Genomic DNA, 144,179 nt, shown 5'->3' with positions numbered 1-144,179 from the left:
ACATGACTCGTGAGAAGAAAGAATGGCTGAGGAAGGAACTGCAAGAAATACTGGACGCGGGTATCATACGGCCTTCAACATCGACGTTCGCCTCTCCTATCACAATAGCACCCAAGGCAGACGGGACCTTAAGGCTTCATTTCCGCTTCATTAATACGCAAACCGATATCTTCCCGTTTCCTATGCCAAATATAGACGACATCATAAATGATACAGGCGGCAGCACAACATTTTCCACCATAGATTTATGCAAAGGGTTCTGGCAAGTTTCTTTAACCGAAGAAACCAAGAAGTACACATCATTTGTCACACCTTTCAATCTCTTCGAGTACAACCGATTGCCATTCGGATAGAAAAACTCGTCCGCTTGGTTCCAGAAGATGATTACCGCAGTTTTAGCGCCCTTTTATCGGAAAATTTGCATATGTATACATCGATGACATACTCATCTATATGAGGAATCCCGAAGAACATTCGTCGCACCTGAAGCAAATTCTGGACGCCTTAAGTAGGGCAAACCTGAAGATGAACTTGAAAAAGAGCGTGTTCTTCAAAAGTCAAGTAGTCATCCTTGACCGCGTATTTGACGGAAAGACGAACACAACCAAAGAAGACTCAGTCAAGAAGATCAGAAACACGCAGAAGCCAAATGACGCCCATTCCTCGAGGGTTTTTCTTGGTCTTGCTGGATACTTTCAAGCTTTTGTCCGTGACTATGCTAAGAGGACCAAATGCCTCACAACTCTACTAAAAAAACGTGCCATTCGTCTGGGCAACCGAATGTGAAGAGGCATACCACGACCTACTGAAGGAAAACGATCTAAGCGTGTTGCACTCCTCCGTAGGCAACTCAAGGTCTAACTCAACTGCTCGTGCGCTGCACCTGCGTAATGCCATTTTATGTCCTAAGTAACTTGGAAGTACTTCGTTCTTTTTGTTAAGTAACTCCGTAACTGCGAGTTAGATTTCATGCTGAAGAACTTCGTTATTAACTTAGTTACACTTAACACGCGGTAACTTAACCTGTAACGAGTTCTTTTTGACGGGTAACTTCTCACTCTATGAATATTTCATTTCAATTTTGTACCACTGGACTGGACTGGTACACGCCATATCTTCCAACCCATGCAGTACTAGCAATTCTCGATTTCAGCCTTCCGTTCGAGCTCCATACAGATGCATCACAATATGGGACTGGTGCAGTCCTGTATCAGCGTGATGTGTCAAAGCCCGCTCATCAGCAGCTAACTGTCATCGGCTATCATTCTTACACGTTTGACCAAGCCGAAATAAACTACTGTATAACGGAGAAATAGCTACTGGCTGTACTGAAAGCTACAAGATACTTCTGCACTTACCTTGACGACCGACCGTTTAAGCTTTGTACGACCATTAGCCAATTGTAGGTATCTTGACATCCAGTGAACTGAAGGGCAGGCTGTCAAGATCGGCTTCAGAGCTTCAGCACCTGGAAATGGTAATACAGTACAAGCCGGGCAGGGCCCTCACTGATGCGGATGCTCTGAAACGCTTAGCCTTGGACGCTCTTGCTGCAGCTACGTTCGACGACACACTGTTGTGGGAAGGTACGGAGAACATCCAGCTGGGAAATGGTCGCTACGTGGTACCCCCCACAAAGCACAAGAAAATACTATGAATGTATCACGACAGTCCAGACTCTGGAAGCCACGACGGCGTGTCTCGCATGTATCGGAAGTTGTGCCAGCGGTTCACCTGGCGAAAAATGAAGCAGGATGTGAAAGACCACATACGATCATGCGACGTTTGCCAGAGATGCAAAATGAAGTTCCAGCAGAGAACCGATTTGATGGTCCTGCCCGAACATTCGGAAATACCGTTTGAGGTTGTCCATCTTGATTTTGCAAAACTCGGAAAAAAGTCAGAAGGTGTAAGGAAGACACAAGCTTTTTTACTTGCTATTGATGAAGCCACGCGAATGGTCTGCACACGCCCTGGTGGAGAAGACAGTAACAGCATAATATCCTTACTGCAAAGAGACGTATTCGCGGCAACAAAAGTCGTTGTTTGTGACAATGGGCCTGGTTTTACAAGCAACTGTCTCCAACAATGGGCTCAACAGAAGAACATGCGCATAAAGCATACTCCACCTTATCACACTGCTGCGAATGGCATGGCTGAAAGGGCGATTCGCGACATGAAGCAGTTTACGCACATTTCGACTGGCAACACAACCCCAAAATCCTCGACATTCAAGTCGGTTTCAAGGTTTCTACCTTGTCCCTTCACCTTCCTCCACCAAAAAGAGGTGGAAGTGAGGACTGGAATAAAGCAGCGGAGCCTGCAAGGATTATTACATCTATACTTGTATGTAAACCGTCCACTGCACACCTGTTGTAACAGAAAAAATTTGCGAGTGAAGTTGGCCCAGGGGTCAGAGGTCCATGTTGCTATTTCTCATTGTTTTTAATACGACTCTCATATCTTTCATTCGACTCTTCATTCACGACTGTCATTTAATCTCATTGTCTGAAGGTTTATAGGAAGAAGAACACCGCCATCAGTGAAGTCCGACAGTGGAAGCCAGCGGAATCTCAACTAATGCGAAAAGCTCCGCCATGGCTGCAAGTTTCACCGCTGCACGGCGCTATTCGTACCCATATTGCTGGCATCACCAACATTAGTCGACGATCCGCCCGTCAACGCCTTCCGCGGCGGGCAGCCTGTTAAATCTTTCTGATGACGACGAAACAGTCATCATCTCGTGACCCCATATTTTTCTGTTACTCAGCCATTAAGGCGGTGCATCAGAGCCGGCACTTCGTCGTCTACAATCGAGGGATGGCGCAGCGAGCGAAATGGTTCGCGCAGACACCGCTTCACAACATTTTGGCGCTTGCTTGGAAATGCGGTACCGCTGATGTAACGTCTTCTTATTCTGTTATTTTTGTTTTCTCCTTGCGCGCGACGGGTCAAGCGAAATCTTGTGCAAACATATGACCGCTCGTGCTCACCCATGCCAAGTCCAATACTGTAAACACGCATATCGCGCTCAGCCAGACGGAACAATTAGTGGCGCGGCTTTTGAATGCGCCCAGGCTGTCCAGCTGTCTCCTGAACTTCTTCGTCGATCTGTTGCTGTTCCGTGCTGTGTTCTTGTCGGGCGAAGGGTTAGTCACCAGTCGTTTCGTGTGATTTCGGCAATGCTTTCGCATATAATAAATGAAATTCCTCGTAACACAAAAAACCTAGGTTGGACACGACGCGGTTGAAACACGTTGGTGTCGGCATGTTATAGCTTACCGACATTACGCGGAAATTGCGAAACGAAGCCGCAACCTGTTTTTGTTATTTTCTGTCACTCTGGGCTTACAAATCTCAGACCACGTTGTGGTGGTACAAAACACTTCATTTACTTGCACAGTCAGCGGAAATGAAATAAAACTGCAAAGAGGCTGCATGACGTTTCCCATATCCTTGGACATCAGTGGAGAAGGAGGAAAAAGGCAAAAGAGAAGAAGAAAAGGGAAGAAAAGCAGGGTAGAGGAGAAAAATGTGTCTGCCTGGACCATACAGCTGCTTGGAACGTAAAGTGCGAATGGAGGTTTCCAGTTTGGTCGTCTGTATAATTCGGGTCCGTTGTGCTCATCCTGGTCGTCACTAACCACGGCCCCAGACTTCACCCAAGCACAGATCAGCATGCCGCGAACTGGGTCTCTGATGTCCCATTCGTCTGGAAGTGACCTTCAGCTCGTGGTTCTGTCAGTCTGGATCTCGGAGTGAGAGCATTTCGTAACAAATTGTCATTGTGAGCGTCATCTTGCCTATCCGCGCAGGAACTTCCAGAAATCCTCTCTAGCTTTCTTTTTCGTCCTCGTCGTGGCTGCCGACATCACGACCTTGTCTCGATTAGCAAAAAGCACACGGCACACTGATTACAATTGTTGTGGCCTGGCGTACTTCCTTCTGTAATCGGGAACTCTAATTCGCATGCTTCGAGGATAGCGAGGGTCAACAAGCTCTAGCAGGAGGCAGTCGCTATAAATTCGCGCAAGGTACACCACCCTTTTCTCGTTCCGCAAGGCGTCGTCCAGTACCTACAACGAAGAGGCAGTACTGACGGTTGGTTATACGTGGAGTTGGCCGTGGATCTGGTACCGGTAGACATGCGTGCACTTCCACAGACCGCACTTACTTCCTCAGTTCCGGTACGTGACTCTGTCCTATACCCTTGCTACGGTCCGCCAGTTGGTCCTGATATTTCACGAATGTTCCGGTCACTATACACGGCATGTTCAGCGCAGCACAGAACTGAGCATGGGCTCAATATCGCGCTCCACTAGAGAGGACTCCCAAAACTACAGCGGTGTTCACGTCCATATGATCTTGTCCGATGCTTGGTGGACGCTCAGTGTCAGCCACACCCTTTAGTCTGTACATTTTGCACTGCAGTGTTAGTTCACTGCGCAATCCTTTTCTGCGTTCAGAAACGACTTTCATGTCCGCAAGTGCACAACAATGGGTGATGGTTTCCGAGCGCCTTGAAGCTACTGAACAGGTGCATTAGTGACAGACAGACGTAACTAAAGCCCACAATATTGACATGTAACTAAAGCCCAAAATACTGACATGTAACTAAAGCACTTGTAGAGGGGCGCATCCTGCATACTCTACCAAAAAAAGACGCCGTAAGCCGCTTTCTCCTTTCTTGTTTCCACCGGAGGCTCAGCGACTGCTCTATGGTGTCTTCCTGTAATGCGGCATGCTCCTCCTCTGAGAGCTCAAGCAATTTTTTGTAGTCGATGCATGCCGTCGCGAAGGACGTTGGCTCCATGTCTGGTCTTTGCGCTTGTTCCCCATAGTCAGCAATTCGGCGCTCGGGCTTCTTACGCAGGGCTGGAAGGCTGGCCTTCTTCGCTTTGGTGTTGAGACGGCGCTTGGCCCTTGCCTCTTCACGTGCTCACGTGCACTACAACGTTTTTGAAGGCTCAAAGTGTACTTCCCTGGCTTTGTTTGACACATCTCCTTGTGCACACGATGATGCAAACCTTCACGTGAGTTCACTGTTACGGCTGCGGCAAATGCGCGTGTTTGGTAAGACCGCCTCTGACAGAAGTTGATCCGCTTTCCCCCAACAAACTTCGCGATAACGGAATTGAAGTGCTCGGCGGCGTTATTGTCAACATTCATCAACAAGCTGCGAGCATTGCCTGCAACACGACTTAGTGTGATCTCAGTGACTTAGTGACTCAGTGACTAAGTGACTTAGTGACTCAGTGTGATCTCAGTGATCTCCAGTGTGATCTCAGTGCGCAACCCTGTTCTGCACTCATGAATTATTAGCGAGTTTTAGTATACCGTTGGTAACGTCGCCGGCAAGTTACCGTGCCCACCGGAACCAATGACAGCGTGCGTGATACAGAATCTTAGCTGTTGATAGAGTGCGGTAGACGCGGTAACCTACGGGGCTCCCGGTAGCGGTATACTAAAACTCGCTATTTCCATATCTCAAACAGCCAGAAGCTTTCGTGCCTGTCCGCAATGGTTTTGCTTCAAGTGTTTCCTTTATACGATGGCTGACTGGTGCTCTGAATTTTTTCTTGCATTCCTGTTTTTAATACACAATTTCCAATGAAGTGAGGCTGAACGCGATCGTCCCGGCGTTATATGGGGGAATGACATGCCACGTTCATGCCCTCCCCCGCCCCTCCCCCCGAGAAAATAAACATCGATGAATGAACAGCTCATGTATAGTATAGTCCGTTCACGTATTTGCGGCAGGGCTAAGCTGCGTGTGCTCGTGCTCCTGCGTCACAGTCAACGTCGGCTTCGTCGTCCACCTGCACGTGCAGCGGTATAGCATTTCCAGCGCTCAAATTGTTGTGCCTTGTGACGATACCCTCCATGAGAGATGGCAGCACTGCGCTGCCCATTCTGAAGCGGCGTACTCCACGGATGGCCATACCTGACAAAAACTCGTGTGCCGAGTCAACGGCTTAACATAGATGAAATCTTTTTGTTGGTATTGGTTCTTGATATGTTTTTCTAGTGCGTGATCGAGCCAGATTTTCGATTTTGGGCGGCTCTATTTTGTAAGCGAGCGGAATCTCGAAATATAGCTTTTCCCAAGCCTTTCGACGACGATATAAAAATTTCTGAGTCTAAAACGCAAAATCTGCTTCGATCAGGCACTAGATCTAAGCATCCTCTTCCATTTAAAAGCAGTTGCACGGAGATCAACCGAATTTTCGCGGCGCTACGGGAGTTGAAAAATGTATGGGGATTCCCATAGAGCGTCGGTGGTGATGCACCGCCTTAAACATAGTCACTCCTACCCGCTGTCCTGTTTTCCACACCTATTACTACTCTGGTATAGCGAAATCCTTGATCACAGTTCTAGCCCGGCTAGCCCCAAGCGCGAGGAGTGCACTTTTTTCCGTGGCGGACCTTGCGCGGACGGTTGTCCACCAGTCAGGGACGGTGTCATTTTAAAACTTTTATTTCGAAGCATTTATTCTTCAAAGTTTTTTTTTCGGAGTATATTTCGACGGCCTGGATTTTCTCATGATTTCTGTTGAAGAGTTTATTTTGCAAGTTTGATCTTTAAGAGATTTATTCTTGAACGTTTTATTTTGACATGATTTATTTCGGCGTCATTCCCACATCCCCACGCCTCTTTATGCTTATGTACGTAACCATCGCCAACAAAGAGCAGTATGGTTATTCCAGAAAACGAAAAAAAAAAGTTTTATTTTCTTGCTTGCAGGCTTGCTCTTGAATGCTACTGTTCTCTGCCTCCCGGCTTTAGTGAGAGAGAGGAAAGAAGCCTTTATCAGACCGTTGGTACATTCTTCTTAGTGTTAATTTTTCATTTCTGGACTTGGTTCCAGAAACAGCCAATAACTGTTTAGTGATATGTTACATGTATCATGCGGACTGGTCATGTTTTATAAATGAGAAGCATGACATTGTCTTCATGGCAGCTAAAGCAAGAAGGCAGGCTTAAGGCAACTATAGTGTAGTAGTATTCATTTCTCTTTAAAATATATTTTCGAGTCTGAAAAGCATGTGTGGCTACATCGTTGCAGACTGATACGCTCTCCATATATACATCCATTAGGTATGAGGGAAATATACTTCAAGCAACAAAGTAGAGTGTGTGCTTGGAGCTCATCAGGACGGAAGTCCCCACCCTGCTTGATGGCCTTGCTAGTGCTACAACCATTGCCCTCTTCTGGGTGGTGAATATGGAATTCCTACCAAAGACAACAGCTACTTTCCACATCCTAAGCTCTCTTATGAAAGCAGGATTGGTGTGTTAACCACCCTTGTCATGGTGACATTCTCAAGTTTAAAGTTCTAGACTCTCACGTGCTGAAAGCAAATGTACAAGCCGTACAATGAACAATACATTCCACAAACAGCCTTGCAATGCAACTTGCATCTTTTCTTTTGAGGCATGGTAGGGATGGGGAAGTACAGCACTGGAAGCACGTTACCTGCAACGCTGTGCACCGTTTACTAGGTATACAAAGAGCCCAGGTTAGATAACTCACCACCTTAGCATCTGTAAGAGACATGAGCTCACTGCTGACTTGTGAGTTCCTAATTTGCATATCGTTATTACTGACCTAAAAATTAACACTTTCTAGTTCTGTCTTGCATCTTGGCCGGCTTCGCATATTGTACGTATTATACCTCCTACAAGTATCTGCTGAAACTGGCAAATGTTAAGGCATATTTCGAAAAAACATGGATTTTGCGCGTCCGTATCTCGAAAAGGCCCCTTTTTGATTTCATTTATATTTTTCCAGGACATAGCCCGATGTTAGACCTCTCATCTTACGCAAAAAGTATGCTTCAAAAGGCGTACACTGGCGATTAGCGCGTGAAAACGCGGCCCCAGTCTGCGTGCGTACGTGTCGGAACTCGGCTGCGGGTACCGCGGGATGGCGGGCCTCCTGTCGATGCTCCCTTTGTTTGGGCAAGGCTGTCTGGCCTTAGCGTTACCTGAGCTATTCGTCGGCAAACTTTTGACGTCCTGCTGAAGAAAGAATCCACACCTGGGAGAGTTATTTCCCACAAAGCATCTGTATGAAATCCTTCTTTGCCGTATTTCAACAACTAAATGGTCAGCTAAAGGTAAAACCTCACTCTTGCAAGCTGTGTAGACGATGATACGCACACTGTACAAATACATATCCAGTTAGGAATTGCTTTTCCCAGCGTTCCCGCAAGTTCCTGTGCAGCTTTCTCTACTTCATGTTACGGTATTTTTAAGTTGTGCAGAGGGCTTTCAGCACAAAACGTGTGTTCTGTGCTGAAGTTCCATCAGTACATTTCCTCCCAGAGCTAATGAAGTGGGTGGGTTCTCGCATTTGTCATAATTACATAGAGACGTTCAGAGCAGAGCCATACGGGAGGCGCACATAATGCACTTCGATTTCGCTGAAAACTGGACAGTAGCCACGCCTAGCGAAATACAAGCGTGCCTCTGGGGAAAACAGATTCCCATATTCACATGTGTGGTAACAGCTGGCACGGAAACGCAGACTTTTGGTGTGGTGAGCGAAGACTTGTGTCACGATTCAGCACAGCCATTCTTAGCTTTCATCGCTATTGAAAAATGGCTTGACGAGAACGTTTCTCTTGCAGCTAATGATTTACGTGTCAGGTGCAGCAGTGAGCCATTTTAAAAATCGGCATAGGATCTATCAGCTTTACAAATCTTTTTGCGAGCGTGACATGGCTGTTCAGGAACGGGCCACGAGACAAGTGCGTGTGACAGAATCGGTGGAATAACCAAGCATCATGCCACGACACCTAACTTGCGTTCACTCGAGCAAGATGTCATCCTAGGGTCACAAGATATGATAACGCGCTTGCCAAAACAACTAACGCGCTTCCATTTACTCCATGTGCGGGCTGAGGACGTGGAATCGTTTAGAATGCAAAAGAAAAAGTAATGGGTAAATGTATACCGCATAAAAGTGGCATACAAGGTTCGCATGCGTTGCAAAGCGAGACATCGGAAAGTCGAGGCCGTGAAACATTCATAGCTCGTACCGTGGACAGTGAATGCAGAAAACTGACATTTTCATAGAAACTGACTGAAATCATTTGTCGCTGTCATTAGAAAATATTGCTTTTTCGCAGTCTTGTAACTAGATCGACATAAACTACCACTTTTGATTACACAACGTTGTCCCTTTCTTGTAGAGATCGACAGAAGGCCCGCCATCCCGCGGTACCGGCAAGATGAAATGTCTAACATCGGGCCATGTCCCGGCGAAATATAAATGAAATCAAAAGGGGCCTTTTCGGGAAACGGACGTGCAAAATCCTTGTTTTTTCGATAAATGACTTAACATTTGCCTGTTTCAGCAGATACCCGTAGGAGGTATAAGCGATATATATATATATATATATATATATATATATATATGCTGGAAGAAAGGGATTCGGGCGACTGCAAAATTAAATAGGTACTAACAAAATATGAGGCAGACAACGAAGATGTAGGAAGTAGAAAAAGGGGGGAGTTATTTATTTACTAGTGGAAAGTTAAGGGGGAAGTCAACGTTGCGGCGGAGGCTCCGCCTTCGTCAGGACTGAAGAATGACAAATGACACTTGGAGTTTTATACAGTGCTACAATGACGTCACAATCGGGAGGTCCCGCCACCTGGCGGCCGTCAGCAGGTCAAGTACAAGGAAGTGGTTGAGTCATGTCCGGTGAAGAGGTCATCGTCCGGGAGGTGGGATGGAATCCAAGGGCTGTGGACTGTTGTTCTGCAAAGAAAAGGGGAACAAGCAACAGTACGCTATCTAAGCAGATAAGTTTCTTATTGTTGACAGTACACCAGGGTCCTCGTTTATGATAGATTGGAATTTGTAGATAAGGTAAGATTCGCGCTGTTCTCGGCACCGGTCGGAACTGAAGTTTCTTTGAAGAAGGAAAATTGAAACATCGTTAATTGAATGCCCTGGCTGGCTAAAATGGCGTGAAACTGGAAGATTCGGTTTTTTCGTCACGTCCGTTCGGTCATTGTTAAATCTGATTCTGAATGCGGTTTTTGTCTGACCCACCTACTGTGCTTGGCATGCGTTACATTGAAGGAGATAGATAACGTTGGACGAATTACAGTCTAGGTTTGCTCTAATTGTCACTCTGAAGTGAGAACTAGTACTTTCGGCTATGGTGGTGTTTTGCATTGATTTGCATATTTGACATCTGCGGCCTTCACATGGGTGACAACCCATTGGTGAATCATTTGGTTCGTTGATTTTAGAATGAACTAAGCTATCTAGCAGATTGCGTGCGCGCCTGTAGGTGACACGAGGTGCCTGCGGAAAAATTTCCTTTGTACGCTCGGATTGCTGAAGTATGCTATAGTGTCGATTCAGTATACCCTTATACCCGTATTCACCAACTCACTTAAACCATTGGTTTAGTGACGTCGAGTTTAAATCGATCACGTGAGACTTTCGTTCGCCAATCCTGGATCACCACCCCATGCCCTACAACCTGCTGCTGTGAAGCCAATGGCACCGTACATAGCGAGCTTCCTGCACGGCGCATGCGCATTTCGCCAGAGTCTGCCAGAAGCGGTTGTGGCCGGTAGGCCTAATCCCCGGTTCACGAAGAATTTTTCATCAAATCTTGGGTAAGTTTTGATTGATATAGTTGCTAGAAGCGCCCAGAAGATGGATTTTATCGCAATGGGACGAATATTCCCTTCAAATATTCCATTTCGATCATCCACCCAAGCTACTTAAACCGGTGGTTTAAGACCCATGTATTTGAATGGGACGTGTTTTAAACTAGGGGAGGGGCTAGTTTAACGTCGGCCTAAGTACGTTGTAACTGTGAACGTGTGCTGAAAAAAACTATCGTATAGTGGTGGTAGGTGATGTTTCACTAATTCGAAGTCTAACTGGTAAAAATTAAGCAGAATCGGTTTAAATGCGCGGTTAGTAAAGCAAAGTGGCGTAACGCTTGACCGGGATCACGAAATGCAGCAGTTTTTTTCGAAGGCGCTATTGCAAGCTCTTGCATGGTAAACGTAAAAGCACCGTCGAAGTGTGGTCAAAGAGAGTGACATCGACATGTGCCACTGGACAAAATCCAGGTACCAATCCAATGGACCGACAGAGCGTGCGGATGGCCGAACTTCAATGTGCATCTTCAAAAACAAAGCGTAGTGCTGTCTGTGCTGGCGCTTATTATGAGTGTCATCTCCTGTGATACACACTGTAAGCACCCCTCTCATTGTACAGTAAGAGCAATAACGTGCTAGATGGTTGTTGCGAGCCCCGATGGAGAAATTGAGGGGCGTTATCCACTCGCATGTTTATAAACCGTCCCAGTATCTGTCATCTCTTTGCAGCGTGTCTTATCTCCAGAGACCATTAACTGTGCAATAGGACTGATCATAAAGTGCATTAGCTTCTTGCGGCTGTTGTGTGGATACTATCTAGGCATGGAAATATGCATGTTGTTGCACTACACTGAACACGGAATTTGAGCAGATTTTGCTTTCCCAGGTTATGGAAATACTGGAGCAAAACCGAACGAGGTCCCCATTTTCCCTGGATTCACATGTAACAGATTTGTAATTCACATAGATTAAACTGAAATGTGTGTTTTACTTATTTCAGCATGCCACAGCAGAGGAGACTAATGAAAAAAATGTTCTTCAGGTATTGTGTTACTACTGCTACATTGGAAAACATTCAAAAAGACAGCTGCTTACTTCTATTTTGATTTATTGTATGGTAACAGTAGATCTGCTTTTGTAGGGCTGTTCCTGCAGAAGACACTGCAGTGTGCTAAAGGAGGCTGGAGACCTTTTGGATGCATCATTACTTTTTTAGGTTAACTATTGCAGGTACATAACCATAACCAATCAATGACAGTTTTTGTGCATTGTATAAGCACAGATATTCTGGAGATCATTTCTTAAAAAAATCTCTGTTGTGGACTCATTCGTCACAACAACTTTGTATTCATGAGATTTTTGTTTATATTGAGACAATAAAGGCTATTACGTAGTTCCACAAGGATGACTTTTTTCATAGAGGCATGCACTCTCGATACCCTGCTCAATTAGATGATGAGGTCACGTGAAAGGCATAAGTAAGCAGCGGTGCACAAGGAAAAAACTCCTTGCTAGATTCCACATGCTGACTCCACTAATATGTCTGAGGTTTACTGCAAAAGAGCTGAATTGCATAGGAATCAATGGCAATGTGTACAGAAACTTTAAGCTCTTTTGCTCATTATTGCATTGCACTTGAAGTTGAAAATTAGATCAACTACAATTACTGCATATAACACCTTCCAGATAGATTTAACAAAACATAGGGTACAGACTTATCAGTAGATGGCATTGACAATTATAATAGTAGCCAGCTGGTACACGCAACATCAAAATGGCAATGTGGTTCTGTCATAACTGTAGCATGAGTGCATGGAAATATTGTACATGGCCACGTGACTGTTGTCAACTACTTAAAAGAAAGTTAGCTTCTGTTAGCATGGGTACAGATTTGTCCTGCCAGTGCAGCTGTTTGTATATACACTGAGCACATGAGAACGTGAAAGAGCACGGTCCCCTGTTAACAGTAGCTATCGTTCTTTTACGTTATAGACAGCTGCCGTATGGCTGCATAGTTAATTTCTGTGTGCACGTGTTCAGTGTGGATATTGATGACAGTAGTAAAGCAGGGTAAACATGCACCCATGTTACACTATCTCTCCTTTTATAATGAAAGAATGGCTAGGAAGCAAGCGAGCTGGTGAGATGATGCATAATGTAAAACCCCCGAGACTAGGGAACACGAAGAGACAGACACAACACGAAGTCTGTTGTGTCTGTCCCTTTGTGTTCCCTAGTCTCAGGGTTTTTACATTATGCATCTCCTTTTATGTTGTTGATAGCTGTCATATGGCCACAGAGTTTATCCATGTACTCAGGTGTTGAGTGTGAATATAGTACTAAACAGAAAAACAGAGTCCCTTTTGTGTCTCCTGAAGCTCAAGGCTTTTCTTTCAAGCTAAAATGTATGCATGCTGTTCTGCATCATTTCTGTGAGCAGGACTGTTAAAAATTGCTCGACGACACTGCAGCTTTACACTAGTGTGATCAGTGCACTCTTGTTGTGTAGTCTCATATCCTGTAGAGGTACATCTTAAGAATGGGAAAACACATTCCTATGGAATCATGCTACATGATTTATAATATACTCCCGCATGCACATTGCTATCATGCTTCTATTTATTGCGAATGCCACAATGCCTCTAGTTTGGTGTTGTGCCTGTCTTCAACGTGTTCTGAATAGCTGAGTTCAAAAATAGTGAACCAAACCAATATCCACTTCTAATATGCATATGTGTAATACCCCTTACTGTACATGTTACAACTTGTTCCCCTTACACCAGCTCAGGTGCATGCTAACGGTCCACAGTTTTTCCCGTACGACATGTCCTGTACAATAACTACGCAGAATGGGTACTCCCATTTCACACCAGCTCTCCTCTGCTTTGACTCACACTCCACTCCTAAAGCAGTGAGTGGAGGGTATACAGAATATTGGAATACTACGGTAACAAAGTTCGGATGTAGCTAAGAATGTGTCATCAGCGTCATGACAAATGGTTTTAAAATCTATGGATCTGTCACTCGGAACAGTGCCTGAATGCTGTTGCGATACATGACACTATGACATACATTTATCGCTGGAAAGCTTCCTTCCCCCTCATCGTCACCAGGAGAATATGTGGCATCTCGTGCAAACTACTTTCACTGAATGACTGGCACCAAATGCCTGTGACATTAGATTGTATATGTGTCACACCTGGTTATTTATTTTGTTTCAAGTAAGCAGTTCTTCAAAGTCACATGTGAAGAAAATTTACTGCTATACAAATATGTGGCTGGCATTAGCTTAGGCTTATCACATACCATGCCATCCCCAACACAACTGACCTTCACGTAACACACGAAAAACATGTCTGTGTAAGAGCTTGCTTCACCATAGTTCATAAATCTTGTGGTTATGTGTGTGGAATTTTTCATTTCTTTTTAATGGGAAATTCACACTACTTCTGTTTCTTTTCAGAACCCCCCCTCTCCTCCCACATTTTCATTTTCTTAGGGGTGCATAAAGTTCAGTAAAGTGGAACGAAATAATCGCACGCTTATCTTGTGCGCCAACATAATGCATTTGGCCGGAACTTGTGAAACTGTTGCTTTGGGTGCTGGTAAATCTTCTGAACCATTTCCCCATACATCATGTATTAATTTCCTGAAGTTGCCTGAAGACTGCATGTTCATCACTCGTTACTGAAGTTAGGTGGTTAGTCATGCAGAGGCATCTGTATTATTTTACTACATATTCAGTGTTATGTCCCATACATCTGCTCCCAAACTTTGTCCTTCATGACGCAGTACACCATGCTCACTACATTAAACTGTCCAGTTGCATAGATTTGTGTTGACACAACTGGATGAATATGTCCGCCTCCACAAAGTGACAACTACCAAAGTGGTTCAAAAAAGAGTGAAATTGTGGAAGAAAGATATACAAACATGTAAATTTTAATAAAAGTAATACGGCACATTGTAGCTAAGATGCATGTGATTTCAAGTTGCATTTCTTTCTTTGTGTGAGCTTATTTGCATTGTGCATATTTGTCCATTGTGAACTGCCTGCTATAGATCAATACAGAAAGCAAGCAGACAATGATCAGTGCTACTATAGAGATTTCATGCTGGAATGAGCACCTCTAGTTGTGCCTTGCTTTGATATTCCACTGTGTTGTTTCTTAAGAAATAGCACAATCTCTCAATGCAAAGCTGTACAGTCAAACTGCATAACCATACAGTGCAGAAATGCAGCCTGCGCAATAATTTTTCAGAGCTTTATCATCGGTGTAAAGAACGAGAATTAGTCGAGGCAGGTCACAAACATGTAACCCTCGAATGCCCAGTCGCTTGAATCACCGTGTATATCTCAGCATGTCTGCAACCCAGTAAGGCATGGAAAACTGGGAAAATAGTCAGAGAACTATTCCGTGACTGGAAAACTAAAAAAAAATGCCAAGCAAGCGGTGAAATAAAAATTAACAAAATAAGTTAACACAATTATACAGTGGCAGTTATCATTCTCATGGCATCACACAGGCCTCTTATGTCATTTCACAGTCAAAGTTGAGTGATCTGTGTTAGGGTGGAGTGATAACTAACTGCATGACTAACACAAATTCTTTCTGAACAGAAATCCTAAATTAAAAGCTTAAATAAGGAGTGATTTCACAGAGCGTAGTGCATGATGCAGTCGTCCGTGTCATTGTTCTTCTGTCCACGTCTTTTGGCTGTCTACACACCATAATTCGTACGACCTACCCTGCCTTGCTACACTTGTTTAGTGCATGATGTGCTGTTGGCAGCCGTATTTTAGCAATGGATGGCATGAGCTGTGGGAAGTTTTTAAGCATTGGTGGTCGTGATGGTTTGGCATGTAATGGTGCGATGATAACGCTAGTGAAATTTACAATGCCAGTATGAAGTTGAAAGAGAAGCTTGTAAAGAATGAGCATGGAAAATGTGTAAGTCCCGAACCAGTTGCATAAAAGTGTTCCCTCAATAATATATGAAGTTGAAGAAATAAGCACAATGCAATTATTGAACAAAATAATAGCACAGGCTTATTTGTAGCTGATGTTGCAGCTGTTGTATGTGTTTTCTTTGGTCCATTCATGTTTGCTCTATCCTTTGAACACCACTTGTGAAACTGGTATAACACCTCCTTCTTTATGATATATTTGGTTCATTTTAACATCTGTATTTTGTGTACATGGTCTCATTAAACTACAAATCCTGAATGGTACAGACGTAGTGTGCTGGCACTAAAGTATGGCCATTTATTTTAACAATGTCGAATGCATCATATCAAATGGCAAATATGCTCAGTAACTGTAATGACAAATATATACATTAGGTATGTTCCTATTTCGTGAAATTTCATCAGAGCAAGAGACAGTCACAACGTAACGATGAATCTTTGTGGGCTGAACAGAACAATCAACTTAGTGCTTAGTGATTTCTACAATAATCTGATATGCTGAAATGCAGAAATAAAAGAGGTCAGAGTTAAGCACAGCAACGCACCGCACTGACAGGGGGTCACGACACTTCCACGCTCACAAGCAAGGACGCCCTGGGTAACATGACGAAAACAGAGCTAAACAAACAAACGAAATACACAGACACACACACACACACAGGATGACGACGCAAACAAGACAGCACCCTGAGTACGTCTTCCGTATCAGTCGCGCTCCAATGAAACACAGCCAGCAAAGAGATACCCTAACGCGTTGCAGGTTTGTGACACGTTGAAAGTATCACGTCGATTTCTTAAAACGATAACACCGTAAAAGTTGTGCGTGTGGGAGTCCCATATAGCATAAGGACATCCTTGCATCAACTTTCTTTCTGTTTACATAGCCCACAGTGATCAAACACTTGCACACACGTTGCGCTCATGACACCAGGCTCGAAAGCGTATAAAGGACGCTGCTGGAATGCCCCGCAATGGAGAGGCAGTCCTGATCGTTGCAGTTCACCACACATATCGCACAACAGGCGATAAATAAGCGATGGTCGATGCGGATGAAATTATTACACGCAACCACAATCGACGACCAAACACTGACAATAGCACAACGATCACCTTCGCGAGGATACCTACTTATGTTTTTCAAACATTGCAAACGCCGACTATGTACACCTTTTTAGCGACCATAACAACCATATCTCGCGGAGCTTGTCATTAACAGATACAGAGATAGATCTAACCACCGATTACCGATACCCTGATCCGCAACCACCTGCAGCAGCGCCATCTCAACTTTTCTTCCGTAACAACCTCATAATAAAAAAATAAAAAAACAGGAGCCTCCCTCCTTCGCACTTCTGTCGTCTGCTACTTTCTCCCTCCCCTCAACCGTCGCGTGACAATGTGAATAATGCGCATGCGTTGTGGTCAACCCTTTGGATGGCGATTCATAGCCGGAGAGATCACGTGATCGATTTAAACCCGACGTCACTAAACCAATGGTTTAAGTCGACTGGTGAATACGGGTATTAATGTTTGGGGTATTTCCAGCAAATGTTACGATCAGGTTGATAGCGTCCTCTTTTGTGCTATTTTTTCGCGTACCGAATAGTGACTGGCGCTCTATTTTTCGGGCCGTGTTGAGAGCGTCTTTCACAAGGTTCGGTGGAAAATGGCGGTCAACGAATGTTTGTTGCAACTGATTTAGATTTCTGTCAAGATCGTCATCGTTCGAGCAGATTTTCCTGTACCGAAGGGCTTGGCTGTAAGGGATGGCAAGCTTTGTATGCCGTGGGTGACAGCTATGAAAGGACAAATACTGTTGGGAGTCAGTGGGCTTCCGGAATAGGTCGGTGCTTAGAACTCCGTCTTGTAGTCTTACCTGAACATCTAGGAAGTTAACAGTTGCAGTTGAATACGTGTGGGTGAACTTAATAGTGGGATGAAATTGGTTGAGATCATTTATGAATTCTATGAGGTCCCTTTCTGAATGTGGCCAGATCATAAATATATCATCCAGGTAGCGTTTGTAAAGTGCCTGCTTTCGCTCACGTCCTTCCAGAAATTTTTCTTCCAGAGTTCCCATGAATATATTTGCATAAGTAGGCGCCATTTTAGTGCCCATAGCCGTGCCGCTGATTTGGAGGTAGTGCTGACTGTCAAATTCGAAGTTATTGTTTTTAAGGATTAGGTTTACTAGCTTGGACAGGGTAAGTGGGTCGATAGGACTGTGTCCGGCGTATCTAGAAAAAGCTGTCTCAACTGCAATAATGCCGTCTTCGTGGGAAATATTAGTGTAGAGAGACGAGACATCTAATGTAACTAGGAAACTTGATGTGGGGGGCTGGCACTGATTTAGTATTTGAAGGAAATGGTTAGTGTCCTTGATGTAGGACGGTAGTTGTGGGGGTATGTCTTTGAGGACGTGATCTACAAAGCTGGATATCTTTTCTGTGGCTGTAGCATTGCAAGACACAATTGGCCTGCCAGGGTTTCCTTCTTTATGAATCTTTGGCAGCATGTAGAACCTGCCCGGTGTGGAATTTCGGGGAAGAAGGTATTCGTAGAGCGTCGCGTCGATCTCTTTCTTACTTTTTAGGGCTTTTAGTTCTTTCGTGATGCTCGCAACAGTTCGCTCCGTGGGGTCGGCGTCCAGATTTTCATAAAATGAAGTGCAACTCAATTGTCGCAGACCCTCGTTAATATAATCTTGCCTATTCATTACAACAATTGCGCCACCCTTATCTGCTCTTTTGATAACAATTTCCTTACAATGCTTGAGTTCAGAAAGACTCTGTCGTTCTACTGGGGTCAAATTTGACTTGGGACTGCGGCTAGAAGACGCGTTGTATGCGGTAATGATATCTTTCTGGACAGCTTTTATGTACATATCGAGAGCTCTGTCGCGGTTGGGTTCTGGGATAAAGTGAGAAGGTTGTCTGAAGGGGTTAGCATTGTGACCGGGCTTTTCATGAAAATATTCTTTAAGACGCATACGTACGTACGTACGCATATATATATATATATTATATTATATTATATTATATATATTGCTGTCGCATCGTTCCATGAGTATCTGTTTCTCTACGTGCAGCCATAGAAGCCATCTTAATCTGTAAGTTTGAATTTCAAACACGTCTAGCGTCATTTACTTATTTTTTTATGGCTTTTTTCCCCTCTTTATAATTCACTGGCTTGCACTGTGGCATTGAGGAGTGCTCAGTCACCCTCCCAGGTGTATATCGCTCGCTGAGTGCCCCTGGTTTGCCAATCCCGAACGATGCGCAGCTACCCAGGGCTGACGAGCCGCAAACACGGCGAAACACGTGTCCTCTGGTACTGTCGCATCGTTCCATGAGTATCTGTTTCTCTACGTGCGGCCATAGAAGCCATCTTAATCTGTAAGTTTGAATTTCAAACACGTCTAGCGTCATTTACTTATTTCTTTAATGGCTTTTTTCCCTTCTTTATAATTCACTGGCTTGCACTGTGGCATTGAGGAGAGCTCAGTCATCCTCCCAGGTGTATATCGCTCGCTGAGTGACCCCTGGTTTGCCAATCCCGAAGGATGCGCAGCTACCCAGGGCTGACGAGCCGCAAACACGGCGAAACACGTGTCCTCTGGTGCTGTCGCATCGTTCCATGAGTATCTGTTTCTCTACGTGCAGCCATAGAAGCCATCTTAATCTGTAAGTTTGAATTTCAAACACGTCTAGCGTCATTTACTTATTTTTTAATGGCTTTTTTCTCCTCTCTATAATTCACTGGATTGCACTGTGGCATTGAGGAGTGCTCAGTCAACCTCCTCATTTTATCGTCCAGCGTTGACGAAATGAAGACTCTTCCACACTGAGAGCTAGCTGTTCACTGTGATCGAATTGACCAGCGCTATCTCATCATATTCGGAAAAGGCATGCCCTATAGAGGACTACCCTTTGAGAATATGCTAAACATGTAAGCATCTGAAATAACACGTCATTGGAGAATGACTGACTCGATAAGTAATGCGCAAATTATATAGATTTCTGATTTTCTATTCCTTTCTTTCTCCCCAAGTTACGTATCAATGTATTACTAGTATTACTCGTGTAATACACAGAAGTATTAGTATTATGTATTATAATACCTCAGAATCAAAGTATTACGTATTAGTATTATAATACCGATTTCTTGGAAGTATTATGTATTAGTATTATAATACAAAATATGGGTATTACTGCCCATCCCTGCCATGTGTACATCGCTCGCTGAGTGACCCGTGGTTTGCCAATCCCGAACGATGCGCAGCTACCCAGGGCTGAAGAGCCGCAAACACGACGAAACACGTGTCCTCTGGTGCTGTCGCATCGTTCCATAAGTATCTGTTTCTCTACGTGCACCCATAGAAGCCATCTTAATCTGTAAGTTTGAATTTCAAACACGTCTAGCGTCATTTACTTATTTTTTTAATGTCTTTTCCCCCCTCTTTATATATATATCATATAGAAGAAGATTAAAAGCCGAGTGAACTGATACCAAATATGGTAATGAGGGGCATCTACAGCAAGAGAAATTACGCGTCAAGTTGGAACAAAACTGCGCGAGAGAGCATCTTCGCCATTTTTTATAGCACAGAGCGTTACACCTGCGTACCAAAAATTTGCGCTCGGACCGCTGGCCTGCAGGTATACTAAAGCATAAAAAACATCACTACAGTATCTTTTAAAACTCGGGATATATGGCCGTGCAAACACGGCAAAACTGAAACACACAAATTCAGGGCCGGATTTTCTCGATTTTTTTTGCGCGCGAAAACTATTCCCTAGAAATTATTTATTTTACCGCTGTTGATCATCATATACGATGAGCTTCTAAATATTAAAAAATTATGAAAATCCAGGAGGTAGATGGGACCTCCCTGCCTGAACTGACGTGAAACCGGCCTCCTTTTAATATAGTGAACCCATAAGAACCCTCAGGAAATTATGTCACAGGCTTAGCTTCCGAAACACTGACAGTGCGTTTGGTCAGATCAAAACGCATGTTCTGATTTACCCGATCATACAGGTAGTACACTGTGCGCCTGAGTACACCAGCGTAGTGATGGATAAGGGGTATTGAAATGTATTTTGCCGCTCTTTCCTATTGTTTGCCACATGCGAACGTGGACAGACCAGATGACCCCATAACGGCGCAGAAGAGCTAATAAAATTGGCAAGCTGCATCGCCCTGGAGAGACCTACGTCAAAGACAATTAAATCACTTCAAAATATTCACAGCGGTCCCGGAAGTCCCGATGAGCGCGGCGCATGATTTGCAGCATGTTATTTGTCGAATGAACATGTGCGAACCACCCTCGACGCTCGTCAGCCAGATGTGAGCCGGCCGAAGGATGTCAGTCGACAACAAATGCTTAGGTGGCTTTCAGGTCTCTCGAGTTACTGTGGTTGGCAACTCTCATGAAGCATCCGGAACAGGGTTGCGTGACACGTAATGCAGTTTCACCTGGTGTGCAGCAGAAACACTCCTAATATATACTCCCACATTATAATATACGCTCCTAATATACAGGGTGTCCCAGCTAAGTGTATACAGATTTTTTAAAAATATATATATAACACTTTTCCCAAGATGAAATCAATTGCAATATAGCATATGCTGAAGGGCACTCCCTAAGAGGGCATTAGCAAAGTCCAGAGGCAATGTTTAATTAACTTTCATTAATTAACTTGTTAATTATAAAAGCTACAAAGTTGTCCTAATGAGAATATCTGTTCCTTTCGGTCACCTGATATAGTAGCCGTTTTCAGAACAAAAATCCGTTCGATAGACCGCCCGCAAAAAATTAGTGAAGGAACGCTATTTTTTTCTTTATTTTGTTCATTTCGCATCTTCGCAGACGTGTATTTCCTTCATCCCCAACGTGAGAGGGGGAAGGAGCACAGTGCCGCCTCATGCGTCGAAGATGAGCTTTAACTTGCGGAAACAAAACAAAAACAAATGTATCGGGTGACTCTATCGGAACTGGCCTTATCTTGGGTTGCATGTTCTGTTTCCTTTTAATCATTTTCCAGGACGTGAGAGGCGACAGTGTGCTCTTTCTCCCTCTCACATTAAGGATGAAGGAAAGACGCGTCTTCTAAGAAGCGCAATGAACAAAATAAAGAAAAAAATGGCGTTCCTTCACGAATTTTTTGCGGGCGATCTATCGAACGGATTTTTGTTCTGGAAACGGCTACGATATCAGGTGACCGAAAGGAACAGATGTTCTCATTGGGACAACTTTGTAGCTTTTATAATTAACAAGTTAATTAATGAAAGTTAATTAAGACATTGCCTTTGGACTTTGCTAATGCCCTCCTAGGGAGTGCCCTTCAGCATATGCTATATTGCAATTGATTTCATCTTGGAAAAAGTGTTATATATTTTAAAATCTGTATACACTTGGCTGGGACACCCTGCATAATGGCTGTACCCCACAGGTAGAACATTCGTGCAGCATAAGGTACTTGACATGTGCCTCATTTATAATGCAAGCAGTACAACACTTAGTATTTTAGTACACTTTGTACTTTAGTATTTTGTACTGTACAGGTTCAACCCAAAGGGTACAATGATTTCAGCAGAAGTGTTTCTACCCTGCAGTTATAGCAAACGGGCACAATGGTTCCAGTAGAAGTGCTTCTACTCTGCAAGTTCTACCCAAAAGGTACAAAGGTTTCAGCAGAAGTGTTTCTACTCTGCTGTTCTACTCAAATGCTACAATGGTTTGAGGTGAAGTCCGTCTACAGTGCACGTTCTACCTAAGACGCACAATGCTTTCAGCAGAAGACTTTCTACCCTGCATTTACACCAAATGGCCACAATGGTTTGAGTAGAAGTGATTCTACTCTGCAGGTTCTACCCAAAAGGTACAATGGTTTCAGTAGAAGTATTTCTACTCTGCTGTTCTACCCAAAGGCTACAATGGTTTGAGGAGAGGTGCTTCTACTTTGCAGGTTCTACCCAAAAGGTATGTTGGGGTAGAAACAGACACAGCCGGAAGCATCAACAGTAGAGCTTTACTCTGGGCTGTCTGGCCCCAAACAAAATGGAAAAGAACAACGACTCGCAGGCCGAAGGTTTGGCGCGAGAATTGATCCGGTGGTCGCAGACCACTTCATCGTCGTCTGCTACAGGTACAATGGTTTCAGTAGAAGTGTTTCTGCTGTGCATGTTCTACCCAAGATGTGCAATGGTTTCAGCAGAAGTGTTTCTACCCTGCATTTATACCAAACGGGCAAAATGGTTTGAGTAGAAGTGATTCTACTCTGCTGTTCTGCCCAAAGGCTACAATGGTTTGAGGAGAGGTGCTTCTAGTTTGCAGGTTCTACCCAAAAGGTATGTTGGGGTAGAAATAGACACAGCCGGAAGGATCAACAGTCGAGCTTTACTCTGGGCTGTCTGGCCCCAAACAAAATGGAAAAGAACAACGACTCGCAGGCCGAAGGTTTGGCGCGAGAATTGATCCGGTGTTCGCAGACCACTTCATCATCGTCTGCTACAGGTACAATGGTTTCAGTAGAAGTGTTTCTACCCTTGAGTTCAACCAAAAGGGTACAATGGTTTGAGTAGAAGTGTTTCTGCTGTGCATGTTCTACCCAAGACGTGCAATGGTTTCAGCAGAAGTGTTTCTACCCTGCATTTATACCAAACGGGCAAAATGGTTTGAGTAGAAGTGATTCTACTCTGCTGTTCTACCCAAAGGCTACAATGGTTTGAGGAGAGGTGCTTCTACTTTGCAGGTTCTACCCAAAAGGTATGTTGGGGTAGAAACAGACACAGCCGGAAGGATCAACAGCAGAGCTTTACTCTGGGCTGTCTGGCCCCAAACAAAATGGAAAAGAACAACGACTCGCAGGCCGAAGGTTTGGCGCGAGAATTGATCTGGTGGTCGCAGACCACTTCATCGTCGTCTGCTACAGGTACAATGGTTTCAGTAGAAGTGTTTCTACCCTTGAGTTCAACCAAAAGGGTACAATGGTTTGAGTAGAAGTGTTTCTGCTGTGCATGTTCTACCCAAGACGTGCAATGGTTTCAGCAGAAGTGTTTCTACCCTGCATTTATACCAAACGGGCAAAATGGTTTGAGTAGAAGTGATTCTACTCTGCTGTTCTACCCAAAGGCTACAATGGTTTGAGGAGAGGTGCTTCTACTTTGCAGGTTCTACCCAAAAGGTATGTTGGGGTAGAAACAGACACAGCCGGAAGGATCAACAGCAGAGCTTTACTCTGGGCTGTCTGGCCCCAAACAAAATGGAAAAGAACAACGACTCGCAGGCCGAAGGTTTGGCGCGAGAATTGATCTGGTGGTCGCAGACCACTTCATCGTCGTCTGCTACAGGTACAATGGTTTCAGTAGAAGTGTTTCTACCCTTGAGTTCAACCAAAAGGGTACAATGGTTTGAGTAGAAGTGTTTCTGCTGTGCATGTTCTACCCAAGACGTGCAATGGTTTCAGCAGAAGTGTTTCTACCCTGCATTTATACCAAACGGGCAAAATGGTTTGAGTAGAAGTGATTCTACTCTGCAAGTTCTACCCAAAAGGTACAATGGTTTCAGTAGAAGTATTTCTACTCTGCTGTTCTACCGAAAGGCTACAATGGTTTGAGTAGAAGTGCTTCTAATCTGTATGTTCTACCCTAAAGGTACAATGCTTTCAGTAGAAGTGTTTCTACCCTCCAGTTCTACCCAAAGGGTACAATGGTTTGAGTAGAAGTGTTTCTACTGTGCAGGTCCTACCCAAGAGGTACAATGGTTTCAGCAGAAGTGTTTCTACCCTTCATTTATACCAAACGGGCACAATGATTTGAGTAGAAGTGCTCTACTCTGCAGGTTCTACCCAAAACGTGCAATGGTTTCAGTAGAAGTGTTTCTACTCTGCTTTTCTACCCAAAGGCTACAATGGTGTGAGTAGAGGTGTTTCTACAATGGAGGTTCTACCCAAGAGGTACAATGGTTTCAGCAGAAGTGTTTCTACTCTGCTGTTCTACCCAAAGGCTAAAATGGTTTGAGTGGAAGTGTTTCTACCCTGCAAGCTATACAAAATCGCTACAATGGTTTGCGTAGAACTGTTTCTGCCCATCAGGTTATATCCAATTGGTACAGCAGTTTCAGTAGAGGTGTTTCTACTCTGCTGTTATACCCAAACGGTAAAATTGATTTAATTATGATGATTATTATTCAGGTTTTTATGGCGCACGGACAACTAAGGTCATAGCGCGCCAAAGCTATGGTGAAAAGACAACGGGGATGGTTGGTGACTATGTAAAAGCAGGAAGATTAAACTAAAATCATTGTTTTAGAAAGGTTTAGACATTAAAACACGATACATGAGCAAGGCTGGGTAAAACTATATTGCATTTAAATAGCCAATATCTTTAAAATAGTTAGAAACTCTCGTGAAGGGTAAAAGAGGCTCATCACCCAACAACAAGGCTAAAAATTGATTGATTTGAGCAGAAATGTGGTTGCAATGCAGCTCTACCGAAATGGGTAGAAAATTCTACATTTTTTTTCCTTAGAATGTAGGTCAGTGGTGGATCGAGGGGGAGGGGTGCAGATTGGCCCTCACCACATCGTTTGGTGACACGAACAAAGAACACCATGTTCGGTGAAATTGGGCCTAGTACTATGCCAGATTCCCACATTCGAAGCCATCACTGAAGGTGCGGTCCACCATTCTACCGAGGAATCGCTAGGCGATGACGAGAATTCACCGCCGCTCCCTCATCACGAATGGTCGCTCAACACCATGGTTCGCCCACCTGACTGCTCATTTCGCCATGGTCACGAACTCTGCGTCACGTCGCTACATGCTTCGCAATTGTACTCCTCGGACGTCACCAGCAGCACCTTCCAGAGCATCATCTTCCATTACCGGTCACGGTACGCCGCTGGGGACCGCACCACCCCATCCGCATCGCCATGCCATTCCTAAGAACACTGCCCGCCTCGCCCTCCCACCAGGCTTCTATACGAGATACTGGTAGCCCATCCAATTCTTGTGAAAACGCGCCGCGACCAACCTTGAACCGTGGACGTGCACGGAGGCCACAATGAGTTCAACACCAGGTCTCCCCGTGCTTCACAACTGTCCTAGCCGGCACTCTAATTGGCTTTAGGAAATGATCGGTAACCACGAACAAGTACTGGTTACATCTAGAAATATGAGGGAAAGATCTCATCACATCACAAGCAACTACTTGTCAGGGCCTATTACTCTACACACGTTGTAAGCGGCGATGGGAATCGTCCACAAGGTTCTCCCTTCCGGCGTATCGGAAAAGTGGACAAGTCCAAGACAGAAGAGGGGCGACAAAGGGTAACCGCATCGTATCTCTTCCGTCGTTGTCTTGTGTTGTTGTTGTCCAACCTAGCTTCCGGTGCATACCTTACGGCGCGGGGCGGCTGCCCCCTCCTCCATCGGCTGTGGGAATCGTTGCGCGATAACTTACATTATTGAGCGCACTTGATTACATTATCGAGTACACGTCCATTATTATTGTATTACGCAGGGTAGCAGAGTTTGGGCGCATCATCGTTGGCGTCGGCGACGGAGTGTGTAGCGCGTCCCGTTTCCGCGTGTAAAGGTCGCTGCATGCGTGTCGGGCCTCGCACAACAACGGCTACGATAAGCACAGGAGCCGTGCAACAGTTTTGTGCCGTGACAGTATCGCCAAAGGATGTGGTCGTAATACTTTGCTCCCTTCATCCTAGACAGTGATGATCAGAGACCCTAGCTTTCCGCAGCAAATATACTGGAAATTGAGCGTTTGTCCCGCTACAAAAATGGCACGTAATATTGGTCACGCACTGGCATTCTTAATACTTGTTGTGTGCTTTGCTATGCCCTGCTTTTTATCTGTTGTAAATCATCGAAAAGAGTTAATACCAGCTTGTGTTTTTGTTCTTACTGTTGCTGTTCCGTAACCCTATCATTGTTATTGTTTTTATTTTTATTTTTTTGCTATCAGAGTGTAGATGCCTTATGTTGGGCTTTCAGATGATGTGCGTTCAGTATTATTATTCAAATGCATCTCAATGCCACTGCCAACTGTAGGAGCTCGGGACCTCGTCAAGCTGCCCCGAGCAGCTTTTTGCCCCGAGTTTCCGCACTGTTACAGTGAAATAAAGATTTGATTTGATTTGATAATAATCAGTAATGAACAATACAACGAAAAGTTACATACACCTTCCTGGCAATAAACTTTGACTCCAATGCAGTCAGATGACCTAATTTTGCACCTCATGTATTCAGTTATTTGCGTCCCGAAGTGAGACACATCCCTAAAATTGTTGCCCTCGTGTTCTCGTAATAGACGGCTTTAGAAAATCCCAAGGAGCTGAACGCCGCTATGAACTATGGGAACTTGCTAGTAACGAACGAGGAGAAACCCTGTTTCGACTCCTTCTATCTGGGCCGATTATCCACCAGGAGTCAAGGTCAGCGAAAACGAAACGTGACGGACATTTCATTTCAGTAATCTTCGAGGGTGCAACGCGTGCGGAAGGAGAACTGGGATTTTCTGAAATCGTCTGTTAGTGCCGAAATGTAAATTATCCGGTGGAACGAAATGTGACGGCAGGATTTTGTGGGTTCTGTGTGGCCTTATGTGTTGATGTACATCTTTTCAAACTGTTGAAAGAAAGCGCTAGTTTGTTCTCTTCCGTGTCCGTGTGTTTTCGCGCTACTCTACTACAAGTATGTTCCAACACACCCAACGTCCCACCTTGCCGAAATATAACTTCTCCACACGGTGGAACAGCGCTAAAGTAGTACTACAGCAGCGGCATCCTGGTCTCATTTTTATGCTTGAGGCGCTGGCGTTGAGAGCATAACAAAAAATCTTAATATCCTGAATATACGCTCTGTGTCAGTCGACTTGAAAAGCCTGCGAGTTTGTTGAATGAGGACCTCCCGAAAAAGTCCGGGTTGTTTTGCTTCCCTAGAAAGGTATTGCGTCATAGTGATGTCTTTTTCTTTCTGATTAGGATTAGCTGCTGCGATCCGCCAGGAACTCTAACGAAGGAATGGTCTGGCGAGGTACCAGTGCGCGTGGCTCAGTGGTTAGCGTGCTGGGCATGTCACGTCGATACAAGGAGGCACCCGGGTTCGAATACCAGTGCCGGCTGTGCTGTCGGAGGCTCTTCCTAGGTTTTCCTCAGCCAGGACGCACATTCTCTCAGGGCGCCAGCCGTGACGTTGCCCACCGCTGTGAGGCTGACAACGGCGAGTCCTATTACCATCACCACCACCGTCATGGCGAAGTATGTAGCACTACTTTCTTCCGCAGACGGACAGAAGTAAACCTCAGGGCCCAAAAGTCAAGAAAGAGGAAGTCTGAATTTGCGTTTCGAAACGCCAAATCCCTATTCTTCCCTCCCTCCGTTTTTCTTTTCAGTAAACAGATCTCCACTATTCCGTTCTGTGAAAAAATCAAATTCCGCACATTCCCGCGACGAATGGAAGCCATGATGAGGATCCGGCCAGCCCTCGTCTGCGCCATAATCAGTACCACAAGCCAAAGACGCCAAGCCCAGCTGTCCCCCGTCCACGTGCCGTCGTCATTCTTTCCGTCTTGGTATCGACGCGGATTTCAACTGCTAGAAACGCTCCGCGTCTGACGAGGGGGGGAGGTGATGTGGCAGCCCGTGGAAGACGATGAAGAAGTGACATCGCGCGCCACTACTACTGCCAGGCAGTTCTACGGGCACCGTCCTAGCGTGAGGCAACGAGCATCTGCACGCTGGGACATTCTATCATCGTCGGTCAGGACTTAGCAATTAGCAACGAGGGGCTCCCCTGAATAGTGCATGCGTAATTCAACTTCTCTTTTATTGAACTGCGTACATGTGCATGGATTCACAGTTTCTGGCTGCTGGCATTTGTGAGAACTATAGCAACACTTTTCTAAAAGGGTGTAATATTACCAGGGGTGTTAAATTACACCCTAAAGGATGTGAGTTATAACACTTTTGGATTACACCCTAAAGGGTGTTTCTTAAGTAGCAAATTACACCCTTGTTTGGAGAGCGTAGCCTGTGGAAAAGGGTGTTGTATTTCACCCTAAAGGCAGTGAGTTATCGTACTTTTGGAATACCCCCTTAATCGAATGCACCTTTTGAATGCCCCCTTTGGAATGCACCCTAAAGGGTGCAAAAAATTAAGAGTGTAGTGTGAGGACACGACCATCTTCCCGCTGGGACATTCTATCATCGCCGGTCAGGACTCACGTAGAAGGACACCAGCTCCTCTACAGAAGTTTTAGTGTCGCATCGACAACAAAGGTCGCATTGCGCCAACACAGTGATTACCATGAAACGCGTTGAAAATATCGACAATGTTTAATATAAGGAGAGATGTAATATATAAAATACCAGTCTTAGACTACAAAATCTTGACAATTCCAATGGATCTTCAAAAAATTAAAAACTCTGCAAAAACGTATGATAGCCTTATCACCAAGCAATAGCGCACAAGATAATATAATTTACTAGAATATTTTATTGCCCAATGACACGCACAGATTGCGTAACAGTGAACACGATACACGGCATTCCTGATGCAATAAGAAAAAAAAAAACTCAAACAGCGTTTACATGCTTTAATTTAAAGTGACGAACGAGGCTTCTCTTCCACTTGTGAGGAACTCCGCACTGAACACATTTAAACGGCCTCTCGTCGGTATGCACCCTCATGTGTCTCCGAGCATCATACCTGCGACGAAATTTTCTGCCGCGCACTTCACACGACAACGATCCCTTGTCCGTGCGTCTCATCTTGTGGAGTCTCAAACCCCCGGTGTCTCTCCCGGAAACCACGCGACTCAAGTGTCTCTCGCGAACGTGAACACGCTGTACGTGGTCTACGTACGCACTTGCGCGGTAGAAGGGCCTGGAACATACGCAGCACACATCCGTCGGCTCTCCCGTGTGACGCCGAACGTGCGCGACAAGATCGTTGCTGTCGCGGAACCCTTTATCGCACACATTGCAGCACCATCTGTTTACTCCTAAATGCACCGTTCTAATGTGTCTGTCCAAGTTGTAGCTACTCGCCAGGACGGCTCCGCAGATGTCGCATTCGAATAGCTTCTCCCCGGTGTGGACATAGTAATGGCGTCGTAGTTTTTTGGGACGAAACCACCTGAAGCACACTTCACAACGTTCCCCCGAATTCTTAGAGTGTATAAACATATGGGCTCTTAACGAATACTTGGAACTGAAGCTGTCATGGCACGTCTTGCAGACTTGCTTCTGATGCTTGCCGTGCATTCTGCTGTAGTGGTCCACGAAGGTATACGAGTCTTTGTAGGGTTTCCGACATTTTGGACATCGAAACGGTCGCTCGGTGGCATGTATACGGTAGTGCTTGCGTAAGGCGGACATGCATCCTACTCGTCGACCACAAAGTGTGCAACATATGGTTCCATTTGGCTGACGGCTCTTTTCGAAGTAGCTGGCATCTGGAGGGCTCTGTTTTTGGAGACGATTACGATATTAGCAACATGGTAGTACGAGCAGGTATCTTTTGTATGAAAAAAAAAAAAAAAACATATTGCACTATTTTGTACAGCGCTGATTTGAGGAATTCCGAAACTTATATGGGATAATGTTTACGTGCACTATGGATACGCTACCGTGAAGGTTTAATTCGTAGTAGGCTCCTAGGAATTTGCAGAAGTGTACCCTAATAGCAGACGCTAGATGTTGAGAGCGGTGAGCATCTCACCCTCCCAAAAAAGTGTTGCCGTTTAGCCGAATACACCAATGAGCGGACGGACTGGCAGAACGTCTGTATTATGTGCACGATACCTTGAGCACGCCATGTCTGCAGATTCCTCGTCCTCTAAACTTGCCGTTAAGCTCAGCTAAATGAATGTCTTTGTTGACATCCGGTTGTCCCTCCTAGATGTCAATTAATTCACCTGATGATCCATATGTACTAAATAACGACTTAAATTTGATATCTAAATGGTGTCAAACATGGCAAGGGCAACTTAATGTCAATAAGACAGTGTGTATGTCTGTGTCACGAAAACGAGACATTCGTAAATTTAATTATTCCATTGAAGGAAATGGGATTAAACCCGTTGTGGAATACAAATATTTGGGTGTTTTCATCGACAGCTGGTTAAGCTGGGATAGCCACATAGAACACATCATTAAGAAATGTACTTTTCGTGTAAACACATTGAGGAGAACGTTAAGGTGTGCCACGCTAGAGACTAACCTATTAATATACAAAGTCTCGATACGTCCAGTTTTAGATTATGCGGCTGTTGTATGGTTCCCCTTTCAGACGACTAAAGTTAATGCCCTCGAAATGGTGCAAAGGAAAGCGGCAAGGTTTATATGCAGGAAATATTCCAGGAACATTTCGGTATCCACTTTGTATCGGGACTTGTGCCAAGAAAACTTAAGCAGTAGAGTCAAGTTTCAGCGACCGAAATGGTTTTGGCAGTTCCTGAATCATGAATTGACACTGAACGCTCCTGACATAAAAAGTTTAGCGCGACCTGGACGGTTACGTACCAGAAACTCGGTGCACATCCCACCTCCTTTCGCAAGGGTAGAAATTAGGGATGTGCCAACCGAATCCACGAATCCTAGGCAGGAATTCGAGATTCGGGAATCCAAATCCCAGTGCCCAAAACGGCGAATCGAATCTTTCGAATCCACCAACCACGTTTGTTTGTTTCTTTTTTCAAACTGCGACTCCGGAGTCCGCGAAAACCTCATTGGCCGACGGGTGCTTTCTTGTTTCTTTGTTTCCATTGCACTGGACTGAAAGAGCTCAGGTAGGAACTGTTACATTACAAGTTTAAAAGTAATATGATTTTGCTTTCGATTGTTGCTTAGTTTTATGGAAATAATTCTGACTCGCGAGTTTATGTACTGAGATGAACAATATGGTTAAATACATTACGTTTGAGAAGAACTATATGGGTATATTTTCTCCCGAAGCTGAACTATTATTTAATTCGTTTTTCATTAAACAAATGTATCATATCTGCTTCGAAACACTTTTCACTATAGGCTTTTTTTTTCTTGGCGTTTTCAACTCCTTTTAAAGAAAGGATTCGAAAGATTCGAGGTTCGTCCCATCTCTAGTAGGTATTCTTTCTTCGTCGAGGTGATAAATGATTGGAATAATCTGCCGCGACATGTTGTTGTAATCAAAAACAGAACAGACTTTCTCAACAAACTACATTCTTTTTCATTACCATAGACTTCAGAAAGGGGTGGGGGTGGCGTATATTATTTACCGTTGTTTTTGTTTGCAATCGTGCTTTAATATGTACTGCCCTATATTGTATTGCATTATCTGTATTGTCGATACCGCCCTTCTGGTTCGAACGTATGGTACCGACTTCAATTTTCTTTTGTGCTGAGTAATTGGTAGTAGTAAGTTCAAAGTGTGTAGGTTGTGGCACAGCGTTAGAATCCCATAATTAGTGCTCTCATCTATATGCTGCGAGTGTCAAGGTGCATGTAAATGAATGTACACAGGCATGTACGTACTCTGTTTACGTACTCACCGCACTGACAACATTTATCTTCATGTCCTTCGGACAGCGACGCGAATCCGTTTTGCAAAGCACACTATGTTTTTCACCGGGACTGTTCCATTGCGTGGCAAAGGGCGTGCACGTGCAGCATGGACTAAAAAGACCGATGCACGAGCTGAAGCGTTGTTCACTGCTTAGCGCCGAAGCAAGAAAGGGTCCGCTACAATTTTGATTCTAGCTTCGTAGCGGAATGATACTTTGGAATTATGATAACATACAAAATTAAGATAGCGTGTAACGGAATATGAAGCTAACTTGTTTTTACATTTGGGCGGTGCACAGAATGTTTGAAACCACTTTGAGGAGAAGCCGCAGTATGAGATTGCCAGGGTGGAGGGAGGTATACACTATAACTGTTCCCGAGGCAGATCGCGGTCCGCTTAACGGACATTTGGGCCATGTAGCCAGCGCCAATGTGGCAAGTTGGTGAGCTAAGCGCAGCACAGCCTTTTGTGCGGAGCTTTCAAGCCTGTCGTAATACATGTCGGCCTAGGTCGGACATTAGCATCGATGGCGGATGGAAACATGCGGCTACTTTGTAGCGTACGCAAATGGCTCGCCTATCTCGCTCTCGTCGGTATACATATACCTCGAGTGTACGGCTGAAGTCGGTGTGGAATATCTCGCTCTTCCCCGTTCGCCGCACGAAGAGCGTCCGCCCGTTGAAGCTTAAAATCGCATTACCCACATACACTTAACTGTCCCGTTCCCGCTATCACTTAATTTGAAGTAATATAATTAATTTTGACATTTTTCGCAGTTCTCATCGCCAGAAATATATTTAAAAAAAGTTAACATCTCCACATATATTACGATGATTTCAACTTTCACTGGAGCACCTGTGGCGTTCACTTAAATACGTACGAATTCGACATCGAACATTAAGCGAAACAGCACGCGCTCGTGCAAATTCCTTCCCCTATTTTCAACTAAAACTCTGCCCTGCAACACACGAGCTGATCTCACAATATCGCGATCAGTCTTTACCAGCTGTTACCATATCAGTCGTTTCCCCACCAAGACTCAAAAAACAGAACTTCACCGTATGACAGCCTCAGAGCTGAATTCGTTCAGAATGATATCGAACACTTTCTCGTGTGTATGATGCATGACGTCACTGGACTTCATGTCGGAAACGCAAGCCACCGACTCAGAACGTCGCTGAACTTCACGCGAACGACATTGAGATTCAGCTGTGGGAAAAACGAGTCAGAAAGACTCAAAATATATTGCTAGGATGGGATTCGCGGTAGGTCTGCATCCTGAGCTCTGTCATTCAATGCCGGACATGTCGGCAGTAGCAGACGCCACTGATCCTGTTAACTCTCTGGCGTGGGTCTCACTGCCGCGATGTACATCGTGTTCTCCGCACTCCACGTTTGTTGCGGGCTATCTCGAGTTGTGCCCAAAGGAAACCTTCCATTTTGCGAACACAAGTAGGTCATAGCCTGGGCTATATAGCTACAAATTATGAAAAAAATCCGAGGTGGGTTTTTTGAGAAACGAGCGTCCAAAAAACCCCATTTTTTGAGAACATAGCTGCTACTCTACACCGCCTTGCCGAAAGCGGGCAAGGTACAGACATGTAAATGTGCAACAATTTAAAGAGCACGCTTCGAGCTACACGCCGGTACCTCATACATCTCCGCGGCGTGTATAGCAGGAGTACAGCGCAAAGATAAATATTAGCAAAATGTGAATTTTCTTGCAAATTTGGCGATTTTTAAATGAAGATCAAAATAGAATTGACCCGTGCTGTTTGCGCACGCTAAAAGTCGTTGTACCTGGAATGTTGTGCAAAAAATATATATATACTTTGGAACCGGCCGATGACGAGGAATAAAATGTCAAAGGCGTTCCATCAGAAAGCTCCGTCGTCGAGTCAATTTTTCTTTTTTCTTTTTGTCTGGCGAGCCACAACACACAGAGCCAAAATATTTATTTATCCTGTGTGTATTCGTGTTGTGGCACAACATATATCTTTTCAAAGGAAATCGGTGACTTTGTCCGGACCACCCTGCCTGAGTTGAGATGGAATCACCCACCCGCATTGCACGCCCCGGGTTGCAGTTGCGGTGCGAGTAAAGATTTATTTACCCGCGCTCACCTCCACAAATAAACACGGCCTTTCGCAACGAGAGGATGCGCGCTAATAAATTCTTAACGATGTATAACGGAATCGTATGCGTTCTAAGTATAGGTGATTGCCTGAGAGACCATCCCTTTAACCCAAGAATTGTCAACTGGTGGGGAATTCCCTACTGTGGGTGATTTGGAATTCTCAAGAGGAGAATGACAAGATGTAACATTCACCTCCAATTGCCCTCGCCAACGCCACCTAGATAGAGAAGTCCGTTTTAACTGCCTTCTCTCCCTCCTTCGTTACGTAGATAAATAGTAGTCAGCATTCGTCCGCTACCGAGATTCGCCGTCCTGCGAGTCCAAGAACTAACAGATGGTTGTACCTAACTCTGCAAACTTGAACCTGTAGACCAAAAGTGCAAAACGCTTTCCGGAAGATTAGGCTTAAGAAACGTACGGGACCGTTTTGCGCCTTATTTTATTTTTTCCCCATTTAGTATACTCGCTGCCTATAGTGGCCCATGAGAGAACTGATGTTCTGAGGCTCCGACAACATAGAAAGGACAAATACACTAGTCCTTCATCGCCTATAGTGGCGTTCTGCTGCTACCTCTGGTTATGCTACGCATAAGTGAATAAATTGCGCCAGACCGTTGCTATGTTCATAACTGCAATAGTAACGAGATGCTCGAAGAAAGACCCTTTCTTTTTGTTTTTGTTCCTATTAGGTGACGAGAATGCAGTGGCGATTTTTAAACACAGGCTTTCTGTGGCTGCCCATGCTGCTGACGGCGGTTCGTGTCGATGACTACGCTGACAGCACGTTCGTCAGTGGCTACGGCCGTTTAAAACGCGGTCCCGATTGGTTGACCCTTAGTTTTTACGTCACGTCCACGAGTAAGCAGGATTTCTCTCTATATGGGTGGTGTTGCTCTTGCGCGTATTCTTCGTAGTGTATTATTTACCTCCATTGACAGGAAAGCCTCAACAGTATCTCATGATCACTCCTGGGTGACACGGTACTGGAAGAGCTATGCTTTTAAGGCACACCGAAGACGCACCGAATTATTTTTATTCGTGCATTGCTTAGGAGTTAATATGTGGGACATAACTCATCCATGAATGCTAAAAGGGGTCCACGGAGCAAAAAGTTTGAGAACCGCTGCTTTAACCATTTCGCTAGTAACGCATGAAAGCCACAAAGAAAGCGTCATGTTTTCTTCTTTCGCTTCTTTCCTTGCAGAACTGCGGCATCGTATTTCCGCATTTCCTGTCACTGGTATTTCCTGGTACTGTCACTGGGGTGCTCTAGATCTAGAGCACATTATTCTTCATTGTTTAGACTACACAACCTTCCCGAACCGCACTCTCATGGTCTGTTAATCAGCTGGACTCTCGAACCTTCTCTCTATCAAAATTGCTTGGTCCCTGGCCAAATCCAGCCCACCAACGCTCTGCCCTGGAAGCTCTTTTGACCTTTTCGGACACCATAGAGCTTACGTCCTTACGTCCCGAAGGGGCTTCTTTTTACATTCCCCCCATGACCACCAGCAATGGGGTAGAGTACCACCCTGTGATGAAACGCCCCATTCATCACCTCAAAATAAAGTTGTTTGTATTTTCTGAACATTGCTGCCGCACAGGCACACAAGGTTGCCTACATGGAAATACATCTGGGGCTTTGTAGTTATACAAAAACTGTGAACCTATAAAAAAATGCACAAATAAATTTAAAAAAAAGGTGACCAGCTCCCGCGATCGCTTTCCACGCCGAGACTGGGAGGTGACACGGGTTCGAATCCTGTCATCGGCTGTGCTGTCTCAGGTTTTTCCTGGGTTTTGCGAATAGTACTTTCCAGACGAATGTCGGCACAGTTCCCGCTGAAGTCGGCCCAGGGCGCATACTACACCCCCTATTACGTAATGAGTCAGACCGACCGAAGCTCCAGGTGACCAACACCAACAAGCTTTAATTCACAAGTGCCCCGAATCCCAACCCGAGCCAGGAGCCGCGCGCTAATCGCAATCGCATGCACCTAGTCGCCCATCGTCCTCCTTTAAGTTATGCAACATCATCCCGCGCCGGGACTTGGGGCGCGTCAACTTCGAGGCGACAAAGCCTTTGGACGGGTCGGACGATTGATGACCCATTGGCCAGGCGCAGCGAGCACGCCCGCTCGTCGCTGCTAGGGCTGAGGCTGTCGCCGGGCTAGGGAGAATGCTTGGACTTCGGCTAGGACGCTGGGAGGCCTGACCGGTTGCACGAGTTAAGGCAACTTCTTCCCGCGTCTCGACTTGGACTTTGAGAAAGGAGATAAGAGCCTCGACGTTTTCCGTCGGCGTATCTACTGCGCTACCTCCTCCGCGGTCTCGACGTGAGGTATCGGTAGCATCGTCGCCGCCGCGTTCTCGACGTGAGGCATCGGTCGCATCTACCCTTCGTTGACGAAAGAGCACACAAAGATCCTCGGGAAGGCACCGCGTGATGACGCGTTCAAGGATAACGGCGTAGTGCTCCTTGGGAACGTCCAACGCCGCCAACGCAGACGTGCGAAAGGAGACCTCGTCAAGTAGATGCCTTAACTGGGACACCTGTCCAGAACAAGTCACCGGACGAAGAGCTAGTAGCGCGTCGATGTGCTCGGACGTCAATAAACCTGGCCGGCCGTACCTGTGCTTGAGGGCCGCGATGGCGGTGGGGTAATTGTCCCCATTAATGCGTATGCCTTCGATAGTGCGCCTCGCGTCGTCGACGAGGTAGGACGCTAGATACTTGAACTTCTCGACAGCGGCTAGCGCCTGGTTGGAATGAATTGACACGTCGAAATGCTCCCAAAATTGTTGCCATTCCTGAAGTTTGCCGGAGAACTTTGGGATCTGGAGTTTCGGAAGTGCGACAGACTTCGAGGCATCAGAGCGCTGCTGGACAACGGGCGCCGAAGTCGGGATGTGTCGCAGCGACCGACGTGCTCGTGCGATGGCCTCTTCGAGGTTCTGTTCGTATTCCAATGCGCCGCTGAGTTCTGCGTCCAACTCGTCTTCTGGGGTTGCCTCCAAGATGGAGCGATCAAGGTCGTAGAGAGCTTGTCGTTTCGTGATGAGATATTCGAGGACAGCTTCGACGTCTTCGCCCGATGGATTGGGCTGAGCCAACAGGTCGGTCAGGCGAACCATGGTCCTTGTTAAGAAACCACGGGTTCCACCTCGGGTTCGTTTAAGGCGTTCCATGGCTGGCTGCTGAAGCTTTCGGAGTAATCTGGCTTCGATGTGGAGGGCGGGGGCTCCCGGGTTTCGGCACCAAATTATATTACGTAATGAGTCAGACCGACCGAAGCCCCAGGTTTCGGCACCAAATTGTATTACGTAATGAGTCAGACCGACCGAAGCTCCAGGTGACCAATCACCAACAAGCTTTAATTCACAAGTGCCCCGAATCCCAACCCGAGCCAGGAGCCGCGCGCTGTGTGTGTGGGGGTCTCTAAACAGTCTCCTCATGAAAGGACCCAAGCTGAACGCCGACCTCATACATCTATTACTAGTGTTTCGCTGCAGCACCGTCGTCCTCACGGCAGATATAAGAAAGGCGTATCTACAAATCAGTATTCGAACAGATGATAGAGATCTCCTCCGCTTCCTATGGGTGCAGGACGTCGCCGCCCATGAGAGCCCGCAGATTGAGGAGTGGCGCATGACCAGGGTCCCCTTCGGCGCCACATCCAGCCCTTTCTTGCTGGCGGCAACGTTACAGCATCATCTCGCTTCCGTGGCCTCTCGATACCCGATGACTGTTCCACGGCTTTGTACAGGGTTCTACGTCGACGATTTGGTTGTGGGATGCACGTCAGAACCCGACGCCCTTCAAGTGTATGGCGACACCATTGACATACTTCAGGAAGCCGGTATGGATATACGGAAATGGACTTCAAATTCATCCGCACTTCGCGAGCGGTTTCTGTCGGACGAGGTTTCCTACGACAACGCATCCGATGGCAACGCAACGATCAAGGTGCTGGGCTTGTTGTGGGACCGGGACACAGATAGTCTCACCTTTTCGGTCAAACGAGCACTCACGTTGTCTGCGTCCCATCCTCCTACGAAACGTACGGTGCTCCAGACATTCTCCCTCATCTATGACCCGCTCGGCTATCTCGCACCCTTCATCGTAACCGTCAAGCTCCTGTTTCAAAATTTATGGCGCAAGTCGTTGCCATGGGACGCTGAGTTTGCAACGGAAGATCTTGTGGTCTGGGAGAAATGGAAAGCTGAACTGTCAGGCATCGATGCGTTGCACCTGTCGCGTAGCGTCTTTCCGCAGAGCAAGGCCCTGCTTGATGTGCATTGCTTCGCCGACGCTAGTCCCAAGGCCTACGGCACAACAGTATACGTTCGCAGCCGCCCCAATAACGGCACGACTTCTACGCGGTTGCTTTTAGCGAGAGCCCGCCTAGCTCCATTGCAAGAACTCTCGTTGCCGCGTCTCGAACTGCTGGCATGCCTGCTGTCCACGCGTCTTTATCGCCATATCTCGACGGTAGAAGCCTTAAAGGTTGCCCCCGTTCACCCCCCTGTCTCCCACTCCTTCCTGCTGTCCTCTCTCCATCTGTCCACGTCTGTTCGCCGCTCATAGCCACAGTTGCTTGCCTCGCGGCGCTAATACGGAATTTTAAAAAAATATCCATATAAACAAGGCTGTCAAGTTATGACGCCTGATAGCATTGCAATTCCATAATGTGGTTCAAATAAACTGCTGCCCACGTCTGAACAAGGCTGACCAATAGACCTACCGGATTATGAGTCACCATATGTTTCTTTAGCCTTGTCCAGTCTTCACACGTCTCCTGGCACACGATGCATTTGTTGCCAAGTCCAGTAGGTATGGTGTCGCTTTCTTGTCCTTTCGTATCCCTCATATCTGTGCCAACACCATTGGCAAGTGTAGCCTACCCTGTGCAGATCAAGCAAAGTTTCACCGAAGCCTCAAAAGGATTACTAGAAGAATTATACGCTAACGCGCAAATAATTTGGTTCCCAACATAACGTGACACATTGCGCGAACCTTCAAAAAATACGAGTGGTACCGCGGTCAATGTCAATGGGAGCTCGAAATACATCTTTTGGGGTTCAAAGTTTCTGTGAGTGAAATTACAAAGTGCTGATATAAAAAACAAAACGAAAAAGAGCAGGAATTTCTGCTATACAGGGTGTGTCACGTAAGATTGACCAAAATTTTAATAAATTTGCGCTTTATTCTTCTTTCGCAAAAGTCCTTCAACATATATATTTTTCGATGGGGCCTAACCGTCGTGGTGTACAGGGTGTCCCAGAAAACGTGTCATTGAATTATAATAAAAAAACTACGACACCTAGAATCATGCGGTCGACGGCATTTGTTCTTATTAGGTTTTTGCCACCTTGTAAAGTTAATGTCATGTACCCCAACTTTAATTATGCAAATATTTGCGAAGTGAAGTCAGAAATTTGCCAAGGGAAGGTCACTTTTTTACCCCACCAGTATGAAGAGCGTGCCGAATTCACTCAAATTCATGATAATTGACAGTGATATTCACGAGCTGTCCCATCGGAAAAAATAGCCGAATATCATGCTTTTTGGAGCACCGGACCATAACGCGCGATGTCTTTCTGAGCGCAATCGCTCGCAGTCCGACGAAAGGAGGTTTCGAAGCCAGCCCACAGAGCGACAGTAGAAAAATTAATTAATTTAAGTAATTTCGTTAATTAACTTTCGTCAATTAACTTTCGTTAATTTACTTTTTAATTATCAGAGATAAAAGATTTACCCCGTGAGAACGTCGAATCACTTGGAGTCACTGGTAACATTGCCGTTTTCAGAACAAAAATCGAGACAGTTATAGCGGCAGGAAAGAGCCTAGAAATAAGGCGATCTAGTGGTCGTCTTTCGACGCTCAAGTTTGCCTTTCCTCTCTATGCCGGGAAGAAAAAGCACTGTCGCGGGGGGGGGGGGGGGGGGGGGGGGGGACAGATTGCATGTGGCCAGATTGGTGCGACAGCTATTTCCCATCCCCGCATACACAGGAAATAAAAACGGGAGCGCTTCTACTGAAGCGTTGAACAATGATCACCAGAGCACCTTATTTCCAGGCCCTTTCCTCGCGCTATAACTGCCTCAATTGTTGTTCTGAAAACGGTAACGTTACCTGTGGCCCCAAGGGATCCGATGTTCTCATTGGGTCAATCTTCTATCGCTGAGAATTAAAAAGTTAATTAATGCATCGTCACAGAAGCTTGCCTGAGCCATCTTAAGGTGGCCTTAGGCGTAGAGTACATTGCCATTTGTTAAAACTAGCGAAGAACTGATCTTTCTGTTTTTAAAAATTACTCACGGTGGACACCCTGTATATGAAATCCACTTTATTTCGTACTTTGCCGGACGAATTCGCCACATTGTTTTATAGGCATTCTATGAAATACCTACGTATTCTGCAGAATGCCGGATTTAAACACTTTGCCCGTAACATACACAGAAAATTTGATCTACAGTTTCTGATCAGATTTCCCGCCTGGACGAAGCGGGCTACTCCCTGGAAATCATCCACCATCTCTTAATTAACCTCGCCGACCTCAGCAAGTCTGTTTGCACTGCACAAAACTCCGGGAGCCCCATCCTTTTATCGTTTTTTTTTCTTTTTTTCACTGGATATCCCACACCTTACGAAAACTAGCCAACGTATTTGCGTTGTGCCCTCCATAAAACACAGATTGTCCAGATTGACACCCTACCTGAGCACCTTGTTAAATGATGGGCGTAACTCTGCCAATGTAATTAAATTTAAGAATTCAAAATGCCCTACTCAAATGTGCTGTGTGACAAATTCATGAAACACACCGTGGTCAAACAGCCTGTGCATCAATAAAGGACATCGAGATCGTGCAAATCATGCGAACAAAAATTCTGATAATTTTGTGATTTGCAAATATATCACGAATTGCAAAAAGAAAGAGAGAGAAAGTTTGGTTGTTATATCAGAGGCAAAAACGTTGTTTGTTTGTAACGAATAATTCTCGAAGTACTCTCGGAATCAGTCTGTGCTTAGAATTGTAAAATGGCCCGCACACCAGGGTGAGTGAAGAACCCAGCAATTGCACTCACGCAGGCCGTAATTGCTCTAGACTGTGAATAAACATGTCATCTGATCTAGCAATTCTTTTGTCCCGTTTCTATTGATCATTGAAAATTAATCATGCTTCCTTTGCCTCACACCGTCTTACCAACCATTACTGGACCACAAGTGCTCCAGTTCATACACCTGTTAGTCTTGCAAGACTCACATTACATGTATCAAATTTAGTTTCGCCGAAAGGGTGAACTGTACTCTTTGTACTCACTCTTGTTCGCATAATCGTCGTTGCACATCATGTAGTAAAGCCTCGTTACCGGTTCTGAGTCCTTCCTGTCCACTTTCTAGTGCTCCCGGAATCAAAGCGCAATGACGCACTTTTAACGAAAAGTGCCTCAGTTAAAAAAAAATAAACTTTTAAATTTTGTTTTGCTTCATTAGGATACACGCCGACATTTTGTGTTCTCCAATCATTATACTTGACGTGTAAAGTGCAGTGATATTTGCCAGGAACTCCCATGCGTTCAGTTTTTTGGAATACCAAGCTTTGCAGTACATACGTGGAGCAAACAACTGCTGCAGACACCTTTCGTTTTTCTTTTTTCGTTTTTTTTTTTTTTTTTGTGGGTATACATTTTTACACTGCCACTGACCATTAGAAGGCATAGGAGTTTCCAATGATCAGCGCCACATCAAAACAACCCCAGGTGGTCGAAATTATCTGCAGTTCTAAACGCCGCGTGACGCCACGTAAAATAGGCTGACACACCTTACGTTCAAACCGACTCTGATTACTTTCTTACCAATGCCACCTGCCAAGCCTTCTGTGCACACGGGCTGGGTTAGCTTCGTAGCTGCGAACTTTGTATTTCTATTTCCGCCTCTACCACAATATCGTAACACGAGGTGCACGTGTTGTTTCACCTGTGGTACATATCCGTTGTACAGTTAATTTTGAAGCCTTTCAAGCCACCGTTGCCAGACGACATGACAGCATGCGGCGAACTAATGCAGCTCCGAGCGGCGAGGAAGTTGTCTAGCTATGGTTCAGTTAAAATTACTTAGTCGATGCAATCGCCTGCAAGCTGCTGCAAGCACCTGATGCAATTACTTAGTCGATGCAATCGCCTGCAAGCTGCTGCAAGCACCTGATGCAATCGCTAGATCTTTTTAAAGCACCGCCCAAAATATCTTAAATCTCCCTCCGGAAAAAGAAAAGAAATGAAAGCTGCAACAGTGACAAAAAAAACTTGAATCTCCATTTCACAAATGACTATAAAACCAATCCAAATCAAGTCCGGATTAAAATTTACGCCGGTAAATCAAATTATTTTGAGCACGCATTTTATAATCATGTCAAATCCCACCAATCCCGTCAGTCGCCTTTTTCAAACACCTCAAGTGGCTTAGGGATGTAAGGTCCCTATTGCAGATATCTTCTATTGAGTGCAGTGTTGTCTTGTTGCAGTTGTTTTCTTTTGCTCTTTTTATGTTCTTGCCTGTGTGGCCTAATAACAATACGTATAGCGTATCATCAACAAATAAATAAATGTAAAATAGCATCAGTGCAATAGACGTCTCATATACTCAGAGCAGCCAACAATCACAAACTGTGTAACAGTGCAATTTTCAAGCCATACATAATAACAATTATTCGTGGCTTTACGTCGTGAGACAACTACGATCATGAGCGACGCTGCAGTGGTCGGTCTGTAAATTAATTTGAGACACCCGAAGGTTCGTGCCCTTGAAGCTCAGCACACGGCACACCGTATTTAATATTCCTCGTGCAAAACGGCCGTGTCTAAGTGATTTTATACACTACCACCAAGTTGCAGGCGTCCTCGGCTGGGATCAAACCCACAACATTCAAATCGACTACTGCCTCCCCTCTCACATCAGGGCCGACTTCCCGGGATGGCAAACGGGGGGGGGGGGGAGCTTCAGCAAGTAAACACTGCCGTTACAACAAAACCAATAATCACATATTATGATTTCTTTTTTCGCTCTACGTTCCTCAAACGTAGGGTTTCCGAAGGATGACAATGCAGTTGGTGGAGCAATTGACGCACAGAATTAGACGCAGATCCCGTACCGTGAAAACCACCACACTAACCATTCTGCCCTGCCTCCTCCGCCCCCTGCAGTGCCCATGTCCTACATCATTACACTAAACATTAATTTTCCCTCCCTGTCCTCCCCGCTATACGCGCCTCCATCCAGATACCACCGCCCTGCAAAAGTGGGGTCCTGGATCCACCCCTGCCTCAGCTTTGGGTCCCGGTACCGGCTTTCGCGATAATTCTCTGGAGGTCGCTCGTTGTTCCCCCTCGCCTTCTCCACCGCAAAGAACATTGGCCATCATCAGTATACAGGTGGCCTGGTGACGCCTACCAAAAGAATATCCTATTCTTCAATTAAACGCCACCAACTAACCAGTCAGCGGACGCGGTTGTCACCACAGGACTCACATTCCCTCTCTGAGATGGAAATCTCGCACGAATCCCTGGTCATTATTGTAGAAGCACTTTTGTATTTGCCTTTTCCAAAATCGATGTAGATGAGTCTCGGAACGGAAAAAAGACGCGGGCGTTTACGCTGTGTTATGCCCGAAAACGATTGGCAGAAATTACGGTAATGCCGACAAGCAGAATGCAGATAGCGAAGAATTAGTAGAATACGTTCAACTGGCAATGAGTCGCGTTCCGGCTTCAATCACAGCCGAGGAGGGTAGCAATGTAAGCGAGGAAAACATTGCTCCCAGCACCGTGTGTCAGAGTTTTACGGAACACGTCGAAATAACCCCATGTGGTCGAAATTACCCTCTGTCCCGCACTGTGCCATGTCGTCGCACAACCAGCTTACGTTTAATACTACTCCGATTACCATTACGGCAATGGGTTGCGGTCTTACCTCGCATAAAAGACGAGGAAACGCCCGCACTTTTCGTGGTAATCCTGCTCGAACGGGAGTTTAGGAGGATGGGTGTTGGTTTAGCGTGGAGCAGTGATGGGCCGAGAATCAATGATTCGTTCTTGGTGAACGAATCAGTAGCTTGAACTGAGTGAATCGATTCACCTGCCCTAAAAAGATTCGTTCATTGATTCACCTTCAATGACGGTCGTGAAAGACTACAAAGAAAAAGAGGAAACATTCCGATTTCAAAACATTTGACAGAGGTAGGCGCGGCGCCATCTCTGAATGCGAACTGCAATTACAGCTCTCATCCCTATAGTGACGTGCGCATGCGCGCACACGGTGTGGTCGTCGTGGTCGTATGGTGCTGAGCACCATACGACCACCAGGTGCACCAGAGCACCAGGTGCTCTATGGTGAGGTGAGGACACGGCACGGCAGCGCGCAAGCGAGATTGAATCAAATGAACGAATCAATTGAATCGGTCTGCGCCTTTTGGTTCAGTTTGAGTGGTTTGAGTCCTCTGGATCACGGTTGGCTGCTGCGCTGCTCTCCTCGAGTCGAAGTGACTCGTTTGCAGTGCGTCTTAGATCACTGATTCATGTAGCAGTTCGTTCACTTCGAACAGTTAGAGTTCCAAGGTGAATCATTGCATGGTTGTGCTTGTGCGGCTCACCGATTCATTGAGTGATCCATTTGCGATGGAAGTTGGTTTGGTGGTTCGGTTGTGCGCTGTGCTCGTGGGGCTCAGTGAATAGCTCTCCGATCGCTGGGGGATAATTATCTGTCTGAGTTGCTGATTCATGGCGGGATTCGTTCTCTTCGGGCTATTCTGGCACTGTTCGTTCGCGCTTTCTGGCGTGACCCACGGAGTGGTCTGGCCGTTCCTGATCGTGCGAGTGGGGACGGGGCTCTAATTGGTTTGCTGATGCTTGGTGTTCCTTGGCTGATCTTTCACTGGGGTGGATCCGTTCGACACCTAACGTGTTAACTATCTCATTGAGCGGTCTTAATTAGGTAGGGTCCCTAGCGCGTCCGTTCAGAAGTGACGCAACCGTTGCTGTGCTCGCTGTGAGGGGCTTCGTGCTGGCTAGTCCCAGGCTGAAGTTCGAGGCTGGGGTATGTTCATCAACGTGTGCTATCTTCTGTGAGCTGCCGGGCTCTCAAGGACGCGTTTGTGCCGGTGGGTAGACTGAATTTTCGTGCATACGTTTGGGAAGGCAGGATGGCCGTGCAGGCTGTGAACGCTAGTAGGCATATGTCGATTTTGGGAATTACTAGGCATCATATGTGGCTCGTCCGGATTCCTGGTTACTGTGATACAATACTAGTATACAGTGCCGGATTTACAGTGGTGGGGGCCCGGGGCAGCGTGCATGGTAGGGGCCCTTCCGCCTCATCAGTTCTTTTCACTGTGCTTCATAAAGATAAATTATGGCCATAGAGGTGCCTGACCTCGGTGCGAATATTCCGTGCGGTATATACGTACATGAAAAAGTTCAACGTACAGCAGTTGGTTCGTTTATTACCACACATTTTCTAGAAGGAGTGCCTCACATTAGCTTTTATAGCTTACATCTTCTAAGATCTCGTATCTACTATCTAGCAAGCTATAGTCAAGACTACATTGCGGTGCTAGCGCAAATTGGAACCTTCGTTGACTTCCTTACTCAAAAATCGGTAATGAGCTCCGTAAAATCAAGCTGTTTAAGAATATCCATCTGTATAACAGTGACAAGGTATTAAGTCTGCCGTGCGTCATGGTTGCCCGATGACGGTTCTCAATGAGCCTCAGTATCAAAAATGAGCGCTCACAGGAACTGCTGCTACCATCATAGTGAGGTATATACTAAGATTAACTCTACATAAGGGAAAACTTCCTTCACTCCGTTCTCTATAATAAGCGTCTAGAGGAAAGCTCCTCGCCTGCCGACCTCGTTTTACAAAATGCTTTAGCACAAAGGCTGAAGTATATACCTCGAGGATGCAGATTTCTCCAAAGAGAACCAGGACAATAGTTCTTCATACCGGCCAGCTCTTGATCAAGAGACAACAGATAACGACGATAAAACCTGAGACACTTAGGTTTTATCGCCGTTTTACAATGTACCAGCTCGCCTGCACCCTTGCAATTCTACAGCATTAAAGTTCTTTCTCCGGAACTTCTATGAAGGGCCACTAGACCGTGCTTCCGGGGCAGTTCCGTAGACTGGTGGCGTCAGCTATACATTGGGTAGCCGATTGAGCTTTCTTACTGCAGTATATTCCCTCGTTCCAGTTACATCTTCCCCGACCATGTGGTTGCGATCGAATGCTTCACGCCTTGAGACCGAAGCATTTTCAGGTCGCTGTCCAGGAGTATCTTTGGACTTTGTAACATTTTACTGGTCCTGTCCACTCTGTCTAAAATATCGTCCCAAAACACCACATAAATTCTCGTTCCAAGTCGATGACACCGCCTGCTTTAAAGCGCACTTCAGCCATTTTATCTTGATTGCTAGCAAAAACTTCGAGCGTATTTAAGAAAAGACAGTATCCCCTGACGGCTCTGACAGCGACCGCTCTACAGGACCACCGTGTGCTGCTGACCGTTGTCGGTACAGGAACAGGAGTCTTTGCTGAGCAGTCGCCGGACATCGTTGTGGCGATGTTACTAATCCCCTTGTGTTTAACTCGTATACTTGCTCGAGGAAACCTAAAAAAGGCAACATCAGCTGGGCACTCGGCAGCTAATTTTGCCAACATATGCAGACAGCGCACTGAACAAGGAACCCACGTACCAACTCGTGCTTGAAGACCTTTGTACCTTCCACTCATGGACGCAGCATTGTCGTAGGACTGCCATACCTTCCTTGATGTTTATGCCTTGTGCGTCGAATAAACTGATTAAATCTTCGAGCATATCCTCCACATTGTGCCCCTGGTTACGCATGAACCTTACACGATACAAAGTAACTGCTCTGTGGCTAAAACACACAACAGGCTCACACAATTATATGCGTCACCTTGAGGCTTGTGTTAACACAAGCCTCAAGGTGCCTAACAACACGAACAACTGAATTATGGAAGTGAACTGTACGAATAGCTTTCAACTGGGCTAGTATTTGCCAATTACACGAAAGTTCTTACTGCATATATGGGATTTTGGCCAGAACCCTATCGTTTGCAGAAGAAGCAGTGACAATTGCAGTGGTGGGGGCCCCGGGACATGCGCCGCGTTTGCCCCCCCCCCCCCTTCAATCCGGCACTGCTGGTGTATATGACAAGGGCGTGAAAGCAAGTGTAGCTGAATCGATGAAAGCTCAATGTGTACGTGGGAACGCAAAACTAAACTGTTCTCTGCAGCTCCGCTTTTTTATTTCGTGTTTCTTCATTCCTTTTGAGTTCCGTGCTGATTCCGTGCTGATGTTATAATAAGCAGACATAACTACAGGAACGCGATGACTACCGGAAGCGCGCCTCTCTTCTCTTGACTCTTTCTTTATAATAAATGTGAGGTCACCGGTCACATGACTTGATAACGGCATCGCGTCACGTGGTGTCGTGACGTCACTGATTCGCTGAACGAATCTTTTGAACCAATCACTAAAACGAACTGAATCACATGAATCGATTCACTAAAAAGAATAATTTTGCCTATCACTAGCGTAAAGGCGTTCGCCGAAGCGCCACCGCCTGTGGTTTACACCTCGCCGTCGACGCCGAGCCCAAACTGTCGGCGTGCCGCAGCCGCCACCGAAGATACAAAACCGACGCGGCTGAATGTTGTGCCCATTCGGATGCGTCTTTCTTGAACAAAAAAAAAAAGGTACTCTTTTTTTTACCTTATTTCATCTTACGATGCATGGCCTAGGCTTCCGTCATGGTGTTTTCCGCTGCAAGAATTTGATCAGTGATTTGGGCTTTCAATGCAAATGCTTTATATTTTCGTGAAAGGTCGTCTTTGAGCGGAGAACGGCTAAGCAACTCGTTATTCAGTTCCTGCGGGTTATGTACCCGGTCATCCAGCAGCACCATGGGATTGAGCAATATCCGTATATGTATAATATCTGCTGTCTCTCTAAAGGAGATCGAACGAAGTCAGTTATTGAACGGTAAACCTAGAACTTTAAAACCATAAAGAGTAAGCTTCCGCCATACCACCGCCCCCCCCCCCCCCCAATGTTTAGAATGCTGCGATTTGAGATATGTCACACGTGAGACACCAGCTCCGGTGGCGCAGCGGTAACGCGTGCGCTTGGAGACTGGGAGATCCGCGGTTCGAATCCGCGGGCCGGCTGTGCCGTCTGGGGTTTTTCCTGGGTTTCCTTCAGATGTGTAATAGGCGTATGCCGGCACAGTTCCCCTGAAGTCGGCCCATGGACGCAGCTATCCTCCCCCCGAGCGGATTCCGCTCGGTCTTCCACTTCACCCTTTCCTCTCATCCTCTCCACCACCTTTCCCTTCCCGAGAAACATGCCGCCTAATCAGGCAGGCAGACCTCTCGGTTCCTCCCAACGACACTCCTCCCCCTCCTCCTCCTCACACGTGAGATATGTGTTCCCGCATTGCCATCACTGTCATTTTCTCTCGGGAATCAGGTACAATTTTTGAAAAACAGAAAGGAATCAGGCGAGCTTATGAAATTTAACATCCATGACGAAACCTTGAGTGTGAAGAGAAAAGACCTTTCCTGCCCAGGGTCCCGTCTCGTCATGGCTGCAATTTTTCTGCCGGCCATTTCATGTGATTACACATGTCTCTCCTCCCAGTCCACAATGGGTCATACTTTTCTTTTCACTTTTTTTCGCACTTTGGAACTGTGGACAGGGCATAGTGCTCGTGCAATGAATGACTGCTTCCGCACAATAAACGTCGCTTCATGCTTCATAACTACCTCCAGCGACGTGCAATTGCTGTACCATCTTCGCTGCCCATCATAACACTGCACTTGCCTTGACAAGTAAAATGCGCCCCAAGTGTGTCCCGGTCTATAACAACAACCATCCAATGACAACAACCTTTCATAGTGTGTCCAATGGGCCGCCTGATCGATTCGTTGACCTCCGGATCCACCGATCATAAGCAGGACTCCCAGCGATTAGGGATCCTCCACGTGCAGAGAGACCGCAGCAACCCACCGAGGCTCCCTACCAGCGATCAGAGCCGTGAGCCGCGCTCTGCCAGCGATGAGAGTTGAGCGCATCTCTTGCTTTCAGAGGTGGGCATCCTCATGAGGGCGGATGAGGGGCCCTCACCTCACCCACACCTCCGCACATTGAGGTGAGGTGAGGTGAGGAAAAATTCCCCAAAGGAAGTTTGAGGAGAGGTGAGGTGAGGAAAATTTTCGAGAAGGAGGTTGAGGTGCGGTAAGGTGAGGAAAATTTTCCAAAAAGGACGTTGAGGTGAGGTGAGGAAATTTTTCGACAAGAAAGTTGAGGTGAGGTGATGTGAAGAAAGCTTTTCGACAATGACGTTGAGGTGAGGTGAAGTGAGGAAAAAGTTTTCAGAACGTTCGCGGTCATGAGGAGCACTTTCGAATCAACGCTGCTGCAACGTCCTAATGACGGTTATATCTCTCCTCCGGCTTCTGACGCGAATATGCGACTTGCGTCTAGCCGGCCGGCTCCTGATAAGTGGCATCGTCGAAGTCACAGCGACTCGAAAACTGCCACTCAGAGAATATAAGGTTAAGGCAGGGTTACGCGGTGCAGCACTGTTCGGTGCCCCGCCCCTTGGAAGGTGACAACAAAACGCGCGTAAAGTTTGGAAGTCAAAACATGATTCAGTCTGCGCCGGATCATAAGTTCGTCATGCAGTACGCATGCATATCGTTTGCACTGCAAAAGTGTCGTGTTACTGTCATCAACGTTACAGGCTACAATTTCACACAACACGCCGTGAAGTGCAAGGATTATCAGTGAATATATATGAAGAGCACCGTCCAGAGGTGGGCACCCTCACGAGGACGTGCGAGGTTGAGGGTTTCCTCACTTCACCTCACGATATTTGAGGTGAGGTGAGGGCCAATTTTTCTGGAGATGTTTGAGGTGAGAAAAAATTTGAAAAAGTTTTTGAGGTGAGGTGAGGAAACTTTTTCAAAAAATTTTTGAGGTGAGCTGAGAACAAGTTTTTTTACAACTTTTCATTGTTTGCCCTCGCCTGGGTCGCGCGCGCGCGTCGCAGACTGATCGTTACAGCCCTTCTTCCTACGTGCGTCTTCAGTGCATAGGCAACGCGACGTTGGAAGAAGCTCTCGCATTCGCAGTTAATGCAATGGCAGACGAGAGTAATCACGATACGTTTAAGAAGAAAGTGTCCTTTTTCAAGATCACTCCGCTGCATTCAGCATCACGTTCAAGTTACGTGTGGTCCTATTTCGGAACGCTGGTGCATCATGACGGCCAGAAAACGAGAACTGTTGGTTCGGACAATTTCTGTAAGCTCTGCTTCGACAAGGCTCTCAATGAGGACTCCACGCTTCCCTTCGAAGGGTTTGTTTCAAAGAAAAGTTAGTTTTAGTAAAGTTAGGTGCTGAAACCTGGAATCACTCTGCAGACGGGGAAAACCATCTTATACTCTGTTTGCTGAAAGGTCTTGGCACATGTGTACAGATGCGACATCAATCGTTACTCGACCTCTGTAAGCACGACGAACCTTCAACGTCACTTAGCGGACGTACACAAGGTGACAGGGAAGCAAGGCAAAGGAGACAGCGAAGGACTGAAGAACTACTTCAGTACAACCAAAATGAAACACACAAAGAACTCCATCGTAAAGAAGCAACTAGCTAGAGACTTTGTACTCTGGGTTGCAAGAGACCTCCTCCCGTTCAGCATGGTTAATAGAGAAGGCCTTCGAGTGAGTAATTGTTCTTGGGACTCGATGAGCGGACGTAATACCCCAACACATGAATAAACTTTACAGGACTTCTTGCTGAAGTACAAGGTAATTAAGGACAGGACAACGCTCTCCGCGGTGCACTTAATGATGTATACAACGCTATGCACGACCACGTAAAGCGGACCATCCAGGAAGGCCCGCGATCCCATGCGGTGACGTACGACATGTAGATGGACAACCACAGGCGCAGAAGCTACATAACCTTCACGTGTCACTTCATTGATGGTGGGTATAGGTTCCTGAATTACTGGTTGTAGTAACTCGCGTGGCATCTGTATATCTTCCCGCTAAAGCAAAACCATCCCGTGCTTTTTGTTCGGTGTTAGGAAACGCTGTTGCAGTAGTCCACGATTCGGTCTGCTTTAATATATGTTTTTATTCATTAAAGGACTATACACGCGTGTCAATATCACAAGGCTAGACACATTACTTTCGCGTGTTTCTTCCACAAAACTTAGAACTTCGGAGCATGACCCTCCCAACAAGGAATATGGTAGAGAGGCACACCGCTGATGCCATTTGGGGCTGCAAGGCTGCACGACTATTGCAAGTGCACGGAAGAGTTCGTCATGACGACGAAGACGATCACGGCTGTGACAGATGCCGGGTCAAATATGTAGCGTGCGGCGTCTTTGGTAGACACAGAGCATCACTTATGCGCAAGGCATGGGCATCCACGAAGTGCAGGAATTACCTGACCTCCTTCGGTGGTGCAGGGCAATCGTCAAACACGTGCATTACAACGCTGGCCAACTGGAGGAAATCGTCGAGGCAGACATTCGCGCCTCCCTTCTATCCCTTTGTGATGCTGGAGACGCCATTGACGACGACGAGGCTGACCCTGCGCTATTATGTGATGGAAGTGATGAGCAGCGCTACTCATCCAGCAGAGTGCTGTCAAATGTTACCACGTCAAAAGCGACACGCCAACAAGGTGGCACAGCATCTTGGCCATGTTGGAAAGCATGATCGTTAACAAAAGCATCGCTAAGGAAGCTGCTGGCTAGACTGGGGGAGCCAATGCAATTAGGGCCAGAAGAATGGAGCTTAATGGGGGAACTTGTAAAATTCCTAAAGCAATTCCGGACGCTGTCGAGCTGTTTTCAATGCAGCGTGACTGCACATACAACACGCTACTTGTAATTAGAAGTGAGCTGAAGAGCTGCCTGGAAGATAAGGCTGATGATAGCACTTCTGTGCGTCAGATGAAGCAGGGGATGCTCGCCAAATTCGACTACCGCTTTCCAGTAACTGAAAGCACAGTCACCGCTTCCCTTCTGGATCCCTCGCTTCCAGAACCTGAATGTGGTAGACGAATACCCGACAACAAAGGGGCTGAGCAAGGTAGATTTCTTAGCACGGAAAGTGCTTAGATTCGTTAAAGAGATCGACATCAGACCTTCTGACGGGTGTCAATCGCGTCCTTCGACAGAGGACACGTTTGCTGTGCTTGCGAAGCGGCGTTCATCAGGGGAATCCCAGTTGCTCGGATATGTGAACGCGGAGTGCCACGCGCTCATGATCACTCCCGCAGGAAAGTGCGGACCATCAACGAGCGTATTGGACTTCCGGCATTCAGCACAAACTCAACTGCCATGGCTGCCGTGCCTCGCCAAGAAGGTTTTATGTATGCTGGCGACAAGCACTCTGTCAGAGAGGGTGTTTTCAATCGCGGGACTCATAGTGAGCGCGAAACGTGCCAACCTCCACCAACTCACCCTGAATAAGGTTATACTTATCCACGATAACTACAGTCTGTGTAAGGATGCTATTTCTTGACCTTGTCGTGGTGTCTATTGCCATATCTTCGTTTCTTGCGTTCGTAGATTTTTTTTTCAAAATGTTTCAAAAGACGTCACATGACGAGTGAGCAGAGGTTATAACGGATCGTTGTCACTTATTGAACTCGCTAGAACTGTTACGTGTATGCTGAACAGGCCCTTAACGAACTATGTAGGAGTTCTCAAACGACGACCTCTTCCAAGCCGTGCTTTACCTTTTATTTTTTTGTGTGTGTTTTTAGTTTCGTTTCATAATATATGTTCACCTCGTGCTGATATTTGATGCAATAAAAATTGCTGCCATTGTCATGTCGGCGATACTAAAAAGAAATGCGACGTTGCCACCGTTGCCAGATGACATGATGGCATGCGGCCGACTACACAGACAACACATGAAATCCCAGGGACGTCCCATATAGATCCCAAGGTCCACGTCCCGTGTAAGACGAGTCTAGGAATCTCCAAATGGTCCCTTACGGGATGCTCTACGGAGACTGCCCCCAGACGCTCGTAGGACACCCTAGAATCGCAGAAAAGTATAATATGCGAAACGATTTTCATTTCGCTACTGCACTTCGTACGCCTTACTTTTTGTAGCTAAAATCGCTCTTTATTATTTTTGAGAATTCTATTGCATGGATGTTTCGTGTAGATTAAATTTACAATTTACGAAACGGCCGCTTGTTGAGTTAGGCTTACTTGCTGGTGGGATCGCAGACGTCGCGGACATGTGACATGTAGCGGGTTTGATGTTTTGGCGCGGAAGCTCACGTTGGGAGTTCGGAGACGCAGAGAAGATGGCCAGTACAGACTCAGGCAAACACTTTTTAATACCTTTACAGTGAAAGTGAAGAAACAGAATGCCGAAGTGGTCGAAGCATTCCGTGTACAGGCGTGTACAGCGCGATGTTAAAGCGACGTTCGATGGGCTACCTGAAACTGAGCAGGGCCCAACATGCTCACCAAGCACAGCAGAAAATGTTGAGGACGTTCCTCTCTGTCAACAACAAATTATTCAAACCTGCTCTAGAGAAGATTACACAAATCCTTCTAACGAAATGTTTAGCAATTTCGGTAGCAAGCGAAACGAAGTTAAGACGTCAGTGACCATGATGCCAGAGCATGTTCAGAATGAAGGTCCCGTATTGACTCACGTGTGGTAGCTGTCGTAATAGTAATACAGCACCTGAGATTACTAGCAGTGAAAATGCAATCATGCAGTCATTGTTAGGAAGACAGGATGAAGAAGGTGACGCAAGCAATAACATAGATGACTTCTGCGCCAGGTTGAGAATCTGGTGTGTGGAGTCAAACGTAAACCACAGTCACTTAAATAAATTGCTGAAGGTTTTGCGCACACACCAGTGCTTCTCTGACCTTCCGCGTTCAGCAAGAACACTGCTCAAAACACCACGAATTTCACCGGAGTTCCTGGATGTGCATCCCGGAAAATATCATCACTTCGCACTGCCGTCTTGCTTGAGGTTTACGTTTACAATGCAACATACAGAGCTGATACCAGAAGTCCTCCTGCTCAATGTTAATATTGATGGCTTGCCCGTGACAAAAAGTACCTTGCGTCAATTTTGGACAATCCTATGTTACGTTCTCAAGTGCAGGAAAGTCCAACTCGAACTCCAGCAAGAAAGTCCACCCCTTTTCAGTGGGGATATATTTCGGGAAGAGTAAACCATCAAATGCAAATGGCTATCCGCAACCCTTCGTCTCAGAAGTGATGGAATTGCTCCGTGATGGTATCCAGATCAGGAGTGTTCACGTTCATATAAAAATAAAAGCATTTGTCTGTGACGCGCCAGCCAGAGCTTTTACCTTGTCTGTCAAGTGCCACTCTGGGTATTTTAGTTGTACGAAATGCACAACCAAGGGGACCTATAAAGATGGGCATGTTTGGCTCTCTGAAATGGATGCTTTCTTAAGAGATCACACAACGTTTAAGACTGCAGCCCAGAAAGAAAACCATACGGGGTCTAGTAAATTGATGGAGCTTCCCATTGACCTGGTGCAGCAAATACCTCTTGATTATATGCACCTCGTATGCTTGGGTGCCATGAGAAAGACAATTCCAACCAACATGTACTCCGGCTTCATGACTTTGCTCGTGGCTATCACAGTTCTGATTAGTCCACGGCTTTATGCATTGCATATGGAGTATGCTGGGCGTTTACTTCAACACTTTGTGCGGACGTTCATCAATATATATGGCAGCCGATTTGTGTCTTACAGTATCCATGGTCTGCTCCACCTCACCGAAGATGCAAGAGTACATGGACCCCTAGGCACCTGGTCAGCATTCCAATTTGAAAACTTTATGCAGACGTTAAAAGGTATGAAAAGGAAACCGGAGAGGGCTTTGGAGCAGCTTGTCAATCGAATCAGTGAAAAGAGAAGCCTGGCACAGTCCTACTGTGGTACATCTGACCAGACAGCTTTCTTTCAAGAACACCATGGTGGCCCATTGCTTGACGGCTGTCAGGGATTGCAATACAAGAAAGTCAAGGTTCCAGGGAAGTTCACATTGCAGGCCAATCAGAAACACAGCATCTGTGTTCTCAACGATGGTGACGTCGTAGAGATAGCGTATATGGTGCACAACTGTCGTAGTTCTCAACCATGTATAATAGCCAGAAAGTTTCTTCAAGTGGACGACCTCTACACGTACCCGTGCCAGTCGTCAATGCTTGGAATACTTCCGATATCTAGGATGTCAGCACTGCAGTCGTGGCCATTGCCAAGTGTGGCATATAAATGTGTGAAAGGTAAAACTACCCTTTGGAAATGAGCATGCCATTATTCCTCTTCATCATACCGCATCGAATTAGCCACATAGATATTTGGCCTTCGCCTTCTGTGTTTTGTAGACGAAAAACTGTTCGCAGTTGTGAAGTTCCCAGATGATGACGACGCTGTTGCTATTACTCACCTCAACTGGCACAATGGTGGAATTTGTTTCTGGCCTCCCGAGATAGACTGGAATAAACTGCGCCACCTCATAGAAGAAGGCAGGGCACTGGCTGAAAACTGGATGAAACAGAGATGCAAGCCATCGGGCCTCTTCAGTGAGTGTTGTTTAGGCTTTCATTGCTGGCAGGAACTTCGAGCTTAAGCCATAATGCAGCATTTATGCAGGTACCTATGAGCAGGCACGGCAAAAGTTAAGGGTTGCAGAAGACACATCGGGCCCATCTACTGACCACGAACTTGGGCCGTGGTAAACGAAAGCGTACTATCAGGGCTTTTAGCAGTGCAGGAGATGAGGACAACATCCTTCCACGTCCTCCAACGCCACCAGTTCCCGCGAAGGGTAAGCCGATTGCTGAACAAAGTGATGGGGTGCTTCACTGTAACAAGCTTAATAATACTGGTGCCTGATACACATAATGTAAAAACTCTAAAGCGCGTCGGCGTAACCTGAGAGTCGTACTTTTAATTAAATTATTGATATATACCATGCAAATCAGTTCTCCTACCCTAAGTTCTCTAAGTTCACCAAAAAATAACAAAGACCGTTAAGAGCATCAACTGTTTAATATATACGTTAAAAACAAGACATTCGTGCAGTAGGCTGCACTTCTTCAGGTGCTACTAAGTTCTCCAACGGAGCCAGTTATTGCACTTTACTCAACTAGGGAGACCTTGAAGAAATTGCCTTTACACGCCTGCCATATTAAAACAAAATCACTAGAACGCACACGAACAGGTAACACTGTGCGTCCGGAAGAATGATTTAGTGCCAAATATTTACTGCAAGGTGCATTGATGCAGCAATGGGGTGGATGTCTTAGTACTGATAACATGTTTTGGGGAAGCCTGAACATATGAGGAATCTAATGTGGAATGTGAGTGATGATTAAAGAGCCATAACGCGCATTTGAAATCACAGAAAAGAGAGGCAAAATCTGTTGCCCGAATCTCAGCACTTGTGGCTTTTTTGAGATCATGCAGCTGTTGCTGCTTATCTGAGAATCAGAAAAGTGAAATTACTAAAAAAGAACAAGACCCAAGCACTAAGTGATGCGTGTTCAGCTATCGAGGTTATGAGTCGAGTAGTCTTAAGGCGGTCCTCTCCGCCCCTTGTTTGCGCGCTACTATCGAGGGATGGCAGCACCACCGCGAAAGTGTCTTCATATTTTTTCCCCCTCGGCGCTGGGGGCGGAGCATCCCGCTTGCGCATGTGTCGCAGATCGCAGTGGCTTTGGAGGAAATAGTCTTCTGTCACTCGCGCGGCGGTCTTTCCGAAACCTTCGCTCGGAGGGGACGTGGCAACGAGGCTGGTTTCATACAAGTTTTCATGGGCCGAGCACGGGCATATTTATGTGTATGGGGCTGTTCACAGAACTGCTGCTCTCAATTCCATATGTTTCAATGGGATCCGTGTTGCGTCTGTGAGACGCACAGAAGAGAAACTCTCCTGACGCGGCTACTGCACCGAAACTTTTCTCGTTTCGCTGGCGCCTTTTCGTTTTCTGCAATACGCAGTCCAAGTTTGCGGACTTTGTTTTCGTCGACCATCACGTCGTGCATGCGACTAGCGTGTTACATCAACCCTGGGCTCGTAACTCAAGTTTCAGGGGTCGGATTCACAAAGAGCTCGTGCGACGGAATATGTCGTATCTCCGTCGTACGGGAAAGTTACGACGAAGTGTATATTCACGAAGGGCGCGCGTCGCAAAATCTTCGCAGCTTACGGCGGAATCCTGCGAGAGCTCCCGAGCAGTCTTACGAAGAAAGATGGCGCCGTTATTTGGCAGCGGTGGATTTGGAGACGGCAAACAAAGACTCCGTAATACGCGCCAACGCATTGCACTTTGGCACAGAACCTTCGAGACCATTCCCGAAGTGACACTGAAGCACTTTTTTGCTTGGTAACCTTGAACAAATGCTTCAACTTTGTGCTCCGTAAAATCGGGTCGCAGGGATTTTTCAAGCATCCCCTACACCCCGCTAAAACACCCCAACACCCCTCCAAATTGTCTGCAAGAAAGGCAAAAGAAGCCATAAAAGCTGCAAAACTGAGTGCCACACACCGTTTACAAAACACCCTCACCCACCCCCTCCGCGAGACGAACATACTGGGAATATATTTGCTGTGTCATCGAACGCGTTTCGCCTGTGATTGCATAGCACCCATTATGGCTACCGAAAGACCGAGAGCACGTGCAGTAACAAAACATTTGGGGACGAACAACTTCGTCTTCTTCTAATGGGACGACTCTCATTGGTGCGATCACAAATTTTCGTCATCGTTACCATAGCGAAAACATAGTCTCGCACCCTTTGGCTGTTCGTCTCTGAGGTGCACATGACAGGAAGCGAGCAACTTCCTCTTCCTTGTCAAAGGGGGTACCCTCTCCACTACGATAGCTTTGTGAATCGCGCTTACGACGCCGTCGTCGCGCGTCGTAGGCTACGACGTCTTAGCGCATCTTAGCGTAACTTACGATCGCGTTTGTGAATCCGACCCCTGCTCTGCGCATCACATTCTCATCATGATCATCATTACATATCTCATAACCCCCCTGTGCGCCATGGGGTAGTGGTCCAATATTGTAGTGGGGAATTTCCTCAGTCATCATCATCACGTATGTGTTGTTGTAGCTGTTTGCAGACTTGAAACTCTGGAGTTTGAATGATTCGGGAAAAAATCTGATTTTTAGAGAGTGGAATGAAATGGTGACAGTATCATGAGAGGGGGAATATACGCAGACCGCTGCTTCAACAAAATGCAATCGCATTGGTGGCCCTTTGAGAATCGTTCTTTCGAACACACGACCAGTTAGGGTACATTTATGCTGCAGCATCGCTGCTGGCACATGGCACATCGCTGTTTGGCGATGACGAAACAAACACATGTATCTCTGTGGGCGCGTTCATGCTGCAGCATCGCTGCTTGCCAAAGATGCACGCCATGATCATCGCCACAACAATGCTGCCAAACATGTTTGAACCACTGATCTCTATGTATAAAGGCTAGATCGCGCATGGGAGAGGGGCTCGTGGGGGAGAGGCGTGCCTTCGGGCCGCCATGTTGGTGGGCCCTAAAGTGCTGTGTGTGTCCATAGAAAACAATGGGAGGCAACAGAGATTGTGAGTATTTATTGCGCTGCAAGCATTGGTCGTTGTTTGTCATAACACAATTTTGTAAGGTGCCAGTATACTGATGTATCCTAACAGTGTTTCACAGGTGTCCTGCCGTTCGATTCTTAATTACGTTATGTTTTGCATTCCGAAACTAGACCGTCAGTGCAGTGCAGCGCTGGGGATTGTACTACAGCACGTTTCCCAGCCAATATTTCAATAAGAAACGACTTGAGGTTAACAACAACCATGTATATAATATCCCGTACTGCGTTCTGGACAAAAATTGTTCCATAAAGAAGGTCCGGGAAAAGATATACTCGCATGCCAGGAAGAGATCGTTCTGTAGAATCACAGCCGTTGTTTTAGCCGTGTATGCGTTTAGTATGATTTATATCAAGCATCGCCTTAGAAAGAGTCTTTTTGTAAACGACAGGGGTGCTTTGCCTCGCAAATATGGACACACCGAAGCAGCCCAAATAATTACTTCACGCAATTAGATCACACTCGTTAGGACAGTTAATCAGGTAGTGATGTAAGCTTAATCAATTAAGTTACTTAGAAAGTGGTAACACCTCCTTGAGACACAGGACTTATCTCTTTTTGAAGTACAGCCCTTCTATGTTTGTTTGCTTCTTCCTTTATTTGTTGATTATTTGCAGGCGCGGTTGTGCCAAACTGAGTGTCCTTTTCCAGCACTCACATGCTTTTGTTGAATACAACTGCAGCGTGAGAAAAGCGGCTTGGGGACGGGGTCCTGCTATCCAGTGCTGACTTTGTCATGCTTGTTATGTGGAGCATGTTCAAAAAAATGCAGCTCCACGTATGGTTTTCAAATTGCAACAGGACTATTTGGAGCTTGAAACAGTTGTGATTTTGTCATTTTGGCTCTCGTGTACCCAGTCTGTGAAACGCAAACAAAAAAGTCTAACACGATATGCTTTTGTAATGAAGATCACTGATGATGAGTAAAGAGAATATACGAGTTCAAGTTTATTCAATATTTTATATCATTCATTATCTTATTCAACATTTTATGTCAAGTTTATACAACATCAAGTTTATTCAAGTTCAAGATTTATTTCTTGCACTTATGCGTTTCAGGATACAATGAACGTGCAGGGAGGCCGCAAAAGCCTACATTTATTGTTTTGTGACCTTGCTACAATGGGAATATATATTTCAGGAATGACAATGGTCAGGTACGCTCGCTCAATTTTAGGTTGGAATGAGCAATGAATAGCAACTCCCCTCCTGATATTTTCTCATATATGCTAAATTTTAAATTTAATGTGATCGAATATGTGATAATATAATAATAATATATAAGAATATAATACAGTAAAACCTCCAAAGTCTGACACCTCCTTACCTCGGACAACTCCCCATGTCGGACAAGATTTCATTGCACGGGCAGGCTCCCATTGAAACTACACGGGGACGAAATTCTCTATATCGGACACCTCCCTATCTCGTAAGTTGGACAGGGTTTTCCCTGCTAAGTCGGACAAAACCCTGGCCAAATTACCGGCCCATCTTTGCACCAAAAATACCCAAAACGAGCCAGTGGCCTTGACTTTCGCCCCTTTTTTTCCCTATACTGGTCTCAGAATTTTGCTGCTTTAGTTTTTCCGAGTCCAAAAACAAGTGCTGTCAGTGTACATCGTAATTCTTTGTGTGAGCATTTGTCTTCGGTTTGTCTAGAGCCTTTGAACGCACACTGCACCAAAACAACGAAAAGTGGGCTGACGCTTCAGAGACAAGTCATCGCTGCTCAAAAAGCTCCAGAGGTAATGCCATTGAGTGGAATCTGAACAGAATTGAATCTACTAAAATCAGTAATAATTATCAGTGAAGAGTGGGTAGAGGTACCACTGCCACCAGGTACCACTCAGGACCATAAATTGAAGAAGGGGGACATTTCTGGCAACACAGCTGTGATCTTTTCCATTTTTTGTTTCCCTCATATTCTGTAACTCGGACACCTCTATAAGTAGGACACGCTTCTGCTGCACCGTGGTGTCCAACATAGGAAGGTTTCACTGTATGTGATAAATGAATGTGATCAACAGTAGATGTAAACAACATGAGTAGCCAGAGAAGTGCATTCTCAATAAATAATTTTCTTCTTATAGCGTATATGCGCATGCCTATTAACTGAAACAATTATCACAGTTCCATGACAAGTTTTAATTTCTGAGAGTGTACTGTAGAGGATGCTTAGATCTACAACAGTTCATACAAGGTATTATATACTGTGAATGCCTTTAAAAATCCCATGTGACACATATGCCTTTACTTTCTGGAGGTGCTGTGGTAGTCAAGGTTTGTGGGCATTACGCAGGTTCTGCACCCATTTGTTGAGTATGTCGAGGCAGCTGTGAAATAACCTGCATTGATGATGATTATTCCAATTTTTATGGTGAATCGACAACAAAGGAAATAATACATCAAAACATTGGTTTGGGTGCAACCAGTTAAAAATGAATATGTTGTTTAATAAATGCATTGGACAAATATTAAAACATCAGTTTAAAACATGGTTTACAATCCCTGTATCTTCTAAAAATTAAAAAGATTAAAAACTATTCTAAAAAGAATATGGGGAACTCTTCTAAAAATAATTATAATCTCTAATTATTATATTGCTGGGTGAAGGAGCCTAAAGTCTAAGGTGTGTTTCTGATGTGAACATGTAAGAAAATATGCAAAACTGAGAGAGGCTAACCACAGTGCGTGCACTGAGGTTGTTCCTTCCTGTAAAGTAGAAACCAGTGGATGAGGAACGTGATGCTTACCTGTACACCCAGTCGTATCACACTGCACAGATTATTCACTAGGTAGCCCTCATGACGAAACCTGTATTGAGAGGCCACTTTTGCCTTAAAAACAGCTACAAATAGCACGACACGCTACAAATTATTACTATCGTAACAAGCTGACGATACAGCTCAGACACAAAGGCGTTATTGAAGTCGCGCCACACCACCGTTACGTAGTTTCTTTGTCACAAATCAAACCAAGGCACAAAACAATACCAATACATGAAAAAAGGTGACAATCGTGGTCTCATTATGACGTAATACCGAACTTGTGCGCGAAGGTAATTCAAAGAAATGAATGTGGCACTTGCTTCCGCAGAGAACACCGTGTACCATGCAAGCAATGCATGCAAAAAAGCGCTCGAGTGCTTGCACATATATTGACGACAACACTACCTGTGTAGTGTAACATGTTCTTTCAAGCATATTATGCACTCAAACTGTATTTGCCGCCAGGTAAAATGCAAGTGTGCTCGATTGAACGTCGGAAGAGCGATCGAGCAACCTGCATCCAGTGCTCGTTTTGGGCAAAAAAACACGTCATAATGGTCAACTAAATATACAGAATGGACGCCTATTTATTCCTTGATGAAGAGTGACTCACCTGTATAAATTTAGGCCCCGTAACCTTGCCAGTACGGTTGGTACGACCGTAATTGCAAGAAGTTGCCATGATCGCTGCGGCGACTGTTGTGGGTACAGTAAGATGGCGGCCGGTTTCTTCACGCTCGCGCTCCCCATCCGCGATCCAGCCTTTTACAATCGAGATCAGTGGTTTGAACATGCCCGGGGACTACCTGACTTCTGGCGATGACAGGTCAAACACAGAGCTTTCTGTTGGTGCATTTACCCTGCAGCCTGGCTGCTCGCTTATCCTCGCCGCTGCTTGCCGCTCTGCTCGCTGCACCTAGGAATGTAAACATGTTTGTCTTCCTGGTATCATTGATGACTGGCGTCTTGAAATCCGACCTGCGATTGGTTGTGATGAAGTCGGTTTCCTCCTTCCCACTTTTCCTCGTTTCCATCCTTCCACAGTGAACGCTGCTAGGCGACTGATATAGCGAAAGCGAGCAGCATCTTGAGCAATCTGCAGGGTAAACGCACCCTAGCGGTTATGCGAGCAGCGATGTGCTTGAAGCTGCAGCGAGCAGCGAGCAGCGATGCTGCAGCATAAATGTACCCTAAGTGAACAATTTAGGAATCCCCTAGGCTTGAGATGTAAGGCTGTAGATAAAAAAAATCAATCGGTGTATAAAAAGCTATTTTTTTTATGCTTCGCTTTTTTGTCACCCTCCTTGCTCTCCTTATGGACGTGACGGTTTCCTCCTCGTAAGCGCAGAGCCGTCGAGAGCAAGTGGGTTGCGGCCTGACCTTGAGCTATGATTCACGTATCGTTTGCTCCTACATTTGTCAATGCTTTTATTGTTTTTAGTGGCGGCGCGTGTTCGAGATGTGGCGTGTATGGCCCAACTGCTCCGATCGTCTCGGCTGGTTTGCAGCACGGTGGTAGAAGTCTTTCAGGTGGAGTGACGGCGCGTCGGGAGAGAGCAAAATTCTGTCCGCGGTTCAAACATCCGCCGTGAGCTGGCGCCACCGTGATTGGGCCCGACGTGCGGCTCCGCTCGCATGGAAAGCAAGGGCTGCTAAAGCATCATGCCTGTGTAGCGCGCTTCTGTAAGCCTTCATACGAATGCTCTGGTGAATGTCGTAAGTCGCCTGATTGAACATTGTCACCACAGCATAAAGTGAACCACTGGCGCGAAGTGGAAGGCATACAGTCGAATGTGCTACCGGAACCCGAAACGGCAGCAAGCCAAGGAAACGGAGAGAATAGGGGGCAACGACAAATTAGAGTTTCTTTGCATTAAGAAGAAATTCAATTGTTTGCGTTGTTTTGAAAATGTGGTACTAATATATAGGAAGAGGCGAGAGCGAGGAAACAACTTAAGAAGTGCTGAAAGTTTGAATAGGTTGCCGGTATAGTATTAGGAGATTTGCCGAAGGGCTACCGCAAGGTAAAAAGGAAAGAGGAACGGAGTCGACACGGCTAGGGCGACACATTTATTAAACATTTAAAAATGTCAAGAAAGGAAAATGAGACGACTTAAAAAAACGTCAGGCACACACACGGGCGCTCAAATTCAAATCAGTGCGATATCAACAAAGCAAGACTACGACGCCGAAAAAGTATGTGCTAGGAGAAGTCGTGTCCTGCTGGTGGAAAACCAGGCGGCACTCCGCTAAACCACTAGACTAGTTTTGAAAGCTTGCGCAGACTTCGCGTCTTGTTCTTTTCGTTCCTTTTGAGCTGGGTACAGTACTGGCGCATTCGCTTAATGGAGCATATGCGCCATTATATCAGCATACCTGCCAACTCTCCCGATTCATCCGGGAGACTCCCGGATTCGGACCGGTTTGTACGATTGTACGGCCGAGCAGCAAATCTCCCGGAAAATGCAGTTTCCCTCTCTATATCTCAAACGCCTGCTTTTTCTCTGGGCACACAGATGAAAACGTCAATCCAATACCAGCCCAATTGCCGTCGGAATCGCTGCCGCTTCCCAGAGCCTCTGTGTTACGGAGTTCAGGTGTTCTCGTCATAGTTCTAGTTCTAGCACTTCTAGTTTCCGTGCATTTCCTCCATGTTTTCGGGCGACAAAGGTGCCTTTGCACTATAGCTGTTTCGACCTTGCGTACCTCGCAAACAGAACAGAGACGTAGTTTTGTGACCTCACGTTCTTTTGAGAAAGTGTCATAGCCTTGTCACAGCTTGACACCCAGATAGTTTCTTGGAGAGGGCAAAGTCTGTTGCTGCAAAACTTGTGCCCGACGAGTGCACTGGGGTGAAGTGTGCTCGTGTTACGAATGCAAATAAAAGCCACCCAACATCGGCTTTCTCTTACCCCCCCCCCCCCCCCGCGCTTTTGAAATCTCCCTAATTTGGATGTTCCCAAGTTGGCAGGTATGTTATCAGCTTTATGGTCCCTGCATGGGAATGACAAATTGTAATTGTCTAGGATGTAGTCAATTGTCTGGTCATATACTCCTTTCTCACACGCATGACCACCGTGAAGCGCATCGACCAACCTGACCATCGCGAAGCGCGTCCCAGGTTTTCGAGACGAACCTTTCTTTGAAATGTTTCTCGCAGACGTAGTCTGTAGTCTGAAGAAGGCGATCTTTGCGTGGAGTAGCATGTCTCCAAACCTTCAGGCGGTCCTCTTCTTCAGGAGCGGAAAACAGGGACACCTTCTCTGTACACGTTTTATACCCGGAGTTACATCGCGGCACGAAGCACTTCTTCCCCATGTCGGATCCGTTGTCATCAGAGCTTTTTTTGTCATCAAATACATGAGTTTGTAAGCGGAGGCAAGACTCAGAATCAAAATAGCGCGCTCTTCAATTTTGAGCCAATGCACGGTAAACGCGGAAGCAATGATAAGAGGGCCCCAATACGAGTGTCGCGCTCTGTCGGCATGGAAGAGAAGCGCGGACCGACCTTGAACCACCCGACCGCGTGGAGGAGACGCGGCGTCGGATCACCTTACTATCTACCACCGTGGTTTGCAGCTTTGCTGACCGTTTCACGAACGGCTTGAAGTGATAATCCATTTGGACTTGCTTACAGAATGAGGGACGCTAATTGGGGAGACGGAACTGAGCAAAACCGAGTGACCAACTTGTGTCTGATTTTTCGTTCTTCGCAATTTGGGTGATAACATTGTGCACATTTACAGCATGCGGATTAGGCGATACAAATCTATCAAGTAGCTATGCGTTTCGTATTACCACGGTCCCTCAATACTCTTTCTGGTCAGGAAACTCCCGCGAAAAGCTCGCTTAGGGCGCCCCGACGACACGTGGCGGCGCATCGTCGCTCGGGAGGAGACATTCGTGTCCGCCGCTGCCTGCGCGTATCGATTGCATGTGTTTCTGCGTGTGTTTGGAAGTGAGAACTTTTTTTTTCGTGCTTGCGTTTTGCGTGCGTAAACAGAGGTTCATTTTTTTAAATATCTTTGAAATTTACTGCAATCTTTGCACTCTGTTCGTGTGTAAGAATGATCTACACAGATGAAGGAGACTGATACGAGCACGCAGCATTTTGGAATGACTATATTCCTCGGAGCCTTAACTTTACGTGAAGTGAATGAAAATATTTTGTTCTTTGTCTACAAAACAGCGATGACTTGGTATACGGGAATAAATACAAACCATTCGCTAATAGCCTTATTGGAGGTGTACTGCGATGAGCGTGATTTGTGGAGCATCAAACACTATAAAATCCGTAAAATTTTCAAATGATAGGTCTTTCAACATGATGTCAATACAATAACATTTCTTATGGTACAACTTGCGAGGAAAGATGCAGCAGTAAACGAAGTTAGCTAATACCGTTTACGCACCCGTTTACATACCGGCTTATATATTCGTTTTTGCTGAATCGGAAGCGGGGAGAGGGAGGGATGATGTTTTGACTTTTTACCTTTTCATTGTTCTTTTTCCTTTCTTATCTGCAATACGTGAAATTTTTCTGCGGCCTATACACTACAGACTCTAGAGCTCGTTCATGGCCGTGTATAGTGCTACAAAATATCGTTTCTTTGGCTTTATCATTACTTTCAAGCGAAAGACTGACTCATTAAATTTTCTGCATTTCTCCTTACTTATCTCTTTCCGGTTATTATATTTATTTGGCACCAGATACTGCAACGTTTTTCTTGTAAATGTAGTTCTTGGATAGTCCTAAAATTTATTTCCGAGCTATGAGAACAGTGGCCGCTCCCACATAAAACTTCATTCTGTAGCAGCACACGCCGCTACAATTTTATCATTTTAAATAGTTTGTTTATTGGAACGTCCTGGAACTGATCTGACTGATACACCGAGGCTATCTCCAACGCGATGAATTTGACACCTGAATCTCGTCAGCCAATTTCTATAGCTGAAAAGTGCTATTAGGGCCACACTTCAGTAAGCGGAAATTCGATCCTGTTAATTTAGTAACCCGGCTTAAATCATGTTGGAATCTCCTTATTACAACTGGTTGGTCAGTCAGTCCAAGCCGCAAAAATAGTAGGAATACTTTAAGGGTTCTTCAGAAATATTAGCATGGGATGATCATGTGCATTATAAGAGATAAACTGATGTTCTGAGGCTGGAACAACATAGAAGGGACAGAAACAAACAAAGCCTCAAATTGCCTAAGAAATCAACGATGAAAGATGAAAGTCACTGAAAAGGTTAGCCAGCTGTAGGGATCGAACCCACATCCGGCAATCCAGAAGATGTGGGTTCGATCCCTACAGCTGGCTAACCTTTTCAGTGACTTTCATCTTTCATGTGCATTATGTTTAAAGGGAACGCATGAGAGCCATTGCTATCTTAAGTCGATACATCTTCCCAAAGTGTGTAAAGATATCTACAATACGTCAATAATGTAATATAGATCAGTTATGGTCAACCTCATCGAAAAACAACATAAGTTTATTTCTTCACCGAAAACGATCGAGTCACGCGATTTATAGCATGTGTATCCCCCGTCCCTCATACCACCAGAGACGACTTTCAGATGATCATGATTACAACACAGGATTTCTATAAGTACTTCTTCTGAAGTCTTATGTCTTCTCTGAAATAGAATCACCTCGTAATTTATCTCTGCTCAGATTGCAACAAACTGCATGCTACGAGGAAACCATGCGTTTGGAAAGTTTCGCCCTCACGAAATAACTACCGAAAGCGGCATTACTATATAACACACCACTATAGTTTGTGTGATTGTGTAACAGAGTGAATTAATATGTTTCTCAACCTTCATTAAGAGATGTGAGTGAGAGTAAAATCAACATTTTCCGTGCCAGAAAAAGACAACAACGAAAGTTGCAATCTACGCGGAAAATCTGCAAATTTACGGTAACTGAACTAAAATGTGCGGGCTGAACTCATGAACCTATTCGAGAATTATTTCTGCTCTAAACCCGAAATGAACTTTAAAAAGTAGCTGATCAAATCTTCCCTAAAAACACGCAGCGCTATGAAAACGTCGTCTGCTCCACGAGGGTGTCTCCTCCCAAACGACGCGATCGCCCCATGCGAGAGCAATTGTCCCTAAGTGACCTTGTCTATTGTATTCGAGCGGAGTTTCCAGACCAGAAAGAGTATTGAGGGACCGTGGTCTTACAGAGAAAGCACAGTATTCTGTACCTGTCTGTTGCAGTCCCAGTTGGAATCACACCACACACATCACACATATATGGCTTTATGAGCAACGATAAAGGTAGGAAGGGACATAGTCGCTGGCCGTGTCTCCTGTCTATGTTGGTATCCGGCTTTCTCTTCTACTGCCCACGCGTTGGAGATAGCGAATTTGGGGAACCAAACAACCACTACATTCTGACTATGGCTGGAGACACAGTACATGCTGCACAGCGGCGCACTATCGCTATGATTTCACGTGCCATGCGCCTCACCTCATTTTGAGTGTGCGTGCCTGCTTAAGAATAGTGGAACACAAAACAAATAAATATAAAATGATGAAACGAAGCGGTCTTCTTGCTTGACACATACACTCACGCACACACGTAATAATGGAGTGACGATGGAATGGGAAGTTCATGGAATGCGTGACCGTTTTCAAGTGCACTGGAAAATGGGTGAACACGAAGTAATCTTGTTCTTCCGTACTGTCTTTGCACTAATTGAAGGCATCAATGATTGATATGAGGAGGTTGAAGAGATTGAAAAAAATAAGCCCACTTCGCATATGTAACCATAAAGGTCAGAATGCAAAAACAACAGGCGCCTGCGACAGATTTGTATCTGTTCCTGCGGACAGCTTTTGCTTTCAACAATGCATTTTCGAACAATGTACAGGGTAACCCCTTCTATTCCATACATATTTTTATATTATTAAATAATACTAATCATTTGTTTTTCTTTCTTTCTTTTTTTGCCTTGAACCACCAGCAAAACTGTCTTTATTGTGGTGAGATACAGTTGTACAAAGAAGTGAGGGTTGGACTTAACTGTGAAGTATCGTTGTTCCAAGTCCAGTTTCACTCACTTCGTGTGGATGGAAAAAGTGACCGCCACAAACGACAGCATAAATCTTGATTTTGTTAGGGGATGCCTTTCCATCGGGATCGGGTACACACAAGCTCAAGAACTAACAGCATCAGTCGGCCTCCCATTCCTGTCGCGTAAGCTCTACCAGAAATGTGAGAACAAAGTTGGGGGAAAACCTTCATTGGACCTTGTAGGAAAAGCGACATTAGACTCCATGAAGAGAGCCGCGGCAGAAGAGGTTGAGCTTGCCAAACAGCGGAAGGAGTGTCGCGATCCCAACGGCTTTGGAACATCCCAGTCATGGTAGATGGAGGATGGATGGAACAAGCGATCTTTCGGCCATGGGTACAATGCGAATAGCGGGGTGGCTGTCATTGTCGGTCGTTACACGCGCAAGATTCTCTACATCGGAGTACGCAACAAGTTCTGCACAACTTGTCGATGCGCTGAGTCGGAGCATAAGGAGCCAGCCTCTACCGCACTCGTGTTCTTGCAACTGGAAATCGTCTTCAACGTCCATGCAGCGAGACATTATTGTACAATGATTCAAAGAAAGTGAAGAAATGTACGGCCCTAGGTACACTGCAATGATTGGAGACGGAGATAGCAGTGTTTTCGTTCCAGTCGTTGCGTCGTTACGGCCCTTCAGTGAGAAAGGTAGAACGCGTCAATCACATGGTAAAAAACTATACCAAACGGCTGTATAACCTAGCAAAGGATACTAAAACATTCGCCACAGCTGAGGGCAAAGACGCCAGGAAGCTATTGTCTACCGCTAAAATCAAAGCCCTAAAAGGTATTGCCAGATCCGCAATAAGACGGCATGCACAAGAGCACACTGCAGTATATCGCCTGCTGCGATCAACAACAACAACTTTATTTTCGGCCTTGGAGAGTGGGGAGTTTCATCGCGACAGGCGATACTCTACCCCAGTGCTTGGTGGAATGGGGGGAATAAAATAACGAGCCCCTTTACAATAACGATCGAAGTCCGATGGTGTCCAGAAATGTCAGAAGAGCTTTGAGCGCAGAGCGTTGCTGGGCTGGATTGGGCCAGGGACCAAGCAATTTCGGTAGGGAGAAAGGGCGAGAGTCCAGCTGACGAAGAGACTCGGAGAGTGTCATTCGGGAAGGTTCGTAGTGAGGGCAATGAAGAAGAATGTGCTCCAGATCCTCAAGAGCACCACAGTGGCAACAGGTGGGAGAATCAATTTGTCTCAAGCGGTAACGCCACTGAGCTGTAAAGGCCACATCGAGGCGCATGCGGTGGATTAATGCAGCATCCTGACGAGATGTGTTTCGTGGCATGCGAAAAGCGAGCATGGGATCAACTCTGTTCAACATAGAGGGGGGAAGAATGTCGGTTGTCCATTGGCGGGAAGCCAGGGGTGTCACTAGACGTCGCAGAATTGAACGGCGGTCTCCTCTGAGCAGAACAATACGGGTCCGGTTCCGAGACGAGAGTGCTGCTTCTGCGGCGCTGTCGGCCTGCTCGTTCCCCACGACACCACAATGGGCTGGAACCCACTGGAGAACTAGCCTGTGGCCTGCGGCGTAGATAGTGTGGTAAGCCATTAACACGTCGGTGACTAGGGGTGCGGATGGGCCTCGTATGCCGGAAGTTTCAATTGCTTGAAGTGCAGATTTGGAGTCTGTAAAGACTGCCCATTCCCGGGGTGGAAAATCAGCGATGTGTTGTAGAAAGAAAAGGATGGCATAGAGTTCCGCAGCTGTGGAGGAGGTTGGATGTGAAAGGCGTCTTCCGTGCACGACGCCTTCGGATGGAATGACGAAGGCTGAGGCGGACTTGTTGTTTCGGGATGCGCCATCAGTATATGCTGCCGTAAACGTAGAAAACTTCTCGTCTACCAGAGCATGAAAATGGGCTCGGAGGACTTGAGGGGGGACCTGATCTCTTCTTTGCAGAAGGTTTGGGAGGCGTACAAACGTGGGCGGTACCGGGAGAGACCAGGGGGCTTCCGGCGGTATAGTGTCCTTAGTTATGAAGCCAGTGAGAGTCTGGCGTGTCCTCTGCGCTACTCGATAGAAGTCGCTTCCAGGGCGGTATCGAATTTTCCTGAGTAGCGGGTGGCGGGGAATGTGAGCACGCAAACGGAGGTAGTGCCGAGCCGTTTCCCGTTCACGGAGAACTTCAAGCGGGAGCTCACCAGCTTCAGCCAGTACTTGTCGTGTTTCAGCCATTCTGGGAACTCCGAGGCATCGACGAAGGCTTCGAGCAAACAGGGACCGAAGCGTATTTAATGAAGTTGTTGATATCCTGTGCAGAATAGGAAGGCTGTAAAGCACAGTTGCCCTCACCAATGCCGCGTGAACCGCGAGCAGGGAACGCTGATCACAGCCCCATCCTGGGCCAGAAAGATGTTGAATTGCGGGGAGCCATCGCTGCACTTTAGTTTCAAGGTGTTTAATGTGCCAAGCCCAGCGCAAGTCCGAGTCGATTACCACGCCAAGGAAGCGGTGAAAGCGTACTGGTTCTAGCTTCTTTGAGCCAAGCCAAAGTGGGAAATTGGCCATAGCTTTACGCGTGAAAGGGAGCTCGACACACTTTTCGGGTGAAAGGTCCATCCCGAGATGCGTCAGGTACGTATGGATATTGTTTAAAGCGAGCTGCAGGCGGCGCTGGAGAGCCGGGCGTGATTTTCCTACTGTCCAAAGGGCGACGTCATCTGCATACACGGAGAACGACACTTTGCGAGGAATTACTGATCACTGCTGCGATCAGTAGCCTGTGCCATCAACTGAAGAACGGCCCATACCACGTATTTGGTATCCACAGCGGCTGTCCAATCGAGCACTGCTCCGTCAAGAGAGGCGATGCTGTGGAACTTGAAAGCAGAGCGGAAAAGGGCTATCTTCTTCTGAGATCCAACATGATGATTGAAATCCAGAAAGCAATAGACGTACCCGCAGACAGATCCGATATGCTGCTCCTCGACGCAACAAGTAATGACGCTAAGACCTACATGAGCATGGTGGCGCGTACAGTCGGTGGCAAACGCGCTGACTATGCAAAGGCTAAAAGTTACGGTAACAGATATCGCGTCGCAGCACTTGCATACAACGTGAGAGGTGCAAGATGGCACGACTTCTATCTGCGCAAGTTTATCGCGAAAAGTCCATCATCCGCTCTGAAGAAACTAATAACATCGACAAAAGCGCAAAGAACGAAAATGCAAAAGAGCGTTGCGGTTCGACAAGGCTCCACTGTCGAGAACACCCAAATTCGCAAGCACCGTTGAAGATAAGGACTATGGAGGACAGTCTCAAATACCAGATCTGGACAGGACAATTTTTATTGAGAAAGCTAAAGACTTTGTGCGTGGCATACAGTTGACCAGCCAGGAAGCTGACAGTCTGCAGAAGTCTACACTAGAACAGAACAAGTCTGACCTATGGCACTCACAAAAAAAGATGAGGATACCATCAACCTCAATACATAGTATATGTCGCCCACATAGAAAAACATTCAAGCACTCTTCTTTAGTGAAGGCCATAATGTATCCCAAGTCGTTCCGCAGCAAAGATTGTCGGTACGGCATCGACCACGAGGAAGACGCAGCATCAGCATTCCAAGCGAGATACCCGAACGTTGAAGTGAAAAAACGTGGCCTTTTCGTCGACCCTGATATACCCTACGTATGCACCACTCCTGACCGCCTTATCGACAACGACGGAATCCTCGAAATAAGATGCCCTGCAACAGCACAGAATCACATGACCATCGCAGAAATCGCTCGCAACCATTCCATTGGCGTAAAAATATCGAAAGACGGTAGCTTATATCTTCCAGAATCACACACGTACTTCTATCAAATACAAGCTCAGCTAAACATTGCGAAGAGGAGCTACTGCAAACTCGCAGTGTGGTCGTCGACGGACCTGCAAGTTGTAACCATCAAGAGGAACTTTGCGTTCTGGCAAAAAATATTGCCTGACATTAGGAACTTTTATGTAGGATATATGATTCCTGAGCTAGTTGATCCACGAGTCACAAGACACATGGATCTACGGGATAAAGCAGTGGACATGAGCGAACTGGACGAACTATTTAAATTCTGTGGCAACTTCTTCATCCTGGCAAGCTGCATAAGAATGCTATTCGTGTGCAGTGAGTGTAGATATCGTGTGTGTATACAGTCAGTCCAGACTTACTGCATTTACTGTACTGTATTTAAAATAATGTCTTTCAAATATAATTCGCGGTATTTGGCACTCTACTTAATACGTGTTGTTTTGTGTATTTGTACGCTATTTAAAATGCATTTTATAGTATTTTCTACTCAATACCCTAATTACATACTTTGGATCTCCCTCTCAAACTTTCTGTGTCTCGTCTTTTCATTATATTGCTTGTTCAGTGGAAATTTCCTGAGTCCCTCGGACTTGACCCGGACATTGGCCCTTCTTGGAAGTCTCCATTTAGAGATCTTGCCCTGTGTGTACTAATCCTTGGCCAGTGAAGGTTCAATTATGTGTGCCCTGGCGCGGTGACGCCGAATTCTGACCTTGCCGAACAGGGTCCTGCAGAAGTTGGCTTTGTTTTGGGTCACATATACTTAGTGAAGTTATGTGGTACATCTTTGTCATCTTTTTGGGACTTGTGTTTAGATGACTTCTATCACACAGCGGCGGCTAGCGTAGTGCGCGGGGTTTAGGTGATTCATGTCACATAGCAGCGACTTGCCGCATTGACCAGTGACTTTTTGCGTTCAAGAATAAATAGTATCTTAATTGTATTTCAAATACCATTTGAAGTATTTTACTCTACCTTAATTACTTCAATTTTCATGTGCTTATACTCTATCTTAATTACAATCTAACGTTAGTATTTATTATGTTTTCCTAAATACATTTTTGAGTATCTTGTACACGTCTTACTCAGTCTACATGCAATGCAATCCCGGACTATGCACAACTTTATACGCTCCTGTTGGTGAGCGCATTGCGGAAGCAATCAGACTGTGCATGGCTGGCGCTTCCCTCCCATTCTTTTTGCAAGGAATATATCCGCCGCCCCCCATCCCCCCATCGAAATGTTGTACAAGTCACACCATGGGGATAGGGTGACGGGAGGAATATCCCCATGACTTGCCTGCGTCTGTTATTTGACGTATCATAATCGCACAATTCAACGTAAGTTCACGACCGAAAATATGATGTGCTGCACCATCGGTGCAAGCACGCGAATAACTGTGGATGAAGCCGTGTGGTTGGTCTCACACAAACCCTGTAGCTAGCCCCGAAAAAACTCAACGGACATCCATAACGAGCAAGACGCAAGCAAGCTCAACCGTCGTCTCATATATTAATAAGAGTAGCTGGATATTTTGTACCTCTTGTACTTACGGTCACCTGCATGAATGTTACTTATGGTCACATGTGTGTCCTTGCTGCAACTAAGCAGAACTGAATAACACTTGTCTATGCAGATGAACACTCCAGTTGATTGATTTATGTTTTGTCCTCTTGACAACTCGTACACACTCCCACACTTAGGGATGACTCAGAGTGCATAGAAATGACGAAGAGAAACACATGCACGATAAAATTTCATAAACAGATGGTCTGATTTATGACGGACAGATCCTACTGTTGCATATGAGACAGCCGCACACGGCGTTCGAAAAGACCTCATGAGTGGAATGGTACACAATTCGCGCGTCTTTCCGACAAACTTGTTCCAAATCAAGACACGTGTTCTCGTTCTCAAGCCGCATTTCACGGGGGCGCTGCCCGTAGCGGCCACCTAGTAACATCTTCGACATCTCAACATGCACACCTCATGTTATCGTGCACTTGTGTTGGTTGCATGACATGTCAGCACATCTTGACCAAGCCAGATTCAGGTATGAATACTGAAACACGCACCTGACACACAGAAAGCACAAGACGTACCTTCTCTTAAACACCTATTTGTATTGTGCACGGAAAGTGATTACGCCAATTTATGTCCTACTGATTGCAGCCGAGATCGCAGTAACAGGTCATGCGTGAGGAATATCGATGCACGACTCTGACGCTGGATAGAGCAGGCAAAGTCGTCTTGGATCCTCTTCCGAGCAACAAATTTGGGCGCATACAACTCACTTCGTTCGGCAGAAAGTGGGCGGAGCTGCTGTTCGGTCTTGGTTATTAATCAGCTTTCACCATGATAAGACACGCGTCGTTCTGGCCCGTCGCCAGGGCAGGTTGAAACAACAACCTCGGCGCAATGCTCCTAGCCGTTTGCCTTCCCTTTCGCTCCTCCCATCTCGATGTATCCCTCTCTCCCGGAGCGGAAGCGCATTGCGGAGGCAGCACAATGCAATCCAGGCTAGCAGAAGACAAATGTCCACACTTTTGTCCAGTTCATCTCGAATAATACGAAGATTAACGCTGCAACTTAGCTTGTACTGTCATCAGAGGACACAGATGCACGTATTTCTGACATATTTTTCAGGCGTTTATTTCGTCGCTTAGAGATCTGAGGAAGTATTTTCTGCTGCTCCCATACGACTCCATGTATTCGCATTCACAGAAACAAAAAATCGTATAAATTCCCCTATTTGCTGTATTCCGATAAAAAATATGTCAGGACGTGCAGAATTAACCCATGTATTACCAGCTCGGCGTACTGCTTCATTACTGCAGTAGTTTTCGAGATGAACTGGACAAAGCAATGCCTACAGAGAATACATTGGGGTCACTCCGCCTTAACGTGATATCTGTCATTCCAGGTTTCCCACGAAAACTCATTGAACTGCGGCAACAGAGCACCGCAAGGCGTGCCGTGGGTCTCCAACATCGTACTAGACGGCTACGATGACCATGACGGTAAGGTTAGGATCATGAAGGTGTCTTGTGTTTGGCCTTTTGGATCTGTTTTTCACATGGGAATATTTCCCTTCTATCATGTATTGTTCATATTTGTCTAATGGTATGTAACATACATTTCTATCATTCTTAGAAGGGCGAGATGTAGACGATACAATGACGTCTTCGAACAGCCAAAGGTCAACTGGTGATGTTTCCGTATCCAGCCTTCCACCGTCGTCTTCACATTCCACACAAGGTACCTGCCTCGAACCTATTGCATGTCGACGGTATGTATGACAGCATTATGTATTACTCCCATTTTAGGCACTAAAACATATTTAGCACTAAACATATTACCAGGCGGATGTACACAACTACATTATGCAAGACGTGACTCGCTACCAATGACTGCTGACCACTTCAGGTGACATAACAGAATACATAACTGTACATATGTGATCCCGTTTTGTGCATATGACTATGTAGAGCCTTATTCAGCATTCCAGAAAAGGATGCTGACTTTGCTCCACTCTATAAGAAACGAAGTTGAAGATCACACGGCCCAATTGAATCGAATTTTGACCAAGTTAAGGAACTGCTAAAATACTGATGAACGGGAGAGCCTTTTTGAAGAGCCACTGAGTGACTTGGATGACTTCCTTGATTTTGACAAGCAGCTACGGGACAACAAGCAGAGGCAGGATGAAATGGTTAGTGTTACGGCCTGCTTCGTGAGCTCGTTTACAGCAACTATTTCTTGACAAAATGTCATTGAAGGCAGAAAGATTTCAATACGCATCAGCTTCCTAAAAACGCCCTCCCGTCTTGACTGCAACTGTTCCATCCAGTTTTGCTAAACCTGTTCAGCACAGAACTAAAGCTGTAACCGTCACTTGACTGTCGCTCATGACTGATTGCATTGCTCAAAACACGTTCAAAACTAGTGCAGCTTTCAGACTTGACACAAACTGCCACCTAGCCGAACTTCCATTGTTGGTGGTTCATCCCGCTGAGCCTTGTGCATGAGGCAACTTGTCATGTAAGGTTTGAGTTGTACGTACGGAGGCAGCCTTTGAATTGTGGTTAGTGCAGCCAGTTAATAGGGCTGTGAGTGCCTGGGCGATATCTTGAGATGATCAGAAAACAACGAAATTGCACACCGGCTTGACGCAACAAATAACAATTTTAATGCAGACGTTTCGTCTCCCATGCGGGGGACATCATCAGTGAAAGCAAAATGAGAGGCGACCGCAACCAGCGGATTACTTAACCAGGTCGGCGAACACTTCGGGGAGGGGGCCGCGATTGGTATTACACACTGAAGGTTCTCCTGGCAGGTGCCATGACTCAAGCAGTTTCCTGGAGCCCCACCTTTGTTCTCTGGCTAAGGTCACAGCATTCCCGTAGTCAAAAGAGTGATCTCTGTTCCAACAATGCTCGGTGAGCTCTGTCTTAGATCGCGTTGCGTTTGTTCAGTTGCGAACATCTCGTTCGTGCTCTTTTAGTCTTGTACTGCGCTTGCGGCCCGTCTCTCCAATGTAGGACACCTCGCAACCGAGACACTGTACTTTATACTGTAGACACTGTACTTTATACACAACACCCGTCTGGGACTCAGGGGGAATATGATCTTTTGGCTTAGAAATCAGTGAACGAAGTTTCAGGCAGGGCTTGAATACAGTCTTGATTTTTAACGGGAGGAGGGCTCGCCGAATGGATTCTGATACACCTTTGACGTATGGGATGGTGACGATGCCATATTCCCCCTGAGTCCCAGACGGGTGTTGTGTATAAAGTACAGTGTCTCGGTTGCGAGGTGTCCTACATTGGAGAGACGGGCCGCAAGCGCAGTACAAGACTAAAAGAGCACGAACGAGATGTTCGCAACTCAACAAACGCAACGCGATCTAAGACAGAGCTCACCGAGCATTGTTGGAACAGAGATCACTCTTTTGACTACGGGAATGCTGTGACCTTAGCCAGAGAACAAAGGTGGGGCTCCAGGAAACTGCTTGAGTCATGGCACCTGCCAGGAGAACCTTCAGTGTGTAATACCAATCGCGGCCCCCTCCCCGAAGTGTTCGCCGACCTGGTTAAGTAATCCGCTGGTTGCGGTCGCCTCTCATTTTGCTTTCACTGATGATGTCCCCCGCATGGGAGACGAAACATCTGCATTAAAATTGTTATTTGTTGCGTCAAGCCGGTGTGCAATTTCGTTGTTTTCTGATCATGACTTCTCCTGGCTTCTGGAATATTTTTGCATATCTTGAGATGTGCTTCAACTGCTTCCCCAGCAGAGCTGTTGGCTATTGTTTAGCTTCTGTTGTTATATATTTTTGCACCTTTTTGTTCTTGTAACCCTTCAATGGAATGCTGAGTCACTCTGTAGTTCACCAAAATGCACCTGTGAACTTCACAGTGAACAGATGAATGAGAGTCCATTCAATGATCCCCCACTTGTCCTCCCCAATCGCCTATTACCCTGCACCAAAGACATGCAATCTGTCCCAATTAAAATACACAAAAGAAAAAAAAAAAAAAGGACTGACCACTTAATGCCAGTGAAACCCTGTTGTCCAAAGCACGGTGCCGAACTCTGTCGTATTTTTTCATTATGAATTATGAATAGTTAAACAAAATATACATAAATTAAACAATGCATAAACCAGTAAATATTTTTCAAACTTTAACTGAGGGCTGTACAGTCGAAGTGTACTCCATCCGCGCATGCCGGCTGTCACGTACATTTTTTTTTTTTTTTTGATTTCGTACTCTTTGTCTTGGCAGGGCAAAATGTGAGACGTACGTTGACAGAAACAACTGTTTGACGTTTGTCTACATGCTCTACCACTTTGCAGTTTACACCTCAGACCCAAAATAAATGATTAAATAGTTAGCAAGCTAGTTATGCTCCGTTAATTACCTGGGCACAATAAAATACGGGTGAGCAGGCCACGGGACTCTGGACTATGTTCTAAAGGTTTCATCTGTGTAGAGAGATCCCTCATTTTTTAAAGGTTTGGTGCGTTTTACCTGGGACACACTGTATGGAAGTCACTCGTTCGCCATTGTACGCTTAATAACCTTATGTGATAGCCTCGCCATAAGAAATACTGCACTGTAACTGAGGTACAAGGAATGGTTTTCTTAACACAGTGGAATTAAATTTTGACGTCTCGGCCACTAGCCTTGGTTGAGACCCATGCACGTGATGTGCGCTTCGTGGCCACATTACAGTCAGGTATTGCCTGGAGCGGAGTAACCTACCCTCTTCATACTATGTATGTGTCCGCAACCTGATTTAGAGTACAATGCTACTGAATCCATCCTGCTTGCCAAAGTTTGAAGCTTCAAATGTCTATGTGAGAGTGAGTTTCTGTGATGTACAAACACGCCTTGTTGTACCTCTTTTTAATTTAGTTTCTAAAACCCGATTATTACTCAACATTTGCAGAGTCAGTGACGTCTTCACTGCCGAAAGAGAAGTGGAGTGGAAGGCGACATTCAAGGACGTGGAGGATGCTGTCAAGTCATAGCTGCGACACGCAAAAGAAAGGAAGGAGCGGCTGGCACAGAGAGCATGCAAAGAAGTTTAGTCTAGGCATTGCTTAACTATTTAGAAATTTTGCAATCTCAATTGTCTCTTGTTGTTTCCCACTTCCATGTGTGTGCGCAGACCTAGTCAAAGTGAGTGATGTGCAACCAACTTTATCATACCTCTATTGCCAGAGGGTCAAATTTGTCTGTGTCCACTAAACAGGCAATGCAGAATTAGCGGCTACTTACGTACAGTACGATTTTTAACATTTACACCACAGATATTGTGATGAGTAAGCATCTGTGGCAGTTTCATGGAACTGCAGAAGTAAACACGTGCTGCTAGCTGGGTGGCACTACACTTGACTGTTGCCAGTTTGTTACAGATTCGTTGGTATACTTCTAAATCAAGCAGCAAGTACACAAAAAGGGAAACAACAGAACACTTGGTCGCACTAACAACAGTGTATTACCGATAAATGGGGCATGTTATGCAGGAGACCAATATTAAACACTGATTATCAAAACCGCTTCTACACCATAGAAACATGTACTGTACACTGTAGTTGCTTTTCCATCAGGGCACCGGTAGGAGAACTTACACTATTATCCCGTAGCATCTCGTTTGGGTTGTCTACTTCGCTTACGTGTGGTCTTTGATCTGAATATTCTGCTTGAATCAATGAAATGAAATCAATGAAATCAAATCTGAATACTCTGCTTGTGGAATCAAAAAGGGGCTGACAATCATGGGCAATATGCATATCCCACAGGTTGAGAATTCTGTGAGATAAATTAAGGTTGTAATTGTGTAAGCTGTTCTGTCAGAGAAAAGACAAGTAATGGGAGCTGTTATGTGCGATGAGTAAGCTGTTCTGACAACACTGGTGTTGAATAGTAGACTGCTTCATAGCACATGTCATTTTCTGACGAGTACACTGTTGTCAGTGGGACCGTCTTGGTATCCTTGTTGTCGTGCACTTGTTACTTCGTTTAAAAGTGCACCAACCAATGTGTAACAAATGGGTGACCAGACACCACCACCTAGCTAGCGGCAAGTGTTAGCCCCTGCAGATCCATCTCGTTGAAAATGTCACAGATGCTTAATTACTTATTACAATGTCTGTGATGCACATTCTAATTGTTTCCTTTGTGATGCACATTTCTTCAATTACGCTGTATGAAAACAACCGCTACTTGTGCACAGCCTGTTAGCAGACAGAGACAAGTTTGACCCTCTGGCAGAAGAGGTATGATAAAGTTTCCTGAACATTTATTGTTTACTTTGGGGACTACTAGAAACAGTCACATGAGAGCTGTCAATTAGTAGCTGCGGCAATTGTCTGTTAAATGCTGCAGTTCCAAAAGTGTAGCGTCCAACGGTTATAAAAGCATTGCGAACAATGTTTCGTTTCACATCATTTTATACAGGTAGCCTTTTTTTACGTTGATATAAAGAATGCTTTTTGATGTGTGTTAATACCGAAGCAAGGGAGTAGGAAATTGGTGCAAGAAAGTACGTTATTCACGTCATTCTCTTAAACATACCCAACTTATTTTTATGCAGCTCACTGCAGCTGTAATTTGTGGATGTAGCCATTTTGATTATGTATGTATTACAGTGTGAAACATTTTGAAGCGCGTTTGTAGTCTTCAGTTCAGAAGCTTCATGTGAAGTATAGAGTATTTGCAGACATATTTTATAATGAATCTTTTCTTGTGTGCCTTAGCAAAACACGTGATACAGAGGAGAATGTTCACTTACATGTTCTGCCTACATGAATAACGGCGTAAAGAATCGATAAATATTTTAGAGTGTCATATCTGTGTCTCTGATAACGTCTTTCTATTATTCTCTCTGCAACACACCCCAGAATGGTACCTCCCTGCCTGAACTGACGTGAAAACGACCTCCTTCCTTAACTACCCTAACTTCCGTAGTTGAAGCTCCTGTGCGTCTGCGGTAGCCCAGCAGCTGGCTCATGCCTTAGAGCAGTTGTGTCAGTCGCTCTGTCGCTGGAGATTGTCACAGACAGCGCTGATCCGAACACGTTTTAAGAACACGTCCTTCATGGTACCTGATGTCGAAAATGTTCTTCAATGTGAGATGCTGTCTCCGGGGATGGTGGCATACGCTGTAACGGAACCTCCTCCGGACCGCAGCTTGGTGTTCATTGAAGTCGTGGAGAACAGGCGATAGAATTAATGAGATGTGCAATTTAGCTCGGGGTTCCGCTGTTGAGGATTACTGGTGGAATCCTCCTACCGTCGAGTCCTGTGTGACGGCTCAAAATTTGTGTGTGGACGTCTCTGACCATTCTTTTTTAATTGCAATATAAATTATTGTCGAGTACATTGTCCATGCATCTATTAATTTCTACAAAACGTCACCTTAAAGCCATTGCTGCTTTTACATCATAACATTTTTCACAAATAGACAAATCTATCTACAAACCGACCACTGTGGCGTCGCTCATGATCATAGTCGGCGCCACCAATTATTAATATTAAGACCGTGCCTTTGTCATACGGACCAATCATTTCGCTTCACGAGCTTCTATAGCGAAATTTTGATTTCGCAACGACATTCAATCAACACAAAAGTCTTGGTGCATGTTTCCGTTTCTGGGCCACGCATTGAGTTTTTTTGTTTTTGTTTTTTTATTACCTGAGCACGAGCCTTCGTGCGTCCTCCTCTTCCTCGTCCGTCCCCGAATTTTTCCTCCTCATATATCCTCGTGCAAATCTGTCAAGTTGGCTTTCTTACATGGTTATCTGCTATCCTGCGAAGCCGGCTTTCTGTGTCGTGTCATGAATAAATAAATAAATGTAAAATAGCAGCAGTGCGATAGGAGTCTACAATCACAAACTGTGTAATTGGTCGACACAGGAAGGCTGAAATCATGGCAGTACTGAATTTCGTTTATACCTGATGACGTGGCATCAACAGTGTGGAAACAAAAGAGTGGAAAAATGTGGAAAACTGGGTGTTTGCTTTTAGTCGATACAGATTTTTCATAATACGTTATGTTGCTGGCGCATTTTCGCAGGTGGGCTGTGCGGCGAGCCAGACGTTCTTTGCAAGAGATTGCGTCGTTACCTAAATTTCCTTGATCGGCTTTTCAATTACAGATTTTCGGACAAGTGTTAGGTTGCAAATTTCAAGGCAGTCACTGTTTTAACGCCAGCACCATTTCTTTTTTTTTCTTCTTTTTATATTGCGAAACACAGACACACTGAGATATTCATCGCGAACTTACTCTTGCCCAGGAGTTCAGCCAATATCTGCGCTATTTACAACAGAGGCAGATAAATGCCATGCACGTGAGCGACTTGTGGAGGCCACTATAAGCGGTTTATCAGTCCAGCTGGTAATGATCAGCTGCTACATCTTCATCTCCGATTAGTACGTGGTTCCCTTTATCAACTCCCAAGACAACTTCCATCGATACGCGGTAATCGTTATGGGGAGGAAGCAGTTCGTGTTGAGCGAACGTACATTCACTGAGCTCTCCTACGCCGAGCTGACTTCCCACTGTTTGATTTTGTTGTGGTCTGCCCTTTAGCCTTCCTACTTCGGCTGTCGGAATGACCGTTGCCCCTGGAACACTTTGCACCAGAGAATCGAACCGAAAATGTTATCAGTAAGAATTATATCAGTAAGGCAATTATAGTGGCTCAAGCCGGTTAATTCTAAACGGTTCCGTACACGAATCGTTTCAACAATACCGACTCTTACAGGATAACCCAATCGCGTTCCTCGTTTCAAGTCTATGACGTCACCTTTATGATTTTTGATTTGGCATCAATTTGTCGTTTCCTTTTCGTATAATGCCTATGATTTACTAAGACTCCCTTTTATGAGCTTGTCTCCATCGGAAGGTCTTTGTAGGAGAAAGTAGCAGCGGTACGTGTCATGTGCTACCACACTTTTCTTTTTCTTATATATATATATATATATATATATATATATATATATATATAAGGGAAAAAAAGCCATTAAAGAAACAAGTAAATGACACTAGACGTGTTTGAAATTCAAAATTACAGATTAAGATGGCTTCTATGGCTTCACGCAGAGAAACAGATACTCATGGAACGATGCGACAGCACCAGAGCACACGTGTTTCGGCTCGTCAGCTCTGGGTAGCTGCGCATCGTTCGGAATTGGCAAACCAGGGTCGCTCAGCGAGCGATATACACCTGGGAGGGTGACTGAGCACTCCTCAATGCCACAGTGCAAGCCAGTGAATTATAATGAGGGGAAAAAAAGCCATTAAAGAAACAAGTAAATGACACTAGACGTGTTTGAAATTCAAAAATTACAGATTAAGATGGCTTCTATGGCTTCACGCAGAGAAACAGATAGTCATGGAACGGCGAAACACGTGTCCTCTGGTGCTGTCGTTTCGGTGGGGCGAGGCGCGGTGTTCAGCCCGTACCCTGGCTGCCCCATCGTCCACAGCGTGCATGGTTGATGGGTCATAGTTCACCTTCGCCACATTACCATTACGAAGGCACGTGGCGTTCGCATTTCAATCGACATGATGCAGTGCCGAATCTAAACCCATGAAGATACAAGCCTGAGCATGGACAACGCGAAAAACTCGAACACAACACGAAACACGAACACACATATTTGTTTGTATTTTTGCTCATGCTTGTTTCGTCATGGGTTCCGTCCACCTGCCAGACTGCGTTTGCGCTATTTAATCACAAATGCAAATCCTTCAGCTCCATTATGTCTATCTGTAGCACAAGTATTCTTTGTTGAGTTCTGCAGAAGGAATGCGGCTTTACTTTACCATGTTTTCCCTAACAAACTACTCACTCTCTAAAACAGACATTTTGTGCATTGGTTTCGTAGAAAAACAATTACAATCATTGCGTACATTGAGGACATTCAGTAAGTGGTTGCGGAAAGGGCTTAAAACATTGGCATCGTCGATCCCTGCCTGCTACGGAACTCACAGGAACTAGTGGATACTCCAAGAGAAGGTATAAAACCATCAATGGCCCTCATTTCCATAGATGTCACAGATTTATACTACAGTTTGGATCTGAGTGAGATGGTAAAGGTTGTGGAGAAGGCCATTGATGTGACGGGTAAGATTGAATTCCAAAATGCTGTGGGTGCTTCCAAAGAAGCGTTTGTAGACTTTACTAAGTTATATTTAGCATCTACTTACATAGAGCTTGAAGATTCAGTGTATATTGAGAAGAAGGGAGTGAGTACATCGGCCAAACTGGCCGCCGTAGTAGCACACGGTTAAGGACCATCAAAGATGATTAGCAGGCAGTCTCCCCCATCACATTAAAACAACATGTTTCTATACGTGGCTGTAAACTCCTTTTTTATGATTGTGAAATCCTTAATGTGTCACCATGTCATGAAAAGAGAGCTTGTTGAAGCCACAGTGATTAAAGGTTCAAAACGATGTATCAGCACGAAATCTGTTTATATCACAGAGGGAGAACTAGAAAATCTTCGAGGAGCTTTAGGGGACGTGACTCAAGACATGTATAAGCAAGGTTTTTCGCTTAATAATAAATTGGTTGAAAGTTTGTGCCTGTCGGTGTCTCGTTCTTTCTGTCCCTGTCTTATCGCACTTATAAGTATGGTTGATTCTTAGCAACGCGCCGAAACCATTTCGTAACTTACATGACGTGAAATACATGCAAAGGAACGTGCAATTTTCCTCACATGATGTGTGACAAAGGATCGACTGTAGAGTGCGCAGTGCTGGAAATCATGCCGCAAAGGTATACAGGCAAATCCGAAATGAAAGCCGTGGGGTACAGAGTAAAACTCTCATTCACAGACTGCAGTTAACATCACAAATTTTCCATTAAATTTAGCTTTGAATGCTCCTTCCGGAATGTGGAGTGGGGGTATGAATTGAGGTAGAAAATGATGTAATATCCTGTCTAGCTGCGCAATAATGAAGTGAACAAAAACAACGAACATCTCTCCAAACAATGGATGGCATTTCTCATTGTGGGGCGACTAACGCGGCAATGTTGACTTCATAATGTCAACATGATACATATAGCTTTTGTTTTTTTCTGGTAGCCTTTTATTCGTTTTTTTTTTTTTTTGTTGTTGCTCATGCTCTTTTGGTACACTGGCTGTATTTCAAGCTGCCTATTATACTGTACAACTGGTATGGTACAGGAGCAGCGGAAATCCGCAACCATTCTCCTGGAGAACGTGCCCCAAGAGTGTTTATTTCCTCCTCCTCTTTTCCTCTTCAACCTCTACACCTAGCTTTGTGTGTATTATGCATGCTGTTTCTTCTCTTCATTGCCACGAATACCTGTTTACAGTCAGAGGTACTGAATAAAAGAACTGATCGGGAGAAAAGCTGATAGATTCTGCGTGGAAGTACTACGTACGGTTAATCAAAACATTTAGTTATGTAAAGAGAGTGCTGTGTCATAACTAGTGTATATTACTTTTATGTTAACGTGAAATAATAGAGACCAAGCAGTATCAACAAATAAGTATAAACATCTATCACGTTACCCTCACTGAGGCGTTCTATAAATACGGTCAGGAGCGCCGTGACGTTGGGAGGGGGAAGTTGCCCCCTCCCCCCCTGGCTTCATGAAGTCAACATTGCAGTTGCAACCCAAATCATAAATTGTGAGCCTGTTTTTGTTGTCTACGTTCCAGAAACGTAGCGTTTCTGAGCCAAGACAATGAAGTTGCTCGCGAAGTCGACGCACAGGATTAGATGCAGATCCCGTAGTACGGGATGCTTTACATGAAAAGTGAAAACCACCACACCAGACATTCTGCCCCCCCCCCCCCCGGCCTTTGAATACACCTAGAGAATACCTAGTCCCTCCTGATTATTTACATAGACACAGTGCCTGCCTTACCTTAGGTAAATTCTACCTTCATTCCAAGCTTCAAACATATTAACTAAACTGGATGTTGATTACCTGGTAGCGATCAGTATGCAAGTCTGATACAAATATTATTATTATTTGAGTGAATTAAAGGGACCGAAAAGTGAATATAAACCTATCGAAACTTTATGTTCAGCGAAAAGCTTGAACCTTCAAAAGTTCAAATATCAAAGAACTCCGCTGAAATCGCTGTAGTTTTTCTGTAATCGAATTTTCCATAATTGCATGTCCAGGGACCTAGTAGGAAACCGAGCAGTCTGTCAACAATTGCATGACCCCGCGCCATCTGTCGAGGACGCATGTAATACGCGCACTTCCGGGCGCTTATCCGGCGAAAACGAAAATGCCAGTGGCCATTTGTGACCACTTTCTACGTCGAGAATGTCGAGCCTCTTGGGCATGAGTGCGCTGGAATTCCGCATTCGAGAACTGTCGCTCACACAGAACTGTTGTTCGTGCGTTAGCGTGCTGGAAAGTGTGTTCTTCGCAGCAGAAGATTCCTCGTCCAGAGGTTAATCGGAGTCACATTCATCCTCAGCAGTTGCTCACCGTGCCGTGAACATGAACTGCTTTGTGAAATTACCATGTATCAGGGAGAAGCACTTGTGTAAGCCGAAACAAGCGCTGTTTTTTCGTCGTGCAGGGGTTCATATGTGAAATGCAAACCGACGGATACTACGGATGGATACTACGGTTTTTGCTGCCGAGGGGTAGAGAATGCGTGTGAAAAGAAGACAGACGATTGCATCAGAACTAACGAATATTTCGAAATACTGTGCCTTGACACCGAAGTACTGCAAGTGTCTTTTACATACATCCGAGAAACCGAAGAGCATGGCAACATACACGGCAGCGCCGTGTGGTCTTTACGCGCTACTTGAACGGAAAACCTTTATTTCTTCAGGAACAGCATATTATAATTACTAGTTTGTTCCTGGAGGGTTAAGTAACCTGTGGGCATAGATGTATTTGTAGGTTATACTCATGTCTCTATTGAGTCTCATGTGAGAAGTAAGTAAGATAATTTTCATCAGTGTCATTCACTTGAACTGTGTTCATAACCTTTTAGTATACATAGTGACCACGTTTCCAAATGTCAACTAATAATTGAACCAAGATTGGGATCTAACACTTAATTAACTCTGTTTTGCTAAACGGAGTAGTACTTGTAACTCATTCATTATCACGTCACCCATTAGATGTCACCAACTAACATTTGGAAAGAAGGACTTGAGGGCTGACTTCAAGTATTATCAACCGTTGGTCTGGTTTCAAAGTTAACCATGCACCATTGGTGTGCATAGTACTCCAAAATGGCTAAATAATTTATTGCATAAGTTCTCTGTTACTGTAATTGAGATGTACTTTTGTAAAGTACTTTTGACAGCCCGGCAAATTGAAACTGGCTTCAGTGTACACTACAAATGCATCATAACATTTAATTGAAATATAATATAAGAGCAGAAGCAACATTTTGTCACAACTCAAACTATATTTTTCTTTTTTATTGTCCAGAGATTTAGGAAACAGAGTAGGACTTCCTGCCCTCTGATGTTTTGACGTACTTGTAGTTGGAGTTGTAAAACCTGCAACAAAATAAACAAGAGACATATAAACAGTTTCGTCTTTCCCTTTTGAATTTAACAAGCTAGTTATATTTTACCATTTGTTCACTTTTGTATTCTCTGTTGGTGAAAAGATTACAGGAACAATAATGCTGCAGATCGAACAATGACCTGTCATCTTGATGAAGATCAGAACATTTCTTCAGGCATGCTAAGTGAGACAAAAGAAATGTACAATGAAGGTTGTACAAAAACAGCAAATCTCCGTCGATTAAAACTTTATATATATAGATGTTACCACATCGTGTAGTTTCCATCCAAAAGTAGGACTAAGCAAGGTTGTTTCGTAGGCTGTTGGCATGTCGATGTGCTATACCGTTACAGCACATCAATATAGATGAGGGGCAAACACAGTAGACAGCGTGATGGCTCTCAAACTCAAGTGAAGATTTATTCAACAGAACAAGAAACCGAAAGCATGAGTATAGAGAAAGGCAGTACTCATGCAGTGTATGGTGAACCACATTAATTTCTGAGAAGGTAGGATCGGAAGAGCAATAAAGAGAAATGACAGTTGCGTCCGAGATAGGGGAACTCTGCAAATTTAGGACCAATATGATGTGGTAACCTTGCATGGCTCACTGCAGCTCTGACACACATTGAACAATTCCAGTAGTGGGACTTCAAAGACAACAAACGTTTGCTGTTTCACTGGGCATTCAAGTGTAGAGGATGCATCTCTAGAAAATTAATTAGCGTTCCTTAGTCATAAAGTCACAACTACATCTCAATAGGATATTGTATCTCAATAGTATTCTTGTACCCTTCAAACAAGCTAGTAGTTCTCACCAGTTTCTTCTCCCCTTGTTGACGTCATACGAATGTTCTGCACCTGTCCAAAGACTAAAAAAAATGTCACAAAGTCTGGAACACGTAACAAATCTAGTGCTTCCATCTGCGGACTTTGCATACCTGCTTTCAGCTATTTCTGTCATGTCAGTGCCTGGATCACACAGTTTTGGCGGCACTTTGGCACTTTGGCGGCATCACACACTTTGAAACAGTTTTGCGCCACTTCAAAACTGGAAGGCCCCTAAAATTAAATTTGTTGATGTTGATAATGTTGAGTACGGGACAAGTAGGATAACATAAGTTAAATGGAATACGTCGTCGCTATATTATAATTTATACATGTGTGACGCCTGTACATACCTAAGACGTTGTGTTGAACTCGTCACCTCGGTGAAGCAAAATCACTGGTTACTGAACGGCAGTTTCCTTCGGACGTCTTCGCAATTCGCCTTCTACGGCATCTTCTTAGTAATCGGCAGCGAAATGAGCTCAGCACACACGACACGACTGCTACATCTAATAACCGAGTGTTTCGAACCACATTCGTTTTCTCGCACTCTCCTCTTGAATCTTGTGGTAGAAAACGCCCGCCGCCGATGGTGAACGAACATGATTTTTGCATCCCCGGACACCAAAACTACACCAGGCATATTTAGGCCTCTTGAATAATTGACACAACAACCACGAACATGTCATTCACTTCTCTTCGCACGACCAACACGACCACCCACGACGTAAACAATAAACGCGATAACACAGACTGCCTCGCAGATGGCGCGGCGGATCGTAGCTGCGAAGTAGCTGAATGCTTTATTAACGTAAAAGCTATGGAAGTGAGCGTCATTTTTAAAATGGTGTTTAGCTGTAAGATAAGATAATGTAAGATAATGTGCGTCAGCTTTGTTCTCTACAAAATTAACTCTCACGTGGTAAGGGTTGACCAATCCCTGGGAGCCCTGGACCTGAAACCCAAGTTGCTCTTTTTCGCCGTTCGCTGGCAGCACCGTCCATGTTCCGGCAATCTTCAAAATATTTATACGTAAAAAATATGCGGAATTGAGAAGTAATGCTTTCTGTATCTTATCAAACAACGATGTTGTGCACGACAGTGGGCAAAAATATGGGGGTTATTTTTCACTTTTCGGTCCCTTTAAGTATGCGAAACACATCCAATGTCACATTATTTGGTGTTCTTGCATGTAATCCTGGAGCATTTCGTGTTCCATCATCGCTTTTCACAAGTTTCAAAACTTCTTTTACCGTGATATGCACCTTTCACTCTGATCCAGTTGCTGCACAGAAACAAAAAGGACATCATCTTAATGCATCAACAGGACCCGATCGCACAGGACGCTATTGCATTTCAAAATTATAAGTTCGAAAATACAACCCGAATCACTCGTCCCCCTGAATGCGAAAAGATAGGACGCACTGGTATTCATATTCATATACACAGAAGTGTTGTCTGTTATGCATGCGCTATGTACAGACTTCAGTACATGGAGTACGTCTTGCTGTTTTTGCAGATGCGCCATGACCATAATTCTGCCAAGGTTTATTTAATTAAACACTATAATTCCAACGTTCCTCGTCAACAGCTTCACAGAGAACGGTCGCTATGGAGAATCGCTGTAAAGAACGAAATCGTACGACGCGTTTGACAAGCGCTATTTCTCATACTTCCACAATCCAGCGCAACCAGCACTTCAGTGAAAACGTTGACTATCCGTGGTTTCACGTTCTCAAAAGCAAGGTACAAAATGTGTTCAAAGAACATTGCATATCTTCACACAAAAACACCTAAATAGATCTACCACTTATTACTTTTCACTCATCAGCCGTTCCGCAGACAAGATAGCGGCCGCCATGACATTTCAGGGTTGCCTTGACGCCTCCGCGCTAGGCGGACTGGAGCCGCACTCTAAGAAAAAAATAGTAAAATAGAGAATAATTGCAGCTTCTACTCCCTTATGCTGCAACTACTCCATATTTTAGTCCCCTAACCCTGACATTTACTCCACACGACTGCAAATAGTCACTGAAGTTCGCGAATGGTCTTTCAAATGCAACAGTCTACGTAAATATGTGCTCTTGGTCAATTTCACGTCATAAGGCTGTATGCCTCAGCAAACATATCAATTTTTTACCCACACAGAGTAAGAAACAGTTCGCGCTTTTGTTCTTCGCAAACTGTGCCCTGTATGTCGCAAGATTTTATAGCATTCGATATGTCATGGTTGACCGTTTGATTCGTATTTTCACGAATGCACACGAATTACGTATCTGGGACTGTTAGAACGGAGCGTGAAATGCTGTCTACACTATGTGACATTCATTTACTCCCGTGCATTTACTCCCAAAAGGGGCTATTTTTTGTAGTAATGCATTTGGCCCCAAAAGGAGTAAAAGTACTCGTTTTTTTTCTTAGGATGCGGCAGCGGCGATCTGTTGTACAGGAGCGGATTTGAAAATACGCATCCAGGACGGGATCGTGATTTTTCTTTTTTTTGTAGCTAATCCTATGATGTCATATAAAAATATATCCACATGCACATCTATCATTCTATCACACACTGCGATACAGTGCGCTTCATGCTGTCCCCGTGGAACATTCTAGTGGAAGAAAACAGATACACAAAAAGAAAAAGAAAGAAAGCAGGAAAAGTGAACACTGCTCACCAGCAAAAGTTTTTCCGCATATTATATTGAGCCTTCGCACCGTGCAGCAATAGTAGTGCACTAGAAGACATGACATGACGTTCAGCACTTTTATATACTAAAGCGGCTGCTAAAAGCAATGATGTTTCTCGCATCTTCCGCTGGAGTATTCTGGGGACTGGTGCGTTTTCCTCTTCTCCCCTTTTACTGATCCACAGTAATTGTTGTGTTCTGCTCTGGAGCATCGCAGTCTAGTTTTCTCAGAAGATTGCCTTACTTTTTTTCCTACTTTCAATCATACAAATTCTGCAGAGAGAGAGATTCTGCAATACTTTGTTTGGTCTTATAGGTTGAAAGGCACGATTTCGTAGGAGTTTTGAAGAAAGTTGAGGGCTGTTCTCTGCTATAGCTTGCGTGGTTCACATAAGTCAGCAGATGACGTACTTGTGATGTGTCGTGGACGGTGAGGTTGGTTCGGTTTCGGATCGCAAATGATATTTTTAAGGGATGACCAAAAGTCGGTAAAACATCGTTCTTTCCTTTTCACTCGTACACGACCGCATATCCATTATCCAGAAAGCCAAAATTCATTACAGCGAAATCCCGGGATTTGGCCACACGAAATCCCCTCCTTTGACAACTACTACTACTACTAATAGCATCCGCGATACTACTAGCGTCCTTCAGTATATCAAGGAAGTATTTAAGCAAAGGCACACTAGCTAGCAAACATGTGAAACCCAAGTGTTTAACCTTGTACTGCTTTGGAGATTGAGGTTGTGGAGATGATATAAGAGTTGCAACTAATAACCTTCTGAGAAACAGTTTACGTACACTGTAAAAAAAAAAACTACCGTAAAATTTACGTTTATTTTAATGGCAGCTATGTTGCCGGACTTTTCCTGTTAAAATTACGTCCACTTTGGGAGAAGTACTGCCGTTAAATTTATGGTAATTTTGATGTAACCAGAATGCTGGTTGTTCCCTGTGAAAATTACGGTGTCTTACAAAAATGCAGCTGTAAAATTTACAGGGATTTTATGGCAGCTTTGTTGCCGGCTCTTTCCCGTAACTTATACGGCCACCTGAGAAAGTCTGCTTTTGGTTGAAGTGTGGAGTGCATTAATTCCCACAAATTTGGGAACTGGTCTGTAGGATGTGTAATTGTGTGTGTCTTCCTTTAATGGAATTGCAAGTCATGCAGTAAAGTGTGACACAAGGCATAGAGTACAGGATCAAGCATTTATTGTACATACAGAGAAAGGGTGGAAAAACCTGTGAAGTCTGTTGAATCTGCAGGCAATCAAAACAACATCTTAGAGTTGCAAAGTACAGTATACTCCTGTTAAGATGAACTCTCTTAAGATGAATTTTCGGTTATGATGAACAAGCTATGGGTGATTTGTTGGTTTCCCATAAACTCAATGTAAAAAAAATCCGTTTAGCATGAACCACTTCGGATAGCACGATCTTTTCGATCATCGCGTTCCTCCGAACACCCCCATGTGCCGACGGGCACGCACGCACGTGTCGTGTGCAAGACGTCGAAAACACGAAAATGACGTCATGTGTCCACTATTGGCTACAGCTGTGGGCCAACCGACCAATGCCGGGCAGCGCTTGACGTCACTCTTGTTTGGCACTGACACCGAGAAATGTGACTTCGCCATTTTCATTTACCATTGTGACTGCCTGGTGCCATTCTCGTTCGTCATTTTTCGCGGTGTTACAGTTGGATTCCACTTCTGCCATTAACGTGAAAAGTAAGTGCCATGTCAAAGCCGATGTCCCAGGCGCTTTCACTCACAAAGAAGGTGGCAATCTTGCAAGAAGTGGAAGATGCAATGCTGTTGAAGACGGAAATTGCAAAGAAATTCGGAATAGCGAAAAGCACAGTGTGTGGGATGGTAAAAAATCGTCAGAAAATAATGGACGCCTTTAGCGGCAGTGAATTCGCACCAAAGAGAAAAAGAATGCAAACAGCCGCGCATAAGGATCTTGAAGACGTGCTTCTTGCGTGGATTCGTCAAGCAAGAAGCTCGAACTTGCCACCAAGTGTTGTTGTTTTACGTGCGAAAGCCGAAGAAATAGCCCTCCGACTGCACGTGGAGGGATTTTCATGCAGCGACGGTTGGTTGGATCGGTTTAGAAAGCGTCATGGACTTGTGTACCGTTCTATCGTCGGTGTGTCTGCCGACGTAGATGACGCTGCCTGCACTGACTGGAGGTCATCCAGATTAAAGGACCTCATGGAGGAGTATGATGCGGTCAACATCTACAACGTAGATGAAACCGCGCTGTACTATCAGCTCATCCCACAGAAGACACTGACATTTTCTGGGGATGCCTGCACCGGAGGCAAACACAGCAAGGTACGTGTGACTGTTCTGGTTGGAGCCAACATGACCGGAAGTGACAAGCTCAAGCTACTGGTCATCGGCAAGTCGAAATCGCCGCGTTGTTTTAAGAACGTCAGGACCTTGCCTGCGACATACGCGGCAAACTCCAAGGCTTGGATGACGCAGGCACTCTTTAAGCAGTGGCTGCGCGACATGGACTGCTGCTTTGCAAGGCAGAAGAGGAATGTCCTGTTTCTTGTTGACAACTGCCCTGGGCACGGGAAAGTCACCGAACTGACAGCTATCCGGCTGGAGTTCCTGCCACCCAACACAACCGCAAAATCGCACCCAATGAACCAGGGGGTTATCAGTAGTCTAAAAAGGCACTACAGACGCTCGCTGCTACGTATGGAAAATGGGAAGCAATACGAAGTGAATCTCCCGAGTGCTGTGCACCTTCTGTCCCACGCATGGGAACAGGTGACCGAAGCCACCATCGCGAACTCCTTTCGGCACGCGGGATTCGTGAAGCATAGCTGCCCCACAGAAGTCTTTGTGAATGAATGCGAGAACTCTGAGGACAACAATCTTTGCTCAACACTCAGTGCAACCCTTGGTGCCCCTCTGGACTTGGCAGCGTATGCCACAGTTGATGACAACGTAGCTACCTGCAGAGCAGACACCATGGATGACATCCTCAGTGAGGTACTGGATGCTGAGGCTGCTTCAGATACAGAGGAAGACTGTGAGCCTACTGAAGTGGATGTGCCACAAGTGACCTGTGAAGCAGCTGACGCTGCTCTTCAAGTGCTTTCCCAATTTTTTGAAAGTCATGAACACACTGAGGCGTTCCTCAGAAACGTTTTGCAGATGTCATCCTTTATAACTGCATCCCAGCTCAAGCAACAGAAGCAGAAAAAAATCAGACTGGTTCAGTGTGCCACAATGAATGTTAAATAAATACTCTACCTTGCCATTTCTTCATTGTGAGTTGTTTTTACACTGTGTTCAGCATACAGCAACAGCATAGGCCTTTCTGATGCAGAATTTTTTTACCCTTCTCTTAAGCTGAACTGATAAGACGAACAGATCTTCCTGGTCCCTTTGAGTTCGTGTTAAAGGGAGTTTACTGTACATTAAGTGTATCTGGTTACCAAGTAAAACGTTCCCTTACACTTCTGCTGTTTTCGAAACAATCCCCAGAACTTCTTCTTAGGTTATGGCTTTGTTGTTCAGCTTGCTGCCCCTGCAGGGCTGATACACAGTATATTCCTGCAAGAAAGAAAATGCAGGATATGTAGTATGACAGTTGCTACCACTGGAATGCAGCTCCACATGCACACATCTCCGCACATTACACATTCAGTATGGTGGCACTAGTACCGACACCATTATGGTGCTGGCTGAGTAATTTCTAATACGAGCAAATTAAAGGTCTTATACTAGTCATAAAGACCTTACATCACTCATATTTGGATAGTACATATATTGATTAAAATCTTAGATATTGATGATTTTGTGTGGAGTGACTGTGTGAAGACGCAATGACGTTAAGAGTGTGTCATTATAGACGTGGTGTAAAATTGATGTAAAGAATCATATGTTTGGTTACAAGATAACCATGCTTCACTCATATAATCACAAATATCACTGAGATTATTCCAGGAAATACATGCCAAACAATTGAACAGGTAGTTCTAATCACAAGATGTTAGTTGAGTTGATGACAAGGTATTCAGAGTTAAATGAAAGAATCAGCAATGCCATCGGCGAAGCAAGTATATATTTTTACTTTTGATGACTAGTGCCACGGGTGATGTATGCAGGAACGAGAAGGTTAGTTTATGGCAAATCTTTGCACTAATCTCACCTTGCACCAGAGAATTGCACGCCTGTGTTTTTTCCATAAAATATGTACCACATAAATTCGCTTCACCCTAATGTCCTTCATAGCGACACATGCACGTCCCGCACCTGTACTACTCATCAGCGAAAAAAAGGGAGAGAAAGCACACAATTTCCATGTTGAATCTAACACTGATTTCTTTGTTCCGCACACAAATCATGACTGGAACCCCCCCCCCCCCCCCATTTGCCTCGCATCCATTTTACCCACTAATCATTTTAAAACAGCATACTGCAGTTACGTCGCACCAGTACAACATTTTGTGATCAAAGTGGACTTTCTTTACTACTCAGTTTTTAGACTATAGTCATAACAAAGAAAGAGCTCTCTAATACTTGCATTCTGGGTCAATAAATACTATGGAGAGCAGAGCACGGCATCGCGGTGCACCAGCCTTACAGAGGGTACCACACTATCTTACTGCTAGGGAGAAATAGAAGCTGGGTGATTTCACACAGGATCAGGCAGGGTGGTCCGGTCGACCTCTCCAATTTTTTTATTTCAAAGGTATATTAAAGCATTGTCCCTAGGAGGCATATTGGCGCTGAAAGTAGTTGAAAATAACTGGTGGTTATTTTTTAACGAATTATCATTCAGATGTGGGCATTTCGGCAATGGACCATTTCTGGAGATGTGGCGCCGCCTCGAATGTCGTCTGCTACTGGCTGAAAACAAATGCACGTGAGGAGGCGCCGCCCGGTTTCGCTTTCGTGTCCTTTGTTCCAGCGTGTGTTCACTTTTTGAGTATCCATCTCAGGTTTTGAGCCCTGTTCTACTGCTTCTCTGTACGAAGTTTGAGTGTCCGTTTGATGTACGCACCATGACCCTGGATCCCGCAGTGCCATTCCATGCCAGCACAATAAGCTGTGCACCACTGTTTTGAAGAGGAGGAAGAAGAAGATTCTTGCGCTTGTTGAGTATAGTGCAGCTATATTCTGCAAGAAAGCTTCTCGTTATCGTTCCCGAGTCATTTCCCTGCATTTTTGATGCCGAAACCCGAGGAGTGTAGCCTCACTCATTGACGGAAGGATTCCAGGAACGGGAGACTGGTATATAGTAGCGTTGGCGTAGTCATGGTTCCGGTTGTTTTCAGCCAGAACGAGAGCCGCGCGTGCGCTGTGCATTCGCATGCAAATGGTCCATTGCACTTCCTACGCAGTTTGACGCCACGTATCTTCATAACTATATGACATATTCTGCTGATTTCTTTGTTGCACGCATTGTCTCGGGTGGGTAGCATTGCATCCATGGTCGGAGGATCCTAAGGTTTGCCTCTGAGGAGATCGCAAAGTTGCCTCATTTGTAAAATATAGTACGTTTTGGGAACCTCACAACTCGGCCCCCAGTTGTGATACTCGAAGATAATCTGAATCATTGTGTTGGTCTCGAAATACCCTTTCTCCGCATTGCGAGTACATCGTATTGCGAATTAGGGCAACGCCCCAATGGTCTTTTTGTGAAGGGTATCTACTGAAAATGTGTAAATTCGACATCGCGCATCCCATATATTCCCACTCGTGACATCGTTCATTTTACTCACAAACGTTCTTCATGACGACTCCAAACAGCATATAAAAAAGAATTGCTTCAGAGATGGTCAAAATCATGTTGCAAACGACATTGAGTTACGAATGTAACTTCGACCACCGCTGAAGCAACATTTTTTTATGTGCTGTTTTGAGTCGTCACGAAGAACGTTTGTGAGTAAAATGAACGATGTCATGACATCGTTCATTACTCGTACTCGACATGACGTGTGCACATGTCATGTCGAATGGAAATATATGGGATCCGCGCTGTCGAATTTACGCATTTTCCGTAGACACCCCTCATAAAAAGACAGTTGGGGCCGTTGCCCTAATTCACAATACAATGTACTCGCTATGCGAAGAAAGGGCATTTCGAGACGAACACAATGATGCAGATTACTTTCCGGTATCAGAAATGGGAGACGAGTTGTGAGGTTCCCAAAATGTACCATGTTTTACAAATGAGACAACTTTGCGATTTTTTTACATCCTCCTAGGCTAACCTTAGGACCTTCAGAACTTCGTATGCAGTGCTATCCACCCTAGACAATACGCGGAAAACAAATTCAGCAGAAATGTCAAATAGTCAACAAATGTCAAATAGTTATGAAGATACGCGGCGTCAAACTGCGTAGGAAGCGCAATGGTCGAAATGCCCACATCTAGATGATAATGCTTTAAAAAATAATCACCAATTATTTTCAACTACTTTCAGCGCCAATATGCATCATAGAGACAAGGTTTCAAAAATGTTTGAAAGAAAAAAAATTAACAGGTCGACCGGACCACCCTGCCTGATCCGGCGTGAAATCACCCAGCTCTCAAAATATTAAGATAGGCAGCTACATGTAGTAGCCAGCGACCAGTAGCTTTACTCAACGACTTTGTTTCCGACAAAAAATAAGGAGAGGGTCATCGAACATTCTCCGCAATGCTATGCGCTTTTTGCAGCAAATTCTAAGTGGGTAAAAAGGCGCGATTTCAATCGCAAAGGAATGCTAATGTGCAAGGATGGACAAGCAGCATGCCAACCCAACAAAATACCCTAATTTCATGTGAAGTTACAATTGGGACACGAGCTCCTTAGGTTCTACCTTTCTAGACATAGGTGTGACATTTCAGTTGTGAACACTACAAGCTTGTGTTACAGTCACTAAAGAACGGCGGTACAAACGCTAAATAAAATAAGCAGGAATAATATCAGTTTCTAGTTGAAGTGTGCTGCTGCAGAGTGGAGGATTGAAATGAAAAAGTGATGCAAGACTGATTGGTGATAAAAATTGAAATACTCACTCAGTGTCACGAGAAACCATGCAAAAGAGATGCCCCCTCCTGGGTCTTCTTTCAGCAAGTTATCCTAGGCCAAGCATGTCTTGGATGCCTTTCCACGCGACTTGGCCGGGAAGGATGGTGTGCCCAGAAGTGACCATCTCTGCTGGAACAGATTGGAACCGAACAAATTCAAGGGGGTCAAGAACACGTAAAACATGTTCAACAATCACGACATCGTACAAGTAACACCACATCGACAAGTACATACGCGTATGAAGCACATGATGTCCTATACGCATGTTCTTAGATCTTTGCACCTAGAATACAAAACCTACAGCAGAACGGTTTAGCATTCAGTATCTTGAAGCACTGAAGCGGGACAAAGAAGTAAATCTAACACATCAGTAAGATAATTTACCTCCAGGCTACGTCAGTGGGCATATATGCGCACGGAGCTTGCTCAGTTTCATCTAGCCGGCAGCAGCTTCAAGTAACGGTGCCTGGAAATCGTATACACAGGGTCATTTTCATTTTCGCGTGCAATAAGGCGAAAGTACGCGTCTTCTGGGAGTACAGTGCTGGACAAAAGTTTACGGAACGCGCGAGCGGCGTATTTTCTCTGGGCAGAGACACCCTAGCTGTGAGCGGAAGCGGGCGAGTTCACTCGTTCAGAGGGATGGAAGAGTGCGCTTGTGGCGACCAGCCGTGGTAGTAGTGGTAACTTTGCTTTTGAAGTGGTTTCGTTTTCGTTCCTCTGCACCGAGCACGAGTTGCTATCGCGGGAAGGGAGTCTCTCCGCTATCGTAGTGATAACTGGGCGCAAAAGATGAATTGAGACAAAACAGAAGAAAAGAGCGTGTACCCTTCAACACAAACAAAAAGAGAAAGGGGGATACGATACTCTTATACTTTGTCGGCCCCCCTTTCACAGCAATAACGGAGGCCATGCGCACTTATATACGCGCATTTATAGATGCAGAGTGGTCCTTACTACAAGAAGACGTGGACCTCGCCCGTCGGCTGTACGCATCCCTGCCTGTGCGCATAACCTCCGTTATTGCTGCGATAGGGGGGCCGACAAAGTATTAAAAGAGTATCGTATCCCCCTTTCTCTTTTTGTTGGTGCTGAAGGGTACACGCTCTTTCCTTCTGTTTTGTCGAATAAAAAAGAGATGAAAAAAGCTAGGCCACTGTAGCCTGTTTTATCTCAATTCATCTTAGCGCCCCGTTATCTCTACGATAGCGGAGGAGAGACTCCCTTCCCGCGATAGCAACTCGCGCTCGGTGCAGAGGAGCGAAAACGAAACCATTTCAAAAGCAAAGTTACCACTACTACCACGGCTGGTCGCCACAAGCGCACTCTTCCATCCCTCTGAACGAGTGAACTCGCCCGCTTCCGCTCACCGCTAGCGTGTCTCTGCCCAGAGAAAATACGCCGCTCGCGCGTTCCGCAAACTTTTGTCCAGCACTGTACAGTACGTTTATGTTTGCTCCGCCAGCGGGATTTGAACTTCCGATCTGCTCCGTGAGGCGCCCCCGTTGTGCCTAGTAAGGAAGACGTAATCGTGCAATTATTAAACGTGCGCTGCGGATACACCTTTCGGCAATGCGAAATATGATCACAGCGCAATGTGAGGTGAGTGTTGAGAAACAATAACACTTTATACGTACCTGAAACCCGCTGCATTTGGACACATGGAACTTGCACCGACCTACCCGTCGCCATTTGCAAACGCCGTCTGTCAATTTGAAAATGGCGTTGGCGATGACGATGTGTGTGTGCGCCCTTCGCCATCGTTGGCTTTGCAAATGCCGCCGACGCGGCTACACGCTACGCTACTGCCGGCAACATTGCGCGCTGCAGCCATATTCTGTTTCTTTTTGGCATAAATTTTTCTGTCCGTTTATGTAATCTCTGTATATATTAGAAATCCGTCATCCTGTTCCCAGCGTAAGTAGCCTTTGTAGTGAAGAAGCTGGCAGTGTAGGCTGGGCCCCAGTGTCGTTGCGTTTTTGTCGCTAGTACACACTGCACAAGTGTACTTTGTCATATTAAATGTCCTGAACAGTAAACGCTCCCGCCCGTTCGTGTTAGTTTTTCGCGTGTGTTTGTCTTTAGAGCACACGGTATGCTGAACAATGATATCCACTATTTGTAAGACATCTCGCCGAGGTGTGTACGTACAGCAGCAGATATCAAAGGTATTGAAGTATGGACTTGGCATCTAATGAAATACAATGTATAGCAACACTGTGCCACCATATGCATGAATACATGTAAAGCCAATCAACCATTTATTAAAATTCACTCTTCCCAGCAAGCGTAGCACAATGTCAGATACTGGAAAGCAATGTGAAAGTAAGCAGAACTACCGTAAAATATACAGCCATTTGACCGTAATCAGGATTACGGACACACTACCGTCTTAGTTACGGTGATAACCGTCATAGTTACGGAATATTTCATTGTGTATTAACTAATTGTGTATCAATCGTATTAATTACACTACTTGGACCGTATTTCCAATTACAGTAGCATACCTATTCTTTTTACGGCAAAAAATGAATTTTGACCGTAAAATTTACGGCAATTTTTTACAGTGTATATTATTCAGACAGAGAGAAGATACCCATAATTATGTATCCACTAAGTTGTTCCGGGAGCGATCCATTTTCAAGAGAGGCGACGTTGACTTCCTGGGTTCTAAAACTGCATAGAAGGCTTACAAAGCTGCACAGAATGTTGAGCATCGGATGACTAACACGTAAGGTGTAGATCAGGGGTGCCGAACTCATTCCTGTCCGCGAGCCGCATTCAGCCATGGCGGAACTACATGGGCCGCATACCAGGGCTTGGTGGTAGCCTGTTTCTGATATAGATGACACAACCAAAGATTAAAACGGCATAAAAGGTACGAGTATAGATTTGAGTTGCTTAGCGTTTCTCAATGGTGCGGTCAGCGGTACTTTTTATTTGCTATGTCACGAGGAAACTTGGCACCTCTCGTTTTTAACTGTTGCGTCGACATCGTGTGAAAATGATTGTGCAATTGCAATCTTAACTGCGATGAGGTGTTCGTTTCCGAGTTGTGAGCCTCGCTTCGACTTATTCAGGTTCGTCACAGGAAACGCCTGCTCGCAGATATATGTTGACACAGTTGCCTCGCGACGTGAACCCACGAATTATTGTTACTATACGTACGGTGTGCCGAATATGGACAGGTTTTTCCGCGTCCAACGTCAGTATAAAGCGAAGTCGCACCAACTTCAGCCAACTTGTTCGTATGGATGCGTCGCACTGCAGGTCAATAAGTTCTATCTGTTAGCCATCAGGAACTTTGTCAACAACTGCGGATAAACGGCGAGCCAAAAAGCTCCCATTCAAGTCTCCTGCACTCGAAGAATATTGGCTCGAATTCACTGGGAAGACGATCGAGCCTGTGACTGAAGCAGTCCTCCGTGATGGCATTGAAGGCAGCAACGTTACAAAATAGGCCACGTAGGGTTTGTATAGAAATGTAGGTAGGAATGTACTAGTAATATCAATCAAGTAAAAATCAGACACAGGGACAGGTTTAGAGTGTCATCTACGAAGACGATGAAAGCAACACAGGCAGACAGGGAAGAGTCTTAATTTAGCAGTCAGCGGCTGTCACAAGCCAGTGACAATAGATTTTTGTTGTTGTTGTTGTTGTTGTTTTATTCGCTCACTAACTAACCCAAGATAGACCGCACGAGTAGAGCCCAATGATAACGCCACGACCTTTCATGAAACTTTGGCCGGATATATTTTTTCTCAGGGGCCACGTGGACCGCATGGAAACCCTAGGCGGGCCGTCACTTCGGTACGCCTGTGATCTCAGGTACCCTTCAAACTATACTGTAGATTGAGATAAAAAAAACAATATATATAGAGAGAGATGGAAACAAATCTCTTCTAACTCCGATCTCAAGCATAATTTCCTGAATGACACAGGCTTGCATGTGTGATAGTAACTGTTCGTTAAACACATAGTAGAGTAGAGCTTTGCCTCTGACAATGAAATAACAGCAAGCGTTTGTGTTATTCGCAATACTCAGGAAAAAAGAAACAACAATAACTTTCAAACAGGAATGAACTGCGTGTGCGCGGATGAGCTCTCTAGTAAATGCTCTTTCATGTTAACATTGCAGATGAAATCAGATATAGATGAAGAATACAGCTAAGCTATGGCAGACCACACAACGATGTAACTGACATAGGGACAGAAGAGCACACCTGCGCTGACTTTATATGGGTTGCCAATCTCAAATTTAATCATGTTGGTCCGCCGAACTATAATCCTTTCCTAAAAGCCTTCATCAGAGACATGCTTTATACAATCTGCAGCGAGATATATCCATAAACCTAACGCACTCGAGTACACTGGTTTTTCCCCAACGCACAAAATATTGGATTACAGTCAAAATGTGTTGTCACAAAGCCAGTTAAGATGGAAGAAATGTCTTTGCTCTTTCGCAATAATGAGTTTTCCATGATAGTTGTTGTTGGGCCGAGCTACTACTAGCACCCTTCAATAGAAATCCTCCTACCCGGCGCCTGTGCGGTGCATTCCCTGGTTATGACAAGGTTTGGCAAAAACTTTTAAAACAGTCAGTGCCGTGGAACACAGAAAAAACGAAACGAGGACAGCAGGGTTATTCCACGCGAAGAAATCGAGAGGCGCTGCTCGATTCCCGCATTTTTTTTTTCTGAAAAAAATCTGGTGTGCTTCTGGGTTCGTATAATGCTTCACTCCGAGTTATTTATGCTATGCAGTGAAGCAGTTGTGTATTAGAAATTTATGGCAACGAAACAAAGGAGGCGAAACAACCAGTATGGAACTTGGTTGTCACAAGAACGTCCTGTAGTGACCAATCCGCAACCGGGCATTGTGAAATAGAAATTGTGCAGAACCTTGAAATTCGTATTGTTTAGTCATATGTGTAGTGTGCGTTTGCAGACATACTTTTTAGCACAAGCGTATTTATTGATAATGTAGCACACAGGCAAATCTCAGATGAACAACAGAAACGTAAAATTAACGCTGCAGGAGCGTAGCTTTTGTCACCGTGGCATTAGCAGATACCCGCCAAGTCTGTTCCATTACTGGCCAGTAGCAGTACAGTAAGCACTAAACACGAAAGTTGGTTGAGCGCGAGGTGGAGTCTTCAACGTGACATCAAGTATACGTAAAGTGATCTACGTCAATTAGTTTTGACGAGGATACAGCTCCATGTGGTCGAATTATTTGCAGTCCTGCCCTCCGGAATGTAGACAAATAGGCTGAATCACCTTACATGTAAATGTACTCCCAATTATTATAATAAAATAATGATATTGTAAAAACTTTGAAAACCCCACTATCAGGGAACACGGAAAATACGACACGAAGGCAGCACTGAACTGCAACCAAGGGACGTTACCACCAATTAACGTCATTTGGTTGTAGGTAACGTCACGTCCTGGTAACGTCATTTGGTTTAACAAAAGCTACGCTCCTGCAGCGCTAATTTTACTTTTCTGCTGTTCCTCTGAGATTTGCCTATGTGCTACATTATGAATAAATACACTTGTGCTAAAAAGTATACGAATTACAATACATATACGAAGTAAAAACAATACGAATGTCAAGATTCTGCACAATTTCTGTTTAACAATGCCCGGTTCCGGATTGGTCACTACAGGACGTTCTTGTGACAGCCAAGTTCCATCCTTGTTGTTTCGCCTCCTTTGTTTCGTTGCCATAAATTTCGAATACACAGTGATGAAAGCGATGCTTACCTCTTTCCCGGCGGATATCGCGTTCTGTGTCACAATATTGTCACCATAATATTTGCAGCAGCTTGAAATAATCCAACAGCTTAAGGTGATGAAAGTTGGCGATCGCAGGTGATCACGCCACCAGACGGACTTCACACGAATGATTATGACTTTGCGCACTCTCGCGATCACGATATCACCACGCGATATCCGTTATGGCATATTAGTGCACTCACGAGATAATGCGAACAATCGCACCCGGAAACGTACAACTGAGTTACTTGATATCAAAACTTGTTCGTGGCATGACCTTTACCATGACTGAATGTCATGCAGGGGCGGCGTTCGACCCAATGTATCTCTTTCTTATGCATATGTTCGATAAACGATGGACCACATGTGGCTCCAAACTTTGATAAACAGATTCGGAATACGATAATTCTTCTCTTTTCCTTTATTTCGAAAAGCCCTGTTGCCTATTATAGCTGCCCGAATACGCAGCGTGAAAGCGACAAGGCAAATATATCTTGGTTGCACCACACAGTAGTCACTAGTGTGTACTAGAAAGGAGAAGGAAAGAAGTGCTCGACAATTTGAAATATCCTCTCATACAATTTAGGTCAGTAGATATAGGGTTCCTAGTTTTCGGTATTTAGCGAAAAGCAGCACGATAAACGTAGACCGCTACAATCTTCACGCGGTGGATGTAAATGATTTGTACACCATAAATCTCCGGAATGAGCGCTGCAACTCGCTCACTTTTATTTCGTTTGGCTTCATGGTGAAACACAACGGACGAAAGAAGTGAAATCATTTCCAGAAAAAAAAGAAAAGAATAACCACGCTCATCCCACCTGTTACAGTGTTAAATTACAAGGGCTATGCTTAGGATCTGCCCAGGTTAAAATTAGTCCTATTTCATCAAGAAGCGGCTTAGTTTGGGCCTGCAGCAGTGCGTTCATTGTGTGCATGGGAGAGTCCTTTTCACTAACAATTTCAAACGTGATCATCAAAAGCCAGTGACAGGTTGTGGCCGGGCGAAATAATCACTGATCAGATCCGACTTCGAACGTCGAGCATGTGAAAAACCAGAATCAAATACTGCACATTCTACTAGTACCCTAAAGGCTGGTTCACATTGATGCGTTTACGGTTACGCTTACGGGATGCGGGCGCTTGCGGATGTCGGTTGCCACGGTAACGGAGGACGACCTCCCGCAAGGTCGGCCCGCAACCTCGCAACAAGAAGCTGAGCCAACTTCAACTTTTTTCCCTGAGTTGTTTGCATTCGTTCAACTTTTTCTCCGCAAGGAACGTAAGCGCAAGCAATCTGACCAATCGCACACGACAAACACGCGCATGCGCCCTGGCTTGGGCTTCGGCGCGCGCTCTTTTTTTTTTTTTGTGTGTGTGTGTGTGCTCTTTTGCTGTTATTGTTGCACTCGGCTGCGGAAAATGTCGGCGTCCATGGATATGCTAGAAACGCTCGTTGTTCAGATTGAACGCTATCCATGGCTGTACGACAGCACTAGGAGCGACTATAAAGATGCCACAAAGAAAAATAATTCATGGCAGGCGATCAGCCTTGCTGTCGGCATGTCAGGTGAGTCCTCAATCTTTATACGATTAGTATTGACAGGTGTGCACGAGAAATGCTTTGATGGTGTCAGTGGAATTGCTCGGGGTTCGAAATGAAGGAATTGGCTAAAAGGACGTGTTTTGATGAAGTGTATGCTGGAAATTTCACTGAGGCATGTCTTGCCACGTTCAGCGTAAAACCCTTTTAGCCATGCTATCCAAATTTCAAACCCCTGACCACGATAGGCAATTAACGCGCGCTTTGTTTTTAGTGGAGGAGTGCCAGCGGAATTGGCGGAATCTTCGAGACCGGTACACCCGGGAACTTCGTGCTATGAAACAACCCAGTGGGTCGGGGCGCTCGAACCGTGAAGAGTGGCCACTCATGAAGCCAATGAGCTTCCTGTCTGCCTTCATCAGGCCACGGTATGCCAGCAGTACCTGGCTTTATTGCGTTATTAAAATCTTCCGTTCGCGCGCACATTCATTTATACCCCACTCTTCCTCGTAGCACGGTGCTGACGAAGAAGGCACAAACTCCTGGGATGCCGGTCCGGACTCAAGTACGGCATGCATTGGAATCTCCCACAGTCCGGCCTGACATGCAAGAGTCTGCTGTCTACGCTGGGGACAATACCACTAGCCCTGCTGACGACTGTGACCCGCAAGGTAAGGCGCATTTCATGGCCCATCTATTGTTTAGTAAACTGTTGCACAAATAACTTGATAAACCTATGTGAACACTCTTTGTGGTGGGATCCAAGAACTGCTGAACTGAACTTGAATCATTGAACTGCACTGCTGCGACAGCGGCATGGGGTTAGGCGCTCAATATCGGGTTTATTTCAGCTCTACTGCTCTCCCTAGTTGAGGAGTCAGCTGAGGCTGCTGCATCATCATCACCATCACCATCACCAGTACAAGGGAGTTCTGTATGTATACATTTTCTCTTCTTAACGTGTCACCACTGACATAGATGCCACACCAATTGCTCTCTGCGTGTGTTAGAAAGAATGTTAATTTGCAGGAGAGTTCTTCAGGCTCTCCATTTCCACCGTCACCAGCCTTTCTGGCGGTCCATGAGGAGGAGGCGCAAGGTGAAACACCTCCGGTTGGTTTTGCAAGGCCACCGAAGAGGCGGCGGCAAGAAACGTCCATGTCAGTGCTGCAGGACGTGCTTGTCTCGGCAACCAAGCAAATGTCAGCAGCAGAACCAAATACACGGCCCCAAGAGTGTGTTGACCTGACTGACGCTGACACACTTTTTCTGCTAAGCCTCCGACCAAAGTTGGTGTGCCTGAGCGCAAGAAAGAAGCACCTAGCACACTTGCGCATTCAAGAACTCTTGTACGATATCACATACAAGGAAGACTAGTGTGATTAATGTGTGTATTATTAAATGTACATTGTACAGTTAAAGTTCATGTTTATTAGCAGTACGCATGTCTCAACACATTACACAACATCCACAGCACATTCAAGACCAGCCTAATCAAATGTGATTTGATATGGGCACAGGCATGAACACTGTTGTAACAGGAGCTGAACAAGGCAATCTCATTATGGAGACAAGTTACTTCTCTGGCTGGCAGCCACGTCGAACAATCTCATACTAGCCTTGTCTCTCCCCGATCGAACAGAAATAATCTGCATATGTGTCCTTCACAGTCCTGGCATTTCCAGAGTACATATTACTGCTCAGTGATGTCACATCCCTGATAGCATCCGTGGATGAAACTGAAGCCCTCCATCTGCCGTGTAACACTTCACCAGCAGCCGTTTCAGTATCTGCATAGCCAACAGGGCAGTATTGCCGATCCAAGGACGACTCTCTCTCATCTTCTGTGCGCAGATAGTTGTGAGGACATACAGTACTCATTATGATTGCCTTCAAAGTAGGCAGGCTTGCTGATATTGGTTGACGGTAAATTCGCCACCTTGCAGACAGGATTCCAAATGAGTTTTCAATGACACGCATAGCCCTCGAAAGCCTGTAGTTAAAAACAGCCCGTTTTAGGAGCAAGTGTTTCCCTGGGTATGGTCGCATAAGGTTCTGTAGTAGCGGAAATGCCTCATCCGCGACTACAACATGAGGGAGTGATGCAGAACAGCCAGGTGGGGGTATATCAAGGGTTCCACCGGCAAGATCCGATCCAAATTCAGTGTTCCTGAACACACCGCCGTCGCTTCCTCGGCCTTGCTCCTCAATGTGGACCTTCAGGAACCTGTCCCTTGCGCCACACAGGGCAAGTAGTACAACGCTGTAGAATCCCTTGTAGTTAAAGAATTCTGAACCTCCATTAGGCATATTTTGAATCGCAACATGCTTGCCGTCCAGAGCTCCTACACAATTTGGGAAATCCCAAAGCTCCTCAAAGTCGCGGGCGACATCCTCCCATGTGGAAACAGTCGGGCACTGAAATAAAATAATGTTCGTGTGAAGCAGATGTGCACGCCACATTAAAGGGTCTATTTACAGGCGTGATACCTACAAAATAATGGTAGTTTCATTCTAAAAAATGTGACTCAAGAAAGCCAATTGATGACTTGGCGTCACAGTGCGACAGGTTGCAGGTGCGCTGTTATTATTTCACTACTTCATGTGATACGTTTCACTTTTGACCACAGTTTGCAATATCGAATCTTTAAAATGAGAAGACAAGTGGTAGCATCTGCCCCACAACTTCATGAACAAGACTGTCCATTTCAAGTTGTGGTGGAACTCTAATCTGGAGATACTGACATCGATATGTAGTGATGCTATGCCTTGTTTCCTTGCGCTGTTCCACGCTAATAAGTGAACAAAGCGTACCTGCAGGTATATCGGTTCAAGTGAATGCCATATGGCTTGGCAGGTTTCCATGATTATTGAGCATGCTGTTGACTTTCCAATTCTGTAACTGGTAGCACACATCCGTTCCGAGGAGCCATGAGCCAGGTACCTGGAATAGTAGAGTGCACATTTTAGTGCCATGATAGGCTTTCGAGAAAGGCCGATATCGTGTCGTACAGAGCAGTAAATATCAACAATGGCCTATGTTTACAAGCAGTGCGATGCACACACGCTGCATGGGTCAGTCAGCTCAAGGTTCATTATTGTTATCATTTTCTGCACACACCTCATGCCTCAACAATGCAAACGTGAGTGACTGGGGAAAAGCTACAGCTTCATAAATTGTTACTGTTAATATGCTAATATGTACCTTAATGTGAGCGCCAGCCTTTCAGCTGCAGGGATGGCCTTCCAAAATGCGGTGTCCATCCGCTGGATGTGGGGCTCTACCAACGATAGCAGGTAGTCAAACCTAGAAGAGAATGCGCAGACTTGTCAGGTAATTCAATTTCCGTGTTACAAAGTGCATTGTTACATGGCGTCTACTGTTAAAACTGAAAATTCGCCACCAACATAGCTTTAAATTACAGCAGTTTTGACACTAGCCCTCTACATTGCACAAGTATCCTGAAACAGTAACGTGTTATAAATAATGCACTGACCTTTCCTTTGTCATTCGAAAATACATAAAGTGTGTTTCTCCGTCAAATAGCCGCATTTATTGTACGAGATGATGGAACTCGACTACGAAGAAGCCTTCGTACCCATTCTCGACGACCTGTCCTCTGATGGTGTATCATGAGGGCGGCAGATACCATCTGTGCGATTAAAGCCCAGTTGACCGTCCTCGCACGGACAAGATAACTGCAGACGCACATTAGAACACTGTCAAGGAACGTATCGTGATCTTCATGTGTATTCACCGCGCTGGACGCCATCATGGATTGCCGCGATCGCGCAGTGCTCTTCCTTTTCGAAGGAGGGCGCCCCAACCGCCGCCCTGCTCCCTCATTGGCGAAACGCAGTGCGTAGACGCAGTAATGTGAACGTAGCTGTCGCTTGCGGGGCGCCGGGTGGCACCGTTGGACCGTCAACGTAAACGCAGCCCGTACCAGCCTTAAGGCTGTGAACCAGCCTTAAGAATCAATGCGCACGCATGTCATTTGAGGCTCACTTCACATGCATAGTGGGCCACATATCACCAAACGAAGTTCTTCATACATGATCGTTGTGTATGTTGTTGCTAACATAAATTACTGCCACAACTAATCAATCCAAATGGCCGTGTAGAATGAACCGTTTGGCAAAATTATGATGCATAGGCCTGCGTGCCTGAAAAAACAAGTTTGAAATGTGCGAATATGCGGCATGCGCGATTGCAATACTGAAACAGAGGTACCCTATTGGTTGATTTTACAGCGTGCTCCTTTGCCTCTGGCAGGGAAAATGGAAATAAAGATACACTAATGCAAAACGTTCCAGAAAGCAAACGCGAATGTGTAGCAGAAATTTGAACTTCAATGTCGGACTGCCCCAGCGACAGACAGCGAAGCAAGGACAATGATCGCAGACTCACGCGATAATGGCGTTGTAGCGAACGATTTCGTTCGAAGCCGTACACAGTGGTTCCCGCTACTACCGCTGAGAGGCGCGTCAGCATAAGTGCCACTAACCCATAGCCTCCTATATACAGGGTGGGTGCTATAAAAGGTCAGTCACATTTTCGTGCGTGACGCAATATACTTGAGAGACGAGCTTCCGCTACCAAACAGTAAATAATTTGTGCAGGAGAAACGTACGAAAAAATGGTGGTTGCCATGCACTGCGTAAAAAAATTAATACGACCACGCAAACTTTCGTGTTCGTGCATTTCCTATTCGCTATACCGATGGATGGAGACGAAAGTTTGCGTGGTCCTGTTTATTTTGTTACACAGTGCTTGGTAACCACATTTTTTTTTTCGTAGGTTTCTCTGGCATACATTCTTTACTCTGAGGCAACGGAAGTCTGTGCGTCATCGAGATATCGGTCAAGGAAGTATCAGGTCACGCACGAAAATGTGACTGACCTTTTAGAGCACCCACGCTGTTGTGTGGTGGAAACTTACCGCTGTATGGTGGTAACTTGACTCACACATCAATCATCCAGATGATCCGTCAAGAAAACTTTTCTTGACGTTCGACCAATGTCATCTCGCAAAAAACGTCATTTCGCAATTTTTGGCGCGTGACCTCAGCAAGGAGGGTCAGATTTCTTCCTCTCACGTGAAGAAACTATTCAAAGCGCAGCAAAGCGCTGTCAGGCCAGTTCGTTTTTTCGAAAAACCTAAAAAAAAAACGTGAGACGGGCTACTCAACTACTGTTCACTCCTGTGACCGCAACCCCTCAAGTGCCTCCTTGAACAAGCTGGGCATACCTGCGATGTTAGTTATGCTGACGCGGTGCCCACCATACGTTTTACGAAAACCATGCACCGCTGGTTCCTACTCATGGATGTGAGCAACTGCACATAACATATCCATCAGAACAACCCCGGCCTCAAGGAATACCGACATGCCAGGGATGGCCGCCTCGATTAGGTGGAGAAAGACTTCACTTAGTTTTTGGACATCATGAAGAATGCGAGCAGTAAAAACACTTCTTGAGCCAGGAAACATATTAAGAACCTCAGCTGACTACGGTGTCAAATGGAAAGTGCATGAGATATCGCCTGGTCGAGGAGCTGTTTGAGTTCGTTCTAACCAGAAAAATGTCATCGTACCCAGTCGAATCATTCTTCGGGTGACTCCGGAAATCCGCCGGAAGCAACGACCAAACGGACGCGAGAACAGTAGTTTTAAGCATAGAGAAGGCGCTGGAGACAGAAATTATTCCAGTGTCTGCCAACACCAACGTGATCAGCACCGAGGGGAACAACTCAGCTGTCCCCTTGCTTCAGGATACCAACGAAGAGGTCGAACCGGGCACTTTCTGCAGCAGGCGCGATGCACACTTGAACAGAGCTTGGCGAGCCCACGACGACTTCCGCCCACACCCGACGAACCTGTCTTATCAATGGTGGGGGCTACCTAGCTTGCACCGTGAAAGAAAACATTGACTGTGACCTGTGCCTTGCGTTGCTGGTGAAGCCGGAGTAATCGGCTCCCGTTGACCGACTGTTTTTTCACCAGGACCGAGGCGGCCTTCTGTACCCGTCTGGTAGCTTTCTCCATGTCCTTTACGCTCTAAGGAAATACATCGAAACGTTCCTTAACTGTCGAGGACGGACTCTAAGGACGTCTAGCTGAAACAAGCAGTGGAGAACGCGGTGGATGCCTTTTCAGGGCACAATGAACTGAAGTGCTCGAGTCCTGAACACCACACGCTCTCGGTCACTATGCTGTGCACAAAGTTATTCAGCCCAATGCTGACGAAGTATGCGCTCTCTGTTACTGACAAAAATGACCTAGCAAAGGTATTCTTTGCGAAACCACTCTCGAGGCAAGTGCTCATACTGTAACTAACTACACAAAAAGGACCTGACGTTTTTCGGGTTCAAGCAGATTACTCTCCATTTTCAGCTCAGTAAGCGTCGGACTCAATTTGGGCTCTGAATATTATAGAGCACAGTATAATATGCATAACTTGATGTTTCTAACTATAATTCACGAGGAATACATGTCTGACCAACATGTGCACGTTACTGTGGTCCTCCTGTCTCACAAAATAGGAAAATACCGACAAAAAAATCAGTGCCTCCAGATTTTATTTAAAGTGCCCGATTTCACCCTCACTTCCAAAATTTACAATACCTGTTCCCCCATCTCCGAATCTGCAAATTCTTTTAACCCAAAAAAGTCAGACACGAAAAGGTGTGAAGTGAGTTTGGCAGTTGTTCACCGTATACATGTAAATAATGTATATGTAATATTATCACCCCCTGTAGCTTTGCACCAGATCGTTCGAATAATGTCTGTGCTGGAATTATTTGAACTCTCCCTGCACAGCATACTTATTTTCTCATTCGATGAAAGCGCGTGTCCACCCGGTACGACTTGACAGAAAAGTATATAGCTGAGGGAAGACGCCTCCGAAACTTCTATTGGTATGTGAATATGTTACGCCCATAAGAAAACAAAGAGCGAGAAATCGGACGCTTGAAATCTGTGTGTGAACGACAAACGCCAGCTATCGCGCATTTTCTTTCACGGAGCTACAGCTACACTCGCAACTAAAAAAAAAAAGACAAGTAACGGAGCAACGGAGAAACCCCTGCACGAGCTTGCCTGCACGAGTCAACAATCCGGCAGAAGCATAGGTATAACTACCATGAACATAGGAAAGTGGCGCTATCATAGGGAACGACCGGCTCCCATGTGTTGCGGGATCTAAGGGCATGCAAGTAGCATATAGGAGGCTATGACTGGGGTTCTCAATCGGGATATCCCGAATCCCAAAATCCCGGTATCCCGGCGAATTTTTGACCCGTGTCCCGAAGACCCGGGATTTCTTGCGGAAAATCCCGAGATTTCGTGCAAGCAAATATATGACAGGAAAATCAAACACCTGTAGGCCATCAGGCACAGACTCACTCGCAAGGAAATTGCAATTTTTATGGCTGGAGGTGGCAGAGGACCGCTGCCTACACGTAGGTACAGATATTTGCTGACTGTCATCTCTTCAAGCGCAGAAGCTTTGCGGATCTTCAGTTCGGCAGCCAGTATTTGCACGAAAGTTGACTATGAACTGTGGGACACCAACCTCGACGCTCTCTGCTTTCTTGCGTCGTGTTTTAATCGTGGTATGTGATAAGCACGCAGAGACGGTGCTGTGAACCGTTTAGTGTTTCGTTGCTTGCCATTCGTTTTATTTTTATTTTTTTAATGTTCTTCATTCAACTGGAATGTTACACCGTTTGAGGAAATTACAAAGTAATATTTCCTAGAAAGCGAGTCCCGCTACACTTGAAGTAACAGCTGTTACTTCAAGAGTAGCGGCACTCGCCTTCTGCTCACGTGCAACAGTGAAATGCAGATGAATAAAAAAGAATGAGTGGCATTATCATAACAAAAAATAATAAAGAAATAAAATGTAACCATTTCGCCGTCACTATTTTACTATAAAGCGCACATGAACTGCGCACAATACGCCGATATAGTCACTTGAGGTAATAGAGTCCGGCACGGTCCGCGGCTGACCCGCATGTTGTTGCGGGTGGCGGGTCCAGCTTTTCGGTGTCGTGCGGATATCGGGTTGGGTGCGGGCGTCATTGTTGACGGCGAAGCAGGCAACGGGTCGGGTGCGGTCGACGCATTTTACCAAAACGCAAGAACACAGAGTTGCTCAATTTCTTACGCGTCTGTACTGCAGTTGCTCGAAATATGACGTAAAACGTCGCTGACAAGTGCGGAACAAATGCTCACATCAAGTGACTTTGTGTCCTTCTTTATCCATGTCAACCTAGGATTGACAACCCTGGCATTAGCTGTGTGCTCACGATATCTGAGCGCAGCGTGAGCGCGATCACAATAATCGCGCTCCTTCGCGTTTCCATGCCAACGTGATGGCAGAGTATCGCGGAGGTGCTGCCATGCAGCGTAAAAACACGCGGGACTCACACAATCGGCGATCGTTATTGTGCGTTTGTAAGTTATCGCGAGTAGTGTGCAATGACCACTACTATCCGGAAACACAAAGGGGGCTGGACAGGATTAAATTAACAATTAGGGCTAATTAGGACCCTTCAGTAATTGGGACCATCCAGAGAGTCACCAGACTAATTGGGGAGCACCAGACCACCCTGCACATTTCCGGATGCTCGTGGTCATAAAAAAGAAAAAAGAATAGAAATAAATAGAGTGGAGGCAAACAATTTATTCAAAAATCAATGATGCCGTGTCGAAGAAACTACTTTGGAGTGACCAGCGACCGCCATGTTGCTTGTTGACGGCCAGTAGTTGCAGAGATCGACGACAGGTGGCCACCTGGTTGCAAGGTCTTGCCTGGTGGCGCCACTGTCATAGCTCTATGCGAGAAAGACAGAGAACAACAAAGTACGTAAAAGCTCGTTAATTCGAATCCCATGGGGATGAGAAAAACGTTCGAATTAAACGAAGTTCGAACTAATGAAAAGTAAAGTAAAATAGTTGAAAACAGCACAAGGTAAGATAAGTAAAGCTTACAACTTTTATTGATCAAAAAGTCAGTGATTGTTTGCTGCTTCTGCACTCGAAAACTGAACACCATCAGCTTGCGCTCCAAAACACGAAGATGGTGAACGCATCCTCTTGGCCTTCTTCATGGCTGAAGCATTGGCGGGCAACATTAAGTGCTTCCAAAACTTGTGATGGGAATGACCGCATCGTGGTTTCTTCCACCTCTTCATCGTCTTTGTTTTCTTCGTCCGGTTCTTGTCGCGCCGACACTTCCGCTACGATTTCTTCATCTCTGCGAACACCGCAGACCGCCGCAGCGCTATCCGCGTCAACGTAATCGGTGAAGCGCACGCCTTGTAGTGCCTCATGCATGTCTGCTGGAACATTCTTCTCGTCCAACACGTCATCGGTTAATTCCTGCAGACACGTGTCCCGAGCGGTGGAACAGCTTGGGGTGATGAAGCCACAGTGGCGGAAACAGTTCGCGATGGTCGATGGCACGACTTGGTCCCACGCACGCACCAGCATGTGCAACGCCGAAAGCAGAGTCACAGTGTTGCTTGGACCGCACAAGATGAAACGCTCAAGCATATGACGTCTATAAGATGTCTTCAAATTCTTGATCATGCCCTGATCCATCAGCTGCAACGCTGCTGTCGTATTTGCCGGAAGGAAAGCCAGCTCGATAGCTCTCAGCTCAATGTCCATCTTGTGCGCCGTACAATTGTCGATGATGAGGAGAACCTTTCTGTTTCTCAATTCAAGCTTCCTGTCCCACGTTTTTAGCCACTGCTTAAACAGATCGGCGGTTATCTACGCTTTTTTGTTGGCAGCATACTCCGTTGGCAGCGTTCGAATGTTCTTAAAGCACCGCGGCTTTGACGACTTCCCGATCATGAAAAGGGGAAGCTTTTCCGTCTCGGTCATGTTTGCAGCCACCATCACCATGACACGTTCCTTACTGCGCTTTCCACCCGTGCAGCTGTCCCCTTTAAACGTGATCGTCCTATCTGGCAAAAGTTTGAAAACTAAAGCGGTTTCGTCGGCGTTAAAAATGTCATCTGGCGAATATCTCCTCAAGAACTCCTGCAGCTGTTCATTTTTCCACAGCGTGCACGTTTCCGCACTAACGTCGCCACGTTCGCCGCATACAGCCCGGAAGACAAGGTCATGCCTCTCTCGAAATCGGTGGAACCACCCATCAGACGCTGTGATGTCCTAGATGTTCAAGAGAAGTGCAAAGTCCGCTGCCTTTGCCATTATGATAGGCCCCCTCAGGGGAATGTCCTGGCTCCTCATCTCCTTAACCCATGTGATCAAAGCATTCTCCCTTTCGGGATGTTTCGCAAGTCGAAGTCTTTTCCTTTCGGGGGTGAAACCCTTACCTTCGTAGGTGTCTTCGATGGCTTTGCCGTTACGGATGTACGTCGACAACGTGCTTTTTGGTATGCCATACTTCTTCGCTATGTCGCTCTTGCTTATCCTTCCAGCGTCGACTTCACGCAGAATCTCCACTTTGTCTTTCAACATTTTCGCCCCATATTTACCACGGGACGACGTTGGGGCCATGGTAGCGCACTGCACGTGGCAAAATCAAGACACGAAACAAAGAGATTCGACCACCTCTCTCCAGGTCTCCTCTCCCAGTCCTCTCCTCTCGTAGGGCGTCGCCTATTTTTGCTCTGCGCGTGTAGCGCGCGCCTGGAAGGTCGCCAGGGTTGCCAGCGGCAGCACGTGGGTGCAGCCGAATGCAGCGGACTGGTTCGAATTATCCATAACCACGTAAATTTGAGTGCGAATTAACGGGCTGCCTTATACATTGATATGTATGAGAGCTTTGCGGGACTTGTTTGAACTATGACTTGTTGACTTGAAATTCGAATTAACGAGCTTTTACTTTACTAGCTGCAGGTAAAAATTGCAACAAGAAAGACACTGCTAAACAAGTCTAAACATGCTTGTCTGTGCTTTTTCTGGGCACCCTTCTCATTGCTGACTGCATATTTAAAGGGAAGGATCTGAAATGGGATGGCCATTAGTGCGCGAAAGACATTCGAATTGCGTGGATGCAAACAAGCAAAATTGGAGTACACATCTGCAGTCTGGGATCGCTACACATCACGTTCTGCGAAAAGTAGAGAAAGTACAAAGATCTGCTGCCTGACTCATCTTGTTTAGGTTTTGGAGGACTCCCTCATTACATGCAGTGATGGCCAGTAGTTAATTACATGTAGTTAAACTACTAGTTAAACTACCTGGTTGTAGTTAAAAAATAGTTATCAACTACTTGCAGAAATGTAGTGGCAACTACTAGTTAAACTACTATTTTAAGTAGTTAACTACAGTAGTTAGGTTACTGAAGACGCCAACTACTTCCGATTTTGCCACGAGCATTACGGCACGATTGTGCTTCCGACTTTTACCTGGAGCTACTTGTTTGATGAGAACGGAGCTGCAGAGCAATTGTGTCGTGCATGTGTACTAAATCTTCACTTTTAATGCTTGTCTATCTGAAGCCTCATTTGCTGTGAAATAATTCTGCAAATTAGTTTATCGCATAGGCACAGAAAGAATCCCGCGGCAAGCTTTGTAATTGACGATCGTAGCAATGGCTTAAGCCAAACAAGAAGGAACTGATGTTCTGAGGCTGGAACAACATAGAAGGGACAAACACATACAAAGCCTCAATCTGCCTAAGAAATTAACGATGAAAGATGAAAGTCACAGAAAAGGTTAGCCAGCTGTAGGACTCGAACCCACATCTACTGGATTGCCGGTCCAGGGCTCTACCAATTGAGCTAAGCTAACACGCCTTCTCAGCGAATCAACGCATCAGTTCCTTCTTGTTCAACAGTTGCCGGCTGCGTCGATCCCGTCGTATGAATGTGTGTATGAGTGAGCAAAAATGTAAGAGTGAAAGGAGGATGAGTGAGACAGAGTGGCTGGTTTGTCCCTTCAGATGACGCACCCTGGAAGTCGCTGAGAAGGCGTGTTAGCTTAGCTCAATTGGTAGAGCGCTGGACCGGCAATCCAGTAGATGTGGGTTCGAGTCCTACAGCTGGCTAACCTTTTCGGTGACTTTCATCTTTCATCATTAATTTGAGCCAAAGTTTATCATTGCTTGTGATCCATATTTAGGTGTCCAATAAGACTACAAGGGATTGGTGTTTATGGGCAACATTAAGTAGTTATAGGTGTAGTTAAACTACTTTGCAGTAGTTAAAGAAGTAGTTTTAACTACTTTCCTGAAAAGTAGTTGAACTACTAGTTAAACTACTCTATCGCGAAGTAGTTAGTAGCTATAGTTGAATTACTGTAGAAGTAGTTAGTGGCCATCACTGGTTACATGTATGTGCAACAGCTAAATTTAGATTCCCTTGCACATAGGCGCAGAGCAAATAAACTAAAGCTGTTCTTTCTCCTATACAATGGTTAGTTGATTACAAAAATTAATATGTATAAATTTTTTTAATTTGTCCACGTTCGACGTGAATAAATCATCCAAAAATGTAATTTGATTATTTGATTCAATTATTTGTTAAAAATGTTTATTTGACATAAATTATTTATTTAACAAATGGTTGCTGGATTAAGGGTTCAAGACATGTATGACATGTTAAATGTTCCTTAGGACAACATCATTTAAAACTGAAGCTTTCTTTTCTTCTATTCTTTTTTTCATCTTCAACGCTCTAGGTGAACCAATAAAAAAAGTTGATCAAACGATCGCTGCTGTTTCGATCAAATGGCGTTCGATGAAATGGCTTCCGACCAAATGTCCCGTGTTCGATGAAATGGCTTCCGACCAAACGTCCCGCGTTCGATCAAATGACTTTCGACTCAATGGTGTTTGATTAAATGTCCTGGAACCCTCCTAGACCCGTTCTCCTGTCGTGCGTTTTCGGGAGCGCTGACCTAAAGGAATGAAATGGGGCGAGTACATTGGGAGGCAGCTGGGAGAAGCTGGTTGTCTCACACCTGAATATTGCGACGCGAGAGTATGGGACATAAAGGTATCCACGACAAACACATGTGTTGGAAACAGACACTTGACTGTCGCAAGCGAAGATGGATGACCAGTTCATTGCGACACAACCCAGTAAACCAGTAATATCCAGGCGACGTCCACACAAGGTCGCGAATGTCACAAATATCCAGACATCTTAGGGATGTCCAGTGGATATATCGGAAATGACGTTGAACTTTCATCACATTCAGTATGTCGCATGAACGTTCCCGAGACATTGCATCCGAGACTTTTCGTGCCAGCGTATAATGACATTTTCTAGTTCAGAAACGTCATGCACGGGTATACATATCACATTATTTGTTTAAATGAATGCACGTTTATTCTTTCGCCCCACAAATGATTCACGTTTTCGAGTGCCGCTCGATCGACCGACATAACCAGACATCTTTCTGAACATTAGCAAAGCCAACTATTTCAAAGAAATTACTTTGAACCCTTGGCCACCCCATCTCCTTATTCTTCGCTTGTGTATACTAGCTATTATGAACGGTTCGTCGATTTCGTCGTTGTTCGTGTTACCGCGCGCCACCACGAGGGGGCCGAAGTAAAGGAACCTGCAGAAAATAAAATATCCAAGCCGATCCGGTAGCGATGGTTTTGGCGGCTGTAGTGCTTTGCTCGGTCCTTTGTTTGGTGCAGAAATCACCTAATGTATACGTTGTCCGTCGTGTCTGAAAACAAGATGAAGCTGTCAACTGTCACTGTAAATATATCTCACTGTGGTGCGTTTGAAATGACAATGTTGTAATTCAGGCGCTTTTGGAAAAAGTTCTTGCGTAGGGCGGGTTTGCGGTTAGGCCTAACAGTCGTGCGTTCCTAAAGATTTGTTCTAAGTCCACAATGCCAAAATACAAAGAACGATATTTGCGTGAAAAGGCTTCCGCAGAAGCTCGTGTTGCAATTGATTTGTTAAGTGATACAACGGAATGCACGCTACTTCGTGTGCTCGCTAATGTGCCCGCGCCAGGAAATGAAGGGGAGGTAGCCCACCGCAGTTACCAAGAGACAGCCGGTCCAGGTAGACGCGAACGCATTCGAAATCCTGATTCTCCCAGGGCAGTGTAGCATATGTCAGTGAACGTAACGAAAGCCTTACTACATACATGCCTGACAGTTCCTCAGACACATCAAGTGCTAGCGAAAATGAACTAGACGCATCTCATATCACGGCGGAGTTGCGAGAGTGGGCAGTTACTGAAGCTATTAGGCAGACGTCATTGACTAAGCTTCTAAAGATACTTCGACGTTACGAGCGCTTCAGCACCCTGCCCATGGATGCTCAGACACTCTTGCAGACACCCAGGGATAGCTCGAAGGACGTTACTGATATGCCTCCTGGCCAGTACTACCATTTTGGCTTATTTCAATGTCTCCAGCACATTCTGGAAGGAATCGATGAAGTCCCAGAGCATATTTTGTTGACATTTAACGTTGATGGCCTTCCTCTCACAAAAAGCACGAAAAATGAATTGTGGCCAATACAGTGTAAGATTATGTCCCTGCCAGATGTCCCACCATTTGTAGTTGGCACGTACTGCGGAAGCGGAAAGCCTTTTCAGCCAAATGAGTATCTCAGGAAATTTATAGATGAGCTCGCTTGCCTCCTCAAGGAAGGTATTTCTGTAAAGGGATCAGTAGTCACTGCCGGATTTCATGCCATGATTTGTGATGCCCCTGCACGTGCCTACATATATGGAACCATAGGTCACACGGGCTATGCAGGATGTCCCAAGTGCACAGACGAGGGAGATTATGGCGCCCATCGCACGTTTTACTCTACCACTAGCTCGGCCTTGCGAACCGATGAGTCCATTCGCGCATAGTCAGATGCTGATCACCATCGCAGCTTCTCAGTAATAACTGAATTACCAATTGACATTGTTAAAACAGCACCACTAGATTACATGCATTTGGTATGCTTAGGCATCATGAAAAAGCTGATCCTGCTTTGGGTTTCAGGCCTGCTGAGTGTGCGCATTGGACCATCGCAGAGAGCCATTATGAATGAGAATGCCCGAAGAATTGAAAAAGTGCTTCCAAAACCCCTTTTCGAAAACTTTCTAACCTTGCATTCTGCGGTATCTATATTGGCAAGGGAGGACCTGTCTCAGTCGGAAAATCAGTACGCCTCGGCACTTCGCTCTCATTTTGTGTGTTCCTTTGCGGAATCGTATGGTCAAGAATATGTGTCGTACAGCGTGCATTGTTTGCTACACCTGGCATGTGATGTTGAAATCCTGGGGCCCCTGGATTCCTTCAGTGCTTTTCCTTTTGAAAATAACATGAAAATTCTTAAAAGACAGATCAGGAAACCAGAGGCTACACTTACTCAGCTCATTAACCGCTTCAGTGAAAAGCAGCTTGCAAACATAAGACCTGTTCGACAGGCAAAGGCAAAGCTTGGCCTTAGGAACTCGCACAGTCATGGTCCACTAATTGAATCATGCAGTTCACCACAGTATGGTACCCTGAAAACGTCCAATTTTCTGTTAACAACAAGTGGCCCAGACAGGTAGTGCGTGATAAATGGGGACATAATTGAAGTGGAAAACTTTGCGACACTGCAGTCCTCAGGAAAGCCCTGCGCAGTTGGTAGAAAACTGACTCCTATGCATGACTTGTTCTCCAAACCTTTTCCCTCATCATTAATTGGGATCTATGTCGTGTCAAAGGAACCAAATCTGAGAGCCTGGCCACTACAAAACCCACAGAAAGCTATTTGCCTGCCATACAACTCCGCATTGGTTGCCATGCCCCTGTTGCACTTGCAGTAGGACATGCATGTGAGCTGAGAATGATTGTGGTAATCACGACCTGTGTGTGGATGTGAGTGAGTATGAGTGAGTAACGGAGTGCATGTGAGTTAGCAAGAGGTCCAGTGGAAATTAGAGAGAGTATAGGTTAGCAAACGGAGTGACTGTGCATACAGAAAACAGTGCTAGTGAGCTAGCTAGCTAAGCCCATCCATGCTACGTTACTAAGTGTTTTCTTTTCTTTTTCCTTTGCACTGCCCAGGGCAGAAATCAGTGAAACATAAGGCCCAGAAATAGACAAATGTTATTTGAGAGATTGACACTCTTGTCTGCTACTCGCTTGTGCTCATTCACGCTCACTCACATTGCAAAAAAAAAAAAAAATCAAACTCACTTGCACTGGCTTGGTTCAGCTTTGGTGTGGCTTTCTTTAGTCTGACCAGAATGGCTACACACCGCAACAAGTGTTCGTGGAGTGCAAAATTTAAGAAACTGAACTTGGTGACTTGATTGGTACGGCCATATTTTGTCATCGTGTGCTAACCCTTTTCTAAATGTACCGAGAGCTGACAAAATGGGCAGGCCATGCTTTGGTCAAACTTACTGATGACTACACTCGCTTGTGCTCGCTCATACTCACTATCAGTGAATGAACTGAGTGCGAGTCTGTGAACGAAAACCAATGAATGAGCAAATTGTGGGTCAGGTGGCGGAGTGAATGAGCATGAGTGCGTGAGCAAAAATTTCAGCCCAATGGAATGAGCGTGAGTTGACAAACGAAGTGTGTGCGGACTAGTAAGTTTGAGTGAGTCAGCACAAAACTGATCAGGAATTGAATGGCCATGAGTAACTGAGTGAGAATGAGGACAGGCAGCGGTAAGTGGAGTCACGACGGAACTCGGGGAGCATGAGTGAACAGGCAGGGGGGACCTGATGGGTGTTGATGATGCAAATTTTGTATATGTGCCTGGGTATAAGATTTGCTACTTCCAACCTGCAGCCGCCTTTTGCAATTGTGCATTTTGTGTTGCGCAATGAAGTCGAAGTTATCCCGTGCTCGTGGCTGTCCGGGAATACATGCATGTGGCCAAACTTACCAAGCCACAAAGTCAAAAAGCTCATAAGAAAAGGATGTCCTCCTGGAAGTTCCTGCGAAGAACGTGAGGTGGAAGTGAAAGGAATCTTCAGTAGGTGTTCAAACGTACTATGAGAAGGAAAGCAGCTACCAACTTCCTTTCTTTCAGAATGTTACGAGGATGCCAGAAAGATGCTTCCCGTTTCCGAATATACCTCTGACCTCGTGGACGAACTACCCCCAAAGAGGATCCGACGTCCCAAGGTGTTCGAAAGTTCTTCAGATGGCGACTTTCCTGCAGTTCCTCCAAGCTTTGCAGCCAGGGGTACATTCAAATAGTAAATATTTAGTTGAGTGATTAATCTCTTCATGCCCGTTTGCCATTTGTATTTGGTACTGACAGATGGAACTCTCATTTTACAGAAAAGTTGCTTTCCAAACGCACACCAGTGCATGCTGTTACCTTGGGTGGTATGACATATTTAATGCGTAGAAAACATCAATGTAATATATTTGGTTTCGTTCCAACTAGACTCCGAACCTTCTACCCTTGTTGATCACAGGGATTCATCTATGACAGGGACACGTAAGTGAATTTAATTTTCCATTATTAGCATGTCATCCATTTTTCAGAGTTTTAGGTGAAGCTTTTTTAATATCTGAACGCTGCATTTTTCAGATCGTGGCCACTGTCCAGGTAAATATGCTTAAATCTTTCTGTATCTTTTCGTATGTATGTATTTATATTTGTTAAGTTATGGCGTATGTGGTTATGCACTGCTCTAAATAAGCGTTGTCTAGCTTGGGTTGTTGTATAGCCCTTGGTGTCACTGCTTGCTACTGGACATTCGATGTTGTTGTGCCATTAAACATGAAACATGATCCTATCACTGCTTGCTACTGCAGGTCCAGCGGACCTTGCTTCTTTCTTTGTGTTTCATGTAACCATGCACTGACATCGTCTTCTTGCACACCAGAAGCTTCGTTCAGAAATGGTAAGTCCTCTACCCCATTTTGCACTTGTATTATGTGGTATTGTTTATGTGCTATGCTATGCTATTTAGGTTGTGCAGGCGATTCACCACCAATCACTTGTAACCAACGAAGTAGCCAGGTTCCACAACGACAGCTACATACCGGTAATCATACAAAACTGATCAGATAATTCATTTTGTTCTTGCATCAAGTATGTGGCTCTCACGTTAGTTGTGTGAACTGTTTTGTTCAATGGTCATTTTGGACAAAAAAGAAAATTTTCACCCTGCACGACTGTTCTCAAATGTTTTATGTGTTTTGTGTTCAAAAAGGTGCCATCCTGTAATATTGCAAAGGTAAAAATATAGACCTGAAACTGGGAAGACAAAAAAAAAAAAGGCATGACCAACATCTCTGTTGAGACGTTGATAATTGAGATATGTCTTTTTGTGTACCTAGTCTTGGCTATAGACCAGTGCCATCAGCTTGCTTTTTGAGTTCGCTTATTTTAAAGATATAACATTCTCATGCGTTTTGTATGTTTCAGCTCGGGTATATTGTGGTCTTTACACATTACAGAACCAGCACATAGTGGAGCAAGAACTTTACCGGCAGCCAGTACAACTACTCGTTCACAAACGCAGGCAATGCCAGACTGCGGCGAGTGTCTCAATTGCTCATTCAATTCTGCCCTAAATTTGCATTGAAATTTGTATTGAATTTGCGCTTACAGAGTTCCAAAGACAGGTCCTCAAGAGCCTCAACATACTCCGTATGGCCATGCAGCAACATGGTGAACTCCTATCAAGCCTAGTTCCCCAGCAATCTAGTCTCGTTGAGGCTCCGTTGCTCCTGTCAGAGCCACTTGACTCTGTAGAGGATGTTGACAACTTCGAACGGCAACTCACACCTGACCGTCAAAAACAGTTGGTAGGTATATGGCAGCCATTAGCAACCGTGTGACCACCTTATGTTAATGTGTGCAGTAACGAAAGTTGCTTCCAGCAACTTCCACACCATTTTTACAGTTCTTGTGGCAGCATTATTGTTCTTACACTGAGACAATGACTGTGCTGATTGCTACACTACTTGCAGTTGACGGAGCTAATGCCCACAGAACCATTAACCGCCCATCAGCATCCAGCGAACGTCGGGTTGTGGATGCTGGGTACGTCTCACGAACGTACACATTTGCTCCCGGCTACGTTTTAACTACGCCCGTACTACCGTGCTAATCAAGAGAAAATTATGCGAAATGGACGTCGTAGGACCGCCGATGCGGATCTTCGAGGGACCTGTGGAGGATCTCTATTCCGGCCCCATAGGTATCGCGCGCCTATGGAAATATCGTAATTTTAATCATGAGATAAGCACAACGACGCAAGTGTGCACCCAAAATAGTTTATTTCTATGTAGACTTTATTTGCACGTGCATTCGTACATGTCTGCCGGCGCACAACGACTCAAGTGTACACCCAAAATACTTTATTTCTATCTAGACTTTATTTACATGTGCATTCTTACATGCCTGCCCTCACATGAGCAGTACAAATAATGAAAGAACGTGACAAGGTGCTATATCCAGATCATTCCCGTCCATACAGATCGTGATCACAATATCGCCAAGTTATGTAAACAAGAAAAAAAAAACGTCTATGTTACTTGCTGTATAATTAGTTGGCATCTTGTATGGAATCGACCCAACTGTATCCTCACGCTCCTACCCGCCTTATGAATGGCTACCAGTGTCTTTATATTGTTCCTTTCTGTGTCTTCCGGCCTCTGGAATTCACTGGTCAAGTTCTGCTGCCGAGGCATACTGATAAAAACGACAGACATAATACAGGCATCATCGGTCTCTGCCTATGGCACATACGGATACCAGTGTTTGGTCATACTTACCGTTTACCTAGTATTCTTACCTGTGACGCATAAGACAGTAAGTAATTTCAAGACTGCTCATAGAGAAAACATCCCACACTCTCTGGGAGACGCTGAAACGCATACAGCAATGAATGGCCGATGCTGAGCGGTATAGCCGTTTATGCCTGAAAGAACATCAAGAACACAGTGAGTGGACCACAAAATAAAAGTAGCACACACGTGCTAATATGCCTATATTACAAGCTCAGCAAGGATCGATGGCATTTTTTTTCACTAGTTGAAGAACAAAGGAGTCTAAAACGCGAGCGCTTACAAACAAAGGCACCACGGCCGTTTACCTGTATTTCGGTCATAGGTAGTGGCCCCCGATGGAGAATCCGTTGCCTACAAGGCATATGCACCTAACTCTTCACAAAATTCAAGCTGTATTGGTGCTGTTCGCGTTGAAAATTACCGTATTACTCCAAGTCATTGCAGACGCAGCCATGTTTCTCCAGCCTCTCCAGCGGCGTTTGAAATCTTCCGCACAACGAGGTAACGGGCTATGGCACCACGTGACTCTCTCTTTTGTACGTTGCGAAAAAACAAGCCTTCTGCGCAGATTTCTCCTTTGGCGGCGACGCAGTCAGACGACAGAGCGGGAGAGAAGAATGAGGCGGAGGGCCAAGAGCAAAAAGGAGTGCTCAAACGGCTCTTTGTGGACACAGTGCGGATGGGGTGCGCACGGTGTCCACAGGGTGATATATGTGGGACGTCTGCTGCTGTATACTCATTGGAGCATCCCAACTAACGCATCCAGGAGGCGTTCAATGGATGTTCACTTTAGGCTGCGGATGCTCGGACCCTTGTCCGCGGTCCAGGGGCGGTTACTGGTTCTGTGGGTGTTGCTGGGAGGAAGCTCCCTGAAATGTGCAGTCAAAAGGATTCTATCCCACATGTTCACAGACAAATTTGCACAGCTTTACAGCTGGGAAGGAAGGAAATGAAAATTTAAATTTGTGGACCTTACTTTGTCAGGTCTAATCTTGCGTATGTATGATTTATTCTTTGTACAAAATTTAAACAATTCCTTCAAACTGTTTATTTGTAGCATATATGCACCATAAATAGATGCTGCATTGTGTGGGTGATCATTTCTTTTCCCTTATTCCTGGCAGGTGCCCTTCACGCACAGAAAAAGTTTTCGAAAGTAACAGAGTTCGAGGTGCAGGTAGTTGCCAAGGAATGGCTGAGGCATGCTGGTGAAGGTGTAAAAGAGCCAAAAGCATTGAGTCTGGTAAGGATGCACACAATCATAAGTGTTTGCTGCTTTCTTAGATGTTAGATTGGACGAGTACAGTTGAGCCTCTATGTAACTAACGTCTGTGTAATGAAATTTTGTATTTAGCAAAAACGTGTTTGCTGCATTTCCGTGTCCTCATAGTCACCAATGCAGTTCTGTGCTCCATGGGAAGAAGCTTCTTTTTTATGACTCATATGTTGTAGACCCAGAGCCTGTCTGTTTGTCTGAAATCCTGAAAAAAGAAAACCACATGCATGGGGAACATGTGATGTGTAATTGTGTTTTCATCAGTTCCTTGAGTAGTGCTAGGACCAATCTTCTACCCTGCACCATAGCCCAAATTTGTGCCCCTTGTGTGACCCACATGGTAGTTCCGACTGAATGTTTTCTAATTTCGTTGCTTTCCTTCCAGCAGTTGCGTAAACTACCTAAGGAGGCTACTGCGTGGGCTGCCCCAGGAATCTAGTGCATGAACTTCCCCAGGAACAAACTGTTAGCTACACCACAGAGGCGGGGTGCCCTACTGTTCTGAGACAAGGTGGAGAAAATCACCAAAGAATAAGTGGATGTGTGGCGCCCTAAGAACAGTGGACAAGCAGAGGTCTTAAAAAAAACAGCTGAATGTTGTTTTCAGCGGTTCAGTACATTCAGTGGTATCTTTCTTGTTTTGGCCAGTTACATATGGCTAATTGGTACTCATTGTGTGTTTTGAATGATATTGGTCTGAATGCCTTGTCAATTGAAAAGTTGCAGCTCACTTACAGACACCACTAAGGTGACTCCAATTCCGCCAACTTGTCTGTATCTGATTTTTTTTTTCAAAAAGCTTTTGAATGAACACTGATTAGAAGTGTGTAACTCTCACCTTATAATTTACAACTGCAAAATAATTCTGTTGCGTGAAAAAAGCAATATGTGCCACATAACTGCCAATGCATGATCTGCTTGTGGACTTTTACTGCAGTGTTTATTCTAGCAAAGGATACCTTTGAATGTGTTAATAAGATGGTCGACCTCTTCATTTTCTTTCTTTCAAACATATATTAAAGCATTGTCCCTAGGAGGCATATAGGCGCTGGAAGTAGTTGAAAATAATTGGTCGTTATTATTGAATGAATTGTCATTCAGATGTGGGCATTTCGACCATTGCGCTTCCTACGCAGTTTGACTCCACATATCTTCATAACTATTTGACATGTTCAGTTGAATTTTTTTCCACGTAATGTCAGCTTGATCTTCGATATCCTTGCGCCAGAAAACTCCAAACTCCACGTCATGTCTGGGGTGGGTAGCATTGCATCCTAAGTTCTGAAGATCCTAAGCTTTGCATGTGAGGAGATAAATCACAAACTTGCCTCATTTGTAAAATATGGTATATTTTGGGAACCTCACTTCTCGTCCCCCAGTTGCGATACCCGAAAGTAATCTACATCATTGTGTTCGTCTGGAAATGCCCTTTCTTCTCGTAGCGAGTACATTGTATTGCGAATTAGGGCAACGCCCTCGACAGTCTTTTTTTGAGGGGTGCCTACGGAAAATGCGTAAATTCGTCAGCGCGCACCCCGTATATACCCACTCGTGACATCGTTCATTTTACTCACAAACGTTCATGACGACTCAAAACAGCACATCAAAAAAATTTTTACTTCAGAGATGGTCGAATTTACGTTGCGAACGACGTTGAGTCACGAACGTAACTTCGACCATCTCTGAAGCAGATTTTTTTTTTCTATGTGCTGTTTTGAGTCGTCATGAAGACCGTTCGTGAGTAAAATGAACGATGTCACGAGAAATGCGCGCTGTCAAATTTATCCATTTTCTGTAGACACCCCTTACAAAGACTGTTGGGGGCGTTGGCCTAATTCACAATACGATGTACTCGCTACGAGAAGAAAGGGCATTTCCAGACGAAGACAATTATGTAGATTACTTTCGGGTATCGCAATTGGGGGACGAGAAGTGAGGTTCCCAAAATGTACCATATTTTACAAATGATGCAAATTTGTGATTTTTTATCTCCTCAAATGCAAACCTTAGGATCTTCAGAACTAAGGATGCAAGACCCCAGACAATATGTGGAAAAAAACTCAGCTGAATGTCTAATAGTTAAGATATGTGGCATCAAACTGCGTAGGAAGCACAATTGTCGAAATGCCCACATCTGAATGATAGTTCATTAAAAAATAACCACCAATTATTTTCAACTACTTTCAGCGTCAATATGCCTCCTAGGGACAAGGCTTTAATATACGTTTGAAAGAAAAAAAATGGGGAGGTCAACCGGACCACTCAGCCTGATCCAGCGTGAAACCATCATTTTTTTCTTTCTTGAAACAGACAGACTGGTTCATTTTTCTTGCTCAAATAGGCAGTACTATACATACTGTGCACAGTTTAAACTCAGCTTAAGTAAGCTGACTTTTTTTCACCTACTTTGTACGTTTCTAAGTGTGTTATCATAGTCTAACATCAGTGTAAAACCTTCAATGTTTCGATGTAAAATTTAGCCAGCATAGCCTTGCTCAGCTCTGCTGTAGTAGGGCAATTTTATGGTTCACATTACTTTTTCACGCGAATTTTATACAAGAATGGCACTTTCAAGCCAAACTGTGATACAACTTGCCTAAGTGCAAGTTTGCCTGTTTTGTACAGCTTTTGTATAACTTGTATTTCATGTAAGAAAGGGACTGTAAAACTAACCCGTATAAGGCAAAGTGTGTTAGTAGAGTCTAACTTCAGTGTAAAAGGCGGACACTTCTAAATATTTTTGTTTTATGCAAGATTTAGCCTGCTTAGCCCCGGAACAGCGCCGTGGCGTGTAAAGAGGTAATTTTATGGTTAATTATTTTTACGTGAATTTTATGCACGAATTGCATTTCCATGCCAAACTGTGATACAACTAGTCTAAGTGCAAGCTTACTTGTTCTGTAAAACTTTTGTATTTTGTACAACTATGTTTTTGTACAACTTTGTATTTTATGTAAGAATGGGACCGCCAACCGAATTTGTACGAGGCGAAGAACACTAGTACCAAAGGCACTGCCAAGCCAGGTTGTGATACATATATCTCCTGTGAAACTATGCTCAAGTATCTGTTACAAATAAATGTTTTGACATGTAATCTGTTTATTTAATGGTTCTGGATGAACTGGGATAAATTGCAAACGAAAAAATACAAAAGAGTATAACATTTAATACGGATGTGCATGGAAATGTACACGTCCCATTAATATCCAGAAGTCTGGGAAGTGACATCTACTGGACGTCTACCGGATGTACAATGGCTACTGAAAGCATAGTCCCCTCAACGTACAAAAGACGTCAACGGGCTCTGTACGAAAGTCCATGGGACGTCCAAATCTCCACAACAAGATATTGCCGAGACGTCTCCGGGACGTATATTGTTTACTGGGAAAGTGGAAGGGCGTGTTGCATGTTGATGCTTTCAAGTATGTTTCTCAATGGCACAACCAGATGTATACCACATGGCAATGCAAGGAATGTTGGAGCACAAACAACTGCCCTGCTGTCGTTGGGACATTTGATAGGCATCTCCAGGACGTCACTGGTAAGCCACATCACTTAGCTCTCTATTTAGGCTAGAAACTTCTGCACAATATGCAGCCAAATGTCCTCCCACTGTGCCACCTCATTTGTCATAGCTAGGGATCACAGTGTGCCGTCTGCCATGGAAAATGCCAAAAAAAAGCAAAGCACACAAAGACCATACAATTTGGTCACTGAAGGACATATTTTTTATTCCGATGGGGTGGTGATAGGCTTTGACGCTAAGAAGCGTAAAATTTCCTTCTTCTTTGCGGTGTAGAGTGTGCTACAGTGTGTCTTGTGAGCAGTCAGCTCCCTATAGAGACATTTTTGCACTTTTCTTCTGTAAGGCAGAAGGCCCCCAACCTGCTCGCGCAAGAGAGGACAGGCTGCCGGAAAGACTAAAACAGAGGACTTGAGACTTGAGAGCAGTCACATGTGGCAGCTCTTGAAATTTATAATCAAGAAACTGTGGGCCTCGATAGGCTTCAGGTAAGTAGAATGCAGAAGCAGTGTCATTAGGCAGAATCCAATTACTGTTATTGCTATACATTACAAACTTGTAGGGCATGGTGATAAACAGCCATCACAAACATTTCCAGCAAACAAGGCTCCACTTTATCTGCACATTTCTTTGCAGGTGGTGTGGTTGTTTCACATAACATTGGACCGCGTGCTCAGCGTGGTGATGTCATACTCTTTTGTGTTGAATGTTTTTCAGCAGACGAAAAAGAAAAGTATTCGTGTGGCGTACATTACTAGAAATAGTTGCGATTGATGTTTCTCAATGCGCTCTGCAACTTCGCGTTTAGACTATGGTTCTGAGGTGAATTATTCAAATGTCTGTAAATGGATTGTCCTGTCCAATTAACAGCAATACAAAACCCTTAGTGCATGTTTGCTGAGACACACTGTATAATAGAGTATTAGCACAGTCTAGCTGAAGAAACAAAGGGAACAAACATGATACAACAACACACAAAGAGATAGAACAGACGAATACACAAAACAACACACGAATAGATACAACAACCCAGAAAGGAAAGCCGAAGAAGACTACACAGATCAGCACAATACTTACATCAGGAATATTCCAGAAAAAAGAGACACAAAAAATGGGCCACAACAGCACATTTCTAAATGCAAAATACTGAGAGGAAATAGGCTTTTGAACAGTAGAGAAGCTAATCTGGTAGTGATCATGCTTGCTCATTCCAGGTTGGCAATGAAGTTCTCGCCTTGCTGCCATCACATGATACACTGCAAGGTACGATATACAGAGAGAGGAAGAGAAATCAGCCACCCTTGCCACAGATGGCTGCAGACATCAAACTCAGTGGCCATTTCAGCCGCACAGTCAATGGAAGAAGATTCTTCCTTTTTTACAATCATGTGTTAATATTACATGCTTAGCTATAATGCCCATTAAAGTACGAAACCCCATAATTTTATAAATATAATGTTTTGCAGATGGTGACGCTCAGGGACTTAGCACATGTTTTACCTCGTAGTTGAAGTAATTGCTGCCGCTCTTTGGTGGGGCCTGGATTTGAACGTGCTTGCCATCCACAGCACCCAGACAATTCGGGAAGTTCCACCGTGCATGAAACCTATGAGCAATGTCCAGCCATTGCTGCTTTCATGGTATCTGAAAATAAGTTACACACTTTCCTCAATTGAAGGGCACCGGATTGAGTGGCAACCCTGCACAACAGCTACTCATTAAAACCAGATGCCTCTAAACATTAAAATTATATTCAGAAGGACAACAGTAAGATTTATTAATGGGCTTTTCTCACTCCAGGATTCAACGGTAGAACTTCACAAATACTCTTTCTAATCTACCCCCTCCCTCCCCAAGAACGTGAATTGTACTCACTGGAAGGTACAGTGGCCTCAAGCGTTTCCAAAGAACCCCACATGTGCGGTGGATTATATGCCTGCACGTTTCGGGTGACACCCTGAACTGCGACTTCTTTGATGGCGTTTCCCGAAGAAAGATACCTGTATGCGAAAGTAAGTCTTGTGTTCATGTGTGAATAACATAAGATATGCTTGCCCCTGCCCCTAGTGATGGCAAGTCTCTGCTGTGAAGATATTGGCTCGCGACAGACGTATGCCTTTGTGAGGTCCTTGCGCACAATATGATGCAGCTCGTCAAACCTACTTGGTGGCATTCGGTAGTACTTAAAGAAAAAAGGAGGGTCACCCCTCATCAGCTGCATCTGAAAGACCAATAATATAAAATGTTACCAAAAAACTATCACCCGTCCAACTTATTTCCATACAATAGTATACGACCGCTTGTGAACTATAAAAATTATGTCTGGAACGCACTGAACTTGCTTACTGCAGTGTGGAACTCTCCTCCAGATTCCCTCGTCAACCACAGGGGATGTATTCAGAACCTCCGCTTCTTTCTTTCTTGCTCTTTCTTTTTCTGAAGCAGTAGTTTCTTCTTCAAAAGAAGAAGCGAGCGGTAGCTAGCACCCATGACCCCTATCCAGCGAAGGTCGCTGCCGACGACATGTGTTTACGCTGTCCTTCACTGTTTCAACAACCACGGATAGCAATATAGGAAACAACACGAAGACTGAAAAGCAAAATGTCAAAGACGTTGGCTGATAAAGCTTGCTGCATCACGAGAAAGACGATAACAGACGACCACTGCCACCGCTGGATAGTGTTTGGGAGCGAGCGCATTCTGCGGTAGAACGTAAGGCGTCCTTTACCGAGAAAATCCTTTTCCCTAAGCGGTACAGAATATGCTTCTCGGTACCTTACTACATACCGTTTTTTTGGGAAGTTGATGCATTTAGTTGCAAACTTTGTGATATTAAGCGTGTTTTTTCGATGAACTAATGTAACTAAGCTTCACTTTGTGCTCTTGCGACAGTGACATCAGAGCAAGACTTCCCGACGCCGTCCGCTGGTTTTTCGCCACATGGAGGTGGTGTCGGCGAACAACTGGCGGCGGAACGCACGTGACAGTCTGCCGCGCGAACTTCGTTGCAAAAATTCGCTCCATGGAGGTTGCCCTTCTTACGGCCTGGCAGACAACATGTAGTCCGTGATTGTAATTTGAATAATTAACTAAAAGCAATTCACTATTTTTTTAATTACGGCCTCTCTCGAAAGACTGAAGTAGCAGAATTGTTGGTAACCCTCTTTTATGCCCATTCCATATCCTACAAATCTCACAGCGGTCACATGCTTATAATTTAACTGCCAAATTAACTGAACGCATAGGAGAAGTGGCTGTGAAAAAACGCGATGTTATACTCACCCTCTATGTCACACACCATCTGGAGCACGTGCACAGTGGTGCTGCAATATCTGCTGTTGGTGTCAGTGGCAGCAATAAGAGGATTGTTTGCCCAACAGCAGACGGGCGTGCTGGGCTGCCGAGGCATCTGCCGGTGAATTGAGTGACCCTGTCTTGCACTCATTGCCGCGCATTGCACACAATTGTTCAGATAGCATGAGGGACATGCTAAAGGCTTGGGCGATAAAGCACCAGATCACAAGAGCTGCTGTAGATTCACTGCTTGGAATTCTGCAACCTCATTTCGCAGATCTTCCGAAAACACATCAAGCATTACTATCTACTCCCCGTAATGTACCAATTGTTCACATGGCCAATGGACAGTATGTACATTTTGGAATCGAGAGTGGACTCCGGCGTGCACAGGACATGTGGAACCCCGATGCTATTATTCCTGAGCTTTCACTATCTATGAATGTTGATGGGCTCCCTCTTTTCAAAAGTAGTGGGACACAAGTTTGGCCAATACTTCTACTACTTCATCATCCAACCAACAAACGCTTTGACATAGTACGTATAGTATGTATTTGCTGTTGGAATGTACTGTGGTGCATCGAAGCCAGCTAATTTGGAGGAATTTTTGACCCCCTTTGTTGATGAGCTGGTTGAGTGCTTTCCTCTGGAATTTGTTATAACGGCATACACTGTAAGATTACGTTGAAGGCAGTAATTTGTGATGCACCTGCAAAGGCCTTCATAAAGGCAACAACACTTTACGCCGGGTACTACGGATGCGATAAGTGTTGTACAAAAGGAGTGTACCTTGGTCGCATCACATATCAAAGTGTGGACAGCCCGCTTCGTTCTGATGACTCATTTGCAAATCAGACTCAAAAGGAGCACCACTTGTGTGTTTCCCCACTGGTACGTATTGGCATTCCAATGGTGTCTTGTTTTCCAATAGACTACATGCATTTGGTTTGCCTAGGGGTGGTTCGAAAGCTAATATGTAACTGGTTGAAGGGCCCCCGGACAGTACGACTTTCACATACGTCAATTGTGCAGGTGTCAGGACTCCTAGTCTCCCTTCGAAAGCATGTACCACGAGACTTTGCGCGCAAGCCACGGCCTCTAGAATTGTTTGAGCGCTGGAAGGCTACTGAACTGAGACAATTTTTGTTGTACCCTGGTCCTGTTGTTCTCAGGAATATCCTGACGCAGTCTGTGTACATCCCAGTAAACCACGAATATCCTGGAGACGTCCAAAATGTGTCGCAGACGTCCAAGACGTCGAGATATCCTGTGTACGTCCCATGGATATTCGTGATGTGATCCAAACTATGTCGCAAATGTCACAACTGTAGCTATGTTCCATGGACGTCACATGGACGTCCAGTCTGTCTCCTCAAAATATTTTAGTTGTTGGGGATATCCAATTCAGTATATCCTCTGTACGTCCCAAAGAGAATACCCTGGGTACATCGAGATTTGAATATTCTGAGGTGATCGCATCACGAACAAAAAAGTACGTGCCAAACAGGGACTGAATGGCGTCTCTCAAAAACAATGGGCGGTCCTGTGCAAGCCTAGTAAACCACTAATATCCCTAGGATATCCCTACAAAATTGTGAACGTCCTGAATATCTGGACATCCAAGCGATATCTGTGGGATATCCAGAACAACATTCGCGTTTCAGTTTTACCCCAGTAGATAACTTATGTACGAGGGACGTCTGTAGGATATCGCGCTTTGGATGTTTGAAAAGAAGCAGCCTGCATCCCCGAGGTATCCATGCAAGATCTAGTATATACCAATTTTGGGCACTGAACTCATTTGAACCATTGAACATCAGTGGGATGTCGCCAGGACGTCGCCTGGAGATATGCGGATAAAAATGTGATGTTTCACATGTTATTTGGACAGCAACTTTTTTCTTGCGCTGAGAGCAAGCAAAAACTTCTCTGAACCTTAACTAGATATGGGGGAACAAGTAAAACCGTTATGTATCTCTATCGTTCGCATGCAGCTGGCCATGCAACGTATCTACCTGTGCATTACACTAGTCGAGCAACAGAATTCGACCACTTTTACAGCTCCACTCGGCAGGTAATCACATTATAGACAATAGCCTGAATTAAAAACACAATACTCGATAGGAAGGACAGTCAGAAACGTCATTGGTTATACCTTGAATCTGCACATACACGAATTAACCGCAAAGACGCACCCCCTCACCGTTACATATGTCTTACGCCGCAATACTCTTGTAATGAACGTGCCACAACAACTTTATGACTGGCGATTATTGGATGGGGTAACTTCGCCAATAATCCTGGCGGTTACCGTGGTACAGGGAGCATCCCAATGAAGACTACTGAGGGATGCTCACATGTTTTCTGTGGTGGGTAGTCCTCTTGGACTACCATAATCCCAGAGCAAGAGGGTTAGCACACCTCTCCCTCTCCTGTGCCACCATCATCTTTCCCCTCCCTCTTTCACCCTCCCCACTTCTCCCTCCCCTGGGTGCACCGAGCCGCCACTTTAGAGCAGGCTGACCGCACCTTCCCCCTACATCACCCCCCCCAACAACTTTTATTTCAGTATATGCTCCAGCCATTTCGGCAACACACTATTGTGGATGCTCTGGTGCCCGTGTACGCGGTGGGGTGGAAGGGGGCGCACAATGGGGGACCGCTCTTATTTTTAGGGTGAGAGCACCTTTAAACACACTTACGTTCACTATTTACCATATGCATATGTTTTGTAGGTATGTAGGCTACTTTCCGTTAATATCAGCGTGGCGTCGTCACTTCTGATGCGTCAAGTGGAATAAGTGCACATTATATTAAATTTTAACACTCAGAGCAACGGTTCATAAACGTCCCACATTTGTCCCAATATCCCGAGGTGACATCGCATGGAGATACCTGCGACGTCCTAATATCCTGGTCTCCTGTATGTTGCATGGATATCATGGGATATTCAGGCTGCTCCCAGGAATATCCCATTGTCCAAAATGGGATATCCTACAGACATCGTCTGGACATATGTTGTTTGTTGGGACATTGGCATGGAAGATTGCTTTCAACATAAAAAAACTGGTCCACCGGCGGAACACTGGAGGTCCTATCCTGACCCAAAAATCGTTTCCAGATATCCCTGAGACATTGGAACGTCACATACAGTTTCCTTTGGACATATCTGGTTTACTGGGATACATTTTCTGCACTTGCATGTTGTCATTGCTATTCTGTCATGTAAATCAATGACGTGCTTTCTCAACTACGCAGAACAGCTGCTGCGCAGATTTGTGCTGCGCTGTAAGTCTGTCTATGGCAAGGAATCGCTGGTATACAATGTGCACGGGCTCATTCACTTGGCCAATATGACTGTCGTGACCTTGGTACTCTTGATGATTTCAGCTGATTTCCTTTCGAAAACTATTTGAAAGAGCTTAAGAAACTGGTGAGGTCCGGAAATAAGCCCTTGCAGCAGTTGTATGGCAGGCTTGTGGAGCAGCAAGCGTGCCCTGTTGTTAAAAGTGAAAAGGATGCTCAACTGCCACAATACGGGGTGCTTCCATCTTCGTGCCACTGCAGTGGTCCTGCACTCTCCTACCCGAACTTCAGGCAGTACCACAAAGCAATGTGGAAAGGCGCTGTTGTAACGTCTCGCGCACCAGATAACTGTGTACTGCTCACTGGGAACAGAGTTGTCGTTGTGTCAAACTTTCTGGCTGATGGGAGTAATGTACTCATTGTGGGCAAGCTGTGTAATATTGAGGGTGACCTTTTTGTTCATCCATGTCGGTTATCACCATTGTCCACATTTCGAGTGTCATCGCGAGCTCGTCTGAATGAAACATTTTTGTTTTCGGATATTATGTGCAAGGGACAGCTCATTCCGCTTGGCAGCAAGGATGTTTTCTTTCCATTGTTCCATCTTCTCTGAGCCCTTATTTTTTTACCATTGAACTGTTTCCATTTCCCTTTGTTACTTTAATACACCTGGGTTTCTGTACAGCAATGTTCTACTTTGGAAGTGCCATCTCATATAATCTTGTGAAGTGCATCAGTAAAGCATCGGTTTCCCAATCTCATGTTGGAGCCCGCGTGCAGTTGCCATATTTAAGCTGCTTATACATCTCCCCTTTGCGAAGGTAAACTTGTATGCGATCCATCTGTGCATATGAATCTGAATGAAAATCTACAGTACAGTGTCGCCCTCTTAAGCCCTGCCAACGCCGCCTTGTTGGCCACCACTTCATAAGTCGTACATGTACTCTATGTGAGACCGAACTGTGCCACATGTTTTCGTTCTGTCTGCAGGTACTACATCGTTGAATTCACTGATGAGTGCAGCACGTACGTTGTCCCCAGAAACTGGGTTGAAGAAGATGGAGATGATGTGTCTTGCTTTTGGCCGCCCGCAACAATCAAAAGAGAAGTTGATCGCATGGTCATGTTAGCAGTACCAGTGGAGGATCACTGGTTATCGCACAGGGCACGAATCCTTGCGGCAAAAAGTAAGCAACACTGTTTTGTTTATTCCTGAGCATAGGGTTGGCTATGCAATATTTCTCACTGCAATTTCAATATTTAAATATCATTATTTCATCTCATCACGCCGGCGATATTAAAAAATGAACTTGTTATGTTATTGTATTTGTACGGTATTGACATTATTAACTGCTGTCCTGACACGCAGAAAAGCCTTAGTACAAGTTGGTCTTGCAAGAAAGCATGTGCCTATGTTCACCACTATCATATGCAGTTGTTTTGGCTTTTTTTTACAGGCACATATGTACGTGGTAAGGAGTGTCTCCCAAAGGCTCTTGTGACATCCCATTTGGACTCGGACTGGGATTCGGAGACGGAAAAAGCATCACGGCACAAGCGAAAGCAAGTGATCCTGACAGATAGCGATGAAGAGGAGGAGAGTCGAAAATGTCACCCAATATCACGAAGTGAGTATTTTCTCTGTATGCTTGTAACGACGGTCACATCCAGTCTTTACAGTTTTCTATCCACTACAAAATATGTACTGTAAGACTATTAGAATAATATCGATGGAGGTTTCACAAGTGGGTTACATGATTCCGAAATTCGTGGAACTCATTGGAATTAATTAACTTTTCACTTTCATCATTTCTGTGAAGACAGAACTGGCAGAATAGAAGACAATAATTCTTGACCATTCCGTATCATAGAAATGTTCATTGGAGATCATACATCAAATTATTTGTTCCCCAAATCTCCTCCATATGATACCTAAGTTACAGAAGGGATGGTTCTTCATGTGCGCACGAAGTACAGACTTCCTCTCTGGAGGACAGGTATATGGAAGGATGAAATTTTCAGCAGCTGCTTTCCGTGGATGGTGTGTACACATAAAATTGATCGTATAACATTTTGTCGCTCTCACTAAGATGGTTGCTGTCCGCCTACCACATAGCATGACGCTGTCGAAGGGGGATTGCGTACCAACTGCACTGCTGCAGAGGTCTTTATTGTCTCATTTTTGCATCGTTTGCAGGGAGTTTGGGAGCTGAACCATTCAGACCACAAGCGGTGCTGATGGTTTCTGAACTATGGAATGAGCATCAAAATTCATCGCACACAATTTTGCTGCGTTAATTTCATACAGGAAAGCTAAGCTAATTAGTACCTACACACTGTTAACTTTAGTTATTAAGGTAGGTTGATGCAAATTGCAGCCACAAAATATTTGCCACAGATTTTCCACCACGATGTACACCACACGTGTGCGGATACTACATGTCGTTGAATCGCATTATTTTACAACCTTTTGTAAGGATGTGCATTTTGATACAGGAAAGAAAATCTCAGCTGTGTCGCGCAACATAGCATAGGTGCCAAACCCGCTGTACCAGCCCGGTGCAGCAACCTGCAGCACCCGCCAGGATGTGGCTGAAAGAAGACACCCTCAGCTGGTCAGAAAAGGTAAGCACACCTTCTTTAAAAGCTCGGGTAACTGCATAGTTCCACCTCAGTGCTAGGTATTTATATCCATTCCACAACAACTGTTTTTCTGCTTATGAGTAGAAACCTGGTGCAGATCAATTTATCATGTATTTTGTTCCATCAGGAAGATATTATTTGTGCTTTTGAAGATAAGATATGTATTCCCATATTTTTTCATTAGAAGTTGCAAGGACATATGCGAAAGATGACGAGACAAGCCTCTCTGCACGATTTTCAGGTAAGACATAAAAAAGGAAAGTGCATGGAAGCAAACAATTTTCTGATACACAACGTTATTATGACCCTCCTCCATTTTCCCCTCTTCTCTGTCTTTCTCACCGAGTGCACTGTAGAATCCTAAGGCTGGTAGATTGCGAATTCCAGTTTGTTTTAATGTCCACTGTTACAGTTTGTCGCACTATACGTAACTTTTGGTTCTCTTATCTATCATGGTTATTTGTAACATACTTGCGAAGTAACTGACTCAACTCCTCTTCATTTCATTCTACTTCGTTTCACATTGAAGCTTGTACGTTCACTTTTCAACGTTTTACTTTAAACCTAGCTTTTGAAAAGAAGGCACTCAGCAACCAAATGGCTATATACTAAACGAGCTACAGAGCCTAAGGAGACTGCTTTCATCAGCTAAACCTCAAAGATTTATTAGGCTGCCGGAAGACTGCCCTACACTGCCTGCAACTGACGTGTCTGGTGTGATGTCATTCGAAGACAGCTCAGCTGAGGGAAACATAGAGAAGCTCGTACGTTACCACTGTTTATGCTATCCCTCTGCTGTCCTTGAACTTGTTGCATTATTATGCAGGTTGACTATTCCTCAAAATTTGGTGGGACAGATCCTCAAGACATAGTGATAACGTTATTACGCTCCTTCTTGACAAAATCCGCTGCTCTCCAGTTTAGCTGGAGAGCAGCGCAGCAGCGCAGAGCAGCGCTGGAGAGCACCAGTTTAGCTGGAGAGGTTGGAAAGGGACCAAGAGGGCATTTGCTGACCTGTGCCACATCAATGACCTCCTTCTCTGTAAGTAGCTCATTTGCCAAGGACTCATTCGAATTCATGAAGCTCAGGAGCAACTATGCTAGTGCTTACTGTGTTCAAAATACTGTTTTCGCCGGTCTCACTCACGTGAAGTAGCTTGCAACTAGGATAGTCTCTCAATCTGCCATCTCGCTTTTGTCCGAAATCCCCTAATTAAAAAGTAATTAATGAATTTTAGTTAATTAGTCATCTCGTAGTTGCACACCTTCGAGAGGATGTCTGCCTCGCCGTTGAACTCAACTACAAAAACAGCATTGATGCTGCTCTCATAGGTTTCTTATAAAAATTCTGGTCAGTCTTCCGTGAAGCACCCTGTATACTGGGCCTCTGGGTATCTGGTATCATCACATTGCAATGCAGCGTTGAGTTGTTATATATGCTCATGGCAGCATGTTATCTAAAAGTGAAAGTGGATTTCCACACTTCAGCTGGGTTCTTTCACGCTGCATTTATTTTTCTCTTTCCCAGCGTGCCTGAGAGCACATTATCCTGATGGCTCATCCATGCACACGACTAGGAAAGTTGGACAGCGGTGGCTGTGCGGAGCACAAGACGGGGAAGGAGGCCGTAGCAACAAGCGCCGCGCAGCAAGGGACGAGCAGACATCTGAATAAGGACAAGCACGAGCACTATACTTATGTACAAGAGGAACACCCTGCATACTGGGTCATGTTATTCTTACAATAATTTTATGTTGACAGAAAACCATAATTCTAGTCATGTATGCAATGTCATGTGACACCTGTTTTCCCCCGAGTGTATGGGACACGAACCCGCATGTGTATCATTTCTGATAATAAAGCGTCCACACTGAACATTCAGAATTTGTTTTGTATTTCAATTATTCACAGACGTTACAATGTGGTTGCGTTGGCATGTAGTATATATGCAGTAATTGCCTTGAGCAATAAGGGAGGGGTTAACAGGCGCAGATTACCACGGCAGCCGTCCTTAATTGATGACAGCCAACCTATCCAGCCTTGTCAAGGCCAAACATAATTGCACGCTGGGCTAGAAGAGGGCCACACATGGCCCGGTATTGGCCAGATTGGCCAGTGAAATTGGGCCAAGAATGGTGACCGAGTCTTAGGTCAGTGTCAATCCCCACGCCTGGCCCAACCATGGTCACCAAGCTCGGGCAGAGCTTGGCCTACTTGGCCAGGTACTTAAGGCCGAGGTCGGCCCGAGCAAGTTTTTGCAATTGGGTAGTTCCCTATCATTCGCTCTTTGTTCCCTCTTATAATGTTCACGATAGTAAAATTACACATAGTGACAGATGAAAACAGGAATTCAAAAGGGCTGTAAGTGCATATAAACAGTTGTGGAGAAGATCTATCAGTCAGCAATGATGGTCACGCAGGGGCAGATGGATGTGACCGCACTCCGAAATCGGCGCCAATGGAACTGAGGGGCGTGTGTTCATCTTCATTGTTGCCAATTATACACCGCATCACTCCACCTCCCCCCAGACATGGAGTGCAGATGAAACTGAGGGAACCACGCATTCACTGATGGAGGATAGCAAGGACGACGATGGAAGACGTGTATTGTACGCAGCATGCACAACACATCACTCGTTTGCAGCTCGTCAAGGCGTAGAAATGAGTTGCGTAACAGTGTTGCTGAAGTCTGCGTTCGGATCATGAAAGGATATGATCCGTTGAGGACATATTTTTACAGAAGCTGTACGCAGTGACCGCGTAGTGGCTGCCGAAAGAATTCTGGCACAACTACGAGATCCGTGCACGAAACTTTACCTCCAGTTTCTAGAATTTGTGCTCGACATCTTTGAAAGTCTCAACCGGCAAATGCAGTCTGAAGCACCGCAAATCCATGCTCTGTACAGGACAGTGTCGCCAGCGTGTAACACATTCTTGGAGTGGTACATCAACCCAGCATAATCGAAAACTACACCTGTCGGAGCGCGTTTAGTATAGAGACCCCATGACCCCTGTGAACCTTGAAAAGATGTACGTTGGAGCCATTGTGGAAACTACTTTGTTGAAAGAATATCACGAACTTTCCACTCGGCAAGTGACTAACTTCCGCCTCCGGTGCCTAGATTTTTAGGTTGAGAGTGCAGTGCAAATGTTCAAGCGCTTCTCAGTTGAAAGCCCCATGCTGAAGCACATCGACGTACTCGGTCCTTGGGGAGTACTAGAAGGTCAAGTAACGACCATTGCACCTGCTGCAGCTGATTTCTCGAACATTGTAGCACTACAGGGTCTGCAGGCTTTGGATATGGAATGGAGGGTCCTCCGAAAAACCACCGTCCACGTGGACCAAACAGCCGGTGTACAAACCTCCTGGGGGCACGTATCGAAGATAAAAGCAAGCACGGACGAGCTTATGTTTCCCATATTAGAAAAATTCGTGAGCTGCCTCCTGTGCTTGTCGCACTGAAGTGCGTACATGGAAAGAACCTTTCCGCAGTCAGTCTAATGAAAACAGAACAACGGAACAAGCTTTCCACACCATCTATCATAGGACTGCTCCATACGAAGAGGCTGACAGAGGAGAAAACCTGTTACAAATTCGACGTGACAGCGGGCCTAATAAATGGGATGAACGTACTGATATTCGATATCGACAGTGTGTGAATGCGAACTCATGACGAGAAAGAAACGCAACCAGATACTTTCCATTGTGTGACTCATTCGAAGTGTTGTTTCTTTATTCGAGGTTTTCTTTACTTCAGGTTTATATATTCTGCAACCTGTTTTTCTTCTTTATTGAATATATTATTTCGCTTTACTATTGCAATAAAAGCTCGTGAATCCACTTGGCTGGCGCGCGCCCTTAGTGTGCGCCTTAGGAATACCGGCGCTTTGGGAAGTGGAATTCTCCTCCATCAGGGCTGGCGCTTACATAGGGAGCCCTCAGGGTTGGTTAGGAATACGGGGGCAACCCCATGAAGAACCCCCGAGACGAAGGACGGCGTGTGACCTGCGACTTTGAGGCGCCCAGAAGATCGCTCCAACAACGCCCAACGTAAAAAAGAAAAAAGAAAATAACTTTTCAAGTGATAAACAGTTTGACTGCATTTTCTGACTTCTTTTCTCTCTTTGATAATTTGTGCCCCCGAAAACTGTTGCGCCCCGGGCGAGCGCCCCAACGCCCCCCCACCCCCACCCCACGCTACGCCACTGCAAGTCGGTGATGGTCCACCTCCAACCCCCGCACTTACGTGGCGTCATTATAACCAACGCCACTTCTGTAATCACAGTCCACGGAGACGACCTCCATGGAGTGTGATCACAAGACTCTCTGCTCTGAGAGCTCCTTTGTGAGCAGGAAGCCCCAAGCACAAAAAAAGGCTACAGTTGATCCCCCACTCCCCAATATATCTGACAAGGAGCGAGTTGCTGTGCAAAAGAAACCAAACAAGAACGCGGGTCACACCATCCAAAAAATAAGCGTAACGTTTACTGCCCAGTCAAATCAACCGAGTAGTGCACGCCCTCCTTTTACAGCGGCAACTGTACAGTGGAGATTTTCCCGAGATCGCGTCGGCGTCGTCGGCATTCGCATGTCCGCACAAAACGCTTATCGCATGTGCGCTCAGCGCTGGGAGTAAGGAGGAGAATCCCGCCAGTTTAAAACTGCTATCTATGGAAAGTGAGATAGTTGAGTGTGCTGGCAGTTACTTAAACTTCTGTCACGGAAAGGCGAATATCA

The 144,179-nt window shown here is 45.2% G+C and overlaps 4 protein-coding genes, 4 long non-coding RNA genes and 1 other non-coding gene across 10 annotated transcripts; 7 read left to right on the top strand and 2 right to left on the bottom strand.

Annotated features, from left to right (window-relative positions):
• Positions 1–1,662: 1,662 nt before the first annotated feature.
• On the bottom strand, positions 1,663–18,324 carry LOC135372141 (uncharacterized). Its single transcript, XM_064605835.1, has 2 exons — positions 17,485–18,324; positions 1,663–1,734 (listed from the first exon to the last, which is right to left on the bottom strand). Exons 1-2 carry the CDS (start codon positions 18,322–18,324, stop codon positions 1,663–1,665), a joined length of 912 nt encoding a protein of 303 aa, XP_064461905.1.
• Positions 18,325–29,107: 10,783 nt separating this feature from the next.
• Positions 29,108–104,282, bottom strand: LOC135372060 (zinc finger protein 239-like). 2 transcript variants are annotated; one of them, XM_064605782.1, is made up of 3 exons: positions 104,126–104,282; positions 39,059–39,219; positions 29,108–30,096 (listed from the first exon to the last, which is right to left on the bottom strand). In XM_064605782.1, the coding sequence occupies exons 2-3, from the start codon at positions 39,182–39,184 to the stop codon at positions 29,206–29,208; spliced, it is 1,017 nt and encodes a 338-aa protein (XP_064461852.1). In that variant the 5' UTR covers positions 39,185–39,219; positions 104,126–104,282; the 3' UTR covers positions 29,108–29,205. The 2 variants fall into 2 exon arrangements, with proteins under 2 accessions (XP_064461852.1, XP_064461853.1); XM_064605783.1 differs by lacking the exon at positions 104,126–104,282 and adding an exon at positions 44,285–44,372.
• Positions 93,049–94,575, top strand: LOC135372139 (tigger transposable element-derived protein 4-like). The gene has a single exon (XM_064605834.1). The coding sequence runs from the start codon at positions 93,049–93,051 to the stop codon at positions 94,573–94,575; it is 1,527 nt and encodes a 508-aa protein (XP_064461904.1).
• A 1,277-nt stretch (positions 104,283–105,559) lies between the features above and the next one.
• Positions 105,560–107,057, top strand: LOC135372138 (uncharacterized). The gene is made up of 5 exons (XM_064605833.1): positions 105,560–105,707; positions 105,955–106,108; positions 106,194–106,351; positions 106,550–106,614; positions 106,710–107,057. The coding sequence occupies exons 1-5, from the start codon at positions 105,560–105,562 to the stop codon at positions 107,055–107,057; spliced, it is 873 nt and encodes a 290-aa protein (XP_064461903.1).
• A 10,583-nt stretch (positions 107,058–117,640) lies between these two features.
• Trnaa-ggc (transfer RNA alanine (anticodon GGC)) lies at positions 117,641–117,713 on the top strand. Its single transcript has one exon. It is a non-coding gene; the product is annotated as a tRNA-Ala (tRNA).
• A 4,394-nt stretch (positions 117,714–122,107) lies between these two features.
• Positions 122,108–123,093, top strand: LOC135372121 (uncharacterized). Its single transcript, XR_010415839.1, has 4 exons — positions 122,108–122,619; positions 122,677–122,832; positions 122,931–122,978; positions 123,040–123,093. It is a non-coding gene; the product is annotated as an uncharacterized LOC135372121 (long non-coding RNA).
• Positions 123,094–123,476: 383 nt separating this feature from the next.
• On the top strand, positions 123,477–125,756 carry LOC135372094 (uncharacterized). The gene is made up of 4 exons (XR_010415816.1): positions 123,477–123,502; positions 123,572–123,646; positions 124,062–124,412; positions 124,578–125,756. It is a non-coding gene; the product is annotated as an uncharacterized LOC135372094 (long non-coding RNA).
• A 572-nt stretch (positions 125,757–126,328) lies between these two features.
• Positions 126,329–127,657, top strand: LOC135372110 (uncharacterized). The gene is made up of 3 exons (XR_010415830.1): positions 126,329–126,395; positions 126,524–126,642; positions 127,061–127,657. It is a non-coding gene; the product is annotated as an uncharacterized LOC135372110 (long non-coding RNA).
• An 11,632-nt stretch (positions 127,658–139,289) lies between these two features.
• Positions 139,290–140,152, top strand: LOC135372112 (uncharacterized). The gene is made up of 3 exons (XR_010415831.1): positions 139,290–139,423; positions 139,626–139,682; positions 140,010–140,152. It is a non-coding gene; the product is annotated as an uncharacterized LOC135372112 (long non-coding RNA).
• Positions 140,153–144,179: the final 4,027 nt, after the last annotated feature.

This window comes from Ornithodoros turicata, unplaced genomic scaffold (assembly GCF_037126465.1).
Source record: "Ornithodoros turicata isolate Travis unplaced genomic scaffold, ASM3712646v1 Chromosome13, whole genome shotgun sequence".
Taxonomy (NCBI): domain Eukaryota; kingdom Metazoa; phylum Arthropoda; class Arachnida; order Ixodida; family Argasidae; genus Ornithodoros; species Ornithodoros turicata.
Note: the sequence above shows the minus strand (reverse complement) of the source record. Positions and strands in the feature narration are given on the sequence as shown.

Bases quoted from the DNA above. Each gene is read 5' to 3' on its own strand.
- LOC135372141 (XM_064605835.1), bottom strand. From the start codon at position 18,324: ATGAATAGGCAAGATTATATTAACGAGGGTCTGCGACAATTGAGTTGC. The intron at 1,735-17,484 runs GTAAGACTACAA...ATTTTTCGCCAG, and splicing joins TTAACTTCCTAGATGTTCAG to GTGAACCGCTGGCACAACTT.
- LOC135372060 (XM_064605782.1), bottom strand. From the start codon at position 39,184: ATGAGGGATACGAAAGGACAAGAAAGCGACACCATACCTACTGGACTT. The intron at 30,097-39,058 runs GTAGGTCTATTG...CTCCAAAAACAG, and splicing joins ATATGGTGACTCATAATCCG to AGCCCTCCAGATGCCAGCTA.
- LOC135372139 (XM_064605834.1), top strand. From the start codon at position 93,049: ATGTCAAAGCCGATGTCCCAGGCGCTTTCACTCACAAAGAAGGTGGCA.
- LOC135372138 (XM_064605833.1), top strand. From the start codon at position 105,560: ATGTCGGCGTCCATGGATATGCTAGAAACGCTCGTTGTTCAGATTGAA. The intron at 105,708-105,954 runs GTGAGTCCTCAA...CTTTGTTTTTAG, and splicing joins CCTTGCTGTCGGCATGTCAG to TGGAGGAGTGCCAGCGGAAT. The intron at 106,109-106,193 runs GTATGCCAGCAG...TCTTCCTCGTAG, and splicing joins TCTGCCTTCATCAGGCCACG to CACGGTGCTGACGAAGAAGG.